The 138916-nt window shown below is 35.9% G+C and overlaps 5 protein-coding genes across 15 annotated transcripts; 3 read left to right on the top strand and 2 right to left on the bottom strand.

Moving 5' to 3' along the window:
- Positions 1-17477: 17477 nt before the first annotated feature.
- Positions 17478-34001, bottom strand: LOC128227375 (NF-X1-type zinc finger protein NFXL1-like). 4 transcript variants are annotated; one of them, XM_052937836.1, is made up of 19 exons: positions 33790-34001; positions 31969-32139; positions 31280-31447; positions 30257-30363; positions 27732-27865; positions 27122-27300; positions 26517-26678; positions 25986-26086; positions 25090-25204; positions 24501-24616; positions 23667-23801; positions 22990-23080; positions 22415-22535; positions 21480-21639; positions 20784-20897; positions 19553-19684; positions 18978-19214; positions 18512-18709; positions 17478-17993 (listed from the first exon to the last, which is right to left on the bottom strand). In XM_052937836.1, the coding sequence occupies exons 1-19, from the start codon at positions 33917-33919 to the stop codon at positions 17763-17765; spliced, it is 2802 nt and encodes a 933-aa protein (XP_052793796.1). In that variant the 5' UTR covers positions 33920-34001; the 3' UTR covers positions 17478-17762. The 4 variants fall into 4 exon arrangements, with proteins under 4 accessions (XP_052793796.1, XP_052793795.1, XP_052793797.1 ...); XM_052937835.1 differs by having other exon boundaries at positions 31280-31450; positions 33790-33997; XM_052937837.1 differs by lacking the exon at positions 33790-34001 and adding an exon at positions 32965-33034 and having other exon boundaries at positions 31280-31450.
- LOC128227377 (post-GPI attachment to proteins factor 2-like) lies at positions 33964-48930 on the top strand. The gene is made up of 5 exons (XM_052937839.1): positions 33964-34268; positions 36974-37235; positions 39398-39504; positions 41524-41632; positions 43420-48930. The coding sequence occupies exons 1-5, from the start codon at positions 34110-34112 to the stop codon at positions 43662-43664; spliced, it is 882 nt and encodes a 293-aa protein (XP_052793799.1). The 5' UTR covers positions 33964-34109; the 3' UTR covers positions 43665-48930.
- Positions 48931-55403: 6473 nt separating this feature from the next.
- Positions 55404-62430, bottom strand: LOC128228058 (autophagy-related protein 13-like). The gene is made up of 5 exons (XM_052939103.1): positions 62053-62430; positions 59845-60401; positions 59188-59382; positions 58241-58550; positions 55404-57429 (listed from the first exon to the last, which is right to left on the bottom strand). The coding sequence occupies exons 1-5, from the start codon at positions 62200-62202 to the stop codon at positions 57184-57186; spliced, it is 1458 nt and encodes a 485-aa protein (XP_052795063.1). The 5' UTR covers positions 62203-62430; the 3' UTR covers positions 55404-57183.
- Positions 62431-66768: 4338 nt separating this feature from the next.
- On the top strand, positions 66769-99991 carry LOC128228065 (tripartite motif-containing protein 2-like). Of its 8 annotated transcripts, none has more exons than XM_052939138.1 (7): positions 66769-66890; positions 67068-67146; positions 90583-90743; positions 92139-92317; positions 93575-93963; positions 95091-96788; positions 97563-99991. In XM_052939138.1, exons 3-7 carry the CDS (start codon positions 90607-90609, stop codon positions 97713-97715), a joined length of 2556 nt encoding a protein of 851 aa, XP_052795098.1. In that variant the 5' UTR covers positions 66769-66890; positions 67068-67146; positions 90583-90606; the 3' UTR covers positions 97716-99991. The 8 variants fall into 8 exon arrangements, with proteins under 8 accessions (XP_052795098.1, XP_052795099.1, XP_052795096.1 ...); XM_052939140.1 differs by lacking the exons at positions 66769-66890; positions 67068-67146 and adding exons at positions 77359-77889; positions 80141-80647 and having other exon boundaries at positions 93743-93963; XM_052939134.1 differs by lacking the exons at positions 66769-66890; positions 67068-67146 and adding exons at positions 77360-77728; positions 80141-80647.
- Positions 99992-130222: 30231 nt separating this feature from the next.
- Positions 130223-134649, top strand: LOC128227219 (uncharacterized). Its single transcript, XM_052937528.1, has 3 exons — positions 130223-130474; positions 133345-133507; positions 133884-134649. Exons 1-3 carry the CDS (start codon positions 130321-130323, stop codon positions 134020-134022), a joined length of 456 nt encoding a protein of 151 aa, XP_052793488.1. The 5' UTR covers positions 130223-130320; the 3' UTR covers positions 134023-134649.
- Positions 134650-138916: the final 4267 nt, after the last annotated feature.

Raw genomic sequence — 138916 nt, 5'->3', positions numbered from 1 at the left:
TCTAAAGCAAGCGGACAGTCCCCGGAACACTTTACGCGCAAGAAAGACCCCGAATACTGATTTACACCCCTAATACGCTGAGGAGGGTCAACCGACCCCCAATTTATTTTCTTCCGGATTACATTGCTTATTCAGCCAGAGTTGCATTCTAAAGCAAGTGGACAGTCCCCGGAACACTTGACGCACAACAATGACCCCGAATACTGATTTACACCCCTAATACGCTGAGGAGGGTCACCCGACCCCCATATTTTTTTCTTTCGGATTACATTGCTCATGCAGCCAGAGTTGCATTCTAAAGCAACGCGGACAGTCCCCGGAACACTTTACGCACAACAATGACCCCGAATACTGATTTACACCCCTAATACGCTGAGGAGGGTCACCCGACCCCAATTTTTTATTTCGGATAACATTGCTCATGCAGCCAGAGTTGCATTCTAAAGCAACGCGGACAGTCCCCGGAACACTTTACGCACAACAATGACCCCGAATACTGATTTACACCCCTAATACGCTGAGGAGGGTCACCCGACCCCCATTTTTTTCTTTTGGATTACATTGCTCATGCAGCCAGAGTTGCATTCTAAAGCAACGCGGAATGTCCCCGTAACACTTTCCTCACAACAATGACCCCGGATACTGATTTACACCCCTAATACGCTGAGGAGGGTCAACCGACCCCCATTTGTTTTCTTTCGGATTACATTGCTCATGCAGCCAGAGTTGCTCTCTAAAGCAACGCGGACAGTCCCCGGAACACTTTAAGCACAACAATAACACCGAATACTGATTTACACCACTAATATGCTGAGGAGGGTCACCCGACCCCCAACTTTTTCTCTTCCGGATTACATTGCTCATGCAGCCAGAGTTGCATTCTAAAGCAACGCGGACAGTCCCCGGAACACTTTACGCACAACAATGACCCCGAATACTGATTTACACCCCTAATACGCTGAGGAGGGTCACCCGACCCCCATTTTTTCTTCTGGATTACATTGCTCATGCAGCCAGAGTTGCATTATAAAGCAACGCGGACAGTCCCCGGAACACTTTCCGCACAACAATGACCCCGAATACTGATTTACACCCCTAATACGCTGAGGAGGGTCACCCGACCCGCAATTTTTTTCTTCCGGATTACATTGCTTATTCAGCCAGAGTTGCATTCTAAAGCAAGCGGACAGTCCCCGGAACACTTTACGCACAACAATGACCCCGAATACTGATTTACACCCCTAATACGCTGAGGAGGGTCAACCGACCCCCAATATTTTTTCTTCCGGATTACATTGCTCATGCAGCCAGAGTTGCATTCTAAAGCAAGCGGACAGTCCCCGTAACACTTTACGCACAACAATGACCCCGAATACTGATTTACACCCCTAATACGCTGAGGAGGGTCACCCGACCCCCATTTTTTTCTTTTGGATTACATTGCTCATGCAGCCAGAGTTGCATTCTAAAGCAACGCGGACAGTCCCCGTAACACTTTCCTCACAACAATGACCCCGGATACTGATTTACACCCCTAATACGCTGAGGAGGGTCAACCGACCCCCATTTGTTTTCTTTCGGATTACATTGCTCATGCAGCCAGAGTTGCTCTCTAAAGCAACGCGGACAGTCCCCGGAACACTTTACGCACAACAATAACACCGAATACTGATTTACACCACTAATACGCTGAGGAGGGTCACCCGACCCCCAATTTTTTTTCTTCCGGATTACATTGCTCATGCAGCCAGACTTGCATTCTAAAGCAACACGGACAGTCCCCGGAACACTTTACGCACAACAATGACCCCGAATACTGATTTACACCCCTAATATGCTGAGGAGGGTCACCCGACCCCCATTTTTTCTTCTGGATTACATTGCTCATGCAGCATGAGTTGCATTATAAAGCAACGCGGACAGTCCCCGGAACACTTTCCGCACAACAATGACCCCGAATACTGATTTACACCCCTAATACGCTGAGGAGGGTCACCCGACCCCCAATTTTTTTCTTCCGGATTACATTGCTCATGCAGCCAGAGTTGCATTCTAAAGCAAGCGGACAGTCCCCGGAACACTTTACGCGCAAGAAAGACCCCGAATACTGATTTACACCCCTAATACGCTGAGGAGGGTCAACCGACCCCCAATTTATTTTCTTCCTGATTACATTGCTTATTCAGCCAGAGTTGCATTCTAAAGCAAGCGGACAGTCCCCGGAACACTTTACGCACAACAATGACCCCGAATACTGATTTACAACCCTAATACGCTGAGGAGGGTCAACCGACCCCCAATATTTTTTCTTCCGGATTACATTGCTCATGCAGCCAGAGTTGCATTCTAAAGCAAGCGGACAGTCCCCGTAACACTTTACGCACAACAATGACCCCGAATACTGATTTACACCCCTAATACGCTGAGGAGGGTCAACCGACCCCCATTTTTTTTTCTTCCGGATTACATTGCTCATGCAGCCAGAGTTGCATTCTAAAGCAACGCGGACAGTCCCCGAAACACTTTACGCACAACAATGACCCCGAATACTGATTTACACCCCTAATACGCTGAGGAGGGTCCAGCGACCCCAATTTTTTTCTTCCGGATTACATTGCTTATTCCACCAGAGTTGCATTCTAAAGCAAGCGGACAGTCCCCGGAACACTTTACGCACAACAATGACCCCGAATACTGATTTACACCCCTAATACGCTGAGGAGGGTCACCCGACCCCCATTTTTTTCTTCCGGATTACATTGCTCATGCAGCCAGAGTTGCATTCTAAAGCAACACGGACAGTCCCCGGAACACTTTACGCACAACAATGACCCCGAATACTGATTTACACCCCTAATACGCTGAGGAGGGTCACCCGACCCCCATTTTTTCTTCTGGATTACATTGCTCATGCAGCCAGAGTTGCACTATAAAGCAACGCGGACAGTCCCCGTAACACTTTCCTCACAACAATGACCCCGAATACTGATTTACACCCCTAATACGCTGAGGAGGGTCACCCGACCCCCAATTTTTTTTCTTCCGGATTACATTGCTCATGCAGCCAGAGTTGCATTCTAAAGCAAGCGGACAGTCCCCGGAACACTTTACGCACAACAATGACCCCGAATACTGATTTACACCCCTAATACGCTGAGGAGGGTCACCCGACCCCCAATTTATTTTCTTCCGGATTACATTGCTCATGCAGCCAGAGCTGCACTATAAAGCAACGCGGACAGTCCCCGTAACACTTTCCTCACAACAATGACCCCGAATACTGATTTACACCCCTAATACGCTGAGGAGGGTCACCCGACCCCCAATTTTTTTTCTTCCGGATTACATTGCTCATGCAGCCAGAGTTGCATTCTAAAGCAAGCGGACAGTCCCCGGAACACTTTACGCACAACAATGACCCCGAATACTGATTTACACCCCTAATACGCTGAGGAGGGTCAACCGACCCCCAATTTATTTTCTTCCGGATTACATTGCTTATTCAGCCAGAGTTGCATTCTAAAGCAAGCGGACAGTCCCCGTAACACTTTACGCACAACAATGACCCCGAATACTGATTTACATCCCTAATACGCTGAGGAGGGTCACCCGACCCCCAATTTATTTTCTTCCCGATTACATTGCTCATGCAGCCAGAGTTGCATTCTAAAGCAAGCGGACAGTCCCCGTAACAGTTTACGCACAACAATGACCCCGAATACTGATCTACACCCCTAATACGCTGAGGAGGGTCACCCGACCCCCATTTTTTTCTTTTGGATTACATTGCTCATGCAGCCAGAGTTGCATTCTAAAGCAACGCGGACAGTCCCCGGAACACTTTACGCACAACAATGACCCCGAATACTGATTAACACCCCTTATACGCTGAGGAGGATCACCCGACCCCAATTTTTTCTTCTGGATTACATTGCTCATGCAGCCAGAGTTGCATTATAAAGCAACGCGGACAGTCCCCGAAACACTTTACGCACAACAATGACCCCGAATACTGATTTACACCACTAATACGCTGAGGAGGGTCAACCGACCCCCAATTTATTTTCTTCCGGATTACATTGCTTATTCAGCCAGAGTTGCATTCTAAAGCAAGCGGACAGTCCCCGGAACACTTTACGCACAACAATGACCCCGAATACTGATTTACACCCCTAATACGCTGAGGAGGGTCAACCGACCCCCAATTTTTTTCTTCAGGATAACATTGCTCATGCAGCCAGAGTTGCATTCTAAAGCAAGCGGACAGTCCCCGGAACACTTTACGCACAACAATAACACCGAATACTGATTTACACCCCTAATACGCTGAGGAGGGTCAACCGACCCCCATTTTTTTTCTTTCGGATGACATTGCTCATGCAGCCAGAGTTGCACTATAAAGCAACGCGGACAGTCCACGGAACACTTTACGAACGACAATGACCCCGAATACTGATTTACACCCCTAATACGCTTAGGAGGGTCACACGACCCCCATTTATTTTTTCCGGATTACATTGCTCATGCAGCCAGGGTTGCATTCTAAAGCAACGCGGACAGTCCCCGGAACACTTTACGCACAACAATGACCCCGAATACTGATTTACACCCCTTAAACGCTGAGGAGGGTCACCCGACCCCAATTTTTTCCTTCTGCATTACATTACTCATGCAGCCAGAGTTGCATTCTAAAGGAAGCGAACAGTCCCGTTACATTTTACGCACAACAATGACCCCGAATACTGATTTACACCCCTAATACGCTGAGGAGGGTCACCCGACCCCCAATTTTTTTTCTTCCGGATTACATTGCTCATGCAGCCAGAGTTGCATTCTAAAGCAAGCGGACAGTCCCCGGAACACTTTACGCACAACAATGACCCCGAATACTGATTTACACCCCTAATACGCTGAGGAGGGTCACCCGACCCCCATTTTTTCTTCTGGATTACATTGCTCATGCAGCCAGAGTTGCATTCTAAAGCAACGCGGACAGTCCGCGAAACACTTTACGCACAACAATGACCCCGAATACTGATTTACACCCCTAATACGCTGAGGAGGGTCACCCGACCCCAATTTTTTTCTTCCGGATTACATTGCTCATGCAGCCAGAGTTGCATTCTAAAGCAACGCGAACAGTCCCGTAACAGTTTACGCACAACAATGACCCCGAATACTGATTTACACCCCTAATACGCTGAGGAGGATCACCCGACCCCCATTTTTTCTTCTGGATTACATTGCTCATGCAGCCAGAGTTGCATTAGAAAGCAACGCGGACAGTCCCCGAAACACTTTACGCACAACAATGACCCCGAATACTGATTTACACCCCTAATACGCTGTGGAGTGTCACCCGACCCCCAATTTTTTTTCTTCCGGATTGCATTGCTCATGCAGCCAGAGTTGCATTCTAAACCAAGCGGACAGTCCCCGGAATACTTTACGCACAACAATGACACCGAATACTGATTTACACCCCTAATACGCTGAGGAGGGTCACCCGACCCCCATTTTTTCTTCCGGATTACATTGCTCATGCAGCATGAGTTGCATTATAAAGCAACGCGGACAGTCCCCGGAACACTTTCCGCACAACAATGACCCCGAATACTGATTTACACCACTAATACGCTGAGGAGGGTCACCCGACCCCCAATTTTTTTCTTTCGGATTACATTGCTCATGCAGCCAGAGTTGCATTCTAAAGCAAGCGGACAGTCCCCGGAACACTTTACGCGCAAGAAAGACCCCGAATACTGATTTACACCCCTAATACGCTGAGGAGGGTCAACCGACCCCCAATTTATTTTCTTCCTGATTACATTGCTTATTCAGCCAGAGTTGCATTCTAAAGCAAGCGGACAGTCCCCGGAACACTTTACGCACAACAATGACCCCGAATACTGATTTACACCCCTAATACGCTGAGGAGGGTCAACCGACCCCCAATTTATTTTCTTCCGGATTACATTGCTTATTCCACCAGAGTTGCATTCTAAAGCAAGCGGACAGTCCCCGGAACACTTTACGCACAACAATGACCCCGAATACTGATTTACACCCCTAATACGCTGAGGAGGGTTACCCGACCCCCAATTTTTTCTTCCGGATTACATTCCTCATGCAGCCAGAGTTGCATTCTAAAGCAACACGGACAGTCCCCGGAACACTTTACGCACAACAATGACCCCGAATACTGATTTACACCCCTAATACGCTGAGGAGGGTCACCCGACCCCCATTTTTCTTCTGGATTACATTGCTCATGCAGCCAGAGTTGCACTATAAAGCAACGCGGACAGTCCCCGTAACACTTTCCTCACAACAATGACCCCGAATACTGATTTACACCCCTAATACGCTGAGGAGGGTCACCCGACCCCCAATTTTTTTTCTTCCGGATTACATTGCTCATGCAGCCAGAGTTGCATTCTAAAGCAAGCGGACAGTCCCCGGAACACTTTACGCACAACAATGACCCCGAATACTGATTTACACCACTAATACGCTGTGGAGTGTCACCCGACCCCCAATTTTTTTCCTTCCGGATTACATTGCTCATGCAGCCAGAGTTGCATTCTAAAGCAAGCGGACAGTCCCCGGAAAACTTTACGCACAACAATGACCCCGAATACTGATTTACACCCCTAATACGCTGAGGAGGGTCAACCGACCCCCAATTTATTTTCTTCCGGATTACATTGCTTATTCAGCCAGAGTTGCATTCTAAAGCAAGCGGACAGTCCCCGGAACACTTTACGCACAACAATGACCCCGAATACTGATTTACACCCCTAATACGCTGAGGAGGGTCAACCGACCCCAATAGTTTTTCTTCAGGATAACATTGCTCATGCAGCCAGAGTTGCATTCTAAAGCAAGCGGACAGTCCCCGTAACACTTTACGCACAACAATGACCCCGAATACTGATTTACACCCCTAATACGCTGAGGAGGGTCAACCGACCCCCATTTGTTTTCTTTCGGATTACATTGCTCATGCAGCCAGAGTTGCATTCTAAAGCAACGCGGACAGTCCCCGGAACACTTTACGCACAACAATAACACCGAATACTGATTTACACCCCTAATACGCTGAGGAGGGTCAACCGACCCCCAATATCTTTTCTTCCGGATTACATTGCTCATGCAGCCAGAGTTGCATTCTAAAGCAAGCGGACAGTCCCTGCAACACTTTACGCACAACAATGACCCCGAATACTAATTTACACCCCTAATACGTTGAGGAGGGTCACCCGACCCCCATTTTTTTCTTCCGGATTATATTGCTCATGCAGCCAGAGTTGCATTCTAAAGCAACGCGGACAGTCCCCGAAACACTTTACGCACAACAATGACCCCGAATACTTATTTACAACCCTAATACGCTGAGGAGGGTCACCCGACCCCCATTTTTTTCTTCCGGATTACATTGCTCATGCAGCCAGAGTTGCATTCTAAAGCAAGCGAACAGTCCCGTAACAGTTTACGCACAACAATGACCCCGAATACTGATTTACACCCCTGATTCTCTGAGGAGGGTCACCCGACCCCCATTTTTTTCTTTCGGATTACATTGCTCATGCAGCCAGAGTTGCATTCTAAAGCAACGCGGAGAGACCCCGGAACACTTTACGCACGACAATGACCCCGAATACTGATTTACACCCCTAATACGCTGAGGAGGGTCAACCGACCCCCATTTTTTTCTTTCGGATGACATTGCTCATGCAGCCAGAGTTGCATTCTAAAGCAACGCGGACAGTCCCCGGAACACTTTACGCACGACAATGACCCCGAATACTGATTTACACCCCTAATACGCTTAGGAGGGTCACACGACCCCCATTTATTTCTTCCGGATTACATTGCTCATGCAGCCAGGGTTGCATTCTAAAGCAACGCGGACAGTCCCCGGAACACTTTACGCACAACAATGACCCCGAATACTGATTTACACCCCTTAAACGCTGAGGAGGGTCACCCGACCCCATTTTTTTTCTTCTGCATTACATTACTCATGCAGCCAGAGTTGCATTCTAAAGCAACGCGGACAGTCCCCGGAACACTTTACGCACAACAATGATCCCAAATACTGATTTACACCCCTAATACGCTGAGGAGGGTCACCCGACCCCCAATTTTTTACTTCCGTATTACATGGCTCATGCAGCCAGAGTTGCATTCTAAAGCAACGCGGACAGTCCCCGGAACACTTTCCTCACAACAATGACCCCGAATACTGATTTACACCCCTAATACGTTGAGGAGGGTCACCCGACCCCCATTTTTATTTTCGGATTACATTGCTCATGCAGCAAGAGTTGCATTCTAAAGCAACGCGGACAGTCCCCGGAACACTTTACTCACAACAATGACCCCGAATACGGATTTACACACCTAATACGCTGAGGAGGGTCACCCGACCCCCATAATTTTCTTCTGGATTACATTGCTCATGCAGCCAGAGTTGCATTCTAAAGCAACGCGGACAGTCCCCGAAACACTTTCCGCACAACAATGACCCCGAATACTGATTTACACCCCTAATACGCTGAGGAGGGTCACCCGACCCCCAATTTTTTTCTTCCGGATTACATTGCTCATGCAGCCAGAGTTGCATTCTAAAGCAAGCGAACAGTCCCGTAACATTTTACGCACAACAATGACCCCGAATACTGATTTACACCCCTAATACGCTGAGGAGGGTCACCCGACCCCCAATATTTTTTCTTCCGGATTACATTGCTCATGCAGCCAGAGTTGCATTCTAAAGCAAGCGGACAGTCCCCGGACCACTTTACGCACAACAATCAATGACCCCGAATACTGATTTACACCCCTAATACGCTGAGGAGGGTCACCCAACCCCCATTTTTTTTCTTCCGGATTACATTGCTCATGCAGCCAGAGTTGCATTCTAAAGCAACGCGGAGAGTCCGCGAAACACTTTACGCATAACAATGACCCCGAATACTGATTTACACCCCTAATACGCTGAGGAGGGTCACCCGACCCCCATTTTTTTCTTCCGGATTACATTGCTCATGCAGCCAGAGTTGCATTCTAAAGCAAGCGAACAGTCCCGTAACAGTTTACGCACAACAATTACCCCGAATACTGATTTACACCCCTAATTCGCTGAGGAGGTTTACCCGACCCCCAATTTTTTTTCTTTCGGATTACATTGCTTATGCAGCCAGAGTTGCATTCTAAAGCAACGCGGACAGTCCGCGAAACACTTTACGCACAACAATGACCCCGAATACTGATTTACACCCCTAATACGCTGAGGAGGGTCACCCGACCCCCATTTTTTTCTTCCGGATTACATTGCTCATGCAGCCAGAGTTGCATTCTAAAGCAACGCGAACAGTCCCGTAACAGTTTACGCACAACAATGACCCCGAATACTGATTTACACCCCTAATACGCTGAGGAGGGTCACCCGACCCCCATTTTTTCTTCTGGATTACATTGCTCATGCAGCCAGAGTTGCATTATAAAGCAACGCGGACAGTCCCCGAAACACTTTACGCACAACAATGACCCCGAATACTGATTTACACCCCTAATACGCTGAGGAGGGTCAACCGACCCCCATTTTTTTTCTTCCGGATTACATTGCTCATGCAGCCAGAGTTGCATTCTAAAGCAACGCGGACAGTCCCCGGAACACTTTACGCACAACAATGACCCCGAATACTGATTTACACCCCTAATACGCTGAGGAGGGTCACCCGACCCCCAATTTTTTTTCTTCCGGATTACATTGCTCATGCAGCCAGAGTTGCATTCTAAAGCAACGCGGACAGTCCCCGGAACACTTTACGCACAACAATGACCCCGAATACTGATTTACACCCCTAATACGCTGAGGAGGGTCAACCGACCCCTAATTTTTTTTCTTCCGGATTACATTGCTTATTCAGCCAGAGTTGCATTCTAAAGCAAGCGGACAGTCCCCGGAACACTTTACGCACAACAATGACCCCGAATACTGATTTACACCCCTAATACGCTGAGGAGGGTCACCCGACCCCCAATTTTTTTTCTTCCGGATTACATTGCTCATGCAGCCAGAGTTGCATTCTAAAGCAACAATGACCCCGAATACTGATTTACACCTCTAATACGCTGAGGAGGGTCACCCGACCCCCAATTTATTTTCTTCTGGATTACATTGCTCATGCAGCCAGAGTTGCATTATAAAGCAACGCGGACAGTCCCCGGAACACTTTACGCACAACAATGACCCCGAATACGGATTTACAACCCTTATACGCTGAGGAGGGTCTCCCGACCCCCCAATTTTTTTTCTTCCGGATTACATTGCTCATGCAGCCAGAGTTGCATTCTAAAGCAACGCGGACAGTCCCCGGAACACTTTACGCACAACAATGACCCCGAATACTGATTTACACCCCTAATACGCTGAGGAGGGTCACCCGACCCCCAATTTATTTTCTTCTGGATTACATTGCTCATGCAGCCAGAGTTGCATTCTAAAGCACGCGGACAGTCCCCGGAACACTTTACGCACAACAATGACCCCGAATACGGATTTACAACCCTTATACGCTGAGGAGGGTCTCCCGACCCCCCAATTTTTTTTCTTTCGGATTACATTCTCATGCAGCCAGAGTTGCATTCTAAAGCAACGCGGACAGTCCCCGGAACACTTTACGCACAACAATGACCCCGAATACTGATTTACACCCCTAATACGCTGAGGAGGGTCACCCGACCCCCAATTTATTTTCTTTCGGATTACATTGCTCATGCAGCCATAGTTGCATTCTAAAGCAACGCGGACAGTCCCCGGAACACTTTACGCACAACAATGACCCCGAATACTGATTTACACCCCTAATACGCTGAGGAGGGTCACCCGACCCCCATTTTCGTTCTTCCGGATTACATTGCTCATGCAGCCAGAGTTGCATGTCAGTCATGACAGCGTAGGGGTTGCTTAACTCCGAATATCAGACAACAGGTTTGAATCCTTGGCGCAGATTTGAATTTGAGGGTGTGTCCAGCACAGTTTCGAATAAAAACTGTCCAAAAAAACCGTAGCAAATTGGTACCGGTTCTGCATAAACAATACTATTACATAATTTTTAGAGACTCATAATGCCCAAAATTACCTCCAGTGCCTTATAGACAGAATTTTGAGATCCCCAATTCGCATCTCATCTCATGGCCATTTCTCATGTAACGATGGCCAAAACTTTAATAACTGCTACCGAACACCCGTATCAACAAAGGGTACACAGGGTTAACATTTGGGGTTGGGGAGAGAGGTACTGGATGGAACAGTGGTAAATTTGTTTGGAACAAAGAGTTTCTCGTTAAGCAGTGTTATTGAGTATCCTATATGGTTAAGTATTTTTTTATGTTAACTATAAAATATATAATTATTCGCTATTATCGCGATGGTGATAGTGATGACGATGGCGACAGAGGTAATACTGATGATAATGATTATTTTTATGATAAATATGAGGAGGAAGATGGAAATGAGAAGGTGCAAGCAGAGGAGTAGAATAAAGGAGGGAAAGAAGGCTGTGGATGACGCTGCAATAATCAATAGCAAGAGTATTTAGATGATGATGATGATGATGATGATGATGATGATGATGATGATGATGATGATGATGATGATGATGATGATGATCGTATAATGCCTAATTATTGTTTTAGCAGCAATAAATGTAAATACTAAATGATAAATCAGTTATGTGTATAGATGATCAGTTATAGGTCGTGTCGAATTCAGACGTTTTTCTTTTTCTTTAAAGAGAACTATGTGTTAAGTAATTAAACTGATATACGTTATATAAAATGATAAATTATAGCCATTCCTATATCAGATTTTACTTTACTACTGACGTTGCCAGCGGCGGTTACTGGAATTTGGATTGGACTCGAAGGGTCGGATGACTCGGAACGTGCCACTTCCCATAAGGCAAACGATTAAAGTTCTTATTGTGCTAAGAGGGGGTTTTCACCCGACAACATATTTAAACTTATTTTTGGTGTCGGATTCATCATTTATTCGTTTATAGAAGTTTATTGTTTTACTTATTTATGTTTGCCTATTTTCTTATGGCAAACAAATCCAGTTTGCTCTATAAGTGGAATTCAGCGTACCTAACCTCGGCATCTGTAATAAAACGCCTAAAATGGCCCGGAATCTGGCGCATTAAAAAGGGGGTTAACACCCTCAGAAAGATGAGTGATGATGGTATTGATGAGATCGCTTCACAATCTGTAACGATTCTATAAGAATAAAATTCAAATCCAAGGGCATGTACGACTAGGTTGTTGCAATGTTATGTCAGAAATAAGTACACTTTATTATGACATGTGTTTTTATATCAAAACAATTCCTTTTAAACTGTGAAGGAAGCTCACTTCACAGACCTTTGTATTAGTTGTAACTGTAAAATTGAAGGGCAAATACATTGTAACTATGATAATAAAAGATTAAATGAAGATATATTCAAGATCAAGATATATATTTTAAAATATATCATCTAGTGTTTACAAGATTTATTCTAAGAGTTGACCTAGTGACCTAGTTTTTGACCCCATGTGACCTTGTTCGAAACTAATCCAAAATCATATCGAGACAAATAGTCTGATTAAGTTTGTGACCTGATTCTCAAGTCTACCAAAATTACATCAAAAGGAACATTTTGACCACAATTTGATCCTGAACAATCAATACCATTATTTGTTTCAAGACATGATTTTTCAAACTAGTCAATGACCAAGGAAAACATTCTTATTACATTTCATATTTTTCGAACCAGATTTATTGCCTCTAATATGTTTTTCAAAGATTTGACCTAGTGACCTACTTTTTGACCACATATGACCCCTTTGAAAATATGGTAAGATTTATCAAGGGTAAGATTTTGTCCAAGTTTGAACATAATCTTATCAATCATTACCATGATACAGTCCCAGACAAAAAATCTGATTTGACGCGATATCCTAGTTTTAGATCACATGTTCATCCCAGAGTTCATCAAGAGGAAACATTCTGATTGAGTTTGATGAATAGTTGGCCAAATATACCGGGTAATGTCTCTAGTGTGTTTCAAAGATTTGACCTAGTGCAGATTTCTATCCCCTCTGACACATTTTTATAGGTGGTCAAGATTTCATCAAGGGGAACATTCTGACCAAATTTGAACATTATCTGACCAATCCCTACAAAGATATAATTCCGGACAGAAGAAAATTGGGACAGACAAACAATGCCAAAACAATATTCCCCTCCCGAAGCCTTCAGTTTGGCAGGGGGATAATTTAAGTACATTTAGGTTATGGCCCATTAAAAATATGCCTGGCACTAGTACACTTATTGATGGCAATGTGTACCAAGTTTCAGACCAATGCCTCTGACAATGTGGAAGTATTTAATTCCAGTAACTACTATAGCTATACAGTAAGAACAACTTAAAGGGCATATAACCCTTGAGCCCAAATGCCGATAAATGTGTAAGGCTCACTTATTCATAATCACGAGTGCCATGTTTCAAAACACTTCTTTGGAACCTGTGAAAGCAGTTGTCCTAAATAGTAATAAAGTGAATATAAAATTAAAAGGCACATTACTCTTGAACAAATAGTTAACGGCTCAAAGGCACATTACTTCTGAACAATTTATTAAACACTAAAAGGCACAACTCTCTGGTAACAGCTCACACATATTACATGTAGGTGCTAGTTTGAAATATCATGGTAATTATGTGTACCAAGTTTGAAAACAATCTTTCTGAAAATTTCTAAACCTATGCAACACATTTGCTCCAGATGTAAAGCAAAAGACTGCTTTCCTAACCATCCAACCGCCATTCTTCCCAGATCTTAAAATTTTTCTTGCAAGGGTATACAAATATTTGGATCTGAAAATGGCTAATTAGAAAATATGCTAAGAGTATAAAACAATATCAATAAATATTCAATTAGATTTATTAATGAATAATATAATATATATTTATGTCAAAAGTTTTGTTTGTTTGTAAATTATACATTTACATAGAAACAAGAGCTGTCACAGAATGTGACAAAATCCCTCAGATTGAGCCTCGTCAGATGTTTATATATAACATATACGTTAAAGAAAGGTTTGATTAAAATGCCATTTACCTCAGTCAACAAACGCCTTCAAGAGGTAATCTACAAATCTGTGAACATTATCTGAAATCACGTTATCAGGTGAAATATCATGACTGAGATACTAAGTTTTGTTAAACATAGTTCACAAATGTCCTACAAAACACTTTTTCAAAGGACCTTGACAACTTTGTGAATTTATATTAATATTCAACTTTGACCTTTCAACCTCGAAATTGATAGGGGTCATCTTCTTGTCATTATCAACCAGTCTACCGTGTCTGAGATTCCTGGGCCCCAAGATTTTTTTCAATTATTGATTGGAAGCCAATGGGACGGACAGACAAACAGGCTGGCAGACAGACAGGCATCGATTACTATATGCAGCCCTTCAATAATAACGATCAAGACGAAAACAATAAATATGGCATTAATACTTTAAGATTTCTTACTTCAAGCTTTGTTCGGTATAGCAATACCCTGTCCGATATGTCTGATATATGTTTGAGGTAAATTAAATAATCAAGTAGAATATTACAATGATATAATATCTGACAAATTTCACATACAATCTTTTAAATGATATAAATTATTTCACAATAGCCTCCTTTGAAACTAACAACACAATTTAATGATGTATCGAAATTTTTAAACTTCTAACCATTGAAATCACATGTCCAAATCCAAAGTTAAAAGCCAGAGTCAAAGCTATTTTATCTTAAAACCACCTATACAATAACTAAACAAGAGCTGTCACAGTATGTGACGAATGCCCCCCAATGTGACATTGACCTACGAACAAGGTCAGTACATGAAAAGTTGATCTTGCCTTTACATGTCAAATACATATGGCAAGTTATTTTAAATTGCCTCTGAACATAAAAAAAACACCCATACTTGACAACCTACACTGTTATGTCCTTATATTCAGAATTCCCTTGTCAATAAACACTTAGTGTATCTTTCACCTTAGAGGTAGAGACATGGGTCTTGCACATGACACTTCGTTTTCGTATGTGGAACATATGTAGCAAGTTATTTTAAAATCTGTCCATACAAGAGAAAGTTACAGCCCGGACACGACAACCTATACCATATGTCCTTGTATGCAGCACTCCATTGTGAATAAACACTTAGTGTGACCTTGACCTTTGAGGTAGAGACACGGGTCTTGCACGCGACACGTCGTCTTGGTATGTGGAACACATGTGGCAAGTTATTTTAAAGTCTGTCCATACAAAGGAAAGTTACAGCCCAGACACGACAACCTATACTCTATGTCCTTATATGCAGCACTCCATTGTGAATAAACACTATGTGTGACCTTGACCTTTGAGGCAGGGACTAGGGTCTTGCACGCGACACGTCATCTTGGTATGTGGAACACATGTGGCAAGTTATTTTAGAATCTGTCCATACAAGAGAAAGTTACAGCCCGGACACGACAACCTATACTCTAATGTCCTTATATGCAGCACTCCATTGTGAATAAACGCTAAGTGTGACCTTGACCTTTAAGGTAGGGACACGGGTCTTGCATGCGACACGTCGTCTTGGTATGTGGAACACATGTGGCAAGTTATTTTAAAATCTGTCAATACAAGGGAAAGTTACAGCCCGGACACGACAACCTATACTCTATGTCCTTATATGCAGCACTCCATTGTAAATAAACACTAAGTGTGACCTTGACTTTTGAGGTAGGGACACGGGTCTTGCACGCGACACGTTGTCTTGGTATGTGGAACACATGTGGCAAGTTATTTTTAAAATCTGTCCATACAAGAGAAAGTTACAGCCCGGACACGACAACCTATACCCTATGTCCTTGTATGCAGCACTCCATTGTGAATAAACACTAAGTGTGACCTTGACCTTTGAGGTAGGGACACGGGTCTTGCACGCGACACGTCGTCTTGGTATGTGGAACACATGTGGCAAGTTATTTTAAAGTCTGTCCATACAAGGGAAAGTTACAGCCCGGACACGACAACCTATACCATATGTCCTTATATGCAGCACTCCATTGTGAATAAACACTATGTGTGACCTTGACCTTTGAGGCAGGGACACGGGTCTTGCACGCGACACGTCATCTTGGTATGTGGAACACATGTGGCAAGTTATTTTAAAATCTGTCCATACAAGAGGAAGTTACAGCCCTGACACGACAACCTATACTCTAATGTCCTTATATGCAGCACTCCATTGTGAATAAACACTAAGTGTGACCTTGACCTTTAAGGTAGGGACACGGGTCTTGCACGCAACACGTCGTCTTGGTATGTGGAACACATGTGGCGAGTTATTTTAAAATCTGTCAATACAAGGGAAAGTTACAGCCCGGACACGACAACCTATACACTATGTCCTTATATGCAGCACTCCATTGTAAATAAACACTTAGTGTGACCTTGACCTTTGAGGTAGGGACATGGGTCTTGCACGCGGCACGTCGTCTTGGTATGTGGAACACATGTGGAAAGTTATTTTTAAAATCTGTCCATACAAGAGAAAGTTACAGCCCGGACACGACAACCTATACTCTGTCCTTATATGCAGCACTCCATTGTGAATAAACACTAAGTGTGACCTTGACCTTTGAGGTAGGGACACGGGTTTTGCACGCGACACGTCGTCTTGGTATGTGGAACACATTTGGCAAGTTATTTAAAAATCTGTCCATACAAGGGAAAGTTACAGCCCGGACACGACAACCTATACTCTATGTCCTTATATGCAGCACTCCATTGTGAATAAACACTAAGTGTGACCTTGACCTTTGAGGTAGAGACACGGGTCTTGCAGGCCACACGTCGTCTTGGTATGCGGAACACATGTGGCAAGTTATTTTAAAATCTGTCCATACAAGGGAAAGTTACAGCCCTGACACGACAACCTATACTCTATGTCCTTATATGCAGCACTCCATTGTGAATAAACACTAAGTGTGACCTTGACCTTTGAGGTACGGACACGGGTCTTGCAGGCCACACGTCGTCTTGGTATGTGGAACACATGTGGCAAGTTATTTTAAAATCTGTCCATACAAGAGAAAGTTACAGCCCGGACACGACAACCTATACTCTATGTCCTTATATGCAGCACTCCATTGTGAATAAACACTAAGTGTGACCTTGACCTTTGAGGTAGGGACACTGGTCTTGCACGCGACACGTTGTCTTGGTATGTGGTACACATGTGGCAAGTTATTTTAAAATCTGTCCATACAAGGGAAAGTTACAGAGCCGGACGGACGGACGGACAGACAGACAGACAGACGGACGGTGCGATTTTAATATGCCCACCTTCGGGGGCATAAAAATAATTCAAAGACTAGATATTGTTTTCCAGAGAAACCATTGGTCTCCCCCTCTCTATTCCAACAATTCAGAAACTTCACAATATATCACAACTAACAGAAACAGTAAGAACAAAATCTTCATGTATACTATATATGTAAACAAAATCAAAACCAAAGACTTGATGGCTATCCAAGCTGAACGCCCCAAGGTATGCATGAATCATCATTTTTTATATTGATGTTTAAAAACTAACAAAATTAAGACAAAATCCAATATGGCCACCAGTTGGCCCCACACTTGTGCATAATTATAAATATTCATTCAAACAACAGTCATTATATAGTAGACAAAGACAGCTAGGCAAAGCACACTGGCACTAATGGTCAAGATGGCGGTTCTGTTTCGGGTGAGGAATCTCTCCTCTACTTCCACCTCAGCATGTTTGCGTTGTTTGCGGCGACGCCCCTTCATCTTGCGTTCATACTCTTCAAGCTCAGCCTGGCGTTTCTTCTCCTCCTCTGCCGCCTGCTGTTTTGCCGCCTCATCCTCTATCTGCAGAACAGAAATGGTACTTTGCTTTTAACACCTTTCAAAACAAAAATTCAGAATAACAACATAAATGTTAATACTACTTGCAGGTCATAATTGGATGACAAATACTAAAAAAAAGTTATTGCTAGCAAAAGGATTAGCTAATGCAGCCACCGAAAAATCATCCATAATTATGTTGCCCTTTCAGGTGAAGGAATAAAAAAAATCAGATAAATAAATTAATGGTTTAAATAAATAAAACTTGAGAAGTTCTTGCTTGCAATGCATTTTATTTAGATACACATTCTGTCTTTATAAGGATATGTGTTTAAAAAACCTCGGATAATAACCAACGATTTAGGCAAGGGTTTGATATACGGAAGCCTACTGTTTGTGCAAATAAAAACGTTTGGTATTTCAGACGCTTGAATCAAATGTGTTCTATGGATCATTCGCCAAAGAAGCACACAAGATGAAAGACCAAACACTATACATTCTGTGTGCTATCCATTGCATACCAACTATTACCAGTTCAGTACCTGTTTTTTTCTTTGTATTTCCTGTTTACACTTGTCATCACATTGCAGTTGGGCCTTCTCTTTATTGCTGTCCCGACACTTGACATCACGCTTCTGTCTCTTGCATTTACACTTGACCGTTACTTTTCGCTCACACTGGTCAGCACGGGAACACGCACCAGGATGACACAGCAGACTGCACTGGTGGCCACATGACAGCTGTAGGCAGAGATATATATAGCTCTTCTATAAATAAGTTCTATATACCTCTTGAAAACCAAAAGTAAATAATTTTGGTGAAATATAGCTCACTGTGAAATGTAGCATGATCTTACACTGAAAATAACAATTATTCTTATTATTATATACATTTATTGTGTGCTTAAGTTCACACGCTGGCATTATTTATCCATTTTTTTAAAAATCATTTTCACCCCCCTCCCCCATTGTAAGGATATAAGGTAAGACTTTGATATTGATCACTAACAACTTTAGGACACGGTCCCCCACAAGTCTTCATCTCCTCCTTCTTGCTGTCAGAACTGGCCACCCACTTGTAACACTCCACATGCCTGATGGAGGCCTGACAGTGACAGCGCATTCGGAACATCTGGGTGCAGGGCGGGCAGGCGTCCTGGTGGCAGGGCTTTTGGCATGGATGAGTGCAACCCTCAGGGCGCTCAAACTGGCAGCCCAGCTCACACTTTTGGCAGTTGGTGCCGGCCTGAAAATATGATAGTTTTAATACTGCACTCTCATAGATTGACAGTTTTGACAATTTTTGAATATTATTGATCTCAGAAAAGCTGAATCAATGCCTTCAATTTAGTCATACAAGAAAATTCACAATAGAACAAATCTCAATTGTAAGAAAACCTGCCAAAAACATTTTTCTGAAAGCATTAGTAATGCTGTCAGCCCTAAAGCATCATTTTTCAAACATTAATATGAAAAACTGTGATCTTATCTTTTGTCAGCAGTCTTATATCCCTGGTTTCCAGACAATGTCATATATTATTTCAATAATAGGTATTAACTACCCATGACCAAGAATGTACCAACCATGACTGGCTCCTGTGAGCCCTCCACCACATGACACATACGGGAACATGTGTGGTTGCCACATATCAGGTTTCTGCCACACTGGCGCCCACAGGAGTACGGCTTCACCACTGAACATGCAAAACTGCCAGTCTGAAAAACAGGGGTCAATCATATTTATGTTTATGATACATAAAATAATATAAAATGCAATTTAATGCAATGCAATGAATTGATCAATGAATCCAGGGCTTTTTCTATTGGACCCATTCCCAAAGCAAAATATAAGATATTTTTCCCAATCTTCAGAAAAAAATCCCAATCCAAAAAAAAAAAAAATCCAAATAAATTATGTGATTTGAAGTTTTTTTGGTAATTGAACTCAGAAATCATTGATTTTCATCACATTCAGAGATATGAAATATTATCTGTAATGATTTATTGCAATAGATATTTACACCCCAAGGATTGATATTTCAGCCATTGTGGGTCTTTTAAAGGGAAAATAAACTAATATAAATCATTTCCTAATTCACAGACACTAGACAGCTTTTTCTTTCCACTGTAAAATTTCTCAATTTCCGCATTTTCACAACACAAAATTTCCCAATATGTCTAGGGTCTTTTTCCCAAAATGGGCAGAAAAAGCCCTGGAATCAATTGTTTTTTTTTCAAAAAACACAAAGGAAAGCCCTGTAGCAAAAAAATAAATATCCTAGTTACATACATGCCATATTTCTGAGAGGCTTCCCAGGGGATTTTGGTCTGAATTCCAGGGGATTTTGATATTACACCAGGGGATTTTTACGCGACGAAAATTAGTGCAATATCTGCATTTATAATATAAGAATAAATACAGAAATACATTCAAATTACAATAATTTTTGGACTTAGTCATCATGGTCCTTCATGGAATTTCACACTCATAATAATATTGATGCTTTCCACTGTCAACATTAAGCAAGTTTTGAATTTTTTTTTTTTTTTTTTAATTCCAGGGGATATGGATCCCCCGGCGGGGGACCAGGAGATGGGTCGAAATTCCGGGGGATTTTCCAGGGGATATGGATCCCCCGGCGGGGGACCAGGAGATGGGTCGAAATTCGAGATTTTCCCCCCTGCCGGGGGATATGGCATGTATGTAGTTAGGCCTTAACATTTAAAATATGGAATGGTTTGCGTCTGACTGATTAACTGATCAATGTTTTACAAAACAGCAAATTTCAAAGATTGATAAGTAAAGAGTAGCTACCTCATGCATCCCGTAGCACTGTATAGCGATTGGAACCATACAGGGAGGGCACGGTCGATCTACCACCTGTTCTATAATCCTGGGGCCACCTTCCCACGGACCCGCACGCTTTTTCTGAAACACGTGGGAAAAACACATCAAATTAAGGATCCTCATCATGTTGAAAATGATAATGTTTTTCTAAAATGATGCATTCCACTAGAGGCCTCAGCCTTTAAAACGCATACAAAATGAATAAAATCATCAGAATTAGTGGACTAAATGTCTGAAACTAAAACTATGCAATGAGTAATGTATTTAATTAAGTAAATATGAGAGCCAATTATTCAAGCGGACAAGGGTTCTGTGATAAAAAAGGGCCACAACCTTAGGCCAAATCATATTTAGTCCAGTTATTTCTTGGATAGGCTTTTTGTCTCCAAGGTCACAGCAACTATGACCTTGACCTAACAATTAATATGGATCATCTGCTGGTCATGACTAACCTCTTAGTTTGAGGACCTAATGCTTCTTTATATCAATCAGACAAGGTCTACCAACTGAACAACAGACTGACATGTTGAAGGAAAACAAACCCCGCTTTTTAAAGTGAGGGCAAAAGTGAAATGTAAAACTTATTTAGACAGCAAACTATTATGAGATATTGTTTATTGTAACCTTCACAGCTTTGAAAAAATAATCAAAACACCCACTCACATTGTCTTTGTACTTGACCTTGACGGCCGTGTGGCAGGATGCAGGGCAAACGTGCGAACAATTGGGCAGCTGTTTATGGCAGACCTGGCGACATGTGGGACACTCCCCAAAGTGACATCGGTGTTTAATCCTCTCCGGATGGTGGCAGTCTGGGGGATTTCTAGGACAGAAAATTTAAAATTCTCAAAGAAGAAGAAACAACTTTTCTTCATAAGTTAAATATTAAGAAGATTCAAAGATTCACATTGTTGAGAGAAATAACTATAGTATATACCGGGAACAGGTGGAACTTGAAAAAGGATGTTTTGAAATACTTCAAGACGAATTTTCCATTCTTCCATCCCATCTAATAGACTAATGTGTGAATAACATCTACCAAGAAGCCTCTCAAATTAAAGGTGGAGTAAATCAGTTCTGCAGGTTTTACACACAGCCCTGGTCTATTAGAGTAATTTGGGTTCATAGACAAACAAATCGAAAAACATAGATATTTTAATTTGCGAAAAACACTTCAGGCGTATGCAGGATTAAACTTTAAGGCTTAATGGATTAAAATGGCTACATTGAACTAATACCCAATTTAGTATGATCCACATGAACTTTGACCCGTACTTTTGAGTTTAAAATTTATTCCAGGTACTAAGGTATTATTGGGAACCCGTTGAAGAAGTACATGTCATTCTAAACTCTACTAGTATGTATACATACCTGGATGATGTACACATACCCATACATATCATGTATTGCAACCTCTTTTAAGACTACCCTTTGGTTCTACGATAAAGAGTTTTATACACAGCCTTTCCAACCAATTACTTGCAATATTTATTAGCCTAATTTCCTAACCTATAAAAGCAATACTAATTTTAATCGCCAAGAGATTTAATTTGAGTATGAAATGTACATAGGTTCAGTATTTATCATGTTTGACATACTTGCATGGGTGGTTGCATCTTGGGGGCTTAGTGACTTTCTCTCGCCCACATGGCACCGTGATCTTGGTCGCTTTGCAGGAACAGAACATGTCCACAGTCTCCATGCATGGGTAACACCGACCTGACATTACATCAACAGGCATTAGCAAAAAAAGCCTGTTTCAATTCACATATAAATTCCTAATTATTTAAAGAGGAACAAGCAAATTAGAGAGTTAATTTACCCTGCTGAAGGTATCAATTTTGATTTTTAGAATAATTATTATTTTGATCCTACTCTTTGAGTTTATCTATTAAGAAATCAGTATGATGTGATTCATAAAAATGCCAAATCCCTGATGGCAACAGCTGATTTCTTTGATGAACGAAGTTGATTGACAGTTTTAAGATAATGCATTTTGCAAGTTTATATCAAACAGTAGTATCTCAAGAAAAAATCAACATAATTATACTGAATAACCAACCCCCTTACAAGCAACATCTGGTGTTTATTGGAAGGCCGTGGGCCACAACCTATATAAGCTGATATGTATATCAAAAGGTAAAGTTCTATGATTGTAATATATGTGCCTTACCCCTGTGACAGCGACTGCTACATTTGTGGTATTTACAGGTGAGAGGTTTGTTACACATCTGTTCACAGGGCGGGCAGTTCCCATCACAGCACTGAAATACAACAACATCCATATTACAGACTGATATGAATGTGAAAAACCCGCTAAGGAGCCCAGGGGTTTTGCAGTCAGAAGCTCTTTAAAATTCACTTTCTGAAGGTGAGCATTATCCATGTGTTTAGAAGATAATTTTTGTATCAATCTTTCATGCCTGATGTTCTTTTTCTTTACAAGTGTGTTCATCAAGTATTTACCATTTACCTATTGTCTTCTGTCAATTACAAATTTTTTGCCGTAAAATATTCATTCATTGTTGTATATATTAACTCTCCTGATTTTGTACAGGCTACCATGAAAAAAAATATTCTCAGAATCCTCTTGGCTATTATTCAAAGAATTTACCATAGATGGCTGAGTAGTTACGACAGATCCAACACATCACCAAACAAATGTGTTTAGATTTTATGGTTATGATGTCAGTGCTTATAATTAGCAAATGAAAGTTGTGATCAAATACTTACTTGAACTTAACTGGCAAGACCTAAAACTTTTAATTGACAAGAAAATTGGACAACCAGCGTCAGATAAATGGTAAATATCTGTATCTTATCATTTCTCAAGCATACATGTTATTATACCTTTCTCTTGCACTGATGTTTAGCACAGTCCCTCATCTTAGTACACTTGGTTTCACAGAGGAAGTCCTTGCTACACGTCACCTCACGCTCCTTGCCCTGGGAACACCTGCACCGCTTCACACACATCTGCAGGCACTGTGTGAACAACAGGCATGGTCATCATGAAATCAAAAATTAATGATGGGGCTTGCTACATGGGCACAAGGGATTGAAAATCGAACAGAAAATAATCAATTATCGAAAACTATTAGGCATTATTTTTTTGGTGCGTTTAGCTTGTCTTTGTTGGAAGGCTGATTTTGATATTTTTTTACATTTATTCAACTGTCATTTTTGCCCTTTATAGAATTATAAAATTAAACTTAATGTTCATATTGATTCTTAGATTAATTAACAAATAAATAAAGATTGGCCAAAGACCTATGTTTAAAAAAATATTTTTGCCAATTACAACTATTTTTTTCTTCTTACATAAATCAATTAAAATAGCTTTGAATCAAATCATATATACTATACTCGATGTTAAAATGTATAACAAAATAAACAAATGTTCCAACAGTTTGTAAGTTAGACAGATCAAGTAAGTTTAAATTTGATTGGCAGCAGAAGGAAAACAACAGAATGAGGAATCACATGACTTCAACGGGGTTCTCACATTGGTCACCATGGGTCAAAACCGATGAAAACAAACAAGTAAGTGACATAAATTTCTAAATTACTTTTTTTTGACAGAAAAGATGTGAAAATATTGTGAAAACCCTGTTGAAAACAGGTGATTCCTTGATGTTAAAAAACCCATATAAAGTCATATAGCTAAACTAGTCTGAAACTTACACTGCCACATGAGCCATAGTGACACCTCTGTACACAGGAGTGGATCCCACAGGCAAGCAACTTGCCACACGTGTCCCCACAGGTAGGGATGTCTTCTGTACACGGCTTATCATACTCTGGGGGTATAGAAATAACAAATAATACAATATACAATACAATATAAATACAAACACTTTAACTTGATCACTGCATACCGTAACATAAGGTTCATATTACAAATATCTTTGATGCTTTTAAAGTTATAAACAGACAAACCAACAGGTTGAGCACTATTTATTGCATAGCCCCACTAAAAAGTATGATTTCCTCACAAACATGAATTTATCAATTAATGTCATATATGCAATTCATGGGAGATGATCCTGCAATGACTAAAGCTAGAATTGAGGTTCTTGCCCACTGAAATTTGTCTAACTTGTAAAGTTTCATTAAGATATCATCAGTAGTTTTTCTCCTGACAAGGGTGTGTTGGAGCCACAGAAGACAGAGGGATTACTTAAGGGCACTGGCTAATTTCTGTGAGGCCATATGAATTCTTCATATTTATACAATCTGACATAATGACATAGTTATAAGAGTTCAATGTTACCAGTTTTCCCGCAAGGGCATTTCCTCACTCCGCCCCTGGGACAGTCTCCACACGGCCCTCTGTGGCACACGGACTCGCACACATGGTTACCACAGGATAAACGCTTACCACATACCTACAGTACAAACAAGGATTTTTATAACATTATAGCAGACAAAGCCTTTTCCTAGCTTGCAAAACATCCCTCAAAAATATAATTGAAGGTATAACACTACAAGCCACAACCAGGTCTTTCTAATTGCCATGTTATATTTTTTAAACTATTTTTTATAAAAATTAAACATCAAGTTGTGTCTGCATGAAGAAATGAATTTCTTTCTGAATATTGACAATACGCAAATGAACCCAAAGTACATTTTGGTCACAGCCTACCATGTCATTTGGAATATACATGTCATTTTGTATGCAAGCTGCAGATTCCTTCCTTGCTTCACTTTAACAATATAAATGTAATATTATCATATTTAGATACAACTTTTCTACCTCACGCATCATTCAGATTTACTGTATTTACAGATTTGATGACAAATGTATGAACGACTACTTCAAAATGATCTTTTCCAAAATTATGTAATGTTTAAAAGCTTAAAAAGTATTTACTATTTTCTGGCTTGAAATGGTTTAATAACAGTATCTGCTCATATTAGTCCAAAGATAGCCAAAAATGCTTTTGCTCACATCATAAAACTCAACAATACAGATTTTAGGTAATTTCTATTATCAAAGGGCAATTATTTTATGCCTATACACATTGTGACCAAATTTAGTGATGATTGGAAAAATGTTTCTAAATTTATTTATCAGAACAACATACTGGGCATACTGGGCATGTCAAACTTAAAAACATCCTTTTCCATGAACGGGAGTATAAAAAATCATAGGGAACATTTACTCACCTGGTCACACTGCCAGTCTGGGCTAGCACAAGGCCTCACACTTGATGATTTACCACACTGACAACGCTGTGAACTTGTCATAGGGCATGGACTGCACTCACCTACATGTACATTACATACCAGTTAGCATTCATATACCTATTGGTGTAAACCATCTTGTATCTGTTTCAGTTAACATTAATGTGTCATTCGTAACATTAATTTAATGAATTTTATCATTAACTTTATACATATATCTGTTTAGGTATTAAAAAGGACAAAGTTTAACCATGTTTGCATAACAGAACTTTTATAAATCATTGGTCTTCATAAACTTCTTGCGAATGTAGAGCTGATCTCACAATAGAATCAACAGAAAGCTGGAAATAAGCATTAAAGAAGCCATTAGGGTGACATGTCAGTCTATCACCCAAGAGGCTGTTGGCTCACTCCAGAGACATTCTCTTTGCCTCTCAGAATAGACACAAGAATCCAAAAATCAGTTATAATATACTGGTCTAAACATAATTAAATGGACTAGTATAGACTCACCGGAGTGACAAGTTTGTTGACAGGTGTGCTGGCCACATGTTAGTCTGCGTCCACACACTCCGGTACATGACCAGGGTCGGGCACTGCACCTCCTAACTTGGGGCGCAGCCTTCCCGCAATGACATCCAACTCTTACAGTTTTTGGACAAGGGGGACAAGCACCTTGGCAAGGACAAAAAGTAGAACCATTTTAATCCCAAGCAGGTTTCTAATAGATGATTATTGTCAATCCTGAAGAAGAGCTTCCTCTACTTTTATTTTGTATTTATTACCAAAATAATTAATAAAATGGTTAAATGCTGAGTTTTGTAATTTGTTACATGAGCAACTGAGTTATAAAAGCCACTCACATTCTGCCATTTTCTGTCTGTCGAAATATTTTTTTACGAAACTCAAGGGCCATAACTCTGATCAAATCAAGTAATATGTCACACAAAGAGCAGGTGCGCAATTTCCTTTGCTGATCAAGATTCAGTATGAAGTTTTATGTGTGTAGGTACAATAGTTTTGGGACTATATGAGACACAAGATTTTGTGACTTGGCATGATGCAAAGGGACTCATCATGCTTTAATTATAACCGCTTAAAGATAACATATTGTTTACCTGGATGGCAGAGCAAGAGGCATGTATGTCCACAGTCTGGTTTAAGGGGCCGTCCGCAGGTGGCGCCGCATGAGTGGGGCACCAACCAGGGGTCAAACTGGGGCTCCTCCACCTTCCCACAGTAACACAGGTACCGTGTTGGGCATCGCCGCTGGTCATACTCCAGGCGACATTTTGGGCTGTATTGTCAGACATCAAAATCAGACTTTTGGATAAAAAGTCCCAAATTCTTAAGCACAGCTTCTTGGCTTTTATTATAGACTTTAACAAGACTGTCTATGCAAAGAAGATGTCCTATAATTCTGTTGTTGTTTTTTGTGAAAATTATCAATACCTTTACAACTTCAACAACTACAGATTTTAAAGAGACCTTCTTATTGGAAGCCTTCAATTGATCAGGCAGTAGAGTGCTTTCCCATCAGTCAAAAGGGCAGCACGGTGAAACACTGTAGTCAAAAGGCCTAGAAGAATGTTACTGGTAATGTTATTTATATGACAGTGATAGCCCATGATTCAGACCATTTTTTTTAGTCATATGCTCTCCATCTATATACACGTATTAACATTTATAATATAGATATATAATATGATATATAAATATAAAGCTTACCAGTGCCAAGGAATGCTTTCTGGCCTCAAATTGTCGTCCTCTGACTTGTATATCTGATGATACACACCATCCTTCACCCACTTCTGGATACATTGGATGTGAAAGATTGCGCAACATCCTTCACAGCTCCAAATCTATACCAAGGAACATGTACATACTTTTTAGTACAGAAAGCATTTATCAAGTAAAGAAAGTATGTACAAGGGTAGTCTTGGGGGTTAGCAGAATTTTAACATAAAATGAACACATTTTTGTGTAAAATGTTTTAAAATTGAAACAATTGGAAGTTTATCATTAATCACAAAAGTGACACCTTGATATCTGCCTTATTTAACAGTGAAACATGTACACACTCCATATTTAGCAGTGAAACATGTACACACTCCATATTTAGCAGTGAAACATGTACACACTCCATTTTGTTTGGTTAGGGTTACATCCTTTTCAAAAATAGGTAGGGTAGGTAGGCTTTTTTATTTATTTTTTATTAGGCTTTATATAAGAATGTCATTTTCATCATTGGAGAATGGTGTTAAAGTTATCGTCTATATAAGCATTTAAGGTTTTGAACTACATATTGAAAAGCAAAAAAAAAACATATTTTTTTTATTTATTTTTTTAGTTTTTCATTTTTTTTTCAAACTGACTATAAAAACGGTAGGGTCGGCGCCTATTCTGTAGGTAGGGTCGGGTAACCCGAACCAAATGTATTTTTTTTTTAGGCCTTAGCAGGGAAACATGTACACACTCCATATTTAGCAGGGAATCATGTACACACTCCATAAATAGCAGGGAATCATGTACACACTCCATATTTAGCAGGGAAACTTGTACACACTCCATATTTAGCAGGAAACTTGTACACACTCCATATTTAGCAGGGAACTTGTACACACTCTTTTTTAACAGGGAAACATGTTTGCATTACTTATTTAGCAGAGAAACATGTACACACTCCTTTTTTAGCAGGGAAACATATACACATTCCTTATTTAGCAGGGAGACATACAAACACTCCTTTTTTAGCAGGGAAACATAGGCGCATTCCTTATTTAGCAGGGATACATACAAACACTCCTTCTTTAGCAGGGAACCATATACACATTCCTTATTTAGCAGGGTCACATGTAAACACTCCTTCTTTAGCAGGGAACCATATACACATTCCTTATTTAGCAGGGTCACATGTAAACACTCCTTCTTTAGCAGGGAAACAAATACACATTCCTTATTTAGCAGGGTCACATGTAAACACTCCTTCTTTAGCAGGGAACCATATACACATTCCTTATTTAGCAGGGTCACATGTAAACACTCCTTCTTTAGCAGGGAACCATATACACATTCCTTATTTAGCAGGGTCACATGTAAACACTCCTTCTTTAGCAGGGAACCATATACACATTCCTTATTTAGCAGGGTCACATGTAAACACTCCTTCTTTAGCAGGGAACCATATACACATTCCTTATTTAGCAGGGTCACATGTAAACACTCCTTCTTTAGCAGGGAAACAAATACAGATTCCTTATTTAGCAGGGAGACATGTAAACACTCCTTCTTTAGCAGGGAAACATATATATATGCATTCCTTATTTAGCAGGGTCACATGTAGACACTCCTTTTTTAGCAGGAAAACATATACTCATTCCTAATTTAGCACAGAAACATGTAAACACTCCTTATTTCCCAGAAAAAACATTTACACACTTGTTCATGTTAGTCTATAATGGGTAGTATGTACACACATCTTTACTAGCAGGGAAACATATTCACACTTATTATTTAGCAGGAAAATATGTACACACGTAAGCCCTCATGGAGACCAGTATGTGCACCTTTCTACCTTCATAGAATTATATAATAAAAGATAATCAGATATTTGTTTTTGTTAAAAATTTATAATATTCACATATTTAACAATTGAAACCTAATATTACTTCATTTAACACAATTCCTAACATTTTCTGTTAAGTTCATATTGTTTAAGTTCTTAACAACCCCAAGGACCCTGCCCCTCTTCTGCAGCACCAAGCTCTTTTTCAAACATATCTGCCAATTTTGATATTTGATTATTCTTGACTGAGAAGCACAAATCTTAACACCAACAAAAGCGGTCTTAAGACATTAGTTTGACTATACACCACATTGTCCATGAGATATATAACTTAATAGCATGCATATTTGATGAAATATGTGCAAGTCAAACACTTTAAAAAATTTAAGTCAAAAACATGGGCCATAACTTATAGTGGTTCATAAAGTTATCTTACTTAATCATCTGAAGGCTTTGAAAAAAGTCTAACTTAATTACCTGATGGCCCTTAACACCTTTGTCAAGTATCAAGTAAATCAAAATTTACGAGATATGACTAAAAATTCCAACCTGGTGAAAAATTTAAAACAGACATGGATGCAAACATCAACGCTAGTAGAAAAGCTCTCGTGAATTTTTGAAAAGTCAAGTCAAGCTAAAAACCTTGATTCTACAGAATTTTTTTTAATAATTATAGAGTTTTTCTTACTGGGTCGGTTTTCTTTATGGCATCGATACAAACAAGGCAGGCTGATGTTCCAGACCTGAACGAATGTAACAGATTGTCTTGTGCAGCACCAATGTTCAAATCATCTCCTGGAAGAAATACAGTCACAAGTTATGATCACTGTCTGAAAGTTTTTGTTTCAAACTAAATCTATCACAGAATATGACTAATATCCCTACACGCCCAAGTGTTAGAAATACTGCCCAGATAGAACAATTCAATCAAGAGGAACGTGTTTCACTGAAGGTAAACAGCCCACAGAATAGTCAATAATGCAAACTATCATGAGTAAGTCTTATAAAGCAAAACTTAAACGTTTTGAAGGTTGCTGTGACCTTGACTTTAAAGGATTGACCAGGGTCTTGTGCATGACACATCCTCATGCTATGGTGGTCACTTAATTGCCAAATAATTTTAAAATCAATATAATATAAAGAATATTTCTTCAGTTTCTGAAACAAAGACATTGTGGAAATTTGTTGATTTCAGTGTAAGATGGTATAAAAAGTCAAGACAGTTTGAAAATTCATTAAATTTAAGATATAACATCAAATTTTTGCTCATTTTTTTTCTTTTTTCATTTGTAATTTCCTTTTTCATTTGTAATAATTTTATACTTTTTCCTTCTAAAGCAACAATCCAGCATTCTGTTTTAACAAATCTTGTGACAAGTACATTACTGTTTCAAAAGTGAGGAAAGGGAAGTAACTACAATGAAAGGGAGGTAACTACAATGTCAATAGATTTTAAAAGTAGTTCTGAATCTTATTATTTTCACTGCAGTGAGATTATCACTGATGTTATTTCACTGGACTATATTTTTCACTGAAAAGCATGACATAAAATTATTCAATTTTATCCCCAAAAGGAGCAAAGTTCTTTGTCATGGTCTTAATAGACAATAAAAAAAACCTTTCATCCAAGGAGTTAAAAGTGATTCTTGAAGCTACATGGATAAGCTATCATCTAAATCAAGTTAAAAGAAATTAATATTAACTTAACAACCTTCAGATACAGTATATGTTTGGAAGACTTTTTGCAACACTCCGGCATCAAGGTCGTCTTCTTCATCAGAAAGGTCATCAACAGCTGCACTGTTTTCTCCCAGATGTCGCTTTATTGACTCCTGATTCTGTTCACTGGCTGACTGGAAACGCTCCTCAGCTGATGGTGCTGCTGTCATTCGAAAAAATTACTGCTTTTGTATACATGTCAATTCATTTTTTATAAAGATTAATTATATAAATAATTACCTTAAATGTACAATCAAGTGGACACATAATTAATTTTCCCAAATTATATTAAGTCTAAATTATTTTTTGACATATAATTGTGAAAGCTATTTTGTTATATTTATATAGGCATCTTCATAAAGATTAGGTCTGCGGTCTTGTTTGCCAACTACATTGTACAAACAACACACTACGGAAAGTCAATCTACCATTATAGCTCAACTGAGCATGAAACAAGTTTCAATGGGATTTTAGCTGCAATTATATGAATTCAGGTTATAACCTAGATATTCATTATCTGGACTGTGAGAGAGTAGCCAAAATATCATGTGTGATGAATTAAATGAAATTATTTCAGATAGTTCAAAAGATTTTATGACACAGTTAAAATAAAACATAATTTCTTCAGGCCATTTTTAAGTATAATTAAGAACATTGCAGCTACACATTCAAACACTTTACCAGTTGGCACACTTCTTTCCATAGTGACTGGACCTTTGTTGGTCTGTTTGCCTGTTCCCATCCCTCTCCCTGGGCCATTGTGATGTGGGGCCGGCTGTTTAGGCCCTGTTAATCCTCTCCCCCTTCCACGGCCCTTTAGGTATGCTGGCACATCAGACATACTTTTGTATTCTGCAACAATAAAGAAAGAATTTTACAATGGTTGACATTGTCATTGGCAGCCAAAAAAAACCAGTAGATGTTTTTTCCCCAAACTTGAAAAATATTACATAACTTGATAAGTAAAAAATCAACCTTTTATTTTTTTCCCCAGAAAATCCTTTGAACCTCTTAATTATAATAATATGCTTAAAAAAGAGACATCATGCCTACGTCATTAGATTGCATATATTTGCTTTTTTGCAGCAAAGTCAATTATGAAGATGCTATTAGAAATGTTTTTGTAATCTAGCAAGTTGTGAAGAGAATGCCAGTCTTTTTTTGTGGAAAGAGAGGCATGACACTTCACAGTTATGTTCATATGACTTGACCAGTAATTGTCAGAGTAATGGGACTTTCTACATATGTGTGTAACGTGCCTTGGCCGCAGCGTTTTCAGTTTTTAGAAACGGAATGTCAGCTGAAGTTCAACTAAAAAATCAATATGGTTTATCTACTGGCCATGACCAACCTACCTACCAAGCTTTAAGTCTGCAAATTAGTGATGGAAACTGCGCTGACAGAGAAATGGAGTCATTAATATGTACTATATGCAGCACATGATGGGAACAGACTTAACAATCTTAATTTTCCAATTTCTGGCGCTGCACATTTTTCTCACCTGTGATTGAAGTGAGTGTGCAGTGGTTGGTTCGAAGTACATTGAGTACGAATATATATTAAAATATAGGAAAATTAATCTGCATTTGGTAACATGGTTAAACTATAATCACCCTCAATGGCCCCAATTTCATGCATATTTTTACAAGTAAGTTTAATATGGTGATGATGAAATACCTAAAAAAAATCCTGTTTTTAGTGAGCTTTTACATTTTACACGACTGCACCGGAAACCTTTCGGACGGAGGCTTACTACTAAAGTCCGGTGCTGTACGGACTGCTTTCCCACCGTATCGTAACACTTAGATTCGCGCCTTTGTGAATTATTATTATACAATATATTTTATATTTAGTAACAGTAAAAGTGGGTCCAAACTTTTATCAAAAAAATCAAAAAAATCAATGTATTTTAATGCAGATAAATCTGTTTTACCTGGGAACAATTACAATACTACTCCCAGGTTTTACACATTTTCATGTGCAACAGACATTGATTGCTATAAAAGCATTTTTAAAAACTATAAAAAATATGGTTTATTATAATGTTCTAAAATAATTTAACAGTAAATTTACACACAATAACAACAAACAATAATAAATATACATACTAATGTCAAATAAAGATTTGTGCGGTATGGTGGTACGGTGATCCGGGTTTTAGAATCAGCCTATTTTGGAACGCTTTGGTGTTCATCGACATACAGCAAAGCAAACTCCGCGCAGTGTTACTTCCCTTGCAGTACAGTAATCACTGCCACCACAAGATTTTCATCCAAAATTGGATGAAAACTTTTAATAGCATTTTTTTTAATCATATATATTTATTCTTATATCCTTTCTTAAATAATTACTTTACGCCAGTTGATAGGCATAATATGTTTTATAAAAAAATAATAATTAAAAAAAACATTCGGAAATGTTCGGTCTTTTTTCAAATTCAAGCCCTACAAAGTCCATATCGTGTTGAAGGATGTACGGAAAAGAAATCTCGGAAATTTTTACCTGATATTGAACTTAGTTTTTGGATGATTGCGTCTTCCGTTGCATTTTTTCCTTTTATGGAATAAAATCGTTTATTTTCTAAACAAATGAAACATGTTGCTGGAATTTCTTTTAAAGGTGTTCCGTCCATTTTGTAAATTGCAATCACGTGCCGTTTCTATCATCACGTGATATTTGTGAAGGCAGTGAGTACTGTACTGCAAGGGAAGTAACACTGCGCGGAGTTTGACAGCAAAGAAGCTGACAGGATGCTAAAATATTGACAAATTTCAAAACACCTAATTTTCACTGATTTACAATTTATTTTTTCACTTTTAAAGATGGGCAATAGATATTTGAATGTTTCGGACAACTTACTATGTATTCCGTTTTTACGGTACGCGGTTATTACTGTGAGTTTACCTGCACTGTCTCTGACCTACTGTTTCTTGTCAGCTTACCTGTTTCGAGGAGATGAAATCAATCAAACAGATTGCAATGTAAGTATTTTTATTCATTTCACAATATTAATTAACGAATCATTTTGTGGATGAAATATTGTTTTCGCCACAGATGTTCGTCCAATTATCCATTACTCTGTCAGTGTCACAGCACTGTTATAAGAATGCTCTATTATGTATGCCTCTTCTTATGACCCCAGGTCCCTACAAAATCTAGGTATTGCACAAGGTTATTTATTGGTCCTAATCTTTAACACCCTCTGGTGTCATTTATCATTATTCAGATCATGGATCGGTCATTAATTTTCCTCTGAACATAAGGATAAGCCAATACACAAGGATTTTGGCACCCTGCTGACACCAGTGCAATAAACAGGGGATACATACATGTAGCTGGGTATTATCAAGCAGAACTTTTTCTGCCCATCTTGGGAAAATCAAGCTGTGTAGTCTCCTGCGGATGAGGAAATTATTTGATATTAGTTTTCCCTTTTGAGAGACCCAAAATGCCTGAAATATCAATCTATGGGATGTAAATATCTATTGCAATAAATCATGACAGATAATACTTCATACTGATCTCTGAATGTAATGATTTCTGAATTCAATTATCCCCAAAACTTTACATCAGATTATAAACTTTACATCACATAGTGTATTAGGATGAACTAGTACAGGTAAGAAGACTTTCATAATTTTTTATTTTGTTTACTTTTGATTGGGATTTTTTTTTGCAGATTGGGAAAAATATCTTATATTTTGCTTTGGGAATGGGTCAGATAGTCGGATCCGTGGGTACTATAGAAAAAGCCCTGTCAAGTCAGGCAATTCTTAAAATAGGCATTTAGAGAACTTTTTTTAACATTCATCAGTTCACAGTAAATTAACATTTTATTGACTATTCCAAGGCGGTACCTATTAATCCTTGATAAACACCCCTAGTTTTATATATTATGTATGTGCTGCAGCGTGAGATTTTGGGCCATCAAACATAAATATGTGGTTGTGCACACAAACTAGGTTAAACTCTCAGTAATTTTACAATTTACTGACTGTTCTAAGGCAGTATCTTACAATCCTTGATAAACAGCCCTAGTTTATATATTATATATAAGCTGCACCAAGCAATTTTGGGCCATCAGACATAAATTTGCTTTGATTATGTTATTAGGTACTTGAATTAAATGACATTTCAGGAAGCAATACTGAAACTTCCATGATGTTATCACTGATATGGGTAAGATACATGTATATAAGTGAGACCATGTATTAACAATTTTGAATGCTAAATTTAACATCACGCACATGACTTTATAACAAAAGTACATTATTGAAATGACAAGGAAAATTAATGTATCAATATTTAACCACTAGTTTATAATTTGTTTTCCAAACACTGAATATTTCTAAAACACTAATACAGAAAAAAATGATAATTCATTTTTGTATTTTAATTCATGGGCCGATTTAAACACAGGCAATGAATGCAGTCAAATTAAATTGGGACAAAATCTGTAGCTGCTTTGGAAACATGAGTAAACTTTTGGTCATAAATTGTTGAGAAAATGATGTGCCAATGACAATCCTTTAAGAGAAAAAAGTTTGAAAGAAATTAATATACATAGAAACAAGCATTAGTTTGGCATATTTAACAGCAGTCTCGTGTTACTAAAAAGTTATTTCTTTAATTTGTTGTAAAAATATTTTTACAGTCATGAGCAAAGAAAGATGGTTAAAAATATGCTGTAAATGTAACAGTGCTCCAGCCAGGATTTGAAAGGGCTGGGTGCTAGGTCAGAAATTGCACTTCTGATGCACATTTAATGAGTCTTAATGGGACCCTAGCAAGGGCATATGTTCAATTCGTATTTCGTATGTTTTGTAATTACTTTCAATACTACTAAGCTGTTATCTTTACTTAAGTGTCAAAATAATACGGTATTTAGTATTTTTATTCTTCAAAAAATTGACTCTGTCAAACAAAGGGCACAGTAGGGTTTAGTTAAAAATTTGTTAAAAGGCAGCAGGATGCCTGAAAAGGGCAGTGGAGTGCCCCATCCTGCTATTTAGGCCTCAGGCTGGAGCACTGCTGTTACAAATGTGTACTACAGTAAAGCACAAATCTTTTGTCAAAATCAGTTATATTTTTATAGATATTTATATATAAGAACTCAGTTTTCTGATCAGACACAAGATTTTAGGAAAAACTGACCCTGAACAGTGGGAGATTTTTGGTTTCATTTACACTCATGCACATAGAAATTGATTTTGTGCACTCTGTTGCATACTGGTACAACTTAGATTGTAATAACTGTGACTGCTTATTAGTGATGCTCTGATTATCGTTTATAATAAAAAAATTGATTGGCTGGGCTTAAAATCGGTGACAATTGATTTTTTTTGTCATGATCGATTCAACTGGCGAGTTGTTCTTCTTTCCTCAAGATTGTTTTTTCCTTTTGGTTAATGTCTGCCAATTTTCTCCTCTGAGTTTGTTAATGCATTGGGAAGTGTTCTGTTGTTATTGTTAGCAATATGGCCGAGAGCAGCAACAACACTAAATAACTTCAAACAGTCAGGTACCATAAGAATTGTGCAAGATTAGGAGTTATTGCGCAAAAAAAACCCCTACAATTAAGGTCTTGTCAAAAACATATTTTCGATAATCGGTTTGCTTGAATGGAACCGATCATCGATAACCAAAGTGGAACCGATTTCAAACACTACTGCTTATTTACTTTCAGGTGACCAACACTATACCATCCGTAAGTGCAGTTACTGGCATCAAACCTCAGACCTACGTGTGGAGAATATGTATCGGCATACACACAACGCCACGCTTTTTTGTGGGCATCATGTACTACAACTACTACCGTAACAGCGTACCATACATACACCAAGGACGGGCACTGTACAAGTTCCTCATAAAACTCTGTTTTTTCTTGTACACCTTGGAGTGCTTCTGTTTACATGCAGTCAGCTGTATATCAAATAAAGAAAACTACCGTAAGTGTATAACATGCATACTAAAGATGTACTCTTAGACCCAAATAAGATTTACCACACAATTAATACAATTGTTTTAATATACCTAAAACGATGAATAAATGTTGAAAAAATGGTTCTTATAAATGAAGGATACCGAGTTTAATTTGAAAGAAAGGTGCAGAAAACATGGTATTTCTACCCTATGAGACCACTGTAGATCACAGTAAATCTTTTAGAACTCAACAATATATTTTTTTGGGCGATTTCAGCTATTAAATACATGGTTACAATCTTGTTATCAGTTATTAATAGTTTCCATAAATGCATTATTTACTAAGCAGTTTATCACTTAAAATTTATGTTTGTTATACATGTGTATGTATTGATTTTGAATAAGAGTGCCACTTAAATTCATCAAAACTTCTTTTTTTTCATCTGCGTTTAGGGCAGCTGACCCTACCTTGCAAAACCCCTCAACCAAAGAGTTTTTTTTCAACTCTATTAAAAAAAAAAAATTCTGTTTTTTAGTTGTTGACCATGAATGTTGATTTCAATTTAAAACATAAGAGTATTTATTATTTGATACAGAATATACCGAAATGTCATGGCAGCATATACAACTTGCTTTTCTGTTATGACTGGACTTAGTAAAAAAAACTTTTTCCTACCCTGTCTAGCATTTTTGAGACCGCTGCCCCAAACTTACATAATAAATGAAGATTTTTCTGCTTACTTATAACTATAAATGAAACTTTAAAAATAAATTATAGAATTAAACCCTTTTAAACACTGATTATTAATTTAATTGCCTTACTCCGCAGTAGTAGTACTAGTACAGAATACTCAGATGCCAAATTTCATAAAGATTCATGCATAAAAAGGTTTTAAATTAACATTAAACATGTCAAATTTGTCCAGATTGTGATAGTTGAAGTGTAACTTTTATTTTTTAAGTGCTTCAGATTAAAACCTGTTTTCAGTGTGAAGGCAACAAAACTAACAACAATGTGTCTGATATGTAGTAAAACTTCAAATCTTAATGATTTAGCTTGGTACTTATTGAAGGCTGATGGGCAATTTCATTGGCTTGAAAGGTTTTGATATAATCTTAGGCAAATTAGAATATAACATACAATTTCAATTTGGCTCATTAGCTTGTATTTTTAGTTTAATGCTTGAAGTAATTGTTAAGAATTTCAACTATAACCGTACTCTTCAAGATCTACTTTTTGTCTTACACAGAATCTTTGTACTTTTCTTATTAGTTTTGGCATTTTAAAACTTGTGTGCTGCTAAAAAAATCATAAAGATTAGGAACACTTTTAAAAGACTTCTTTTGACTATGATGAAGATGGCATTGTTTGGGAAATGTTGAAGAATTGTCAGATGTCATTTCCCTACATTCTATTTGTCATGTAACCTATGTATTCTCTTCAGACTATGGTGCCATGACATGGCATATTGATTTGATAATCTATACTGATTCATCTGGAAATCTTACATCATTAGAAGGTTTTGCTTTGATCTTAAAGCTGCACTCTCACAGATTGACTGTGACAACTGTTTAAAATATTTTTTGTCATGAAATGAGCCAATTCTTGTATAAATGTCTGGAAACCAGTGATATAAGTAGCTGATTTAAAAAATAAGATTTTCATATCAACGGTCACTGCTTTAAAAAAAAATGCAATTTTGGGGCATTTACAACTATAGAGATCTGTTCTATTGTGATTTATCTTATATGACTGAATTGAAGGCATTAAGATGCCAAAATCAGCTGATTCTGAGATAAAAATGAAAACAAATGTCAAGACTTTCAATCTGTGATAGTGCAGCTTTCAGATCATGCAACAAGTGCACATGACCATAAATGAAGGATTTTGTTCTGGTTTTATTTCGATGAGAATTATATCCAATTGTTGTTGTTTTATTCTATTAAGAGTATATAGTGAAAAAAAAACTGGCGTGTCACACTCCAATTGTACCAGTTGAAGGATTTGCTTGTAAAGTTTGGGCTGCATCTTTACTAGCCAGAATTATGAACCATTTTGATTTATTTTCTATACCCGTACTTAAAACTTTTAAGACAAATACATGGTCTGTGTCCTTAATGGAAACAATTCTTCTTTGTTCATTGTTTGCAAAACTGTTCACTGATGTATTCTTTTTTATAATTGCAGCAATTCATGAGAAGATCTTCGTTGTTTTCATGATATGTTCCGTAGCCAATGAGTTGTTCGGCACACTCCTGTATCGATGGTCAAAGTACCGACCTATGACTAAACTGGTGAGTATATCAATTCTGACCATTGTTATAATGCATGAACTCGAATCATGCATCACTGGTAACAGCTATCTCTAGTAGGTATTCATCAAGAAGTCAAAATATACCCAAATAGTACCAGCTGTCTCTTGTAGGAGTTAAAGTCAAATCATGCACCACAAGTAACAGCTGTCTCTTGTAGGAGTTCAAGTCAAATCATGCACCACAAGTTACAGCTGTCTCTTGTAGGAGTTCAAGTCAAATCATGCACCACAAGTTACAGCTGTCTCTGGTAGAACTTCATGATGAAGTCAAATCATGCACCACTAGTTGCAGCTGTCCCTGCTATTTACTTCATCATGAACTAAAATTATGCACCACTGGTAACAGATGTCTCTTGTAGGACTTCATCATTAACTCGAATTGTGCACCACAAGTTACAGCTGTCTCTGGTAGGACTTAATGATGAGGTCAAATCATGCATCACAAGTTACAGCAGTCTGGGGTAGGACTTCATCATACACTACTAGTAACAGCTGTCTCTGGTAGGACTTCATCATGCACTTCTAGTAACAGCTGTCTCTGGTAGGACTCATCATGCACTTCTAGTTACAGCTGTCTCTGGTAGGACCGACTTCATCATGCACTTCTAGTAACAGCTGTCTCTGGTAGGACTCATCATGCACTTCTAGTAACAGCTGTCTCTGGTAGGACTTCATCATGCACTTCTAGTTACAGCTGTCTCTGGTAGGACTTCATCATGCACTTCTAGTAACAGCTGTCTCTGGTAGGACTCATCATGCACTTCTAGTTACAGCTGTCTCTGGTAGGACCGACTTCATCATGCACTTCTAGTAACAGCTGTCTCTGGTAGGACTCATCATGCACTTCTAGTAACAGCTTTCTCTGGTAGGACTTCATCATGCACTTCTAGTTACAGCTGTCTCGGGTAGGACTTCATCATGCACTTCTAGTAACAGCTGTCTCTGGTAGGACTTCATCATGCACTTCTAGTAACAGCTGTCTCTGGTAGGACTTCATCAAGCAATACTAGTAACAGCTGTCTCTGGTAGGACTCATCATGCATTTCTAGTTACAGCTGTCTCTGGTAGGACTCATCATGCACTTCTAGTAACAGCTGTCTCTGGTAGGACTTCATCATGCACTTCTAGTAACAGCTGTCTTTGGTAGGACTTCATCAAGCAATACTAGTAACAGCTGTCTCTGGTAGGACTCATCACGCATTTCTAGTTACAGCTGTCTCTGGTGGGATTCATCATGCACTTCTAGTAACAGCTGTCTCTGGTAGGACTTCATCATGCACTTCTAGTAACAGCTGTCTCTGGTAGGACTTCATCATGCACTTCTAGTTACAGCTGTCTCTGGTAGGACTCATCATGCATTTCTAGTTACAGCTGTCTCTGGTAGGACTCATCATGCACTTCTAGTAACAGCTGTCTCTGGTAGGACTTCATCATGCACTTCTAGTTACAGCTGTCTCTGGTAGGACTTCATCATGCACTTCTAGTTACAGCTGTCTCTGGTAGGACTTCATCATGCACTTCTAGTAACAGCTGTCTCTGGTAGGACTTCATCATGCACTTCTAGTTACAGCTGTCTCTGGTAGGACTTCATCATGCACTTCTAGTTACAGCTGTCTCTGGTAGGACTTCATCATGCACTTCTAGTAACAGCTGTCTCTGGTAGGACTTCATCATGCACTTCTAGTAACAGCTGTCTCTGGTAGGACTTCATCATGCACTTCTAGTAACAGCTGTCTCTGGTTAGTTTATGAATTATAATACACCTTTTACAAAAGTTTTATCCACCTATGCAAAATCTGATTGGAGTATTTTATCAGTTTTGTGGGATTTTATCTGCCTCCCGTCAGCATGATGTTATTAGAAAGATGATCAATTTTATTACCAACAAACATACTTGTAGTTGTGATAAGACAAGTCCAGATTGATCAAATAGTGTTGTCAAAAAGGATATTTGCTTATACACATATACAGGTATATTATGTATATAAATGACTTGCAGGAAGAGCGTTCCTATTTCTGGAAGCGGGTAAACCTGTTTGTGACAAGTGTATCAACGGTGGGTCTTCTGTATTTCTTCGTCCAGCACCGCTTCTACTGTATACCAGGAGGTAACCTTGCAAACCTTTATTATGACTACAGTAACTGTTGAACCTCTTTGGCTTAAACATGCTTGGCTCAAATTATTTTTTGGCTCAAACTGAATGTAAAGGACAGATTTCTTTAAACTGAAGGTAAGCCTTCCCGCTTGGCTTTAATTTTCCAAGGCTTGAGGTAATTTAGCTGGTCCCTGCGAGTTCGAGCCAACGAGTTTTGACTGTAATTTTTTTGTTACCATGGTTTTTGGTTTTAAGAAAATTGTCAAATCAGCTGGTTTTTGCTCAATAACTAGTAAGAATTGACAGAAACTTGGTGTGTAGGAAGATTAATTGAAAACCTAGCTTGGGGTCATAATAACTTTATGATTAAAATTATGATGCTCAGAGCTCATGAAAAGATATTCCAGTGCAGAGCAAGTCAATGTCAAAGACACTGTTAATTAAACATAAAATCAACGGAAAATTACTTCAGCATTGTTAACAATATAGGACCCAACTGTTTGCGTAAATATCTGCAAACCAATAATATAAGATTGCTGACAAAAAATCAGATCGTAGATTTTCATATTTCCATTCGAAAGTTAATGTTTTATGGCCTAACTAACGGTTTAAGAAAAATGCATAAAAGATAAAAATATTAACTGAAATATAAAAATCTCCGATCTAATTTTTTTGTCAGCAGTCTTATTAAATAGGTTTCCATGGATTTTCACAAAAATTGGCTCGTTGCGAGACAAAAATAAAACCAGTTGTCAAAACGTTCAATCTGTGAGAGTGCAGCTTTAAGGGGAAACACATAAGATAAAAAAGGCCTGCTAAACTTATTGTCTTATGACCTGTTCTTGACTTAAAAAATATGGCCAAGTTCATATCGGTGCCGTTGCCAAAATTTCTACTCTCGTCTGCATTTATTCTTCAGCCACAATTGACGTAGATATATGTCAGCATTTCTTTATTACTTAGCTGGTGTTTGTTAAGCCTCCCAGGGTGGCTGTTTATACTCCTGTAGCTATTGCCTATCCTCAAAATGCATGGAAACGACTCCTGTCAACGTTGACATAATACCTGTCCCGCTCCTTAAGTTGCTTTCCCTTTATTGCTTTCCCTTTATTGCTGTAATAACTCCCATTTTGTTTATGGTGATTCCTTTGTTGCAGTTAATATTTCCTTCGTCGTCACTGCTTCTTCATCCTCATGTTCAAATAATCAATAGTCCGCATAAGAAATCCATAAAAAAAAATCATGTTTGTGACTTGAAGGCAAATTTCAGCATTACTTTGTTCTACAAAATTCTGTCAAGTTGAAATTTTGGCAAAGGATTGCATCATTAAAATACATGCAAATCTAAAATATTTTACATATATATATATATAGAAGCAAAAAATAGCATAATCTTTATGGACTAAAAAATACTTTCATATCTTTTCTGTCAAAAAAGTTTTTTAAATTAACGTCACATAATTGTTTGTTTACATCAATTATGACCCGTGGTGACCCATGTGAGAACCCCTCAAAGTCATGTGATTCTTCACCCTGTATTTGGTTACTTTGAACAAATCAGCTTATTAAATGATATCTGATTAATATAAAATTAGTACCAATTGCCTTTTCCTGTCCATGTGTATCAGCGAAGGCAAATAACATTACAATATCAATTCTATGTGTCATCTCACCCATATTAAAAATGTGACTGCATAATTTTATAGTACTAAAAGTTTGTTTTTGTGTTAAGCACATAAATGTTTATATTCTCAAAGAGAATATAATCTAAAACATATTCTATTTTTTTATCTTTACAGCTTTCAGCTATTTCTCAGTGTTTGAGTATTTGATTGCCTATTCAAACATGGGCTACCATATTACTGGCTACTTAGACTTCCATGGACAAAGCTTGCTGGCTGGTCATATAGAGGAACCAGTCTCGAATGGATTAACTCCCTTTGAAGAGTCACAAAATGGTCACCTTTCATCACAATCCAACTCAAATGGTGTTTCGCATCAGAAGACAAACATTCCTGTCAGGAATAGAAAATTCAATGGATAACCACTGAAAAAAGAGGATTTATTTTTTATCCAGTTGGGCTGATGGAGTCATTCATCTCAAGTGTTGTTTTGATAGACATTTGTTGTATTTTACATGTTTATTTAATTATTTATACAGTTTGCTACTACCATAATAACCATCAGATATTTATTAGTTTTGCACCTATCAATATTTTGCCCAACGGTTGACCCTTTTGGGCGGAGATGTGTAGGTTGTGTCATAGACCTATATAAACCATTATAGTTTATAGGTCTGTGCTTGCATAGAGTGGACTATGGACAGCGGGTGAATGCAGACATGCAAATTTTGAGCAGGTCTGGTGAGACTGCCACCTGGGAAATAGACATGGCTGGATTTTGTTTCCAAAGAACACCTAACTGCCCAGGAATTTGACGAATTTCCCTGCTTTAGGGTTGGGCTTTAAGAACATCAAAATTGTCTGTTTCTCTGTTTCACTTGGGTTATAATGATGTCTGAATCTTCCCCCGTCACTCCAACAACCCTGTTTGAGTAGAACATTGATCGGTGCAACATACGGATAAGGCCTAAAAAAAAATTGTTTGGTTAGGGTTACATCCTTTTCAAAAATAGGCAGGGTAGGTAGGTTTGTTTTTTTTTTTTTTTTTTTTATAAGGCTTTATATAAGAATGTCATTTTCATCATTGGAGAATAGTGTTAAAGTTATCACCTGTATAAGCATTTAAGGTTTTGAACTCTATATTTAAAAACCAAAAAAAGAAGATTTTTTTCATTTTTTTTTTCAAACTGACTATAAAAACAGTAGGGCGCCTATTCCGTAGGTAGGGTCGGGTAACCCGAACCAAATGTATTTTTTTTTAGGCCTAAGCACCGTTGGTACTGGAGGTATGCCTTTTGGCATTACACCTTTATCAGTAGACAAAAGCAATCATAGACAGGAAGTGATGTCAACATCATGCAATGTTTAGTAATGGCATGGCATTTGGACTGGCATAACATATAAAAATCATTGATCAAAAAATAGTTTTATCAATTGCTTTACCTTTTTTCAAGTTTTATAAAGCCTCACTGTTTTTTTTCTGTATGACAAATATTATAGAACAATATATCACTCTGCATGTTTGTAAACAATTTGATTGAAAACAATAATTGCTTTATTGGTAATATTCAAGCAATCCATACATTTATTTTTTCTTATTTTGTTTCTATGATAAAGATTAATTTGAATAATCAGTTTATTTTCCATCAGATAAAAACTTATATTTCCTCTTAATTTTGTAAAACAACTTTCTTAAAACGTTAGTCATGTTTTGTATTTAACAGGAAATTATGTCATGAACATATTACAAATAATAGCGTCATCTAACTGGGTATGACATCACCATTTAAAAGAAAGCACATTTCATTTAAAGTATATTATTTATGTTGTGATTATTTATTTCTACATACCATTTTAGTATTCACTAAACCTATAAGTGGAACTCATAATACTCAGATGCATATTTTGTTTAAAATTCTCCGCATACTACATTTCTGCAATACAAGTTGCTTTGGGAATGGCTCAGCTTTGTCAGTGTGTAGTATTGAGCTCATCAACAGTGCAGGTAAAAAATGGTAGGTGAAATCGCACCGTCCGTCTGTCCGTCCGTCTGTCTGTGCGTCCGGCTCAATAACTTGTGTCTTGGGTGGAACTTTCTCTTGTATGGACAGATTTTAAAATAACTTACCACTTGTGTTCGACATACCAAGACGACTTGTCACGTGCAAGACCCGTGTACCTACCTCTTAGGTCAAGTCAGACTTATGTTTTTATTCACAATGGAATGATGCATATAATAACAGATATAATAACAGAGTATAGGTTGTCATGTCCAGGCTGTAACTTTTTCTTGTATGGACATATTTTAAAATGACTTGCCACATTTGTTTGACATACCAAGACGACGTGTCATGTGCAAGACCCGTGTTCCTCCCTCTAAGGTCAAGGTCACACTTAGGTGTTTATTCACAATGGAATGCTGCATATAAGGACAGAGCGTAGGTTGTCATGTCCGGGCTGTTACTTTCTCTTGTATGGACATATTTTAAAATGACTTGCCACATGTGTTTGACATACCAAAAAGATGTGTCGCGTGCAATTAGACCCGTGTCTCTACCTCTAAGGTCAAGGTCAAACTTAGTGTTATTCACAATGGAATGCTGCATATAAGGACACAGAGTATAGGTTGTCAAGTTTGGGCTGTAGCTTTCCCTTGTATCAACAGGTTTTAAAATTACTTGCCACATGTGTTTGACATACCAAGACGATGTGTCGCGTGCAAGACCAGTGTCCCTACCTCTAAGGTCAAGGTCACACTAAGTGTTTATTCACAATGGAATGCTGCATATAATTTCATAGATGTCATAACCGGGCTGTAATTTTGTCATGTTTATGACAGATTTACAACAAAAACTTGGCACATGTGTTTGGCATATAAAGATATAAAGATTGTGTGTAGTATGCAAGATCCACATGCAAACATCAAAGGTCAGTATTTGATCTTTAACTTTTCATGTACTGACCTGGTTCATGGGTCAATGTTACATTCGGGGACATACATCACATACTGTAACAGCTCTGGTTTGTTTGTTTTTTACTGGAAAAAAATGTGATAAATATAATCTAACACTCATCATCATATGATACACACATTTATTTAACTCTTCAAGAAAATATGTTAGCAGGCATGCTTAAAGGCCTTGCTTACAAATTTCCTTAACTCTTTGATTAAATTTGTGTGTCATATGACCATGACGACTGGTGACAGACTCTCATCATACAGACGCATACAAAGAAAGGTATTGGATCGCTGTGTGTAATAAAACAGCAATTTAACTTTATAAGGCAAACAAGTAATATTTGGCACATATGTGACTGTATTAGATAACATATAAAAGTTTAATTTTTAGACTGTTTGGAAACATACTGTTTTTAGTTTGTGTATCAGAAATGGTCTGCATTTTTAAGAACAGCAAGTTATGCTTTGGAAGTTTGAGTTATACTGTTGCATGCAACAAAGTGTGATTTAGTGTGATTAAGTGTGACAAAGTGTTAATGAAGTGTGACAAAGTGTTGATAAAGAAGAGACATTCCAATGCTGTTCTCAGAGACTTGTACATTCTGAGGCATTTACTTATAATAGACAGTCAATTATAGTGAAGGGCAAATAATTAACATAAAATCACACTAATTTCATTTTTCAGGGAATGATGCTCATGTTTATAGGGTCAAATTAGAGCTCTGTTGGTAAATTAGAGCTATGTTGTTAAATTAGAACACTGTTGTTAAATTAAAGCTCTGTTGTAAAATTAGAGCTCTGTTGTAAAACTAAAGCTCTGTTGTAAAATTAGAGGTCTGTTGTAAAATTAGAAAATTGTTGTTAAATTAGAGCTCTGTTGAAAATTTAAGCTCTGTTGCAAAATTAGAACACTGTTGTTAAATAAGAGCTCTGTTGCAAAATTAGAATATTGTTGTTGAATTAGAGCTCTGTTGAAAATTAAAGTTCTTTTGCAAAATTAGAACACTGTTGTTAAATTAGAGCTCTGTTGAAAATTTAAGCTCTGTTGCAAAATTAGAACACTGTTGTTAAATAAGAGCTCTGTTGTAAAATTAGAATATTGTTGTTAAATTAGAGCTCTGTTGAAAATTTAAGCTCTGTTGCAAAATTAGAACAATGTTGTTAAATAAGAGCTCTGTTGAAAATTTAAGCTCTGTTGCAAAATTAGAACACTGTTGTTAAATAAGAGCTCTGTTGTTAAATTAGAACACTTTTGTTAAATTAGAGCTCTGTTGAAAATTAAAGCTCTGTTGCAAAATTAATGCGAAATATTGCTGGCCTACATTTAAATATATTCTGGTCAAATGAGCTTCTGCCAAGTGCTGTTTGGCTTTGTTTATTAGGCGCAAACAAATGTTTGTTTGCAGTTTTATGACCTACCCTTTTTTTCCCTGACCTAAATCTTTTTTATATCCTTGTGCAATATTTCTTAATTCTTATATTTTTATTTTAAAAATCTCAAGAATGATTTTTGACCCCCCTATACCCTATTTTTGGGAAATGAAACCGGTAAAAAAACAAGTAATTCAAATTCAACAATGCTAAAAACAACTGTTTGCAACATAAAACATGTAGGCAATTCCTTTGAAATGGCTTCATACATTCATAACCTCTTCTGGGTTACCAAAGTCTTGCTTTAAATCTGTCTCCTAGTCCGCCGGGGTTATTTTTTGCCTCCGAGTGAACATCTCAACGATTGTCTGTTGTTATATGTCTTATTCAGACAAATGGCATTTATAATCACTAGTATTTATTATCACAAATATTTTTACAATCCAGAGTATTATAAATGGGACTTTCACACATGCATTTATTATCCCTGGAGTTATGTATACAAAGTTTCATATGTGTCTGAATGTTTTTTTAGTTATTGCCAAGGTTAAAGTTTAAACTCGACTCCCGACAACGATGTGTGCAGCAAACAATACTCAAAAAAATGCAGACCTTAATTCCAATATTTGATAAAAACAAAATGTGGACATCCAATATGGGTAAGTAATTTTGCAATTCAGAAAACAATGTATAAACACACTAGCGGATTCAGGGGAGGGGGATGCACCTGGAGTGCTCCTCCACTTATATTATTCAAATTTACCCTTTATGTCAATATTGAAGAAAAAAGTAATAAAATATGCTAAAAATCCACCGTTTTAGACTAGAAATTGTTTTAAAAGAAAACCTTGGGGGATACCCACAAACATTCCCTATCATCTATATTTTGGTTCTGAGTGTGCGTTTAATGTCAAAATGTTGTGCCTCTTATGTCAATTCTTAGAAAAGCCCCTAAAATAGACCAATTTATCTCGACTGACCATTCTTAACCTAGGTCGTGGGAGGGGAACATAAAATATATATTTTGAGACTAGTCTTGAGTATGTTATTTTTCATTTCATTTTTTTATAGTGAAAATGATGTCATTTGTGTTCAGATATGTTTACATGTATATTGTATGTTTTTATGTTGTTGCAGTTGTGTTCATGTTATTCAAATAACCATAACGGATCTATGTCAAAATGTTTTATTGATGTTTTATGTGGGTGAATTTTATGCTATGCATGGCTATGTTTTATTCAAGGTTGAGGTGTTTGTTACGCACTATATAAAATGTACCAATGATAATCACTTGTTTGTATTTCATTGCTAGATATAGCCAATAAATGAAATAGCCACGATAATGAGCTATAGAATAACCTTTGGACATGTTTCCCTACAAAGCTGCATGGGTCTGCCATTACCAAAAATCATAAAAAGAATCTTGGGTATTTTTTTATTTGGACTGAATAGTGCATGTTCATATCCAAAATTTAAGGTATTTAAAATATAACTCGATGCAGTCTAGTGAGCCCACAAAATCTCTTAATGTAAGACCTACTCAAATGAACTGCCTTTCGGCATTTGCGTTTATCAAACGATGAACGCAACATCTATGGATATGTTCAGATCACAATTCATCGCATACCAATATGCATGAAAATTGTTGATCTTGTTATTGTTTATATTGTGTCAGCAGGTTCCGTAAAATATAAATCAACATTTAAGAAAGTGGTAATTTATAATATTTGAAATGTATTGTTGCCATAAGTGTTTCATTTTTACATTTAAAAGTGATTTCAAGTGGTTGATATTTTCCCGCGTTATTGTGATATCATATGAAAAAATGTTTTTGGTTACAGTCGGGTCGTTCAATTTACAGAATGGGTAAGAAAGGATTAGTGAAAGGTTTTCTTAAATGAAATAAAGTACTTTTTTTAACAATTCTTGAATGAAATAATGAACTATTGGTGTAAACATAAGGAATGAAATGCGGGGTTGATGTCATTATAAGGGATATGAAAGCTCTTGGGCTGGTCAAAGTATGCATGGAGTCCTTCAGACTCCAAACACTTTGACCAGCCCAATTGCGTTCATACCCCGATAATGACATAAACTCAGCAATTCATTTCTTAATTAATTACAAAATGAGGCAAATTTTCACTCACTCCACTAAAATTGTATCAATAGCTTCGTTAAATTGCTGCTGATAGCTGTGATGGTTAAAGGTTTTTTTTCCTTCAAAAGCTTACCTCATGAAAAAGCACAGTTTTTGCACAGAAGCTGCGTTTTTTCAACAAAGATTCAGACGAGATTGGTTTAAACAAATAGGTACATAAAGAGTAATATAATCTAACCAAACAAGTTGCAAATCCTGACAAATTGTATTTGACCAATCAAAAAGTAGTTTCAATGAGATAATCATGTCCCTTTGGCGCGTCACTCATCATACATAAATCTGGGGTTTGAAGGAATTTGTCATCCCGGGTGCTTCAAGGTACCGACAATTACATTTGCTAGAAAAGCTAAGATTGAATAGCAAGGTATGGTAGGTGGCGAACGAGTGGACCCGGTTGTTATTGAGATGTACAATATAAATGATTTTCAACTAGTTAAAGCTTGGTACTATCAGTTGCCCTTTCAAAATATTGACCACAACATTTGTTTGAAAAGCTGGGCTTTGACAAGGTATGGTAGGTGGCGAACGAGTGGACCCGGTTGTTGTTGAGATGTACAATATAAATGATTTTTCAACTAGTTAAAGCTTGGTACTATCAGTTGTCCTTTCAAAATATTGACCACAACATTTGTTTGAAAAGCTGGGCTTTGACAAGGTATGATAGGTGGCGAACGAGTGGACCAGGTTGTTGTTGAGATGTACAATATAAATTCATACATGTGATAACGTCCCGGACGTCCGGGATTGTCCCGGAAATCGTATCTCTGTCACGGAGTCACGGAGGGTGCATGTTTGTCCCGGAAAGTCATAAAAAAAAAAACGAAAAAAAAATAATCTCGGAATCGGAATCGATTATCTTAATTTTACCAATGTAAGTCAGCTATTTTGCCTGTCCGGGACACTGGTCGTAAAACACAGGACATGTTGACACTAATCCGTTAATTGGTACGTGTGTCGTCGAGGTCATCGTCAATCACCCGATAATTGATCTATCGGCCTATTGTTGTGCTTAACGAGTGGGGGAGGGTTCTTGTATACAAATTCATTGTTTTCTTATGGATTTGTTTGGTCTTATGAATGATAGCTTTTAATTGATGAATTGATATTTTTCACACATTTTACCAACAAACGAGCATGAAGGTAAGTTCAAAGAAAGTGACAAAATGAGTAAAAAAAACAAAATTAAAACACGGAAAACATCCCATATTCCTTTCAAATTTCAAAGTCGATACGTCGTTATACTTTTAACAACTTATGCGTCCATAAGGAATTTTAGTGTTTTGACCTTTTTTCCGAACTATCGTGTGTATTTTTACGCCGAAATAAAACTGACGATATGGGGTTTACAGGTGATTATATAGAGTGCTTTAATCACGTGACCATGGTAAGTCACGTGATCGCTTTATACAGCCGATTGTTGACACGTCTCTATCAAAATTATATGCATCTCCAAACGGAAAAAAGCTCATCGACTGGAAAATCTTCTTTATCGTCTGAAAAATATTGTGTGTCATAAATTGCAAACGTTTTAAATGTGATGAAAAAATAAATATTTTGTAACGCATGTTCTCAAAAGCGCGGGAAAACAGGTGCCCGTATAGTTTATTTCCTGTTTTGATGAAACCGAAAGTAGACTGCATATCCTCCTGGTTAGCACTTCATTTAAAGCCTGGGAAAATATCTGGTGGTTTTATTTTTTCAAGAAAATACAGAAAAAAAAACAACCATGTCAAGTAAAAAATACGTCTTGGCAGTCAAAATAGGTACATTTTCCCGACGTTAAAAACGACTAAAATAGCCCCAGATATGCTATAGAATGCACCACAGACGTTCCCCAATTTATTAAATTATTTTTCAACTAGTTAAAGCTTGGTACTATTAGTTGCCTTTTCAAAATATTGACCACAACATTTGTTTGGAAAGCTGGGCTTTGACAAGGTATGGTAGGTGGCGAACGAGAAAAACAGGTTGGCAGTAATTTATCAAACCTCATTTTATGTATGTACATATGGAGAAAGCTCAGGTATCTGATTAGTCATCTAAATTGTTAAGAGTCACACTTGTAAGTAAAGTTAAAACTATATACTTGACCGATCCAGTTGTTATAAATAAGATATTAATTTAGATCTTGCAGTTGTTCATACTGTATGTCTACAAGTATCAACAAGTAAGCCCTGGGGCAGTGATTACGAACAGTCTCAAGTCTGTGTTCAGATTCAAGACTCATTATTGCAGAACTTCCTTTCACTGTAATTTTCCTTTTATCAGAGCATTGATAATAAAATTTGCTGAAACATATTGATATTTGAATATTTTACTACGGTAATTTTTTCCTATTTTTTTGTAAAAAAAATGAAATACATATGAATTTTTATTCCTTTATCAAAATGCTTTTCGGAGTGTAGACTTGGACTTGAGACTGTTCGTAATCATGGCCCCAGGGCTGGTATTCATAAAGCATTTTAAGTCATTTCCTAACTTAAAAAGTCACTTTCTTAATGGTCATATGATCCAAAACTTAATAACTTCTGAAAAACAATTTTATTAACCTTTATTAATTGAATACAGTTCTTTTAATCTGACTATGACTATTTTAAAAAATCAACTTATTAGTTAACACTTAAAATGCTTTCATATAAATGGCCCCTATCTGCAGCTCGCTGGTTGTGCTCATACAAGAATGTGGAAGCCACACCAAGAAAGCCCAGTATTCCAGTTTGAATGAGACAAGGTGCAGAGTTAAACTTCGTAGATTTGAAGCTCCATGGTATGCTGATGTTTGCAGGAGTGGGTTGATTCAAACGTCAACTAATACAAAGAATTGATGAAGGATATCAGTTTGTAGATTGGTGAATTTTTAAATTAGTTATAATCATTGCATGCCATGAATTACTAAAGCAATCATTGTCAACTAAAAGCAAGAACTTAATAAGTGGACGCTGTACTGCTTAACATAGACGTCCTCAGCCGAGTGCCAATCTATCACTGGGTGTTTTGCCCCTTAATTCGGTACACCCACTAGATGGCGGGGCAGGTAGAGGTGATCCGTCACTACCTCGTCTATGTTGGCTTCCAAGTCGGTTCACTGCGTCGTAGCCAGTGCCAACTGGACACCCTCTCTGCAGCTCTCTCAAGAGCATGGACAGCAGTCTTTCTGACTCGTCCCTTGAAGCCCACAGCTCCCAGCATTTTCCACACTGACTGTGATGGAAAGCCTCTACATCCAACATCCACTGGGAAGAGCCACATCTTCCAACCCCTTTCTCTACATGTGTCTTGGTATTTTCCCTTCTTCAGTTTGTATGCCTCTTCACATCTCTTCCCTGGGTTTTGTTAGCATCACCAATACAACCAGCTTTGGAGACCTGGACCAAAGTACTATGTCTGGCCGGAGGGTGGTATGGGCCACATCCTCTGGAAACTTTTTCCCAAGGTCTACCAACATAACCCATTTTTGCGATCCTTATAAGATGCCGATACACGTTTTTGTTGTCTATTTCTATTCCCCTTGTCTTACAAAGCTGATTAACTGGGGGCCTGTCTGTTTCAAGGGTCTCTTTTTCCTTCTCTCATTTTCTAAGACGATTGCCATCTCTCTTAGAACCTGGTCATGCCGTCAGGTATACCGCCCTTGTGCCAAAGCTGTTGGGCAAGAAGATAGTATATGCTGCAGCGATCCAAAATTCTCACACAGCGAGCAGGAAGGGTCTTCTGATTACTTCCACTGCTTCAAATTGGTTGGAGTGGGTAACATGTCATACATCGATTGGAGAAGAAAACTCAGTTGAAGTTGCTCATACCTCCACAGCTCCTGCCATGTGATTTTCCTCTTAGGTAATCTCCAATTCCCCTGGGGTCCAAGTTGTACTGCCTTTGCTGACCGTGCCTCCTCTTCTGCTCTCAGAACTTCTCCCTGAACCATAGTTCTCTTCTCAATGTTATCAGAGTTCTCCCATTGCTGCTTCCTACTGATTCCCAAACCTTCTCTACCCTTGTTTGTAGTGCCTACAATGTCCTGGTGTTTGAGACTGCTTTCATCCTGTTCTAGAGCCTGGCTCACTGACCATTTCCTTCCCGTTTTAACTTCTATTCCTGCTCCACTAATCTTACCATCACTTGAGTCTCTGAATGTTAGTAGCAGACGTGTTTTAGTGACCTTGTACTCCTCGACGAGGGAGCTTATGGGCATCTGCAGCTTTCTTGACTTGCCATAGAGTCCGATATTGGTAAAGGAAGGCGGAAGTCCAAGCCACCTTCTCAGATGCTTGCTAATTGCCTGCTCCAATTTTTCAACTGTGCTGATGGGGATTTCGTTGACCATTAATGGCCAGATGAGTCTAGGCAAAAGACCATGCTGTAAGATCCATGCCTTGACATATAAATAGAAGTAAATATTGAGTTCTTGCATTTAGGTGATGAATTGATTATGAAGTTAAATTGAAGAGATACCCTTCAAACAAGAGGGCCAAAATGGCCCTATATTGCTCAAATGATTGTTGAGGGCCAAGATGGCCCTCTTTTGTTCAAATGATTGGAGAAAGGTTTCTAATGTTGATCAGACAACATACTGGACACCAGCCACTCGTTTGCCAGGCATATATAAACATGAAAAATATGTATTTGTTTAAAAAGTTACAAAGGACCATAACTCTTACAGCACATGCAACCAGAGCTTGGCATGGAACCACATTTTGTGAAGGTATCTGAGAGGACCAGCCAAGGAACATTCCTATGAAGTTTGGTTGAAATTGTCCCAGTGGTTTAGGAGAAGTTGTTTGAAGGAAAATATTGACAACAGATGAATGAAAAACAATCACCATATCACAATATCGCCCTATTACAATAGCTCCATAAACCAAAAAAGGGAAGAAAACAATCATTATACACTATATCAAAGACAAATCTGTTATTCTGTTTTATTATTGTTAAATGGCGATGATCACAATAACAAGTTCACAACCCAACTGGTATGTGGGAATAGCAATTCAACTCTACTTTGACCTGGACCAATAAACATACTCCCAGATACATGTCGACACATATAACACAGTTCACAAAAAGCACATACATGTACATAAAATGCAATAACATGCTTGTATATCACAAAGTTTAGTCTACATTACATTAAATGTTACACTACATTTAATGTTTTAAAAGGGGCTAGATACCAGATGGTCCCAAAATCGGCAAATACAATAATTCGACAAGACAAGCCTAGAATTGTCAATACGAGTTAGTACGAGGCCGTTAATACATCTTTTCATATTATTGAAAGAATATTTTATGGCTATCTCAGCTCAGTTAACCCATTTTGAAATAGCATATAATGGTTTCCCAGTTAATAGTATGTATATTTAGCATATGAAAGTCATGTGGTTAGTACAGATAAAAATACCCACGCTATCATTAAATTAGTTCGGATTTATGTGGTAGACAGACCCAGTCAATTTTGAACTGGAAAAAATACCCAAAAACTGCAAAATACATGTGTCCTAGGCAATTTGATACATATCAATTAGTAACTAAGATTTGATGCATATAAATTAATAAGTTTTCTTTTTTGCTTGCACATGTATCATCTGGTGTCTAGTCCCTTTAAGCTTTCACAGAAAGCTATAACCTAATATGAATCATGTTTATGTTAGAAATCACTGCTGGTATCTTTTTTGAGAGGTCATAAGAAAGTAAGACTTGAAGTATGACCCCTTTAGCAAGAGGTTAATACCTGTACCACCTTGCCTGTTCAGAAAATTAATGAAAATGTATTTTTGGTAGAAAAATATTTTACAAATATACAGCTAACTTAAGAATCTGATTATCATTTCAACTTAACTTGTTATTACAATTATGACAAGAAAATCAATAAGGCCAAACAATTAAATGTTTGTTTCAGTAACCCGAAACTACTTAATAAAAGCCGCCGACCCTAGTATTTTTTATAAAAAAAAATACAAGTTCCCTCCCACATAAACACAATTTTGTTTAAACTTAAACTGTCATTATTATTGACAGACAATAAAGCTCTATAACAACAGAAAAGTATGAGTGATTTTGAAAGATAAAGCGTTTTTTTGCAAGAAAATGATCGTGATAAAGTATATTTGGAAAGAAAAATCCCTACCTTCCCTACTTAATAATTTTTGGGATGGAACCCTAAACAAACAATTATTTTTAGGCCAAATATTAATTTTCATATAACAAAAACTGATAAGAACTTGACTACCAAACAAATGAAATAAATCACAGATTTAAATTAGAGCTATCACAGTTGTGATGAATATCCCCAGACACAGGAATGGCTCCATAGAAACAAACATAGACTTTGAAACTTACTTGTACATTCAGTGAACATGATGGCTGTGTAGGTGGAATTGTTAAACTTGCCACTAAAACATCATTGACAAAATGTGCCCAATTATCTTCTTTTTCGGAATATTTATTAAAAATACTTTTGAACCCCAAAAAACTTCATTTGACAGAAATTATGTAATCGCAGTGTTCAACTTGACAAATCAGAATAATTTAATAAACATTTGTGCCTAGACACTGAGCTGATAGCTCAAAAAATATAAATACAGTTTAAGGAAAGCCAAGCAACAATTGTCATAACTTGTGATAATTTTCAAACAAAATGCAATTGCCAATCCTACACCTGGAATTAGCCACCCTCTCACAGCCAAGGTTCAGGCAGTTCATACATTGCCTTTTTTTCTCGAATTGGAATCTGTGAGGTCCCAAAAATATTAAATAGCTCTATACAAATAAACCTACACAAGTGGGTGCTTTATTTCATAGGATTTACACCAGTAAACATTTTATTTATATCGATCTACATTTGATTAAAAAACAAAGGTAAATCACAACTGTTTTTCATGTGGACTGGCAAAAAACACGTACCTTTCATTAATAGAAAAAATACATTTAAAGCATCGAAACTTAACGAAAGATTTTACAAAGTTGACTAGAGATTGCTTCAATAAATATTCACTTTAAAAAGTTTTAGAACTATATTGTTTTTCAAAATCAGCATATTTAACAATAATGGAATACAAAACTTGGAATATTAAGAGTATTTGCAATGGTTAATCCTCTACTGATGTAAGCATCAATTACATTCCTAACTTACAGACCTGTCCATAATACTTCAAATACCACTTCAGGGGTATTCATCACCTACAGTGACAGCCCTTGTAAGACAAAGTGAAGTGTAACGAAATTGCAGGTGCGCAATTTCCCCATGATGACCAACATTTGTATAAAGTTTCATGAGTGTAGGTGCAAATTTATTTCACAGAGTGATCACTGAAAATTACATCGTGAAAAAAGTGCTTTCTGTGATCCCTCGGTGAAATAAATTCAGATCATACACAGAAACTCAACAAATATTCCCTATATATTTCTTGAAGAAAACTCGAGATCAGACTAAAGTCTTCAATGAAGCAGTCCCATCTTTCTATTCCTGTTTGGTTTCAAAGCCCATAGAGGTCGTTTCACCAAACGTATCATCCGTCAGTTCTGACACAAACTTGTCAAAGTCCTTCATGTGAACTTCAAATGTGTCGATCTGATTGGTTAATTGTTCCAGAGTCTCGGGTATTATATGTTCCTCCTCGCTTAATGTGAGTGCCGGGGCACTTTGACAGTCTCTGTAAAACTTCCCAAGATCACTGTTAGCATCTGCGCCCGCAAATGGCGTTTTCTTAAAAAGATAAAGTAAGAATGTTTACAGTTCATTGCTCCGAATGTTTTGACAACTTTTTTTATTTTTTGTCTTGGAACGAGCCAATTTTTGCAAAAATGCATGGAAACCAGTTATAAAATAGTGCTGCCAAAAAATTAGATCGCATGTTTTTATATTTGAGTTCAAAAATTGATATTTTATACATTTTTCTTAAATCGTTAGTAACGGTTTAAGCCATGAAACTTTAATTTTCGAACAGAAATATGAAAATCTGCGGTCTGATCTTTCGTCAGCAATCTTTTTTCATTGGTTTGCAGATATTTACGCCAAAACTTGCTCTTTCCAAGACAAAAAAATAAAAATGTTGTAAAAACGGTAAATCTGTGAGAGTGCAGCTTTAAGCCAATAAGGGTATTACATATGTGAACATTTAAATTTACCTGCTACAAGTATTGTGTATTGGCAAGTCTTTATTAATTTTGTCAACAACTTTAATGACTGACTGATACCACAATGTATATATTTTGATTATTCACTAGTATTTTGTAAATAATTTTTAATCTTTGCTTGCTCCAAGACCTTTAAACCTAGCATACATTAACAATTTAAAGCCCACAGTGTTCTGCCATTAACACTCAACCTATTAAATTAAATTAAAATTTGAATTTTATTTTAAATTACTATAAAATCATAATATTAAAAACAACATAATTATATTGTTAACATACGTGTTAGGGAATACAAACTGTATTTAATTTCATTTTGGAGCCTTTTTTCACAATAAAAACAACTTAGATTTTGGATCTGAGCATAACAGCTTGCTACTCACCAACTCGACCATGACGAAGTCATCAGGCACAGAGTGCAGACTGCATGTACTCGTCTTACTCTCACTGAGTGCAGACTCGCTTGTCGTGTCAGCCCGCGAACTGTCTGTCTTTGTACTTGAAGTGCCCTTGGAACTATCAAGGGCTTTGCCATCCACCTTATCTGTTTTATCTCCCCTCTCGTTGTTCACCTGTTGAAGCAAGGACAGGAACGGGACATCGTCTGATGACTCTGCCTGTTTGTCCACTGCAATTCTGGCGAACGCCCCGACTCTGTGACAGTCTTGGTATGTTGACTGCTTCTCTGGTGCACTGATATATATACAAACAGTAATTCTTTTCTGCCATATATTTTACAACTGTATAAGCATGTATTTTGAAACAGTCACACATTTGTCATAATTTACTATGTTTACCAATTAATATGTTTTTATTAAACAATTTCTGATATGCTTTTTCATTATATACGCATCATAAATCCATACGCAATACATATCGCAAAATATGGTATTCCATATTTCACTTTTTACCATATTACCAAGTTAATCAACTCTCGTGGATTTTTGCAGATTTTTATTCTTTTTATATTTAGTCGAATACAACCTCCCGGATCAAAACGCAGTACTAATAACCCTATTGTATCACTTGTGATCCATTATACCTTTATGCTTATATGTATGTGACTACGTTTCTTTATGATATTTCTGTTTCTATGAACTTCATTGGTTTTGCCGCTTAATTACATGCCATTTTTGAGCGTTTTTTGTTGAATCGAAATCCCTACCCATGGAAAAAATAAACTGTGCACTTAAATAAAATATCAAAGGGCCAAAAGTTCAAAACTCTGTGAAAAAAAGTTATTATTTTATGGTGGTGATGTCTAACATTTAGTATATATATACATTTAAAGAGAAGAACTTTGAAATCAGACACTAAAATGAGGCATTACCTCTGAGTCCTGAAGTCGAGAAATGTATCAGCTGGGGGTGAAGTGGGCTTGATTTGTATTTTTATTGGCTGTGACTGGTGATGGGGGGCGGGGCTCTCCAACGACCTTGGGGCATCACAAGGACTGGTGGAGAAGGTGGTTGTGCAGGATTCCTCACTGTGGCCCCCACCTGTATCCGAGTCACTCGTACTGGAACTGTTTGAAGAGTAAAATGTTTTTTTTCTCAAAATCACTTAAAAAATATTTCAACTTTTTAATTTCTACTGTTTTATACAGCAGTTCCACTCCAAACAAGAGGCCAACGAGGGCCTTTACTCTACTGGCTTGATTTAATGGTATTTTTTTTTTTAACAAAACCATGTTTTTCTGCTTAATATTTGTAACAAAGGGCATAACAGAGAGTAACACTACAATAATACACAATTCTCTGTACAAGTTGTCACCCTTAGTGTATATAGTTTTGCTAGGGCTACACCATTTCAAGGGCCATAATCCAGTCATGTATTGGTGCAGAGCTTTTTTTGCAGATAAAACAGGTCTGACTATCAGACTAAATCCCAATGCCAAAAATACAATATTATTTATGCAAATAGCCCCTAACCTTCAGTAGTTGAATGCACAGGGCTAAAGAGTGGTAAAATTCATTACTGTACATACCTTTTGTAGCCTAATGCACAGGGTTTAGGAGTTGTAGTACGCACTGGACTACATTCTTGTTTAAAATGGTCATCTTTCACTTCAAACAGAGTGTCTTTGCTTGTATTTTGAGGTGAAATTAACAATTTGGTTCTGTAATAAAGGTTAATGCTGATAGTGCCATAAGGTGTTGGCACTGCACCAACTTTAGATTTCTGATGATCATCTCCAAGTATGAAGAAATGTGGTTCACCAAGATAGATTCTGTAGCAAATTACATAGTCACTACTAGATTGTCTTCGAGATAGCTTGTAGGCTGGTGTAACCCTTGTGACGTTTAGAAGAGACTTCAATGCAATACCCATACGGTAGTAGCCAGTTTGGGACATCTTAGCGCCAGCGTCTGACAGGTTGGCATCCAGAGAAATGTGCCAGATTTCCAGAACCATTGTGTCACCCTCTGCTGTTCGTAGGGAGATTTCAACGATGACTGTTTGGCCGAGTGTGGATGTCTGATTAGACAACACTTTCTTTGCCTCATTCTGAACATCGTTGTTGTCAGTAATTGCTAGATTGAACTGAAATAGATAACAAGCAATTTTTAAAGTAATAGCAAATTGATATGAAAATAAATTCAAATGTTTCTTTAATATGCCAGCCACTTGCCAAACGAAACAGGACCTTCAATATGCCCTTTTTACAGCCAAATTTCGACGATTTTTCATCACAAATGTTACTGATTTGACTTAATTATTTTTTAATTTCTTATAGCCTTCCTAACAAAACGGGCCCCCTACTTTCAAGTAAATTGGGAGCCAATTTTCTTGTCTTATAAGCGTGGAAATATGGTAAACATATACATGTTTTGTTATTAGTTAACTAACCATTTGCATTGAGCAACATTAAAGTTACTGAATTTTTTACACGTTCACATTGCTTTTTGTAATATCAATATTGGATTTCTAAAACATAATAAATATCAAAGGAGCTACTTTTGGGATTATGGATAACAGAGTTATATATATATATATATATAGTAATACAAACTGTAAAAATAATTTTGTTGTAAATGTTCTTTACAATGCACATGGGTTGATCATATTTGCTGACCTTGGGAAGCTGGTACATTGTAGTGATAACCTTGACCACTGCTTACTCATCATTTGTCCAAATTACCAAACTGCATGGGATTACATCAACTAGCTTAATTATTTCAGATATGATGAAAGAAGTTGACACAAGTTTCAAAGTCACAGCTGTCGTGATTGAACAGTGGGTGAACAAAAAAGGATGCTTGTCTCTTTTTTGTCTTGTCAATCTGCCTGTAACAGGTATGCATGTTAAATGTCTTGTCTGAAATTTTAGTGTGTTGTGGCCCATGGCACAAAATATTTTCATGTCAGTCATCTTTTAGTCAGTGTAATAGATATTAATACTCTTCATTATGATTGTACAAGAGAATGGGTGAGAAACCATATTTTCGAGTTAAGTATAAGAGTGACCTTATTGCACACATATACTGTCTTATGTTTTTTTTTTTATTGTTCTTGCTTTGCAGTAGATAATGGCAAATCATTACTGATTTCCTCATCTTACTTGTCCTACAGTTTAATGTACACATTCTTTGGTTAGTCTTTGGTTACCATGTCAAACACATGGTATCCATTATATTTGTTGGCAATCATGTATATATTCTGTATGTCCTTTGGGTAGTCTAAAATTATAGACGTGTTATACGGGATTCTTCCAATCCCTAACGTCTAAACGGGTTTGTGCAAAAAACGGGGGTGTTTTGAAAAATATTGAAATTGTATTAAGTGAAGTATTTTATGGTTTAAATTGATCATTTATATTCATATTTTACCATGTGAGTGAAAAGGTATTTTGCGCAAAACAAGCATTTAATGCATTAAAACACATTATTTACCTTTCCAATAAAAAGAAAGTTGACTGACACAGACAATTATGCCAAGCGGAACAACTCGACCCAATCGTAATAACTCGGCCACCTCCGACAAGCTTCAGGATAGACCTCTTAAATACAATCGTAACAACTGGGAAGCAAAGCCTTGAAATGTACCCACAATCTCTACAATCACATACATGTATGAGCTTGAAATCCACTGTCACCCTTTAAAACACCTCAAACAGTATCACAATTTTCAGCAATTCCAGTATTGAGGGGTATTCTGATAATTCTGTGTACAGCACATATTTTGGCAAACTTACCCAATCAGCTCCAGAAGAAAATGGCTTTGAGCGGCTTTTGATTTTCTCACCAAGGCGTGACTGAACAATGATTTGAACACTTTTATAAATAAAAAACTTAGTGAATTTGTCAAAGTCCTTTTTATCCTGAAAACTTGTTTTGGATGTCATGATGATCTTTGTTTACAACTGACCTGTCAGAATCTAGGTCACATTTGTTTACTTTTAGAACATGACAACATTGCGCAAATCTGTTGAACACTGTTTGCCAAATATCAAATGTTTGGGTCAACTTTTACTTATAAATTTGGACTTGCTCCAATTATGTGTAACATATATAGCCAGGCGAGAAAAATACAGCCCTCAAACATATTTTTTATTCTCCCGGAAGTGCGTTGATTTTCATGTGGTGTAAGTAATAGTAAGGCTCGTTCAACAAATTGTATGCCCTAGTGTGCAGTTATATTTCATGATTTATATTTAATATATATTTGTTTGTTAGAAAAACAAATTCAGTATAAATAATCTGGGTGTATGTAGGTTTTGTTGGTCCCAGGAATGACGTAATTTGCCAAACATTTTTTTTATCATTTTTATAAACCAGAAAAGTAATCTCCCTTTATAGCCATTGCTCGTTTTGCACAGGCGGCAATTTAATGGTAAAAAATGAAATATGAATAATACATTATTGGGACGGTCCTGCTAAAAGTAAGCACGTTGAACAACCAAGAACTACTAAGAGATACATAAAATGCACTTTGAAATGACGGTAATAATGTGATTCAGAGTTTATTCTGAAATTGTTCCATTTACGAAAAGCTGTTCATGAAAATTGTTGATAACATATGTTGTAATTTCAGGTTGTCGCGTTAAAAGCATAATCATATAAACATGCATCTAAATAAATGCATTTAAAGGATCTGGTATAATAAACGTCGAAAATGGCGTGCAACATTTCAAAATAGTTTATTATCTACCCCTAATCATAATAATGATACTCCAAATCATAATAATCCAAATCATAATAATGATACTCCAAATCATAATAATCCAAATCATTATGTCTAATTGCATTAGAAAGTTTTCTTATTGATTTGGAGAGCTCTGTAATTCAGTTGCAGAGCTCTTCAATTCACTTCTTTGGAGCTATCTGCAATTGACGTCTCTAATTTTATTAATTCGAATTGAAGAGGTCTCAAATATTAGAAGAGCTCTTCAAATATTAGAGTTTATGTAGATTTGGCGTTCCACATAAATGGACACTATATATAGGTTGATACCACCATTTTGTTGCGTGTTTTTTTTTATTTCATGCATTATTATCTTTAACGCGCATTTGTCTTTAATGATTAAAACAAAACAAAACTGATTATTTGTGTTCAAATAAAAACAAAACTTGGCCACAAATTCCGCAGTTAAAAACGCGCCAAAATATCGCTTATATATTTTCCCATCCCTGGCATCACCGTACTTGCGGAACATGTTAACATGTTTAATTTCTTAAAAAAGAAATCTGGGATCTGCCACAACCGCAACCACCTCAACTTCGTCCGCCTCCCATCGGCTTGTCAGCAGCGCCACAGAAATCGTCGTCTTATCGTCCCCCGAATTCCTTGGCAATGATTGAGACAAATTGTTATACGATTCAGTGCATGGCAATATTCTTATTTACCAATTTCCAGTGCCACTGCATGTGTGTAATGTGCAGTAAGTTTTGTTTGTAATGTTGCGGTCTGTAGTTTATGACATTTACCTAAAGACTCGCTATCAATATAGAGTCTATATTTTCTAGTCTCGGAGCTAAGAAATAAATAATGTTATTTTTGTCATTGCTCTTTATTCGCCCAAATAGTCAATTAATAATAAACTTGAAACATCTTCATGTGACGTTGAAAACATTTAAAATGTTACACAATTTAGTTTTTAAAAATGCGATTTAACTGTTTAATAAACAAGATAAAGTTAATTATTAAAGACTAAATATTTTCAAACATTATTTAAAAAAAAAATCATACAAATGTATTAAACAGTATAGAAATTATATCAAATTATTTTTTTTGCACAAAATCCCCCCACACACAACAAAACTATTTCGTATTATGCGACGTACACTGTTTCAATAAGAAGACAAGCACTCTTCATATTTCAAAAGCTACTCTTAAATTCGTAACATACAAACATCTCTTTGACATGTATTAAAGATATGCAACTTATTTTTTAAACCCTATTCCATTCATGGTCATTTTTCGCACCTTTTATTGTTATGGCTTTACGCGCTAGAGAAAAGCATTGTTATCATACTAATACACTTTAGTTTATTAATGCTATAAATAGACTGAAGAAAAAACAACCGGAAGGTATAAAAGTTCGAACAATTTAACAATTACCATTAACACGGAAAGGGTTATAGAAATCTGCTATTTTAACCTCCCAATTTCTTACTGACATAATCTGCCAAGGTTTCCAACCTTGGACGCATTTGAACGGAAACTAGCATTGCTGGTTTTCGAGCCTGGCTCTAAGAGCCACCACTCGTACGTGTGGTCGTGCATGGTACGAGATCTGTCTTGTCTTCTCTTCTGTCTTTCCACTGACTCTCCGAGTCACCACTGAACATGCGTATGTGGTCGCGCATGTTACAATTCTATTATATCTATACTACTATCAATTAGTTATGGACTTTAATTTTCGTTACCTCTCTCTCACCCTTACTACTCCCATTACTCATCAGCCTTCTCCACCCACCATCTCCCTTTTTCATGTCTATCCTCACCCATCTTTCCTTCAATTTGCTCCTCCATTATTTCCAATTATACACATTCTCCGTCTAAAACCTCTTACTTTCTTCTTAATTCATTTATCCCTAGGTTCTATCCATCCCCTTTGCTATATACTCATTTTGTCCTCGCGTCTCCCCTTTCCCTTCTATACTCCATTCTCCCCTATTCAATTCTTCCTTCACTCTCCTTGACTATCCTCTTTACCTCATTTTCTCCTTTACAACCCTTTACTATCCTTTCTTCTCCCCAATCTTTTACATCCTCCAGTCTCCATTCTTCTCACTTCTCCATTCTATTCTACCCCGTCCCTTTCTCCCTTATTCCCCCTCCTTCAGTCTCTTCCTACCACATCCTTTCTGCATACTCCTTTCTCCATTTTATCTCCCTCTTCTACGTTCTTTCCCCTCCTCTTCTGTCCTCCTCAAATCTTCTCTCTCTCTCTTCTCCATTATTCTCCCCCTCTTCCTTTCGTCTCCCCTACTCCTTTCCCCCCTCCCTTCCAGTCTACATTGTACATTCTGCTCCTCCATTCTCCCTCTCCTCCCGTCTCCTTTCCCTCCTCCATTCTTCTCCCCTTCCTCCATTCTTCCCCCTCTCTCCTCCATTCTTCTCCCTCTCCTCCAGTCTCCATTCTTCTTCCCCTCCTTCATTCTTCTCCCGCTCCTCCAGTCTCCATTCTTCTTCCCCTCCTCCATTCTTCTCCCCCTCCATTCTTCTTCCTCTCCTCCATTCTTCTCCCCCTCCTCCATTTTTCACTCTCTCTCCTCCATTTACTCCCTCTCCTCCAGTCTTCATTCTTCTTCCCCTCCTCCATTCTTCTCCCCTCCATTCTTCTCCCTCTCCATTCTTCTCCCCCTCCTCCTTTCTACACTCTCTCTCCTCCATTCTCCCCCGCTCCACTCTCTCTCCTCCATTCTTCTTCCCCTCCATTCATCTCCCTCTCCTCCAGTCTCCTTTCCTCTCCTCCACTCTTCTTCCCCTCCTCAATTCTTCTCCCTTCTTTACCTTCATTATTCTCCACCTCATTCTCCCCTACCCCTCCTCCATTCTTTTCCCTCTCCTCCAAGCTCCATTCTTCTTCCCCTCCTTCATTCTTCTTTCCCTTCTCCATTCATCTCCCTCTCCATTCTTCTTCCGCTCCTCCATTCTCCCCCCCACCATTCTTCTCCCCCTCTTCTATCACCCCTGATTTTACCTGGCTCATTTTGTGAAATTGATAGGTCACTAGGTCAATGAAAAAACCCCACCCTTTTCATCCGACCATCATGAAACTTGCTCTTCTTCATTAAGTAAAGACGCATGCAATAAAGTCTACTTAACAGCCAATGAAATTGCAGGCTATCGTTAAGTTAAGGCTTACTCATAAAGGATTTTAATTTTCGCGATTGTAATTAAAGGTCCACCTATTCATCCGATACATAATCCCTGTGTCAGAATTTGCGTCCACAATGTGTCAGCCATTGAGGTTGTATCATGGGGTAACATTATTAAGTATAGCCACTTAATCTGTGAAACATTTGAAAGTTGACACATTGTGTGGAAATGTTGACAAATTCATATAAACTAAAGATAATTTATTATACTGTTTACATTGTGCTTATTATATACAGTGTTACACACTGCCTCAGAGGTCTTGCAATCCAAAGATCACTGAAACAAAACCTGCTGCCGATTAAGCTATACATTTCAAATTATTTATTTTTAATGTTTTTTATATGTTATATTTAGAAATATATTTTAATTACTTTCATGCAAAATGTATTTTTTTTTGTTTAATATTCATTATTATTTCAATACTGCGGTTTATGGGTCTTTAAGATAACAAAAAACTAACAGAAATAGATACTTGTTTATAAATTGCCTGTTTTAAATTAATGATTGCTTCTAACCAAATTGTGATCGTTTTTTTTTTCAAACAATGCGTCACTCCCAGAATGGAGCTTTATGGCAAAGCACATCCTAGCAAGAAAATCCAATACTCCTCCATCTTAATAGCCTGAGTCATCCTTTTCTGATGATTATAATATTCTACACTGTCTGGCTAAGAAAGTTCATAAAAGGAATATTATTTACTTGGTGGTAAAATAAATTTTCCAATATTAGAAAACTACTTGTTACGTGGAAACATATTGATAATAACACTGATTTGAGTGTTTCTGATGTAAAGTTTGACTAGACATAATTGTGTAACTATCTTTTCGTATTTATTTGAAGTTGTCTGCCACAGACAGCGGTACATGTGAACATGTTTTTCAGGAGGTGTAAAACATCAATGAAGAAGCAAGGGATGGACACACAGCGTCAAGTAATGCACATATAAAGGAACAATCAACATGTAAGTAATTAATTCACTTATAGCTACATGTAGATCATCTAATTTAAACCGATAGTTAAGTGCACAGGGACAGAAGCAAGATCTATGTTTTTAGTAAAATATATATATATATATATTGGCTAGGCAAACATAAAAAAAATAGTTTGCTTCTGTCCCCTATGGATAAAAGACCCATTACAAGCAGTTTTAAGGTAATGCACAAGCGAATCCAGGGGAGTTGGGGGCGCACCCGGCCAAACACCCCCTCTTAAAATCGCCCAAGTTAAAGCACATGGGACAGAAGCAAGATATAGGTATTAAGTATATATATTTAGGCTAGGAAAACATAAAAAACAGTTTGCTTCTGTCACCTATGAATAAAAGACCCATTACAAATAATTTTGAAGCAATGCACAAGGGGATCAAGGGGAGGGTGCACCCGGCATGTGCCCCCTCTAAAATCTTAGTTTACTTATTAATTTAATATAGGAGAAAAAAGTAATAAAATACCCACAAAATGCACCATTTTGGACTAGCAACTGTCAACATTTTCTTGGGGGAGTATCCACCCCCCCCCCCCCAACCCTCGGCCAGCATTTTACACTAAATTAATTTCAGCTTAGAGGGAGACAGGTGTATGCCAAAAGGTCTCCCACATAAGATATGCCCCCTTTAACGTCAAATCCTGGAGCGGCCCCTATATACAGAATATATATAGTTTGATTCTGTCCTGAGTCGATAAAGGACACATTACAAACAGTTTTGATGTAATGCATTACCGGATCAAGGGTAGGGTGCACCCAGCATGTGCCCCCTCTTAAGTCATCTTAGTTAATTTTTATTTTAATATAGGAGAAAAAAGTCCTAAAATACCCACCCAATGCATCATTTTGGACTATAAATTGTCAAAATTTTCTTGGGGGAGTATCCACAACACACCCGGCCAACATTTTACACTAAATTAATTTCATTACTGAGGGACATGCATATGCCAAAAGATTACCCACATAAGTTATGCCCCCTCTAACGTCAAATCCTTGAGTGGCCCCTGTATAAAGAATATATATATAGACTAGGAAAACATAAAAAATAGTTTGTTTCGGTCCTGAGTGGATTAAAGACCAAAGAACATACAGTTTTGAAGTATAACCATGTATTAAATGAGTTGACCAAGTTGTCATTTTTGTTGTTGTGAAAACTATACCCAAAGGGAAAAATCAATAATGTTGTTGCATTTATATGCTTGTTTTTTCTCTCAGAGGAAAATTCAGGCCATACTGATTTTGATATTTGTTTAACATCAACCAAAGTAAGTGAAATCTACAATTGTAGCTATATTTACCTATCAGAAAAAAACCATACATTCATTATAAAAGCAAAAGAAAGTATCTTTACTGAGATTTTAGACAAGGCACATATAAAAGAAAGACCGACTGGTTGTTTTTTTGAACTGAGTTTCTAAGAGTGCTTAAATTTATGTGCCAGGTGAAGAACTTTCAATGACTTTACTTGGATATTTGACATTGTCAAAGAACGATATTAAAGGAAGTTTCTTCAAAGTTTTAAAGAGCATAAATTATCATGACGACTTAAAATGTTCCAGGAACTTCCTCCATTAAATATTTGAACTTGTTTTGTCAATTGGTAAACTAATATTTTTGTGTGTAACAATATTTATTGAATTATAATATATAAGTGCTTTCCAGTGGTTTATAGAGAATTATCGGTGGAATAAAAGGATTTTTTACTGTTTCAAACATCTGATGAATAATTTATGTACCATATTGATGTGGCTAGTTCACTTTAATGGTTTTAAAGCTGTTCTCTCACAAATTGACAGTTAATTGACCATTTTAAAAACAAATTGTCACAGAATAAGCTCATTTTGGCACTAGTGCCTTCAATTCAGTCATATAAGATAACTCACAATAGAACAGATCTCAATTGTGTGGTAAACTCTCGAAAATTTCATGTTTCTTAAAGCGTTAGTAACACTGTTAGCCATAGAACATCAATTTTCAAACGTAAATATGAAAACTGCGATCTGCTCTTTTGTCAGCAGTCTTATATCACTGGTTTCCGGACATTTACACAAAAATATGCTCATTCCAAGACAAAAAATTAAAGAGGTGTCAAAACAATCTATCTGTGAGAGTGAAGCTTTAACAACAGACTTCAAGTTACAAAACAGGAAAGTGTCTATTACATATGAACTGTGGACATACATATGTTGAAGCATATGGTGGAAAGTGGTTGGCATTGATCAATAGAGTATTAAATAATGTATGAATGTTTGGTCAGCTTGTCACATGTGTATACTTAATAGCACTGAGCTCAAACACAGCTGATAAACATGGCAGAAACTTGCTGACATTGGACTAATGTCACGGCCTTTTTGTAATGTACACAGTGGAATTCATTAAAAACAAAGATAAGACGTTGTATTTAAATCTTTATTAATTTGGAGGATTGTACATGTGTTTGTGTTTTTGAAGGTCATTCTGGATTTGCGACGTGAAATAATTATTTTTTGAACTTGGTCATCATTACACAGCAAAATGAATATCAGGTAAGAATAAATTGAGTTTCAACTCAAATGTGTTAATATATCTCTTTATAAAGCCATTTATATGTACGATTGGTTTTTGCATTGGTTTGGGGATAGTTTAGTCTGGGGGAAAGTTGTGCAATATATAAGGGCCTAATGACACTCTTAGAAAACTTTAAATTAATTTTATATATCCAAACACATAATTAGAACTAGAAATGCATAATCTCTAGCTGATAAAACATGCATTTAAAAACACACTGGAAATGATATAAAGACATTTAATGATAAATATGCTTCTGTTAAAGTAATAATACTATTGGAGAAAAAAAACGAAATAAAATATGCTCCAGATGCACCATTTCCAATTACAAATAGTTAAAATTTTCTTGAGGGAGTAACACCAAACTGACCCATGCAAACAGCACATACTTTCAGTTCTGAGGAAGGTGCCCATTTCAAAAGGTTGCGCCCCTAAGTTCACCCCCTCAATTACTTGATCCTCCCCTGTAAATATCCCCAAAATGGTAAAATTATCATCATCACCATTTGAAACTCACATGAATCTTTTAATCCAATTTTGGCACAATATCTTCTTTTGTGTGATGATGATGATGATGATGATGATGATGAAACTTGTAAAAATGCCTTTTGAAAGTCATTAAAATGCCTTTTGTTTAATTACAATTTTGAAGTATTTTTTTTAATTTTTATTGGCCCTTATAGGCTTTCATAATAAAAATAAAATAAAATCAGTTGGCGGTAGAAAACACACCTTTTTTTTCTTTTTACTTGATGTCAGATAAAGCAAGATATTCATTGTTTTCAGTGTCTATAGTTGTTGCCTGCCACAGGATCATTCAGATCATTCTCAAGGGGAAAATAAGAGAAAAGCCATTACATGGAAAATTCTCTTTTTACACTCAGCTGCATATGGAAACTTAAAGTGACAAGAACTTTTGCCACATGCATCTCTAAAATGAAAAAAAAATGGATTGTGATTATTCGTTAAAAGCATAAAATATTGATGAATTTAAAGCTGTTACTATGGTTTCTCATAAATTGAAATGTGAATAGTCTGTGTCAGGCTGCCATTGTGAATTAATTGATCTCCAGGTGCTGGTATTGATTAAACTCTCACTTAACTGCATGATATACCTTTTTTCTGAAATTTTATTTAAAATTGAAAAAAAGGTTCAACTATAAATGTTACATGATGTATTAAGTTGTCTCATTTTCTTAATATTCTGTTTAACATTTTTTGGAAACTATTGTCTAACTGCTGTCTCCTAGTATACATGTTTGGTTTACGATTATTCTAATGTAGAAATGAAAGAGTTTTCAGTTGTAAAATTGACACTTCAAAGACATTTTTGTTCATGTAATAATGGCTGAAGGCCTGATAAGAAGTTCTGGCCAAATACTTTATAAAAACTACACTGTCTTCACATGGTCTGACTTTAAATATGCCCCATGTTTACTGTTACTACTGGTACATGATATTTCACATTATGAACATCTTTAAGCTAATGACATGCGTAAAAACATATAAAATACAGAAGCTCTTCAAAACAGTTGTGCACAGAATATATTTTATGGCGTATCAAGTGGCTCAAAAGTTACAATATGACGAAAGTCATGTATCAAATATATTATAGCTGCCGATATATTTTTTAACTTTTGCTGTATTTTATAGCTACAGCTGCATTTGAAAGTGTAAAAAAGTATAAAATACTGCTGTATATATACTTTTGTCACAAAAAATACATCTTATGCTGAATATTTAAAACATACTGTCCTATTTTATAGCTTTGGCTGTTATTATACAGTAATATATAGCAATCATCTTGTACCATCCTTCCCTTTGTATGTTTTGGCTGTTATTATACAGTAATATATAGCAATCATCTTGTACCATCCTTCCCTTTGTATGTCTGTCTGTCTTGTCCATCCTTGGAAATCAGGACAATCCTACTTTTCTCCCTTAATCCATATGTTTTTGAGGTATTGACTTCAAACTTAATACACATTTTGACTGTTTAGTGGAAAAGTGCTGTGAAAAAGAAACATTATGGTGTGTACTGTTGTTTTCTTTACTTTTGGCACCAAAACTACAGCTTAATCCATATATTTTCAACAAGCTGTTGTATTTTACGGCTATAGCTGTTATTATGATTGCTGTTGAATTCTATTTATATCTGCAGCGGTAAATTACAGCTACATATATAAATATACAGCTGTAGCCCACAGTACTTTCAAATATAGCTATTCCAGCTATAAAATACAGCTATTTAAGGTATAAATTCACCTAAAGCTTATAATGTTTCTACAGCTGTAGCTAAATTTTGTGTCTTATTGTTGTTGATAGTTCAATTTTTATCAACTCCTAACTTGCCTTTATAAATAATATGCAGACTCAGTACCTTCCATTAGGTGTTTCATTATTGATGTTCTGTATTTCTTTCTATTGATCTACAGCTTGCTGTATATGGCCAGTTGTTCCTTGCCATCGACCTCTGTATTGATTCTGGAGTGCTACCAAATACATCACATTACATGTTCCTGAGTATAAAGGTCTTGTTGCATGGGGCAGGATTTGCATGTGAATATGGAATTTCTTAGAATGATGCAAGCATTTGTTAAATGCTGCAAGTAGTGAAAACAATGATTGGAAGATGAGGGATATTTCTTTTTTAAAAATACTTGGCTGATTGTTCAGAAATTTGTTAAAGTTAACAACGTGATTAACAAAATCATTGTTAACTTTTAAACGTGAATCTGGTGATGATGTGCTTATATATTTTAATAAAAAAATGATGAAAGAAATACTCTAATACTGCAAATCACAAGTCTATTAATTAGACTCCCAGGGCAGTAAAAAATTTAACAACGATGATGCGAAGAATGTTGTTAATTTTAATAGAATTCTGAACAATCGTTCTACTTTCTTATATTTTTTTTTTGCATAAATATTGCATCATTTAACTTCTCTAGTGTCCTGACAGTGCATTAAAATTATAACTCAGAAGTTCAGAACTATAATAACAATTGATGCAGACGGCAGTGAGACTCAAACACCAGGTGCCCTTGATGACTGTGCACTCCCAGCACTCATGCACCACAGTCTGTTAACATTTCTCTCAGTGTGTTGCAGGGTACATGTTTTGTAATCTCTGGAATACCTTCTTATATCTGAAATCTGAAATACCAGAAAATCTTCACAAACCATGGATGGCGGGAATAAGATAAACATATGGTATGTTTTTCTTTCAACAGTTTTAACATTATCTATTTTACTTCTAGATATATATATATATATATTGAGTTATTCCTGATTTTTCTGGTTTTCAATTTATCATTGCATAGTTTACAATTGCATAGCAAGGATATTGAACTACTTTAACATGCTGAATATGTAAGTACTGACAATAATATGTATGATATTGTGATGATACGTTTTGTACAGTATTAGATCCAAGGTGGCAGGTAGAATTTGGGTCATTAAAGGGAGATAACAAGGTCTAACAAGGTCTAGCTTGGGTTTATAAAACTGAATTATGTCCCTTGATAGCCAAAAAATCTATGTGCTTGATTCATCCTGTATTGGAGACCAGATGTTCAGGCTCATGTGTGGCTTATTTCATGAAAGGATCTCAAGCAAAGATCAAAATAAATTCAAGGGCATAGACCTTGGCTTTCAAGAGTTCATTTGTTAATATATTTTGGAAAATAAAATAATGAATGGGTTCATTTAGGTTTCTTTAAAGCTACACAGTATCCAACTGCCTACTACCAAAAAGTACTGATGAAATGACTCTGTTTTATGCATCTTCCAAAAACCCAATAAAAAACAATTAACATTCAAAAGTTGACAACTTTCGTTTCAAAGTTGACATTCATTAAAATTATTAAAATTGTGTTTTTGAGTTAAAGGGACTGTACACCAGATTGGCACCAAAAAAAGTTTTTTTCTGTAACGAATCTCAGGACAATTATCTAATAGAATGTGTTAAGCTTTGTTATCATAATTGTAAAAAAAAGTACCAAAGCGTAAAGAAAAAATGTGTCTGAGACCGGATTCGAACCTGACAGTCATCAAAATTGCAGTCGTATCCACTGAGCTATGACCGCTTACTCTAATCGGGTGACATAATTAAGCTATAAACCTACCTCGGTAATATCATGTGATAACACCGACTAGCCAATCACGCATAAGGAATGAATTCTACCTGGCAGACATAAGTAGTCTTTTTTAATGGAAAAATACGAAATAAGTGCTAAACTTAAATAAATTGTAAACTATGTGGTACTTCAGTAAGTAAGTTTCAATGCATTGTACACATCGATACTAAGTTTATGTCAGTTTTTGACAATTTTCTTTTTTTTTTCACTATTTTATCATACGGAGTACAGCCCCTTTAAGAGCATGATTCTGTCTACCATGGTGTAATGCATAAGGAGCTTCACGTCAGACCTCAAGGACAAAGCACTGGCAAATTGAGGGGTGAGGGGGAGCAACCCCCTTGCCAACACTTTTCGCCAAATAAATTTCAGTATTGAGGGAGGGGCGCAATTAGTCAAAAGGTTATGCCCCTAAGTTAGTGTCATGTACTTCATGTTCAGGTTGTAACTTTGCCATGCAATGATGGCTTTTAAAATAAAGTGGCATAAATTTTCTCCATGACATAAGGGTGTTTCACATGCAAGAGCCATGCCATAGATCAAGGTCTTATACTTAAAGTAAGGTCTTTGGTCCAAATCACTTAGGTTTGAGTCTTTGTACAAATATGTTAGCACTAAAATGCTCCCTTATTCATCTGTATTCTTATCCATCACTTATTCAATTTGCTCAAAACCTCTCTTTGCACAGGTGTTGAAAACCTCAGGTTTTCATGCATTGCAGTGTTTCTAGTTTGTTAGTTATTCCTGTGGTGTCTTATCTTACAATATTTCACCTTAACATTCCTTATGTTTTGACACTAAGGTTGGCAATAAAACGTTAGTGATTAAACATGATTTATGTATTGATCAAAAAGGAAGTTTTCATCCCACAATGTCTTATTCTCATTTCAAAATGAACTTCACACTTTAAAAGTTTGTCAAAAGGGACAGCTTTTATCATATTAGACTTGTACAACTCTGTATGCCAAAAGAATAGATGCGATAAAATATTAACTTCCTTTATTTGCACTGAAAATACACATAAAACAGTGTTTTATAGAGAATCAAATCCAGAACTTCTGTAATGTTAAACCAGATAATAGACTCTCAGAAGAAGAGCTTTTACAGTTTTAATATCTATTTGTTACTTAGGCAGACAGCCAGACTTTTTAAAAAATCATCAGGGTGGTCACTGAGTGAAGTAACTGTTTTGTACCATGTTGTCAGGACAACCGTTGTCAAGGACAGCCTTATGTAACTAGCGTTTGTATAAGTGAATAATGTTGTACAGTCGAAACCCTTTGGCTCAATATCCCAGGAACCGGCCAGAATACTTAAACCCTCGCAAATATCAAGCTAAGCGGGAATGCTTACAAAGAGTAAACTTAAAATGGTCTTTTCCATCAAGTTCGAGCCAACGAGGAAATTGAACCAAGTGATATCGTGCCAACGGGTTTCGACTGTAATTCATCAGCATGGTAGTTATTGAATGATTAGGCTCTGCCTACTTTTGTATAGATGAAAAAAGAAAACACTCTCCAACATGGAACAGGCAATTGTTTGTTGTATAGACAAGAGATAAGGCCCGTTAATTTTCCATGGTCCCCTATATCCTTGAGCTGTGTGTGAGTATATCTCCATTGCCAAACAGACCATCTCTGTTACTGCCTTGCATTAAAGGGACAGTACGTATATATGCTGCAGAAAAAATAGAAGAAGGGAGAGAGAGAAATGTGATTTATTTTACACTATCTTTGAAAAATAATGTTGAGGTCTTGGTGTCGTGCAAAAAAATAATCTCATAGGCCATAACTTAAAATAATTTGAGCTGTTCACACACATGCATATATTTGGAGCAAGACCCATTACTGTGAGTTTAATAATTGTGGAGTTATGTTACTTGATTTACTGAGTAAATAGGATGCATGCTGGCATCTGGCATTTGCTAGAAGTGTGCTCAATAGACTTTGATTTCATTTTGTGTCCCTTCAAAAATGTGCCTTTAAGTAGGCTTATCATTTGTGTGCCTTTAGGTAAACTAATAAATCATCTATGCTAAGCTGAAATAATCATTTGTCATGCAGTTGGAGACAGCAAGGGTGTTCTTGTGTACCTTATACTGTTGATTCTTGATCTCTCATATCAGCTGGCTGGGATTTCATACAATCTTTAATGCATGTTCTTTCAGTGTTTACATTGTTGATGACAATTATGCATTTGACAAACTGTTTGTTTGAACTTCTTGAATAAACCTATCCCATGTTGCACTCCTGGATCAAACGCTTTTAGTTGTAAGGAAAGATAAACTTTCATGTCTAGGTGATGTTATTGCACAATGATATAATTATGGATATTTAAAACGCCTCATTATTGCATCAGACAAAGGAGAGTGAAGTTGAAGAATAATTAAATTAATGGATTGCGCTAAATGGATTTTGAAATTAATTCATATAACTTTAATGTTGGCAATTAATAATTAATGAATGATATGAATGTATTATTACGAGTGTTCTTTTCTTTCTAATATGCAAGAGCAGTATTCCATGTTTACGCTGTCCGTCCGCTGTCTGTTACATAATCATCATATGCTGTCCTCGTACCTTTAAACTGAACCAGTTAAATCTGAACTGTGTCCAATCCGTGTCCGCTTAAATTGTTCAATGAGATTAGTGGACACATAAGCGGATGGGGTTTGTCTTGAGAAATATATGGGTACAACTATAATTTATTTATGGGTTATTTTCATAAAACCCCAAAATTTAAGTGTTTGCACGTAATTACCAAACAGTGGAAGTTATTTATGTTTGCTAATTAGGCCTTTCAAACGATTTTTTTCTTGCCCCTAATTTTGCTGAAATATAAATCTGTAATTAAAAGAAACGTGAGCAATATGAATATATGTAAGTATATATACATTTTGTTATTTCAACAATTCTAATTTTTTACATAATTTAATGTTTTTGTTTGTTTATTAAGCTGAAAAAAGTTGTCGTTAAAATAACTTTGGGATTAGAATGAACTTCACACATTTAAAATTGATTTGTAATTGTACAATATTTGTTTTATGTTGTTTTTCGCTTCAAGAAAATCTTCCACGGGCTTGTCTTTTATGCATGGCAGCCACTTTGGCGTTGTTGTCATCATTAAAAGATTTTGAACATAAATAAAAAAAGTTACAGACATCTCCCATGACTGAATACAAATCTTGAAGACTAACAATACCATTTAGATATGGATAACTAGGCAATTTCATAGCTCATGCTTTCAAATGCTTTCTGACTGGTTAGTCGACAAATCAAGAAATAATGGTTTAAAAAAACAAAAAAACTCACAATATTTTTGTTTTAAATGAATAATTAATTATTAATCATGGGAAAGGTATAATCCTTCTGGCTAACAAATATTTGAACTTTTATATATAAACCTAGTGAACTATAAAGCTTATTTTGTGAGTTAAACCACTTTGACTACATTTGTCGACTTACTAGTAACTGCTATTTGAGGGAGTTAAGATGTAATCACAACGGCTGAACAGAAAATGTATTTGTAGTATGTAGTACAAGTTGCAAACAAACGTTTAGCGAGACAAGCAGGTTTAAACTGTCTGGCGTATCAATGAATGCATTCGAACTTATATGGATAATATAACTGTTTGATAGGGATTGTGGTTTATTAAGATCGTTTTGTGAAAATATTTTGGAAATTTTACTGTGGATAATGAATTGGATTTTTTGAGTGTCTTTTTCATTTTAAATGATTATATTACTCATTGAGAAATTACTGATAATATTTTACAGTAAAACTATATTAAATGATCAGTAATAGTGAAAGGTAACCTTAAGTGAAAAAAACCGCATAGTGGTGAGGAATTGGATGGACATTTATTTCTTACCCGTAAACAATAAGTATAGGTTATAGCCCGACACACAATTATTTTTGATAATTATAGACCTCAAAATAAATGATAATGTATATAATGGTTGAACTATTTAGCTACTGACAAAGCCGTGTCTTATTGACCGCTAGTCATTTGTATCTCTGAATTTATTTCTGTAGTAAGTATAAGTAGTATTAATAGTATTATTTATGATAAGGTTGAAAAGGAAATTAAACGCTCACGCCTATATAACGCAGCTAAGGGGAACGTTTTATTTTCATAAAGACCTCCAAAATAAATGAATGATAATGTATATAGAGTTAAAATCATTTTTGTTTACTGACAATCGAACATGTTTTCGCCACTACTGCTGAAATATGTCTGCAGAAACTGAAGCAAATAATTATGACCATGTGTTTAATAAGAATGTCCTGGCAGTTTATGACAAATTGTTTTCTTCTTTTTTTATTTAGCTGAAAGAAATTTTCATTGCAATTCGTTTTTGATTAATAATAACCTTACCCCATTAATGATAATGTTGTCGTTGTTTGTAAATTACTCATTACTCACATAATATAATCATATAAACTATAATAAAATTACACCTTCAATATGAATGAACAGTATCTTGAAGAATCAACCTGCAAATACGGCATATTAAACATTAATCAATATGAACATTATTGAATGTCAAAAATAATTTGGAAAAAATCATCCCATTAGATCAAATTTGATTTAAACTTCTATATATTGTTGACAGAAAGTTCGATCATGTGCACATTTTGTGGTTAGTGCGGTGTTTCATTGCAACCGCATAATTTTGTTCAAGTATTATTATTAATGAATAATATTTATCATGATTTTATCGAACATCATATGTGTGCGATAGAGAGTGGTTTATACATTATCTAAAATTACCATAGTTGTTGAAATAATTTTTGAACAAACAAGATGCAGTTTTTTTCAAAACAGATGACTACCAGTTATTAAATTCCATATTTATCAACATTTTTCTTGCTATACTTATTTATTGACTGAATTGCCAATAAACATTCATATTAAAGTTGAAACTAACCAATTAAAAAAAAAAAGTGATTCAAATGTCATTATAACTTTATCAGGACTGCTTGCACAATATTTTATAATGCAAAATTCATTCTGTTGTGAAACTGACTTTTAATAACTTGCATTATGCATGAATCACCAAAAAAAAAGAGAGCTAAATGCATGTAGATGACAACGCTGGCCTGTTAGTCAAGTCAACATCTATTTCGGCCCAATAACTAATTATAAAACAAAGTAAACAGTATTGTTAGTCTTTAAAATTTGTATTCAGTGAAGACGGGAGTATAGTCTTTGACTTTATTTAATTAATGATCCACACTTTTTCATGATAACAACAACGTTACCAGACTGCCATGCATTAACGGCAATACCTTTGATGATTTCCTTGAAGAAATAACAACAGACAATAACAACACGCTCTTAAATGCGGTTATGTCAATTTTGATCCAAACTATATTTGAATGACAACTTATTTCAGCTTATTAAGCAAAGGACAAATCAATATGTCAAAAATTAGGCATGTTGAAATGACAAAACATAAGTACAAGTTACGAGGTTAGTAGCCAGACCAGATATGGGATATGTGGGCAAAAAACCATATCGATGGCCTCACTTCCAAATGTCGAACCTACAAAGTCCTGTTTTCAATAGCAACTTTTTTAGAATTTAATTTGGTAATTTGATCACACATTTTTTTTCTACAAATTGCCAAAAATACAATATGCAGTTACAATTTCTTAAGGTTTGGCATTTTTGCTTCTCTTTGAGATGTCCAATATCGACATTTTTATCACATGATGCAACACCATTTTCTCATTGGACTATTACTGTGCATTTTGCAGTTAGATGCAGCTCGCGTTTATGATTTTAGTGATGTAAAAATTCTGAAACCAAAAAATGCAGCTTCGGCAATTTGAAGTGAGGCCATCGATATCCGTTGAGAGCAAATATGTTTTCCTGCGCCCCGTAAATCCCATATCGATTCATCTAACTAACCCTGCAATATATATCATGTCGGCAATCTGTTTATATAGATCTATTTATGGCAAAAGTTTCATATATTCATTGGAATCCGAAAAAAGATGCCATTTTGATAGGGTATAAAGTAAGCAACCCAGTATGGAAAATATAGGGTGCATGTTGCAGGTGCGATATTTATTCATATTGCATCCATTTTTTTGCATATATAATTCAGCTGTTAGGGACAAAAACATGTTTGTTTCAAATTGACATGCCTTGTCAGTTAACAAATATGATTGCAAATACATTATCATTATCACTTCTTTGGAGGTCTTTATAACCTACATACCTCCAAATAAATGATAACCCATACCTAATAATGACATGAAATATTTTGTGATTAGCAGATGCAACTAATCACATGGCAGAAAAAAGAAGGTTATATTTTCTTGGAAAATATTGTGCACAAATGCAGTTCTACATGAACTGAAGTGTTCTGTTTTAAACCGTTAAAAAGATCTCTGGTTTCATTGGAAATATTGAATTAGTTTGGCAGTTAAGTGGACAATATATTCAAAACACATAGTGAAATATATTCAAAAAACATAGTGAAATATATTCAAAAAACATTGTGAAATATATTCAAAAAACATAGTGAAATATATTCAAAAAACATAGTGAAATATGAATGATGTACATGTATACATAAAAGATTGTAACGGAAACATGGCTGTCATAACATCCGAAGCTATCACCAGGTTGATATTTGTGTAAAAGGACATTATTAACCTGACATCATGGAATGCCCCGTGGGTGGGGTCAGTATCATGGAACACTCCAAGGGTGGGGACAGCAGAGAGGACCTGACTGACTGCTGGAAGATACAAATGTATCTGGAGTCAACATCACAGGTACTTCACTCACCCTTACATATTACAGCTAGGGGATGAAAGGTGAGGTGGGTAGATTCCCATGGGTGTCACATGTTAGCTATAGATATACCAGGGTACTTGATCCACCTTCATATGTTACGGCTAGGTGTTAACATGGGAGTTGGGTAGATTCCCATGGGTTTCACATGTTAGCTATAGATGTAGGAGGGTACTTGATCAACCTTCATAATTATAATGTTACAGCTAGGAATTGAAAGGGGAGTTGGGTAGATTCCCATGGGTTTCACATGTTAGCTAGAGATGTTGGACCGGGGAAGTTTGAAAATCCTTATGGTTGCTGAAACTTGAATCTGACTGACTGTTGAAGATATACCAGTAATATGACGGGTGTGTGAAATAGGTAGTAAGATATATTGGCAATGTGTGTGACTGATAGTTTAATGACGAGTCTGTGTGGTGGGAATTTAAATGGCAAATCTATGTGATGTGTACTTTATCGAAATGTCTGTGTGAAGGGTAGTTTAATGATGAGTGTGTGTGATGGGCAGTTAAATGACAGGTCTGAGTGAGAGGTAGTTTAATGACAGGTCTGAATGAGGGTAAGTTTAATGACAGGTCCATGTGATGGCAGTTTAATGTCAGGTCTGAGTGAGGGGTAACTAAGTTTAATGAGAGGTGTGTGTGATGGGTAGCTTAATGGCTGGGCTTAGTAATGGGTAGTTTGATGACCAGTGTACATAATGGGTATAGCTTAATGACTGGTCTGAGTAATGGGTAGTTTGATGACCAGTGTACATAATGGGTAGCTCAATGACTGGTCTGAGTGATGGGTAGTTTGATGACCAGTGTACATAATGGGTAGCTCAATGACTGGTCTGAGTGATGGGTAGTTTGATTACCAGTGTACATAATGGGTAGCTTAATGACTGGTCTGAGTGATGGGTAGTTTGATTACCAGTGTACATAATGGGTAGCTCAATGACTGGTCTGAGTGATGGGTAGTTTGATTACCAGTGTACATAATGGGTAGCTCAATGACTGGTCTGAGTAATGGGTAGTTTGATTACCAGTGTACATAATGGGTAGCTCAATGACTGGTCTGAGTGATGGGTAGTTTGATTACCAGTGTACATAATGGGTAGCTTAATGACTGGTCTGAGTGATGGGTAGTTTGATGACCAGTGTACATAATGGGTAGCTCAATGACTGGTCTGAGTGATGGGTAGTTTGATTACCAGTGTACATAATGGGTAGCTCAATGACTGGTCTGAGTGATGGGTAGTTTGATGACCAGTGTACATAATGGGTAGCTCAATGACTGGTCTGAGTGATGGGTAGTTTGATGACCAGTGTACATAATGGGTAGCTCAATGACTGGTCTGAGTGATGGGTAGTTTGATTACCAGTGTACATAATGGGTAGCTCAATGACTGGTCTGAGTGATGGGTAGTTTGATTACCAGTGTACATAATGGGTAGCTCAATGACTGGTCTGAGTGATGGGTAGTTTGATTACCAGTGTACATAATGGGTAGCTCAATGACTGGTCTGAGTGATGGGTAGTTTGATGACCAGTGTACATAATGGGTAGCTCAATGACTGGTCTGAGTGATGGGTAGTTTGATGACCAGTGTACATAATGGGTAGCTCAATGACTGGTCTGAGTGATGGGTAGTTTGATTACCAGTGTACATAATGGGTAGCTCAATGACTGGTCTGAGTAATGGGTAGTTTGATGACCAGTGTACATAATGGGTAGCTCAATGACTGGTCTGAGTGATGGGTAGTTTGATTACCAGTGTACATAATGGGTAGCTCAATGACTGGTCTGAGTGATAGGTAGTTTGATGACCAGTGTACATAATGGGTAGCTCAATGACTGGTCTGAGTGATGAGTAGTTTGATGACCAGTGTACATAATGGGTAGCTCAATGACTGGTCTGAGTGATGGGTAGTTTGATTACCAGTGTACATAATGGGTAGCTCAATGACTGGTCTGAGTGATGGGTAGTTTGATTACTAGTGTACATAATGGGTAGCTCAATGACTGGTCTGAGTGATGGGTAGTTTGATTACCAGTGTACATAATGGGTAGCTCAATGACTGGTCTGAGTGATGGGTAGTTTGATGACCAGTGTACATAATGGGTAGCTCAATGACTGGTCTGAGTGATGGGTAGTTTGATTACCAGTGTACATAATGGGTAGCTCAATGACTGGTCTGAGTAATGGGTAGTTTGATGACCAGTGTACATAATGGGTAGCTCAATGACTGGTCTGAGTGATGGGTAGTTTGATTACCAGTGTACATAATGGGTAGCTTAATGACTGGTCTGAGTGATGGGTAGTTTGATGACCAGTGTACATAATGGGTAGCTTAATGACTGGTCTGAGTGATGGGTAGTTTGATGACCAGTGTACATAATGGGTAGCTTAATGACTGGTCTGAGTAATGGGTAGTTTGATGACCAGTGTACATAATGGGTAGCTTAATGACTGGTCTGAGTAATGGTAGTTTGATGGCAAGTGTACATAATCGATATCTTATAATGACTGGTCTGAGTAATGGGTAGTTTGATGACGAGTGTGTGTGATGGGTAATTTAATCATGGGAAGTTTAATGGCATGTCTGTTTGGCAGTTCCCAGTTAGATGAATGCTTAAGGTGGAAAGGTTCTCACTGGTGATACTTTTAAATAAAGTAGCAAACAGACATCTTCCCCTCACCACTGGTTCGGAACATATTTGTTCTGTTTTTACACTTGATTTATGTGGTTAAATAATACGATTATGCCCTTCTAACACATTGTATGTTTGATTAATTGTCTGAAGAACACTCTATATTATGCATCACTATATGAATGATAATGCATCATGAATGGCAATTGTGCATAATTTTGAAATCAAATGATATGCACAAATGATTTACACTAGTTATAGAATATCATCTTTACTGAGGGGAGAAGATCTTGGATATGCATAGATCTCAAGACAGTCACGTTTGTTTTGCTTTGAAAAACAATCAACCTATTTGTGAAGTATCATATTTGCTCAGATTTTTTTAACTTTTGTTTATTTTTTTATCATTGTGGTGTATATGTAACAAACAATGGACGTCAGACAACACAGAATGATCAAATAAGAACATGGATAAAAAGGAGCCATACATGTATGTTCTGCTGAGCAGTGATACTTAGGTTTAATGGCAATGAAAATCTTGTAATTATTCAACTATTAATTGTTAGAAATATTAATAAATTAAACAGAAAAATAGATTATTTTTTATGACATTATTTAAAAAAAACATCATAGAAAACATAGAAAACAAAGTTCTTTAATTACCTCTAATTTTACTTATTTATGAGTGATAAAAAGCTGAAGCTTACTGTTCAGATTTTTTTTAATGGGATAATTTCATCAACAGATGAGGAAGTCATTATGAAAAAGACAAGATGTTCAAGATCTTTAGCTTAATGCTGCACTCTCACAGATTGACCATTTTGACAACTTTTTATGCCCCCTTCGAAGAAGAGGGGTATATTGCTTTGCACATGTCGGTCCGTCGGAACATGGGTAGACTAAAGCTTGTCCGAGTGATAACGCAACAATTCCTTGACCTATGGTCATCAAACTTGACATGAAGGTTGGGCCTGATCAGAAAATGACCCCTATTGATTTTTGGGCCATCGGGTCAAAGTTCACGGTCACATTGACCATTAACGGGAAAAGTTGTTAAAGCAAGTCCAATTGATAACTCAACAATGCCTGGACCTATGGTCAACAAATTTGACATGGAGGCTGGTCCTGACCAGTAGATGACCCCTATATATTTAAGGGTTTATCGGGTCAGAGATCAAGGTCACAGTGACCTTAAATGCTATAAGGTTGTCCGAGTGATAACTCAACAATGCCTGCACCCATGGTCCTCAGACCTGACTTGGAGGTTGGGCCTGGCCAGTAGATGACCCCTGTTCATTTTAGGGGTCATCAGGTCAAAGGTCCAGGTCACAGTGGCCTTGAATGCAAACTTGACAATTACTGTACATATGGTCATCAAACTTGACATGAAAGTTGGGCCTGACCAATAAATGACCGCATTTGAATAAAGGGGCCATCAGGTCAAAGGTCCAGATCACAGTGACCTTGAACACAAACTCGATAGTTACTCTACATATGGTCATCGTACTTGACATGAAGGTTGGGCCTGACCAGTAAATGACCCCATTTGAATAAAGGGATCATCGGGTCAAAGGTCAACATCACAGTGACCTTGAATGCAAAAAGGTTGTCCTAGAAATAACTTGACAATGCTTGCACCCATGGCCCTCAAACTTGACTTGGAGGTTAGGCCTGACCAGTGGATGACCCCTATTTATTTAAGGGGCCATTGGGTCAAAGGTCAAGGTCACAGTGTCCTTGAAGGCAAAAAGCTAGTCTGTGTGATAACTCAACAATGCCCACACCCATGACCCTCCAACTTGACATTAAGGTTGTTGGTGACCAGTAGATAACCCCCATGGATTTTGAGTTCATTGAGTCAAAGGTCAAGGTCACATCTCATATAGGTCATTAAAAATTACGTCATATTTACTTATTCCCTGCTGCTTATAGGATATATGTTATTTGCAAATATCAGTCTTCATCTGAACATGATTAAAACCTGTAACTACTATCTTCACACTTTGAATGGTCATAACCTTAAAACTGCCTCAAAGTCATCCAATGTCAATGACAAATCAGCTGTCATTTCAGTCCATGCGTATTTCATTCAATTGTCCAGGTAATCCTGACAACATGGTGCTCAGGGGGGCATAATGTTTGACAAACATTATTTTTTGTCTTAATATGGGCCAATTTTTGCGCAAATGTCTGAAAACCATGCAGTCAACAGTTATAAGACTGCTGACAAAGGATCAGATCGCAGTTTTTCAAATTTAAGTTAGAAAATGAATCTTGTATGGCTAAAAATGTTGCTTAAAAACGCTTCAAGAAAAATAAGTGTATAGGCAGTTTTCCTTACAACTGAGATCGATGTGTGTTGTTTTATTTGAATTAATTGAAGGCATTCAGATACCAAAATCAGCTGATTCTGAGACTTAAATTAAATTACAGTCAAAACTGTCAAGCTGTGAGAAGGGAACTTTGATTAAGGCAGTTGAGACTGAAAAAACTTTATTGTAATATAAAATTGACATGAACATGAATGGTCTTAGAAGGCGGACAACTTGTCTTGTTCTGATTTATCCACTTTTCAACTTGCTCTTGAAACTTTTTTACAAGATTATTTTCTTTCCCTATATAAATATGGGATTGAAATAATATTTGAATGAAATATTATGAAGCGTTGAGTGGTTTAAACATTTCTTTAAGTATTTGTAAATGATATTGAAACTGCAATTGTTTGCTTAATACAAGGCTAACCATTGGAATTTTATTTCAATACTCTAATAGATTCTGTCATTTATCTATAACGTGCCTTTAAATATGAAAAAGAATGCGAATCAAACATTGCATATGGGTGGCTTGAAAGGGACACAAAATAAGTTGATGATTTTGTTTTTAAATTTTAATGCATAATTATATTTTACTCATTTGACGTTTGATTATCAGATTTAAAAAACAGCAAAAGCATTTCATTTGTGAACAGTTAAAACAATATAAGCCTTTATAAATGTTTTTTATTTAGTTATTAGCTATATTTTGCCACAAAATCTTAGTTAAAAAGCCAAAATATCACTAATAAGTTTTTTAAGACAAATTTGGCTATTAAAGGTGCACTCTCACAGATTGAACGTTTTAGTCAAAACCGGTAGGCTCGATATCCCAGGGATCAGCCAAAATATATCGAGTCTCGCGAATATCGAGCCAAGTGGGATTTCTTACATTAAGAATAAAACAGAATCGTTCCATTACATCCAGTTCAAGCCCACAATGAAATCGAGCCAAGCGATATTGAGCTAATTGGTTTCAACTGTATTTTATATGTTCTTTTCAACACAAACTATTGGCAAAAAATATATTTACTTTTCCCTATATTGCCATATAAACATATAAAAATGTGGGTATTTTTGCCCCCGCAAATAAAAAGAACATAAGTTGATAATGTTTACTTGAAATGAATGGGGAATCACTAGATTTTATTATTCTTGTATCAATTGATCATAATCTTTCCATCTTGATTGGTTTCATTTGTTTCAAGACATATAATTTCGTTTGACTTGTATAAGCGTAGATTAATTGACAAGTGAATCTTTTGTAAGTGTTATATCAATAACTTTTTATGATAAATGAAAGCAAATGTTGATAACAACTATTAATGCATGATGATTGTGAACAAAACGTAGACATGATGTCTATTACTTTTTTGCTGTATCTTTTAGATTGACTATATATTTCATGAGATCATACAAGGAAAAAAAAAATATTTTGTTATATATGATTAAACTGCCTGTTACAATGCAAGGGGTGAAAGCAAAAAGGTTCTATCTTCTTCTTTATTTAATGTCACTTAGAACCTTTTCACATTCACCCCTTGAATTATGATAATTTATCTTTCATTAAGTCATCAAGTTCATTAAGTCATCAAGTTCCAGTAAGTGATTAAATGTTTGAGATACTAGAAAATTTGATAGAAAAAAACTTTTTTCCCCAAAAAAATGCAAGTACCGGGGTTAGTAATTAAGTCTATATTTTTTATTGCAATAACTCAAAATTTGACCACATTTTGAAAGAAACAGTGGTCAACTAAAAACCTGTGATAGTCCCTATAAATTGATTTTACTAGAACAAAGAATGACAAAGCCATAGTTCTGTCTGTCCGTACATCTGCCAGCCTGGCTTTTGAAATGACCCTTTAACAATTTATTTGTTTTCTTCAGTAAATTGTTGTATTATTTGACGCTGTGGTACATGTGTACTTGTCAATTGTCACACATTCAGCATGGAACTCGGAATCACGATTTCACCCTAACACTTTGGGACTTCTCGAGTTTGTTTAACATGTTTGTGCCCTAAAAATGTTTTCCAGTACCTTAAAATGTTGAAATAGATAAACAAGTATGTTTATAAATGTTTCTCAAGTTTTATTATCCTTTAATGTGTAAGCCTCTAGCTTTTATTGGATGCTAAATGCTGAGATGATTTGAATGCTACAACCTGAGATGGAAAATGTGCAGCAGTCTTACTGAAATCCTATGTGAATATGTACCTGTGAACCACACTTGGGCCTTGACAGCTTTACACTCACACTTACTCATACATATTAATGCTCATGGCACTGTCATGGGACTCTTATTTTCACTGTGTACGTCCCAAATGAAGGTTTGGTGTGAGTTTCAACTGGTACTTAGTATGTACTTTTTTCGTACCTTAATTATATATTTCTTTCACCTAACTGCGTGTGCACTGTGACATTTTGTCATCTGAGGCAAAGATCAATCTTTCACACAATTATCACCTCATAAATAGAAGTTTAAAGTTCTTAAGGACTTTATTGACCCTCTTAAGGTATAATGTTTCAGATTTGATAGACATTTTTATGTCATACCCATATTATGTTTATGGAGCCCTGAACATTTAAGCTAGATAATATTGCTTGAATGTTGTCATTTAGGATTTATTTCTTGTTTAAAAGCACACACATATAGTCTTAACAAGTTTTAAGAAACGGATTGATGTTTTAAAATCATTAAAAATAGATCATTTGGCTCAAATAGAGTATTATGTTCCACCAAACCAAAACCAAAGAATATCTTTACCTGTATGAGTAACAACTACCGTAAGATTGCCTTTATCTGACAGGGCTGTAATAATCATGACCTCGTAGCTGAATTGCTGAACCCAATCCTAGTTTACTGTATGACTTTGCCATTAGGGTCTGAAATTTCATCAACTGCTTATGCACCAGTCAATTGTAACCACAGCCCCCCCAGGTCCGGGGGAAAAGCGAGGATTTTGACTTTCGGTCTAGCCAAGCCCAGGTAAAACCCTGGTCCTGCGGGGACAAACTGCTGGTAAAATCCATTCCAAATGCCCCCGCACCCCAGGGACTCTAGGTAAGGCCCATTTCCCGCTTTGGGGGCGAAGACAAAACTGCACGGCCACCTGGAAGGTAAAAACATGGACCATTTCCCTGGTATACCCCCGGACCTTGGGGGGGGAGGGGGGGCCGTGGTTACAATTGACTGGTGCATTATCACACCAAAGGGTGCAAAGGGTGTTGCGAAAGATATGTTTTATCCTCCAAAGATATTGCAACTCAAAATTAAATGAAAAACAACATTCTGAAAGGTTTTACTTTTTGAACTATTAAAATTTCGCCCACACTGTATTATGCAATGCTCTTAAATGTAACCTTCTGTTGTCTGTTTTTTTTATTTGCTTTCATTTAATTAGTTAGATTAAAATCAAGACATGTTGTTGCAAATTTACAGCTTAAACCCGTAATTAAGCTGAATTTGTATTTCATTAAATCATCTACTGGTAAGCAGTTTAATCTAAGAGATAGTAAAGATTGCAGGTCAATATAGAGTTTAAAAGTTTAAGGAAGGATGACCTTAAACTTCGACCCATATCTGGTCACTTAATCTTCATTTTAAAATCAACCATACTTTTCTTACTTTTCTTGCTTTTCCTACTCTATGCTGATATTTCTTATTATGTGATAACTGTACAGGGGCGTAGCTAGGCCTAAAAAAACCTGTAGGCCCAATGGTTCTAGGTGAGCTTGGGGATACACACACCAAAGATTTCTTTAAATTAGAAGCAAAAAAGGGCAATTTGGGAGCATTCCAAGAGACAAACAAAAGGCACAATTACATCCGTTTTATATGCACATTACACAAACTTAAATATATATGCAATGATTTCAATAAAATCGAGCAATACACCCGGCACAGTTGAAATAACCACCGGACTTGCTTTTGTTATACCGTAATAACGGTATATACAAGTTTTGAGTGGTTATTTAGTAGTTTTTATTGCATATTGGGTTTATTTAAATTTTGTCATTTTTCAGAAAACAAGGCGTACAAGGCTTATATGTGCATGCAGATTTGTAGAATTATGATTACCAAAATGTTCATTTTAAGTGTGATAAGTTAATGTTTGTTTTTGAACATGTAATACATCCTCAATACATTTTGATAAATATATATAATTTATATGCATAACCAGGATGAACAGATTTAACTTTCCTGTACCAGAGATCCCTTATACTAGTATTACTATCAACACATCCTGTTTGCATTTAGGACAATAACAAAATTTTGTTTTAGCTTAAAGCTGCATTCTCACAGATTGAACGTTTTGACAACTTTTTTATTTTTTGTCTTTGAACTAGCCAATTTTTGCGAAAATTCTTTGAAACCAGTTATATAAGACTGCTGACAAAAAACTAAACCACAGATTTTTATATAGTTTAGTTCAAAAATTAATGTTTTATGCATTTTTCTTAAACCGTTAGTAACATATCGAACAGAAATATGCAAATCTGCGATCTGATCTTTTGTCAGCAGTCTTTTATCATTGGTTTGCAGATAATTACCCAAAAAAATTCTATTCCAAGGCAAAAAATAAAAAAATTGTAAAAACGGTAAGTGAGAGTTTACCTTTAAATTTGTCCTTGTATTTATGGGGTTCAAAAGTTCAGCCTTAGGATTAATCCTGAGATCTGGATTTAGAGTTTTCAACTTTGTAAAGATTGTATTTTTGTTAATTGCTCAGACATTTGCATCAAAAACAGTAGGAAGTACCGGTACTTCGCAATGAATATTAACGACTTTGAAATCTGTGATAATAGAGGTCTTGACACCTTTACCCTGCTTTGGGCATGAATCCCTCATACTCAGACAGACCCTGTCTATTTTTCAGGATTTTCAATCATCAGTTGTAAGTTAGAACCTCTTTAATAATGATATCATACATTGTATCCATATGTCTGTCGTTTTTATTTCCAGGTTGATTTGTGTGGACTTGGTGAGATGGAGCTTGAGAATAGATTCAACAACAACAGCAACCACAGCAGCAACAACAACCTCAGCAGCACCACAAATGTGCCTCTGCTGGCAACACACGACCTGCATCTGTTGAACTGTGGGATATGTCACAATAGCTATTGGTAATTTTGCAAGTATATTTTTTAACTGAATCTTAATTAAAAGTCTTGCATACTTATACATTAAATTGTGCTTTATTGAAATGGCATAATATACTTTTTATAAACCATACAATAAAAAAAATAAAAAGTGGCGCATTGTTGTGCGTGACTCATCTTACATGGGGGGTGTATGATGGGTTTTTTCCAGCACTGGTCACATGACCGGAAACACATGTCCGGTATGCAAGAAAACTGTAGAAAAAGATATTCTTGTATAATAATATTGATGGATCGTTAAATTGATACATACAATAGCTATGCAATGAGATTATAAGTATTTTTCATGTGTAAGTGTAAGATAGGTACATCCCAAACCGAGCGTAGGGCTTTTTGTGGAAACGAGGTTTACAGTTTTCACAAAACAACCCACGTGAGGGTCGGGATGAACCTATCTTTCAGGAGCGGCCATGGTAGATGCCTTTTCTTCCACCTCAGTTAAAAAAAGTAAAAATGTATTGTTTTTGCTTAACTCTTTAGTGCTGGTTTAAAAAAAAAGTAGTTCCATACGAGTACTCTTTTATCTTTTCCTTTTGACAAGATAAGGATTTCCAGCATGACCAAACATTATGATCTACTTATCAGGGGTGGGAGATAATCAAATTTCCTATGTTTATGTATGTTCCATATTGACACATACCTTTTTATGCCACCACAAAGTGGCGGCATATAGGGTTGCCCTTGTCCGTACGTACGTCTGTCTGTCTGTCCGTACGTACGTACGTACGTCCCGAAGATTGTTTCCGATCTAATTATTGAAAACCGTTTGTCCAATCCTCACCAAACTTTAAACACATGTTTGTGACCATAATATCTTGATCAAGTTCGATAGTCATGGAAATCGCTTTAGTCATTTAGGAGTTACGGCCCTTTTTTGCCAAAAATACTTCAAAAATATATGTTTCCAATCTAATTCTTGAAAAGTATGTGTCCAATCCTCACCAAACTTTACATACATGATTGTGACCATAATATCTTGATCAAGTTCGATAGCCATGGAAATCGCTTTTGTCATTTAGGAGTTACGGCCCTTTATTTGCAAAAAAAGACTTGAAAAATACGTCCCGAAGATTGTTTCCGATCTAATTCTTGAAAACTGTTTGTCCAATCCTCACCAAACTTTAAACACATGTTTGTGACCATAATATCTTGATCAAGTTCGATAGTCATGGAAATCGCTTTAGTCATTTAGGAGTTACGGCCCTTTTTTGCCAAAAATACTTCAAAAATCATTATGGCTTATTTTCTGTGACAAAAAACCGAAGTGGGGGCATCCGTGTCCTATGGACACATTTCTAGTCTTAAAGTTCTTTTGTAATTATTTGAAACAAACAATAGGATAATATTTGTGCTCTTCAGCAAGCCAAAGCTATTGCCGTGCCTTCACACCTTCTGTGAGAGTTGCCTAAGTGACTATATTCCTGAGCAGAGCCTGTCTGTGACGTGCCCTGTGTGTCGACAACAGTCCATACTGCCCATCGACGGGGTCTCCGCGCTGCAGGCCAACATCTTCATCAATAGTATCATGGATGTTGTAGGTAATGGTAAGATATGAGATGTTGGGATTTCGGTATATATATGTGCAGACTAATCTGCATCGTATGAGCTCAATTTTTTAAGGTGGACTCTCACAGATTAACCGTTTTGACTGCTTTTTTATTTTTTGTTTTGGAATGAATCAATTTTTGCATTATTGTCAGGATATAAGTGATATAAGACTGCTGACAAAATATCAGATCCCAGTTTTTCATATTTAGGTTTGAAAATTGATGTTTTATGGCTATGGTGTTTTAAAAGTAACTAACGCTTCAATAAAAAATGAGTATTTCGACAGATTTCCAAACAATTGAGATCTGTCCTGAATGAATTGAGGCATTGATGCCAAAATCAGCTGATTCTGAGACAAAAAATAAAACAAAGGTCAATACTGTTAATCTGTGAGAGTGCAGCTTAAAGAAACATTGCATATGCCCCTAAGTTTAGGTCTTGTAAGTTGTTCCTTATAAGTTCCTTATATCAAAGACATCAAAAGGACAATCAAGCATTTGAAAAAAATCAAAGAGAATGAGATCAAGTTTTAAATTACGTTCCATACTTTTATTTTGCCTAAAAAAGTTGCTTTTATTTTCCTCATTGAAAGATAATTTTGGGCGCCAGTTTTAAACCTTGAACCTTGATGTTACTCGAGAGTGTGGTCTTGTGTTGTGGGGGAAACCAGACGACCCAGCGGAAATCGGCTTGTCCGCGTTGGTGGTTTGTTGTCACCAAGCCGGACAATTGGGTTTTTCTCCGGGTAATCTGGTTTCGCCCGCAACACACGACCACACTCTCGCGTAACATTAAGCCAAGAGAGTGATTAATGTAATGTTGTAATTACCTGTTTCAAAATCAATGTAAATTAAATAAGCTTAAACTAAACCTTGAGGAGGGCCAGTATTCATTAAACATCTTAAGTCATTTCTTAACTTAAGTCTTTCCTTAACTTTTCAGAGTGAGATTAAAAGATCTTTATAATACAAGTTTTTTTATATAAGTTTGAATTTTGTTTAGAGTATAATGAAAATAAAGTGTTTTTGATATTTTTGATATTATTTAACTCCCTTATCAATAACTGTTTTGACACTGAATTTAGTAAAACAAAATAAAGATAGGAAATGACTTCAGAAGTTTTATGAAGACCGCCCCGGCCTAGGACAATGGAAATATACTGTGTAATTTAATGCTGTTGTTCTCACAGGCAATGTTTGCTTTGTTTGTTTGACATTGATTTTCTGTTTCTTTATTTTAAACTATAGGTTCAGATTGTAACACCAGCAGTGCTTGTCAAAATGGAGGTGAAATGGAAAAACAAGAAAGCAGTGACATTGCTAAGTCCAAACCTGCTGTTAACAAATTTGGCGGCATGCTTGAAATGTTGAGACACATTCCTAAAATTTCCCAATGTACGCAACATCTTCTTGTAGGGACTGAGAAATGTGGGGAATGCGGTGGGGAAAGTGTGAGGACGTGCTCGAGATGTAGCACGTGCGAGAAGCCCCTCTGTGAAACATGCGCTAGCCAACATCAAGACAAGCATGAGGATCATGTGATAACTGAAGTTCCGGAGCTCAGTAACAACCATGTGAGCGAAGATGTGTGTACGTCAAACCTTGTATGCACAAACCATGCTGGAAATCCATTACAGGTAAATCTTTTTTTTTAATCTTATTTAGTCAAAATTAAACTACATGTACATGTGCTGTGATGAAAAGTACCTGTGTATGTAGATATGTTTGGAGGAGGAAAGTTTGATATTAACTTTTCATGCCCTCATGGTCTTTTGTTGTTTTGTTGTTAAATTGATTAATTTGATTCCTATTCATCGACTTTGAGTGGAATAATGGCACTTGCTTTTGTGACAAAGGCGGGAAATGGGGTATCTGGGTCCTATGGTCACATTTCAAGTTAATATGATATTGCCTTTAAAATGCATTTGTCTCAGATTTGATATGTACAGTTGTTGATACTATAAATAATAGTAAAACATTTATGCATGTCCTAGTCTGACAAAAGGTGCCTTAATGACATTGCATTACAATTGCGTAATTAAACCCATCTTTAATTTGCCCATCCATCTAGGTAACTGCTCTATTTTACATAAGGCAACCTTGCTATATTGTAAAACTATGCATAAGGAAGCCTTGCTATATTGTAAAACTACGATAACTTAACATGCATTTTAGTAAATAGTTAATGTACAATTTTGAAATGATAGATTTATTGAATTTTGCTGTTATTGAAATACCTTTAATTTCAAGTAGTTTATTGGACGTGAATGTTGTTTTTATCTTTCATTCCTACTTTTTTATAAAGGAAACAGCAGTGCTTCTTTATAATTATTTCAACATTTTCAAAAATAAAAGAGAAGTTTGTTGGCTTTGTTTTGGTTTGTATGAAATGCTGTTATACATGTAGATTTTTGACCACGGCATTGCACAGTGACATCCTTTTGACTACTGAAAATGCGCTGTGCTGCCAAATTTAAGGCTCGCAATAAAATATAAAGGAAAGTAAATTTAAACTGATGCCAATTTATTTGGGAATAGAAGGGCCGGGGGAGGGGGTCATTCCCAGCTTAAGTAAGCTTATGTTTTACTAACAGAAGCCAGGGGATCATGATGACATGTCAGATATGCCAGGGTGCCCTTTTAGTACAGTGTCAGTTTACAGTTGTACCTTTAAAAAAAATAAAAAGACCATGCCCTTTGTCAGTCTTCGAAAACACACTAATATGTTATATGAAAATGATAATTAAGTAGTTTTTATTTTCAGTTTTACTGCACCAGCTGTGAGACAGGAGTATGTGAGACCTGTACAACGAGTGAACATGTGAGCCACACGGTGATTTCTCTGCAAGACGCAGTAGGTGAACACAAGTCCTCTCTTGCTACACTCATGTCTGCTGCGCGTGAGCAGATACCCACTCTTCACGAGGCTATAAATAACATTACTGAAGTCGAACAAGTTTTAGCTAGTCAGACAGAAGTTGCCGAGGGTAAAATCACGGAGGCATTTGATGAGCTGGTAAAACTAATGAACGAGAGGAAATCCACACTGTTGAAAGATCTGAGTAATGTGTATAACAAGAAAAAAGAGGTTTTGACACACCAGAAAGAACATTTAGAAAGTGTTGTAAATAAGATAAATAATAGTTGTGACTTTACTGAAGAGACATTGTCGCATGGAAGTTCTAGTGAAATTTTGTTAGTGAGGAAAGAAATGTCTCAGAAACTTCATGATCTTAGTACTAGTGTAGTAAGAAAGGAACCTGAAGAAAATGAGTATGTATCCTTTGACACTGCTCATTGTCAGGGTCTGAAAAAATCAGTTGGAACACTAGGGTATATAAGACATAACTGTGCTGTAGCTTATAATACTACAGCCACTGGGGAAGGTTTACGTCATGCCATAGTAAATAAACCTGCAGTCATTACAATATCTACTAAAGACAAAAATGGTGAACTAGTCAAGACCAGTCATTCTCTTGTTGACTCGGAGCTCACTGCCTCTAATGGTGATAGAATCATTCCAGCAATTACTGACCAACAAAATGGGACCTATGAACTTGTGTACTTGTTACCTAGGGAAGATGATTATTCCATGTTTATCAAATTATTTGGTAGACAGATCAAAGGCTCACCTTTCAAGGTCAAGGCTATGAAAGCCAGTATAGATGGCCATGGTGACTCTGCCTCAAGTACGTCAAAAATCCCTAGAACTGCCGCTGTTAAACAAAAGGGGACCAAACGACCTTCAAGTTCAAGGTCAGGTTCAAATAGGAAAAGCAATGTGATAGAAGATGACCTTCTATGGAAGGTCGGTGTAAAGGGACGTAACAAGGGAGAGTTCACCAATCCACAAGGTATTTGTTGTACAGAAAACAGAATTCTAGTCACTGATAGTAACAATCAAGTAGCACAAGTGTTCAATTTTTCTGGTGAGTGCAAGTTGAAGTTCGGCATGCCTGGTCGGGTGGCGGGAAAGATGCAGAGACCAACTGGTGTTGCCATAACCTTGAATGGAAATTTCCTGATAGCTGACTATGATAATAAATGGATAAGCGTTTTTGCACCAGATGGACGATATTTGAACAAAATAGGCACAGGAAAGTTATTAGGACCAAAAGGTGTAGCTGTTGATAGAAATGGCAATATAGTGGTTGTGGACAACAAAGCCAGCTCAGTTCTGATATTTCAACCTAACGGGAAACTTGTGACCAAGTTTGGTTCCCGTGGTAACGGGGATTCCCAGTTTGCTGGTCCCCATTATGTCGCAGTGAATGCTGCCAATGATTTAATAGTTTCTGATTTCCACAATCATTGTATTAAGGTGTTTGACTGTGAAGGAAACTTCCTGTTTGGGTTTGGATCGAATGGGGAGGGAAACGGCCAGTTCAACGCGCCTACTGGAGTTGCTGTGGACGACTATGGAAATATTCTCGTAGCAGACTGGGGAAACTCTAGAATACAAGTACAGTTACTTTTGTCAATCATTTGCTGTTTCTTTTAAAAGCAAAAAAACAAACAACATTGAGTGAAAATACAATCTACATTTTGTAACATATAAAAGCAACTGTGTGTTCAAGATGGGTATTAAAGCTTAAAAACAATCTATTACAAATAATTATGTAAAAGATGCTTAAGAGTAAGTGGCTATATTCTTAAACAGTGATTAATTGTAAAGAAAAATACTGTTTTACATGGAAAATATAGAAAAAATGCATCTTTGGTTTCATATGTTAACGGATCCCGATTGATCTATTTAATCGATCATATGACCCTCAAGTGATAAAGTGATTAAATCATTCTTTCACTATTAACTAGTTTCAAAGCATGACTCTGACTTAATCAAAGTATGTCATGTGTCTTGACAATGACTCAGACAGCATTGTTTGAAAATTTCAAATGATGCTATCATCCCTCCTACTTTATATCTGCTATAACCATATTATTACAAAAAAATAAATATATATCTGGATTAAGATGAAGTAGTCATCATAGTATTACGCCTCATAAAATTTTCTTTATTTCTTTACTTATCTTTGGCAATGTTGAAATGGATATCGTAACTGCAGATTCGGAGCTAATCATTGATGAATTATTACACGCTGTGGTAAATGGTAATCACATTTACAATTTGTAGATCTTTTGTATAAACGTTTGTCCCTATTAACAAGTTTTTCATAGGTTATGTTATTTGTTCATTTTGAGACGTAAAATAAATCCTACCATTCTTACCTTTCAGGTGTTTGACAGTAATGGGTCATTCCTGAGCTATGTGAACACGACTGCTGACCCCCTTTATGGACCCCAGGGCCTGGCCATCACCCCGGAAGGCACAGTGGTCGTATCAGACTCTGGAAACCACTGCATTAAGATGTACAAATATCTGCAGTAACAAACATAACGTGTTGTGCTATCCTTTATGGGAGAAATCCTCCTTTAAAAGGTCAATTGAATTGAATGGTTACACTCTTAACCAGTGTTGTGATATCTTTTTGATTTTACAGTAAACCTTTGTTGGAAACAAAATATGTGTATTTTGGTATTACAGTTTTGCATAATAATATGATTGTAGAAATTGTGAAGTCACTGAAATGGTTTAGCGGCATTCTCATTTATAGACAAGGTTGATGTGTGTTGAAAAGAGACCAACATTTGTATTTATAATAACCATAAATGTAATGCTGCATAGTTTTTTTCAAACTTTGGTTTTGGGTTGATAAACAAACTTGACCATCAATTGAGAGAAAAGATATATTCTACGTTCTGTTGTGAATGTTCTGATAGTGAAATTAGCTTTGAAATGCTTTGAATATTGCTTTTGTTGAGGACCAAATTGATGATCATTTCTGTATATTTCATGCTTTGTCACACTGCTACACTAACTGTAGTGACAGCTTAGTAATTGATAAAGGTTGCTAGTATCAACTAACAAAAGTCAATAATTTGATGGGACACAGTCGCATTACAATTTATTTTGTATAAGTACTAACAATCTTTGTTTTTTTAGTGGTCTACATGATATTGTGTAAACTGCCCACTAACACCGTTTAAACACCGCTTCAAGCTCATTCTCTGAAACAATTGTATTGGCAATTTTGAAGTATACTGCCTGCTTATTGGACAAAACAATATGTTGACCACTAAATAATATTGGCTATGGAATACAGTTGCAATTAGTCATGACATGTCACTGTGTAGATGTTGGCTTAGAGTAGGCAGTTGTCTGTATATACATGTAGCTTCTGACTGTTGTCTCAATTGACTTGCATTATTTACATGTACATTCCATTACAAGATTAATGGTTTTTGATTGTGTCATAAGGCAAGAAAGGACAATGTATTTCAATCCCATGTGTTCGTATTATAGTAATTGTTTGATTTGGTATAAATGATCATATTAATTATTTCAAAGTCAAAGATGTCAACCTATAGACCTTCATGGAATAGGATGGATATTGCTTCCAGTATAGAAAAACGATTTTGAAAAAAACAAAACTGCATCGATAATCTTGTGTTTTTGTTAGTCTTAAGATGCAAATAAGGTGAATCTAAGGATTGTGTAACTGCAAGTGTACTGTTGATTTCAATTCTGTCACCCTATTTTGACGCATACCACACATTTCCATGCTGCATGTTTTCTAGGGTTTACTGAAGCTGTGAAGATGTTTGTCTGCTGTTTTTTATGAAGAAAAAATAATTCAAGATATTGAATTGCAGTATTGAATTGCAGTTCATAGTCATTTGGGTATTGCTATCATGCAAAAAAGTCAATAGTAAGCTTTTACATTGGTGCCCAACACTAACATTTAAACTTAGCATACATGTAACAAGTCCCATCACACTGGCAGAGTTTTGGTTGAGTTATGTCACTTGATCAACTCAAAAGCATCTTCTTGCATAGCTAGTGTATTTTATAAATGATGCCAACACTGTTGCAGTATTGTCACTCTAATTAATTCTTTTTATTGCCATTTTGTATATAACATTAATATAGATGAACATGGACTAAAATGGCTAAAGCTTTTTTATGAACATCATGCAAAATATTCCAAAAATTGTTGAAGTATAATTCATTTTTTCAACAAAAACCTTTGTATTATAACATCTCAATCCTTAATAATAACATGTAGCTGATCATCTGTTCATGAGAGAGAAAAAGTATGCCCATGCAATAAATTTAAAAAGGCCATTTTTCTAAAACCTTACTTATTCAAATAAAATTTGGTACACATGTTGCAAGGGACAATACACACACAGAACAAGGCTCATATCTCAACATTTAATAACTTGAGTTATTCCCCTTTTTGGACTGATAAGTACCCTACCAGTACTCTACCAGCAAAAGCATTCACTCCAGGGTGACCATGTTTGGTACTTATTGCCAACGTTTACAGCACTTCTTTGGTTGATCCATGTTTGTGATTCTGTTTTGACAATGTACATTTGCATTTATTGTCACCAGCACTATTGTATTTCTTATTTATTTAGCATTATTTGCAGAAAGAATCTGTAAGAAGCAAGAAGAATGGAGTACTATGTTACAGGAATGTGAATGTAATTCGCCTTTATCTCAATATTTGGTTTTGGAAAAATTTGGTTTATCAGTATTTGTGACATTTCAGTACAATTATCTTGCTGTTGTTTAAGAAAATAAAGTGACAAAAACCCTGTATTTGTTTTCATTTCATTTCAGTTACATTCAACTCGAGCAAATGTTATTATTTAGATATATTGGATCTGCTAACATACATATAAGTTAGTACAGTGATATTGATTCTGAACTTAGTAAATGAAGCAGCATACTGGCCATTCATTTAATGCCAGGTCCAGCCCAACACAAGGAAACCATGTCAAACATTGCAATAATCCTGCTTTAGCATCAAAGGCAACATCATCACAGCAGCATGTTCATTATCAGCTCGTGAAACCAGTTTAGAGAATAATATACCTATGTGGTTTACTAAATAATATCAACGTTGACAATACAATCCTGCAAATTGGGTTTACTATGTTTGCTACACTCTCATTATCAGATACAATTTGGCTAGTCCCAAGCTCATTCTTATGTTCTTGTACCATAATATTTTTTCATTCCAACTGGCACGCCAAACAACGCACTGCTACAGGCCTAACTAATGCAGTATTATTAAATGACTAAGCAACAATACAATATGGTTAGGGACACAGGAAATGATCAGTCTTACCATACATGATTCAGGATAAGCTGATATGTGACGGTACGTTTGGTAGTTCCGGTGGCCTGGTTCTGTGTGCCTGCGTGACATCCAGAGTTTCCCGTCAGCCAATCAGCGGTCTCCTAACACTGGATCACATTGTGGTCACTCAATCACAACATAGCACTCTGCATGGACTAATCTGAACTACCAAACGAACGACCTTTCGCATCTCCGGCTGTAACTTTACATTTCATCTGACGAAGAAAAAAAAACGTTCTTCCGTTACAGCAAACGTACTTGATGAAGTATTCCAAAGGTAGCCTTACAACAACCAGTTAAAAGACTTCACATCTTGCATAAGCAAACCTGACGACCTAGTAAAGTACTTTTCGATAAAAACGCATGCACATTTTATCTGCATACTTACCAGAATCACCGTTGAGGCAAACAATCGCCATTTTGCGACTATTTTTTTTATGAAACCTGCAGTTAAAATCCCGAACTCTAATAACTTTCGGATATAAGGTAATAATGTTTTAATGGCATAGTCTATGTCATTAAAACATTAATACCTTATATCCGAAAGTTTTTCCTGTTGCTCACCCAAATACCTCCTATGATCTGGAATTATCATAATATGGTGGTAAGCCTGACACATGTCAAACTTAAATTGGATATCTCTCTTGCAAACTACCATCTCTGAATTGATCTACCAACAGTCAGGACAGCCCTCGGTTCCCCATCTTACCTTAACATGCCAGGGAATCATTGGGACCACAACTGTTTGTTATTCGTTAAAATGTTCCTGCACAACGTCCGTTGTGGTGCCAATTACTGGATTAAAGGGGTAAACTATTTAGAGATGTGAAGAATTCTGATATGCCTAGACTATCAAGAGAGGATTAAGTATATTAGATCCAAGAAAATCTAACAGAGCCAGCATTATGTAGATTTAAAGCTGTGTCATAAAAAATGTACTTATTTTGACATCTTTGGAATCCAAAATCTTTCTCCAATAGCATAATACTCAAGACTTTATCTGTGATACAATCGGTATTACACCTAGTTCACCCAAAATTAAATAATTTGGTGTACTTGGTTTTAGCTTAAGAACAAATTAATAAAATCTCATCTCACATTGTTCAATAATCTTAATATTTCAATACCCACACTCCGATCACAGCCATATAATAAAATTGGTAAAATCATAGTTTGAAAAAGGTGAAGCTGAGAAGCTATGGGTAAATTAAGTTTACGAACTTTACTTACTGCAAACATTGCCTTCATTGCCTGATACACAAGATGTTTCTTCGTTTTTGAAAAAAATGCCATTGTGATTGAATTGAACGGCAAGATATGAGAAGTCATCAACAAAATGAAACTTCTCATCGTCATAATAAATTTAAATTTATCCCGTTCTGATTTGGAATGGCTAAATATTACAACTTTGGTTTTTGATGCATTAACGCGAATATCAGAATATATCAGAATGGCTTTCAGCTTGTACAACTGTGTCAGAAGCATACAGCAGTAAAAAGAATCTGAAATACACTTCAACATCACAATTATTTAGACAATCAAATGTAGCTTTTGACAAAGTGGAAAGTCCTTTAAACTTAGTAGACATAATTGAGTTAAATCATTAAGAAACAAGGAAAAAAGTACACCAGCGTACACCGGCATGACATGTAAAGAAATTGGATAATGTTTTATCTACTTCGACACATGATTTGGCAATAGAGTACGTATTGTAAATAATTATCCACCGATATTGTTATTCAGAAATTTCCCTCAAAGAGCTAGTAGATTAACAGAGTCAAATGCCTTTTTTAATCAATAAATGCACAATATAATTTTTAGAAAGGTAAAAATTAACAATCATTTTCAATGAGAAGATATGACCAACAGTACTGCACACTGTCCTTAATCCAGCATGTTTCTCACATTACACATTACTATTACCATCTCTTTTATTTTTGTATTTAATTTTGTAAAATAATGCCTTTACTCTATACTTCAGGAAAAATTCCCGAGTCTAGAATGCCATTTAACAATTGACAAACAAGAGAGATAAATTCAGGATTATTACAGTATTTCAAGTATTCATTCAAAATAATATCAACACAGTGAATGGCATTTATTGTTCTTCAAAGTTTTACAATCTTTGTGATTTCAGATACATAAAAGGTGCACTTAAAACATCATTGTAACATTATATAGAATCAACATCAATATCCTTAAATAAAGGATTATCCGCATCTGGATAACTTCCTAGCCTGGTGTCGTTGAATAATTATATATAGATAATAAGAACATTTTCAGTGTTGTTGTCGTTGAGAGCATAAATAAATAAGCAAGTAACTAACACCCGTACGTGAATATTGGTAAAAACCCAACCTGAAAATGGATAAACGTCAACCCACTTGGCAAAAACACCAAAATCCCACGTCATAATCACGTCGGAGTGTCCGACGTCGAGGCGACGTCTACGCGACTTCTATGTTTGTCTGCAAGTAAACGGGCTGTGCATGAAAGTGTTTCCCCCTAAAACTGTTTCATAATTGCATAAGTTTTGAATGAAACTCGTTGCAAAGACGGACAGCAGGAGCGGATCAAAGAATTTTGGCGTAAGACAGACGTAACTTTGGGCACCATCGATCCGCCTTCGAAATAAAACGATCACGTTTACAATAAATCTATGTACAAAGGTCAATGCATTTCGTCTTTTTTTCTTGCAATTTCTTTAATAGAAAAACTTCTTACTGTTTATGCTCACCAACTATTATGAGATGACACAAAATCTTGAAATGTCATAAATAAAGTCTACGTATTTTTTTGAATGTTCCTCGTACAATAACATGGTCTCAACATGTTGTAAAGAATATGTGTTTCAAAGTAATACCAACTTGCCAAATTTGAAACCGAAAGTATAATTATAGTCTGAGACATACACACTTTTAACTTGTATTTCCTATATAAAAGATAACTACAATACCTTATTTTTTTCTTTCGTGGTATTATATCTTCTCATGTATGTATGAACAAGTACTCGTGTGCAAACAATCAAGAGTTGTGGGATATGAGCCTGTTTGACGTTTAAAAGCGTTACCATTGGGTAGCATGTCTTATCAGACAGTTTATCGTAATTGTTTTAATTTGTATAACACCATTTTATTAACAGCCAAAAAACTATTTACTCATGTGCGGATTATCACGGCTTATAAACTGAATCTTTCAAACCTGAAGTTTTATTCAGTGATAGCAAAATGAAAAAGTATATTAAACAAATGTTAAACACTAAGCTTTTAGTTTGCTGTAACATAATAATTCATTATGATATCTTAAACCTTGAAGTGTACAGACATGAGGTATATATGGTATTTAAAATGAGTAGGAGAATGTGAACGAAATACTGCCTAAAAACTTTCTTCAATAATCATAGGTCTGGACTGTTATAATAATTACTACAGTGAAAGAACAACGTAATAAATAGAACAACCAAGGGCTCGACGGACTGAATGTGTTTTCATTTTACATCAGTGTATCTTTAGAAGTTGGATTTCAGGTACATTTAGTTGTATTTATAAAAGCAATTGATATGTTTTATATATCCTATATTATTTTGCATTTTGAAAATGAAAGAATGCTTTTTCCTTTATCAATAACTATATCAGTTATCTTTAATTGTCAAATAATTTCATGAGATTGTTATTATTTTATTAAAATCTGGTATTTTTTAAATGAAAATTTGTAAAATAACTTTATTATCGCACAAGTATTATTTTATAAGCAGTTTAGTTATTACGTTGGTTAGTCTGATTGTGAAAGAAACGTGTTGAATCGTTTCCAGAAACGCCTGTTCCATAATTTATGATAATATTGGTTACTCAAGAATTTCCAAAAACAACTAGACAAGTACCATTATCATATACTTATTTATCTCACGTTTTACGATAGTTATTGAAAACTAACGATGGAATATATGCTGCTTAACTAACTGTTCGAAGCTGTGAGTTTATCAAAATGCACGTGAACTGATTTCGAATATGTTTGGGCTTATTGTAAAAACAACCGTACGTTACCTTAAAATTGAATGCTAAGTGATCGGATGTGATCCAGCTTGCACTCTCCATATCTAGGATTGAGAATGCTACTGATTAAATCGAGTAGGAGTAAAACCAATTTTCCAGGGTTGTTATACTTGGTACTTAGTCATGCAATCAGAAAAAGATACATGGATATCTCAAAGATTAGTTTCTGCTGGATTAAAACTGCTAATTCTCAGCCAAACAAACATCATATGACATATTAACTCTGCTCAACTTCGAAGTGAGTGGAATTTCTTATTCGACTCATGACATACCTATACCTAATTGTAAAATCATTTGGATCTGGCCTGGGTTTTAACGGTTGTCGAATACGTGAAACGCTATAAATGGCTCTTTTTCGTAAGAATTTCGTTTGAAATAATTTGGAAGTGTGAAATCTAAAACACACAGTGCTTGGAAGAAAATTTATAAATTAATGAATACCATATCTGATATTTGGGCATTTCGCTCTTATTTTACGCGATCTTTTCCCAAAAATATATCAACTACCTTTCCATGAACCACAAGTTTGGAATGAAAACGCCAATCTGTTGTTTCAGCTTGTGATTGCACATTTCATCTCGTTTCTTCCAAAAGTAAATATCTCAATTATGGAAAAGCCACTCGTTGAAAAACAATGCCATCTTACACTGAAACTTGCAATTATCCACTTTATTTTAAATAGTGGTATGTTTTAGTAGTGTGTTTTAACGTTGGCTATTTCAAAAATATTGTTTTCAACTTTGATACCATGACATACCATTCGAACTGTAACGCAATGTATTTAGTTTTGTCTTTAAGCAAGGAGACACGTATCGTCCAATTAATGATTCTAAATTTTGCAATCGATATATTCCAGTTCCTGGAAGGAAGGCTGCTGTTATCAACGATGTACCCTGTGCTGTTTTCATTGATTGTCATGAGTGTGCTTCAAGACTCATTTGAAACTGGTATTGATATATTGTATTTATATATTGCAATTTTAATTCCATGCACTCATTTCGACATCTAAGGCAACACTTGTATATCACTGATGGCCAATATGGGTTTGTTTACGATACATTTTCATAAGAATAACGTCTAGCCTAACGGGTTGTAGGGCACCATGGAAAGATAGGTCATAAATTTCATGTTCTTATTCTAATGACCAGCGTCAAAATAGTAGGATAATGTTGCGAACCATGGACTTCATACTAAAATTTATTTTCAGCTATTTAAACTATTCGTCGTGATTTAAGCTCAAAAAGTTGAAAGCATAATAGAAACATATGTCGGCTCTCATCTCACATATTAAGGTCACATTTAGCTATCAGTTTTGCACAACATACTTCAATATTTAGGTTTATTTTCAGCTATGTTTATTTCTGCAGTACGATTAATATTATGGAATGACTTTGATATGCCAATATTCCTGATTCAGATTTGAGTAGTAGTATAAACAAATAAAAACACTATATAATGTAACACTTAAATATAACATGTAACACTTATAAATCTTACCATCTTGAAACTAACAGTTACAGAATTCGATGTGATAGCGATGCTTAAAGACATAGGTCAACACCCACTAGCAACGGGTTCTAACCACTGGTCTAACTGGTCGCCTGGCAAGATTATCGATGACATCTACGCTGACGGGAACGCCACATCATGTAACTGTTGTTCGGCGTTTGAAAAACCAGCTTGGGCAAATCTTGACCTCACCACACCTTTTTTAATATCAAGATTTGAAGTTTTGGGACGAACTGACGGAGATAACGGTGAATAACCTATCAACACTTTGGAATTAAGTTTTATCATTGAACTTAATCGTTAAAAAAGTTAAGTTAGTAAATGTTCGGTCATTTGTAGCTGTATGGATGAAAGTAGATTTCAAGATTGAAATTAAATCAAACTACAATTTATATCATTTTTCATTTCATTCATGAAACAAATTTTAAAATATGAATTTGCAATTAAAGTATAAAGCTTCAAAGACAAAAAAACTTCAACTCTTTTATTATATATATCAGTCCTGAGGCATTCAAAACTTTTAGTCGTATTGAAAAATGTTTGAAAACTATACTCTAGTGTCATTGGCGATACCAATTGAACTTATTGTCAAGTTTCTGTTTTTATTAATTTTCTGTCTATAAAAGATCTTGTTTGGTTTACAGTTGGGGACCAATTTCAAAACATTATGGTGTCAGCTGGCCGAACGGATTTAGAAGGTCTTTACTCGGGTAACATCATGTCATATACTACGCACCTTGTTGCCCAGCCTTATCCACCGCTTCTGCTGCAACATATTAATGTTTCATCATCATCTTCAGTGATGGTCATTTGTGAAATGCAATTGTTTGCATATAGTAAGTATATCTTATCCTATCTCAAGAGATATGTTTTATAGTACTTATCCTTTTATTTAATTTTATCGCTTTATATAATGAAAACAGAGAAAGGCCAGTGTAAAATTGAATTTTGACCCTGTTGAAATTTGACCCCAAGAGTTTCAACGTTGACAGTTTACCCTGTCAGAATTTTAACATTTCTTATCAAAACAGTCTTTGAAAACTGATCATTGTTATATTTGGATTAGTAATGTGGGCATTTTTAACCGGTTTAAAAAGTTTAAAAAACATCAGCGACTGCCCATAGAAGAATAACATCTTTGTGTCTCTGGAAAGATCCAGCGACTTCCGTAATCTTACTTGCTAGCTTCTTCACACGCAATGCAGAGTTCGAGCTCGAACCTACACCTTACTTGTCCGTTTTTAATGCATATAAATCTCACGACCTGGGATTTCGAGAAAGCATCCCGGCTTCATAGCCACCACTGCCTTTTACTTTAACACCAAAGTGAAAGAGACAATTTATATGAGCTGGTGAAGTAGCCAGCGAGTACTGACCGACAAAGCCTTGCTCTTAATACGAATGATTAGCTACTCTGTTAAAATGAAATACTACTTATTCACGACGTATGCATTCTAAACAAACACAAGTATCTCAAAATACGAGGGCTTTTGTAAATTTCGTTGACAAAAGCAAATTCACTTCACTTATTTTTTTAATTGAAGCTGTGAAGGAGGATTTAAAATTGCATTCATTTTTTTTTTATTTGGAGCCTTTCTATGTGTAGTTTTTAAACAACCATCCATTTCGGCATGGAGCCGTTTGACACGTTATGGCGTAAGAAAGTAAAACAAGTTATTTATTTCAAAGATATTTATCTGCCCATATTTTTCCTTTGCATAATTTTATTTTGTCTTTTCTTCACCATGTCATATTATGGAACTATAAAGCCAGCTTAATAGTAATTTATAGTGGCATATACCTGCCGTAAGATAACCAGTTAACGTTTGCGAATTGTTTCGTGTTAACCACTTTTCGCGATATTTATCTAGCTATGTAGTTCATATGAATTTACGTTACCATCGAATATTACATCGCTATCACATCTGATTCTGAACTTTTACACAGTTCAGAAGTAATCTCCTCTTATCGTTTAAAAATGACTCGACTACAAGTAGAGATATTAAATGTTGGTCTTAATTGATATAAGATAAATGAAGCCAATCGGATTTCTTGTTATGAATAACCAGCATCTACAATTGATCAATGAAGTATGACCATATGATTGAATTAGGTTGATATGGATCCCCCCATTGACCCGTTTGAAGTAATGGTCATCGTTCAACGCAACGAATGGTCATTAATAAAATGTAGGGGTCAGTTTTTAACGGTAAAAGAGATCCGACATCCATGGTGTCAAAATTCAGCATGGTCAAAATGAAATGTAACAAAATGTTTTGTAACATTGTTGGTTTTAATAATTGTTTTGTAATTTTGCGTAAAATGCTTTGGCAACTGTGGAATGAAGCTTCTTAAGCAGTTTTTGTCCAAACCAAAACTAGTAGGTATGCTTTAAAGCGTTATTTATCAGGATAGCCGGAATAACCGGTTTTATAGTGTTCGAGAAATCATGGTGTTAATTAAGCATACGCACCATTGCCCAAGAAGGTTGAGGAATACTATGCATAAGTCATGAATATATATTTATATAATATCGTGTCTTAGGTTTCATATGTCATTCAAATTAAATTTCCAGATGACATTTATTTGATGCTTATCGCCATTGTGGCTGTGAAATAAACCCCAATATCCTGATTTATTTTAGAATTTGGTGAACTAGCAAGTGGCGTTGCACGGCAATCAACCAGTTATAAAAACTGTACTGCGGACAAGGCACAAGATGGCAAAAGAATATTCTCCGAAATACCTACTTGTACCTGTAGTATTACTTTAAATAACAATCGCGATGCTTACTGGGAAATAGATTTGACCGAACAGTATTTGATTGAGCACATAGCAGTCACTGGGCGCACAGGTAGGGATATAGTATTTTACCTTAAACGGTAATAACAGCTTAACTTTTAGAAGCTAACAGAAGGGTTTCCCAACTCACTCTCTACTTTTAATACGATATGTATAATGCACACAACATCGTGTATACAGTTTAGGTCCAGACAAGGTATGAACATATATGTCTTTCTTTTTTGCAAAAACAAACACACCGTACAAGAATAAGGCAAGTGAAAACTGGTTCCAGTATTTGCTCCCCAAGATATCTTTTATTACTGCCTTATATCCTTGTTCAGGTAGCACACCCCAAATTGGCATCATTCCAAACAATGCTCAATTTGATAATATCTTAATGTGTATCATTTCCTGTTCTCAAAAACAAAATATAAAATAAAAATTACCGTCATATAACAAATTTTATTTAAATTTGAATTACCCTTCACCCCCTCCATTTCAGAAATTTGATAAAAACGATATCACCCCAGACAAGAAAAACCCTTTATATCATTTATTTTTCAACATTTCGGTAATAACTTTATATCAGAGTATATATAAAAAATATATTTGCTGTCAGAAATAATACATTCCAAACAATGCTCAATTTGATAATATCTTAATGTGTATCATTTCCTGTTCTCAAAAACAAAATATAAAAGAAAAATTACCGTCATATAACAAATTTTATTTGAATTACCCTTCACCCCCTCCATTTCAGAAATTTGATAAAAACGATATCACCCCAGACAAGAAAAACCCTTTATATCATTTATTTTTCAACATTTCTCATAACTTGATATCAGAGTATATATAAAAAATATATTTGCTGTCAGAAATAATACATTATTGATCACATCATCAACAAATATAATCAAACTGTTCTGCAATAGCCATATGGTTTTACAATTTTAAACACTGTTTTGACGCATACAAACTTGAACCTTGACGTTAAAAGCAAAATCAAAAAGGTCTAGAAATATTCATGACCTGTCCTTATTAATAATTTACTTTTACCTTTTTGGAACATTATGCAAATTATTCAGAATGTTTAACCGTCTAGTTTGAAAATATAAGGGTTTGAAATTCCCAACCACCTGTTTCAGCCGTGACTGCAAGTCAGAACATCTTCAAAGAAGCTAAATATTTATGTGTGAAATTAAATTAATTCCTTTTTTAATGAAATACTGTATACAAATCTGTTAAAAAGGTAAGCTTATGAAAAAGAAGAGACAAAAAAAAAGTGCTTATGGATCGATTCGAACATATACCATGAAACCCTTAAATGACATGTAGTCCCGTGCTTAACAACATATGCTAAAGCATTGAAATTGAAGAGTTTTAAGTGAAGGTTTTCATTAGGGGTGCGCTACCTTAATGGTTTTAAGTAGGTTTGAGAAAGAAAGACTTTTGCAAATAAATCTTCAACTTGGTTCGTCGTAACGATCAATTCAGGCTTTGTTCTAAAGTCAACCACTGTCAATCATCCTGTATTTATTTAGCATTTTTTATGCATTTTTCTAGATAACGCCAAAGAAGTAAAACAGTATTCTGTGATATGTTCTGTGTGTGCGAACGTATATATATAAACAACGACTATCTCGAAAAAGTAATGCAAAAGGCAATACAAATCATGACTAGCTTTACTGTTCAATCCTATGAGGCAGGAACATGAATTTAACATATTCTATAAGATGTTGATTTCGTTTACACCTGTTTATCTTACCACAATTAAGTTGGTGATAAACCTTGCTACTGTTTTTTTAGTATTTGATTAAAACTGCGTTATATTTCATACCTTGTGCCTCATAACATAACTTGTTTTTATTTTCCCGATTACCGGGCCTGTCCCCGTAGTCTTCGTTGTATTAATGTTAATCACAGTTGTTATCGAACACAAACTTGTATTGTAACCTGACTTCAAGACGCAAACAAAAACCCAAACGTAGAATATTATTCTATTTGATGTTATACTTTTTATAAATATTATTAAATATATTATATACATACAATGCGTCGTTATTTACGTGTATTCTTAAAAAAACTACAGGCCATGAATCTCAGCAAACACAAAGTCAAAACCTTGTTGCTTATATTGGAAATATGACGATGGGTGCTACGGTAGGTACACAGCTGAACGTCCCAGACAACAACAAAACTGGCCTGTATATACACCTTGATCCTCCACGACTGGCCCGATACATCAACATAAAGAAATCGGATCACCGTGATGTGATGACGATATGTGAGGTTGAGGTATTCAAAACAGGTACAACCATGTGTGATTCTCAAATGGTTTGCTAAATTTGAGTTTGTTTGTTTTTCAGGCATAAAACTATTGTTCAAAACCAGATTTTTTAAAACGTATTAAGTATCAGTGTAGAGAAAATATATTGATAATACAATAAAATAGTTCGCATTTTTGTGACAGTCAACTATCATTCCAACTGTGAAACGACTAAACGCGTAAAAACCTGCCATCCAGTTCAAAATATTACTCTGATAAATATGAAAATAGTGATGCGAAAAATAAAGTTTATTTGAACCTCGATTAACTAATCCAACGATTAAATTGAAACAAGCGATATTAAATTAATATCATTGTCAATACGGTTAATAATTCAAATTCACTTAATGTAGAGGTTGATATATATATTACTTGTATTTGTACATGTAGCTTCTCTTTACTAGTACAAATAAAAGATATGTACGAGCTTTCGTATAACAAGCTTTCGTAGTGATTATGTAGGTGACCTTTCTGTTTACTCTGCACGTACACAGCGATACTTTCCTAACTGGTTACCGAGCATTTTTCTGAACTAGAAATAGCGACATTCATAGAAAAATATAGGGATCACTCCCGTATGTGGTCAACATTTTGCTGATGTTTCATGATGATGTTGTGTAAATTATAAAAGAATGATAACTTAAAAATGATAACACTACAAACAAAACATCATCGCCCATCATAGAATTTGAACAGTAAAATGATTTTGCGAATAAGATATGTTAAAAGTATGGTTCAATTGAAAGTTAAACATCTCTTTATATTTATGACAAAGTTCTACAATTGCTGTTGATAGAAATAATTCCGTCTTAATGAAAATGTATTTGTTTATTCTTATCTAAATTTGGGGATCAAAATTAATTCATGCTCAATATTTGCCAAAAATCCATTTGGAAATGCCTTTACTTTACATTTATTTTAACAAACTATATCATATTTAAGAGTAATTCAAGATAAATAAAAATATAGGTTTGTTAAAATCAGCGGTCTTCGCAAGAGACACTGCTCATTCTTCAAAAGAAAAGTGTTTTGGAGGACTCAGTAAAGTAAAAACATGTGCACTTTAAAAAGGCAAATCCAATACCGAGCGTTGTATAAACACTGGATGCCAGGACACATCCTCAGACAACCGCCACAAGGAAAAAACGTCCGTGTGTGCGCCAATGGATGGACCCGAACGGGCCAAGAGTTTGACAGAACAATTCGCCGGGTCACTCACAATCGCGCAAATGAATGTATGCAGTTGGACAAAATACAAGCATTTGGTACATGAGGACTTTATACGTATGAGCGATGCTGACATTGATTATACTTGTGAAACGCATCTGACACGGAATACTAATCTTTCCAATGGTTTGGCTTTAACGAATCGGCAATTCACAGAAATGCTCCTAAATGATCCTGAGTCGAAATATTTACTGAGCTTGTTTCTGTTATTGTTCACATAAATAGTTCAGTATGTAGATCTCGTGATCTGCTTGAAACTTGTGTTGAAATGGTTGATCAAACTTATAATGGCATATTGGCGGTAACATTTGTACTTAAAAAAGACTGAAGCTGAGTTTGTGATAATATGTGACTTATCTCCTGAAACTCTTTACCCATGCCTGAATCGCTCAATTTTTATGAATCGCCCAATCTTTACTTGTCTTCTGAATCGCCCAATCTTTACTTATCTCCTGAATCGCCCAATCTTTACTTATCTCCTGAATCGCACAATCTTTACTTTTCTCATGAATCGCCCAATCTTTACTTATCTCCTGAATCGCCCAATATTTACTTTTCTCCTGAATCGCCCAATCTTTACTTATCTCCTGAATCGCCCAATCTTTACTTTTCTCCTGAATCGCCCAATCTTTACTTTTCTCCTGAAACGCGCACTCTTTACTTATCTCCTTCATCGCACAATCTTTACTGATCTCCTGAATCGCCCAATCTTTACTTATCTCATGAATCGCCCTATCTTTACTTATCTCTTTCATCGCCCAATCTTTACTTATCTCCTGAATCGCCCAATCTTTACTTATCTCATGAATCGCCCAATCTTTACTTTTCTCCTGAATCGCCCAATCTTTACTTATCTCCTGAATCGCACAATCTTTACTTGTCTCCTGAAACGCCCAATCTTTACTTATCTCCTGAATCGCCCAATCTTTACTTTTCTCCTGAATCGCCCAATCTTTACTTATCTCCTCAATCTCCCAATCTTTACTTATCTCCTGAATCGTCCAATCTTTACTTATCTCCTCAATCGCTAAATCTTTACTCATCTCTTGAATCGCCCAATCTTTACTCATCTCCTGAATCGCCCAATCTTTATTTATCTCTTGAAACGCACAATCTTTACTGATCTCCTGAATCGAGCAATCTTTACTTATCTCCTGAATCGCGCAATCTTTACTTATCTCCTGAATCGCCAAATCTTTACTTATCTCCTGAAACGCCCAATATTTACTTATCCCCTGAATCGCCCAATCTTTACTTATCTCCTGAATCGCCCAATCTTTACTTGTCTCCTGAAACGCCCAATCTTTACTTATCTCCTGAATCGCCCAATCTTTACTTTTCTCCTGAATCGCCCAATCTTTACTTATCTCCTCAATCGCCCAATCTTTACTTATCTCCTGAATCGTGTAATCTTTACCTATCTCCACAATCGCTCAATCTTTACTCATCTCTTGAATCGCCCAATCTTTACTCATCTCCTGAATCGCCCAATCTTTATTTATCTCTTGAAACGCACAATCTTTACTGATCTCCTGAATCGAGCAATCTTTACTTATCTCCTGAATCGCGCAATCTTTACTTATCTCCTGAATCGCCAAATCTTTACTTATCTCCTGAAACGCTCAATATTTACTTATCCCCTGAATCGCCCAATCTTTATTTATCTCCTGAATCGCACAATCTTTAATTATCTCCTGAAACGCCCAATCTTTACTTATCCCCTGAAATGCCTAATCTTTGTTCATTTCCTGTCACGTATATATTCACATGGTGAAGGGGATAAAATATACCTTACAGGAGACTTGCATTATAAATTATTGACATTAACAATTCATTCCTTAAAGATGCTTGTTGTTTATCAATTTCATATTATTTCTGTATAAAGTGCATGGCATTTCCCATAGAAATCGCGTGCGTTTGTTCGATTCTTCTGTCATGTCTTTGGGCGCAATAATACTAATGGGCGGGGCATATTTACTACGGAACAATTTTTTTCAATGAAATCGAAGTAAAATTATTCAAGGGCAACATGCAAAACTGTAATCTGCAGTAAAACAGTTAAAACAAATAAGCAACGATAATTTGATTGAATATAATGTAGATGATTTCATGATGGATTGAAAAGAAATATTAAATTACAATGATGACGACTTATTTCGGAATTTGGAATTGACATTTGGTAAAATTAAAGCATCTGACAAAACATAAAATCGAGGAAATGAAACAATAACATATTGTAGTGCACCCAGCAACGTCCTGAAGAAACAGCTCAGTTCAACACTAGGTCTTTTCGCATCTTCTGGCTTTCCTCTCGCGAAAGTTCACGTTACCCCACCCACCGCCTCTGTCGTTTCCACAGAGACGTTTCATCCTCATTAAATGTTTACTTCCAAAGAAATGACAGTGCACTTGCTGATTTGTTCAACACCGTATTCCAACATGATTCATACATCAACTGATTGTTCAAAATAACGCTCAACAAGTAAATTTCTCTCCAATTTGAAAACTCATGGTTTAACAAACGCTAGTATAGCGTATCACGCGAGATATAATGATTACTTTGTAGGTGGCGATATTTTTGTTGTTTTCTTGTTATGTTAATTTTTCATAACTCAAGTTGTATATTTTTAGTTGTAATACAGTTATAGTACGTATTTATAATATACTAGACCTTGAAAATATAGAAAATAAACATAAGAATAAGGAACTATTTTATCTGCGCATTCATTGTTGTTTACAATTAGGTTACGATAGTCTAATTTACCCACCGTTGAGAAAATGATCTTGAATAATCTATTTATTTTAGCAGAAATGAAGATTTAAAAAAATGTAAACATAAGATTTAAATTCGACATGTTGCAATGGCGCAGTTCAAAATGCTGCCATTTTGAACAGCCTCATTGCATACCATACCCCAATAAAATGCAACATGTCGGATTTTAATCCTTATATAAGGACATTGCCTGATACTCAGTGCCATAGAAATCCTTTGCGTACTTTAAAAAAGGCGTTTTTACGATTTTATGACATAGACTAATGAATTTTACGCTTAGCTAATGCAAAATATATGAAGTTGTATTTATTCTTGACAATTTTCTGCAGAATGCCCTTGTGAACGGTTTGGTGACAAATGTGAAAGGACGTGCCACTGTACAACCTGCTGCGACAGTTTAAATGGACGATGTCCTCAATGCAAACCAGGATGGATGCAACCGACATGTGAAACAGGTTATTTAAGACATAGCCGATCGGTGTTTTTTAAATGCTTGATTGAATTTGTTTAAAAATACATTTGTATTCGATTTGTCTTAACTTAATCCGTGTTTATATGAAGCACAATATATTGCTTATTGGATAATATACATGAGATTTGACATTTTAACATATCCGAAATTACTGAAAGTGAATATAGCACGTAATAACTATGGACAAGCAAATGCATGAGGACTTTGATTTAATATATTGTTATCTGTTGATAAAGTTGGCAATTAATCCTCATTTCATATGCATTAATGATTTTTAAATTTTGATTTTACAAACGAAATCATATATTGGTAACACGACTGTTCCGCTCCTATTGTCTTTCGGTCGTGTTCGGACTACAATGTTTTTACAGAATGCAAGAAAGGAACGTATGGACAAAGCTGTAGCCAAAATTGCGATTTAAATTGCTTGTACAACCACTGCAACGCAGTGAATGGATCTACATGCATGGAGGGTTGCCGTTCCGGATTTGATTTCTTGGTTAGAAAGGATTGTTCTGTCGGTAAGAATATCATAGACGAAAATGTAATCAATGTTGAGAATGTCATGTATTGAGTTTTTTCACGAAAGAGATGTGCTTCTCATGAAGAGACATTTTCTTTTTGCTTTAGAAATAGTACTTTAAGGTAGCTTATACAATATTTATTATTTACAGGAAATTAATTTTTGTATGCCATGTATGTGTCTGGTTCTTGTAATATTACGCGATATCTTTGTGTGCAATGTTATATATAATCATAGAACTTTGTATTCGATGACATGGGATACACAGTACAAATTATTTTAATACATTTGAATAAGTCTAACTTGAAAACAAGCAGCTGATATGGATTATTTCAGAATGTCAAAATGGTTTTTACGGTAACTGTAGCCAAACATGTGGGAAGTGCAACTCCCCGCCCTGTATCAAAAGAGATGGTGAATGTGTCGGAGGATGCGCCGTCGGTTTTTTTGGAAATAGATGTCAACTTGGTAAATTTTAGTGTAATCAATATTTTGCATTTTATATTGTAAATGCATTTCAGGATTAAAAATCGAAACGAATAAATATATGAGAATTGCATTATGTTCTGTCGTACAGTGTACTTAAAAAAGTAATATTATAAATGATATCCCATACATATTTTGTTTAATTTTAGTCAAATATTATATTTTAACATATTGCGTTGCATTGTATGTATTTAATTTTGAAGTAGTACATCTCGTAAAGAATGACCAATAATTGACTGTGTAAGACTTGCAGTCATTTTGAAAAATCAAATTGCATTTTCAGTTCAATAAAAACACGGCTATGAAGGGTAAACTAATATTAATGAAGCTTTATGTTTGATGTTCATTATGTGCAGTTATAATGGGATTTTTGAAGTATATCTAATTATTTAAAGTGGTTACTGCAAAAAAGCAATTACCTGAAAATGCAAACAAAGACGGCGGTTTTGTCACTTCAAGAAAAACAACAACCAGCAACTATCCTGGGACGTATTGTGCAGTTCTATAAATATGTCCTTATACGTTATTCAATTAATACTTATATGAAAAACTACAGACACAAGTCCAGTAGTCGAATGTTAAACATTAACCCCGGTCAATGGCACAGTTTCAACACCAATGACATCGAACGCCAAAACAAACAACCATAAACCAAAAACATGGAACAATAACACAAAACTCCACAAACGACATACATTCGCGATAATATTCGACTAATCATTGAGGATATGCAATATCATGAAGAAAATAATATGCCCGGGTTCTTATTATTTACCGACTTTCAAAAAGCATTTGATAGTCTTAAATCGTTAAACTTTGGCACCGATATCGTACAATGGACTTTAATTCTTCTTAAGCGATATACACAGTATAATAACACATAATGGTCCTTTGTCGGAAGCATTCAAAATTGAAAAAGAAGTACGACATTTATTTATTTATCGAAATAAAACCTGTAAAGCTTTATTAAGTAAAACCCTGATATCAAAGGAATAAGTGTTGATAATACTAACATTAAACAATCCCTTTTCGCTGATGCTTCTTATTATAATAATGGTTCAAAATTCTTTCGAATCCTTTATCAATCCTTTAGAATAATTCTAAAAATGGTTACTTCTAAACCTCAACACAAATAAATTCATGCTCTTGAGAGTGGGTATGTTCAAACAACAGCGATACAATATTGCAAATCTTAACCATTTCTATGAACATCAGAATGTGCAATAGTAAGCCAGAACTAAATAAAGAAATAAAATATTGTACCAAAACAATGAAAACTGGACTAAAGCTTACAATCATTGCAGTTTACATGACTATTTAAAAGCTGTTTGGGTTAAAAGATACCTGGATGACAATACTTATAGTCAGTGGAAAATCTTTATTTACAGTTCGAGGGGTAAATGCAAAAAGATTCTAAGTGACATTAAATTAAGAAGAAGATAGAATCTTTTCGCTTTCACCCCTCGAGTTGTAATCGTATAACTTAATGGAAAAAAATAAATATTCGAAAGTGAAATGGATAAGCGTTTCATTAATAGTGCCAGAAAACGGCTCAGTTTTGTATGATGTTGAATCATGCTACATAATAAAAATAAACATACGACACTTATGAAATAAAAAAAATGCCAAAGCAGTGATATGGAATAACACAAATGTTCGTAACACAGGAAACATTATATTCTATAAAAAGTGGTATACAAAAGGGATAATCAAATTGAATGTGGCATAACGTGTGTCGATTGCATTAGATACCAAACTCTTATTAAATCAATCCGTCATATATTATGGGGTTTAAACGCAGTTATTTAGTGAACTGTGTGTAGCTTGTATGTTATTTACCAAATACTATTATTTTTTAAAAATCATCGTACTTTTAAGCTTGTCCGAAAGGAACTTATGGCGATAACTGTTCCGGGAGGTGTAGTTCATTTTGTGTTGATGTACTGTGCGACCACATCAGCGCGGTTTGCGATCTAGGTTGTAAACCCGGGTATGATTACAATGTGGACCCACAGTGCAATTACCGTAAGTATAAATAGTTCATGTGCATACCTTCAAACTCCCTCAGCAATATTAAATATATATTATATTTAACTGTTTGTTTACCATTTCTTTATATTTTCCTGAAATAAACGGCACTTTTTAATGAATTTTCTCTATATTTCGTAGCATGTAATGATGGAACATATGGCGCAAATTGTACACACTTGTGTGGACACTGTCGGAATGACAAAACCTGTGAAATAGACACAGGCCAGTGTGTAAACGGATGTTTATGCACTGTGTTGTTTGTGGAATTTTGTGCTGTTGTTCCATGTTTCTTGTTTGTGTTATTTTGTTTTTGTGTTCTATGTCTTTGGCGTTTACCCTGTGTCAATTAATGGGGTAATGTTTAAACTTTTGGATACTGAGCTTGTTTCTGCAGTTTTTCCATATTAATAATGAACTGATCATCAAGTAAGTGCTGTAGGTATTGAATATACAACATCGTACATGCAAAGTCTCTTTGCCTAACAAATCTTTTTGCGGTTTGGAATTAGCGGTTTTCCATATGACTGTACTTTGATACTGTGTATCCATATTGCAAAAACATCATGGGGTACGAAAGCAAGGATTTTAAAGAGGTAATATTCATTTAGAAGAGATATATCAATGATTGCATTTTTTTCTTGTAAGGTGTATTTTGCATAGACCAACGTTGTGCAGTTTTATTTGCGATATCGCATAATGATAATTACAACAGAGCGACAAGAGATAACATACCTATATCGCAATGATTCATAAATGTGAATGGAACTATATTAACTAACTTCAACACACACATATTTAAATCGTTCCCTGTTTCACGTTCTCCCCTGTGTTTATTATAATTAGACACTGTCCTTAACATATTATTGAAAGATAAGCATTCTAATTGCTGTTAAAAGTCTCATTTAGCTGGCAATGGAGTTTGCATTTATTTCGATTAAAAGACTTACTTAAAGAGTTGACTCTCAACGACGAAAAAGAGATAAATGAAAAAATGAATGTCAGTTTTCTCTTAAGGAAAACAAATAGCATTTCAAGCATAAAGAGATGGGTGATAACATAATTAATCATAGTTAATGACCTTCAATCCTGCAGGTGAAAAGGAGGAGCGGAAGTTTACTGCCTCCGAGGTTGCCGGGGTGGCTGGAGGGTTGGTAGGAGGTTGTCTTCTGCTGCTCGGACTGGTGTTTGCTAGTGTTCTTATATATAGAAGATACAAGTCGGCCTCGACAAAAACATACTCAACTTACGTTATTCCGTGAGTATGATAATATTAATATATCTTAAAGTTTATAGTGGTAGTAATGCAGGAGACATTTGATAATATGAACATTACATATATATTTATATACATCTAAATCATTTTGGTGTTGTGAAAAATTAACACAAGTATTGAAAATTCTTTATAATATTAAAGACTTACAATGACAATTATTGTTATAATAAGAAGGTACGAAAGTATACTATACATATGTTCCAGAGACGTAGAAAAAACCGATACTGGGGGAGCACACGAAGGCACCTATGAAATATCGCTTAACGATGAACATATCTATCAGACAATCCAGATCTGAGAAGTGTTCTTTGTGTGAAGATGCTATTTGTTTACTATATTTCAATGAAACTGCGACTTATGTAACGTCTTCAGTGACACGTATTCTTACATTACTAACATGTGTACTCCAGTGTCACGTACACCTAGTACTAATGTGTGTGCTTCAGTGACACGAACACTTATGGGTGAGCTTCATTGAGAGGTATACTCAGCCGTGAGCTTCAGCGACATGTATACTTACATGTGTGCTTCAGTGCCACTGATACTTATGTATATGATTCAGTGACAAGCGTACAAAAGTGAAATCAAAGGCTAAATATAGTTAAACCTGTTATGTTAAATATTATGATCTGTGTTGTGGTATTTCAATGAGGTTTGATAAACACAACTAGGTTTTATATAGTATATATGCACTGTGTTGTTTGTGGAGTTTTGTGCTGTTGTTCCGTGTTTCTTGTTTGCGATTTCTTGTTTGTGTGTTCGTAGTCTTTGGAGTTTACCCTGTGCCATTAAACGGGGTTTATGTTTAAACCGTTGGATACTGGGCTTGTTTCTGTAGCTTTTCGTATAAATATTCGAAGTCCCAAATACATATAAAGAAATGGCATGTGCCGTCTTAAAATAAAGTGTTTGCCTAAATCAACACAGCAGAGCTACGCGGTTTTATGGATGTCAATGCTACCATCTTATCCTCATAATGTATAATTGGTCTACTGATGTGTTTTTTTTTTATTAATATAGCTGTATGTCGTTATGATTTGTTTGAGCCCTGTGTATTGCATCTGTTACTCAACAATTTTGATATTTTTTTATGTTAGTTCTTAGCTATAAATGATAGTTACTTTTCAATTCATTGCAACATTATTTGTTCACCTCACACAAGTATTTGTCGGTAAAAAGCTATACATATCTTATATTTATCTGACATCCGATAATAAATCAATATTGAATCGACTGGACATTTGCTACTGAAGGCCCATGGCCCGTATTTACAGGGCTACTTAGTGAAAAATTCACTTACTAAATAGTTAAAATTGCCAGTCTTTCAACATAGGATAGTCTGCATGGTTTCTACAGCAATTAACGTATTTTGATATAAACTGATTTATAACAACAAGATTTGCGTTTGTTTTGTTTGATTTTTTGTATTGATAAAGCCATTAAAAGATTTGTATTTCATTTTTCATTTACGTCGACTCACGCCGGTAAAGTCAAGAAAAAAGAGAGAGAAAAACAACACCTGATCCACAAGGTCACGAATTTTTACGTCGTTATTCTGACGTGTGGTTTATTTATAGAATAATATATGGTTGGCCATGGCTTTCGGTTGATAATTGCCCCAGTGTAAGGAATAATTGCCCGAGGGCAATTATTTTCACTGGGGCAATTATCAACTAAAAGCCATGGCCAACCATGTATTATCCTGTATAATACATATGTTTTGTTATTTGTCAATGATTTCAAATGGATTTAAAAACATGATTTTGTGGAATAATGAAGGATATGTGATATAATTAGCATGTAGTCTGAAAGTCTTAAAATGATATATAACAAAATGGTTTTGAATGGCATTAGCTGCGGAAAATAACGAATGACTGGAAATCAGAATAGCAAAACTTTTCGTACGTGTTTTTAGAATAAGCCTGCAATTTTTCCATTCTTCAAATAATTCCTGTTTTACATTGGCTGATTGTGATGTTCATTTCATTAGGTGAGCACAGCTAGGGTCGATCAAGCATAGGAGCAGTTTTATAAGAATCTCCGCTTGAATGACCGATGTAATAATAAACATTTCTCAGCGAATAAAGAAAACAAAACGTTTCAACAAAACATTTCCTTGTCTCACTGCTTTATGACCTTTACCGAATGTAAACATCCGGTACGGTTTCGGGTAGTACTCGTTACTGAAACATGGAATGTGTCATTGGTAAAACTAAATTCACTACTTTTGCAGCGATATATCCATTTCAATCCCTTTAAAGCTTTTATTAATGTTTAAATGTTTGTCTACCAACTAAACGGCGGCCATTTTTATTTTCGTGAAAATGACGTCAGTGTGCACGTTCTCGTCTTCGTCAGGCCAAATTTATGCCATAATCACCCTGACGTGCCTTGATCATCTCACGGGCGGAAACGATAATCATTATTGTGGGAACGAATCTATATAGTAAAATGTTACTATTTAAAGTAACATATGTATTACTCATTGATAAAATCACGTTAAAATTTCAGTCAGCCAATCACGCAACAACAAAGCGGTTGACGCTAATAAATATGACAATTGTGGTCTTCTGAAACGTTATTTGAGCAAATATCGACATGTACTGAAGTGTTCCAGCTTTTAAATATCTTAGTTTAAACACTTCTTATGATTTGCCACACTTCATTTCGTCATACACAAAAGTGCATTGTACATAAACATAAACGATTACCCATCCGCGATCTTTTACTAAACAATATTGGTCAGTGAACCAGTTCGGGTTTTCCTTTGTATTTCCAATACATTTCTTTTCAATAAAGCATCGTGTGGACCTCGGGAATTTATCAGAAATAATATGAGACTCTATCATAGTTTTATACTCATCTTGTCTTATTTTATCGTAAGTGGCACTGAAGTTCTAATAATGTGATACATACTGTTTAAATATATACTTGTTCGTCTTGCATTTCCAATTCTTTGTACTGGGCGAGACTCGTTCTTTGTCCAAATCGTTCTCTAATTGCTCGTTAGTATTATACTCACCCGTCCTATGAAAAGGCAACATGACCAGGTACAGTATTATATTGTAACCGTCAAATGCAGAACTCTCAGTACTTTGATATGTGTTTCTCAATATGTTTGGCAAACCCTGGCCGTCGTACATCGTATCGTACACTGGTTTATTTGACGTGTTTTGGCGGTTTTAAGTAAACACATCAACATATTAAAAGTACTCGTGTATACATTATTTGGTCAGGTTTAATTGATTTTCACAATAACTATATTCACGTTTATATATGGTTGTAAGGAAAAATAACAGTTTACAGATTTTTAAGCACACTAAAGGCTTTTCTGAACTGTTAACGATACGGTGAATAGCGGTCCAGGTTTTAGGTTTAGTCTCTACATTTAACATTTTAGATATTTGTTTAATCTTATCATTATATTTATTTTTTAATTATCAAACGGTTCTTAAACGTCGTGTTAAAAAACTGTAGAGTAAGTGTATTTATATACATACATGTCTCCAACAATCCAAAATTGTATTTGTCCTCCATTACGCATGTGAAAAAAATACACTACATTCATTTTAGAAGGCGTCTTCTAATAATCTTACACATTTGATACACTTTACTTTTTAAGTATATCAAAAAATAAAATAAAAATAAATGAATTGCAAAATTAAAAGCTGCGTGTACGTGAGACGGTTATTCACTTCAGATTTTTGCGTTAGTGTTGCGCACTAATTAAGGCACTGAAACAACTGGATATTCTGATGTGTTTACATTGTCAGTGTGTGTATACCACGCGATAAATAACGTCATATATGCAACGTCAGAAGGCAACGTTTTGCTTAAAATGAAGACTTAAATAAAATATAACTTTTTCTTTGACTTCACCATTTTAAATGAAACAAAGGGCAGTCTATGCCGTTTAAAGAGCCACGTCTTCGTTTTATTACCGGAGTTTGAAAAGGTGATTACTTTAATCAAACACTTCGACAAATCTGTTTCCAAAATAATGTTTTGACAGTGCTCCGTCAGACGGCCGTATTATGAAAAGGTTTGTCGAAGTATTTTAAGAAACTACACTCTCGATCAAACTGGTAAACGACCGAAAGCAGGGCCCCGTAAGCGGCGTAGGCTGCGCTATGTTTCATTTAAAATGGTGAAGAAATTTAAAGCTATTTTTGTTTAAAGTCTTCGAAGCAAAATATTGCCTTCCGACTTTATGACGTTATCACGTGATTTTACCAAGTTAGGTATATAGCTTAAATATTCCAAGCGTTTAGGGTAAGCCTTCGTAGCACAGTGGATACATCACTGGATGGCAATTTTTGTGACACCGGTTCAAACCCGGTCTCCGACTCGTTTTTTTTACATTTTTTTACAATTATGATATCAAAGAGTAAAATATTTTACTAAAGAATTGTCCTGAGATTCGTTACAGAAAACATTTTTGGCGACAATCTGGTGTACGGTCCCTTTTATGGTAAGTTGATAACATATGAATACACTAGAGAGAAGAGTATGTAACGAAGCACTCAACTTTCATTTCAGACAGCTACCATGACGAACATACCATTTAACCGAAAATACAGATGTCCGAGAAGTCACCATTAAAATGTACTCACAACCTCTAATACAATATAAGATGGTACAATAATTACTTATTTATATGTGTCTTATAACTGGCCAACTAGGTGTTAGGTAAAGTATTTCATAGTCACCAATTTAGTCGTCTAAATTGTTTAATAATTAAACAATGTCATGTTTGTGTTTCACTAAAGATTGTCTGACATTTTTTAAAAGTTAATAAATAAAGAATCTTACTCCACCACAATTTGTTGTCCGAATTGGGCATTGCCAACCATTGGGTAAAGCTTGGGAGAAACTTCCAAACAGTGTTGAGAGTTGGTCAACACAGGTGGCCACCATTGTGCCTCCTCATCAGGTGACCAATTCACTAGTCGTTCTTGTTTGGGTTTCTGGTTGCTCATTTCCAAAAAATAAAAATATTATATCAAGATTAATATATAGCCATGTTAAACGTACAATTGTTTTGCCTCAACGCTATGATATGTGTCTCGGTAACACTTGATCGGGCTGAAAAGAACTTTAGTTTTAAAGCCAACTTCACAGAACAGCAACACAAACATCCACATACAAGAAACACGGAACAACAATACAAAACTCTACAAACAACACACAGAATATATAATATATACAACTAAATAAACAAAGGATATTTAGCAAGGACTGTTATAGGTGCCTTTGTAAAGGAAGCGGGAAATCTCAAGCTTGATTGATTGTCGTGCACATTTGAAGTCTATAGACATGTTAGTTTTACTTCATTAAAAAAAACATGACTGTTTTACTTGGAATCTGATGAACTGATGCTGGTAACATGCTTGGATACCCTAAGTCACCATGGGAGTACGAGGGAGTAGGAGTGTTTCATTCCATAAATCAGACGCTCCGATATTATGTTAACATTTGATAATGTTGGTTGTTGAATATAGAGATATTGAAAAACACCGTGTTTGCTGTTTGAACTATTATAAAGTGCTATATATGGTAACCTGGACATAAAGACCCACCCTTGCATAGGACTTATTCTAATCTTGAACCTGGAATAATATAGAAAGCAACATGTGCAAATTAGCAAAACGAGAACCTTTGGAGGACTTATCGAGTGTTGTACAATTGGCTGGTATTTTTTATTCGTGTTTTTTCAGTTTGTACCCTTAAAGGGACTAGACATCGGATAAAACATTTGCAACAAAAAGAAATTTGTCGAAAATTTACAAACTGATATCGTTGTGTACAACGCATTGATTCTTATATACATCGCTTACGACCGATAAATCTTTTGCGGTGTTTTCGTATTTTTCAAATTCAAAATTTACTGGGTTTGTCTCCCGCGTAAAACCTAGAAAATTTAATAATAGCGTCGGTATATTTATCTGTACTAATCATGCGTTTACACATGCTTAATAGACAAACTATAATCCGGGAAACCATTTTACGCTACTTTAAACGGCAAATATTCGTTTAATCCTGTAAATGATCTATTATCGGCCTCATACTATCTCGTATTGACAATTCTATGCTTGTTTACAGGCAATACTGTATTTGCCGCTTTTGGCACCATCTGGTGTCTATTCCCTTAAAAATAGTTTTTGTTGTGTTTTTTTCTCACACGATCAGCCATGTTTTATCACGCATTGACTGTAGAAAAGATCTTTCGTCGTCCTCGTGTTAAATTGGAGATGTTGGCGTATTTCTTATTCAGAGTAGACAAAGATATGGTACGTGTTTATAAAACTTTGTATCTCAAATTCTATTTTATCTAATCCAAATATACTTAAAATATTACATTGTCTAAGTATAGATTACTGACGCTCATTCGCACTAAACGTTCAGTGTTATGACGTACTTTTTTTGTTCAATTGCTTACTCTGATCCGAGTACCGCGTCGTCGAATGACCAGTGCTAAACGATGTTTCGAATATCAGTCATTCCTTTTCAAAGAAATTAAGTGTCGGGTAAATGAAAGGACTAAAATTTATTTATTGTGCGTCCATACAGTATGACTGCTATAGCGCGATTTTAAAATTAACCTAAATCTGCAAACACGGTTCGCGGCTTTTCAATATCGCCCCCCCCCCCCCCCACCAAATGCTGGTACCGCATGCACGCATGCTAATACAGTTTAATATATGCCTCAGTGTTGCGTTTAACATACTCTGTCCTAAGCCATTTGTTTGGTAAAAGGCAAGGATATCGTTTGACCACTTTGCTTGGGTTCTGTTCATACCAGAAAAAAACTCTTCGAATGCCCCACAAATTAGCTCTTTTCTCGAGAATAAAAATGATGTATCAACAAAATAATGAATTTAGTATTCAGTCAAAGTTCTCTTTCGGCGAAATTTTATATAAATATAAAACCATACTGATATCCAGTGGCAATTGCATTGAATTCCGCTAAAGTCATCGCCTGTTAATGTGTCAAAAAGCGACACTCGGTAATACGATGATGAAAAGGTGAAATCACGAAACTACGGTAACGCAAACGCGACAGTACGATGATTCTATAAAAAAACACACATCACTTTGCATAGGCTTTGTTAGGAACAAAATACGTTAAGTAGACATAGCATTCGGCATTTATTACATATAACAATATTTGTTTTGGTCTTGTTCAATACACAAGCAAGTTCAGAGGGATGGGGGATACCCGGTGTCCCGCTTCTTTAATCATCCTAGTTAACTTTTAATATCAATATTGGAGAAAAAAAATAACGCTCTAAAATACACTAATTCGGAATTCAAATTGATTAAATTCTTCGGGAGGTGCAAATGTCAAAAGGTTATGCCCCATAAGTTACAATCCCTCTTGTGTGAATTTCTTGAATCGCCCCTGGTTTCGCATACATTTTCAGATTTTAAACATCAATTTTGAAAAGCCAACCCTGTGATGCTATGCAAACAACCATCTGTATACTACCATCGATATTTTTTTGCTCAATAAACTTCTGATTCATAACTGGTAAAAGCAATTTAAAATGTTTAAATACTCTAAGGTGCTTAAAGGAGTTTAAAGTATTGTCAAGTGTTGCCCTTACAGTGTTTGAAATCAAACAGGGAACAATATGTGCACACACTTGAATGTTTCATACAAATACATGTAGTTTTGAACGATCTCCTTTCGAAAAAAATCATTTTGAAAACAAATTCATGATCATTAGGAATATGACCCGATATGCCCAATGCTGATATAAATCATGGACTTTGAATATCAAACAAATATTAAATAGAGGAATGTGAAGCTTTTGGTGATGATGGGTTCTTTTGTTGGAAAAACAGTTACGTGCATCCTCTCTGCATGACAATGGCAAAGAAAAACGGCCAGCAAATATACATGTACTTTTACTCCAACAATGTGCAGCATACAACGACAGTGAATTCCATTTCTGTGCTGAATAACAAAATCTCACTAAGAACAGAAATGAAGCTCTCTTTGCAGATGCAGTTCTAAACATCCAATACTTTAATATCAACATTACTTAAATCTATTAAACACGTTGCGATGGTTTGCTCATATTTATTATATAACCTTTATTTAAAGTTTTGAAAAATAAAATTAAAAGTTTCGATGATCAACCTAGAGCTAGACTTAAACTAAAAGCCTTTGAGTAACGTATTTTTCAGGAAGACAAACAAAAGCAATTGTAATATTAAGAGATAAAAACAAGTTTCAAGTGAAAGGGGAACGTAGCAATTCTTACCAGCCATTAGCTAGGCATCGGAATACTTATATTGTTGCTTCAATTTTCCACATTTCCAGGTTAGTAAATTAGAACTATTTGAGTATCTCAAGCTTAAATAAGTGTTTCATTTATATACAGTGTCTTATAAAAAAGTATACGTTTGCCTCAGAAAAGCATAAAAAATAAAGATAATGATGTACAGTTTTGATTTGGGAATATTGTCAGGATTAATATTAGAATGAATGTGCAATGCTTAATAGTGTTTCTAATCGTTTGCTTCAATGGAGGTAAGTAAACACTAATATGTGAGAGTGATCTAGTTGTATAGGTATCTGCATCTCACTCAAGAGGTTGGTGCTTCAATCCACAGCAAGTTTAGAAAAAAATCATATGTCATAAGTGTATGTCTCTCACCAAAGAGGTTAGAGGTTCAATCTCCACCAGGGTGAGAGTAATTGCAGAGTTTCTTGTTTTGTTTGCCTTAATCAAATACGTTTCTATTTAGTGTAGTAAGTGTTTGTTTTAGTAGTATTTTGCATGTTTTCAAATTTGACCATATTCGATCTTTTCCGATTACTAGTATGTAAAAATATAACTATATTTTTTCGCAAAACTTCCTTTAAGTTGGATGAATAAGAACATACTGAAATTAGTCTTCTTAATAATTATATAAATGCATATATGTATACTGATGATCTTTTTCAGTTGTTTGCAATAAGTGTGGCAGTCTCAGTCATTCAAAGCCAGCTTTTAAAGGAAAAAAATGTAACACTCATCTACAAGCCAGGCGTATTCTCGGCTACTGAAAAGCCTAATATTTTCTACAGTGACAGAAGCGATTGGCACCTTGTTCCATCAGCCATTATGTCTATTTTAACGTCGGGCGTCATTACCACGGTGTTTGACACAAATCTTCGGAATGATGTATGGGTATATGCAACGAACGGACCTTGCAAAAATCAGCCATTTCATCTCGACTTACAGGCATGTCAGTTTTAATTGTACATCGCTGTTGTTTAATGCGAGTGAATGTGTTGAACTAAGCCTAAGATTTTCACGTTATTCATACCTCTGAAAAAGTCACTGTTCTATTTTGTAAAATTGTAGTATATATAAAGAGAGAGAAAATAAACAAAACCGAACAAGCAGTACGGTAAATAAATAAGAATATGTATGTTATAAATCGGGTTACGTGCAAATGGTATAATAATGTCCATATATACAATTTATTTATGATAGACTGTTCGGCGGGATATTTTGGTGACAAGTGTTTACGACGGTGCCATTGTAAGAGCCCATGTGATGCACTTACTGGCAATTGTAACGTGTGTGAGCCAGGACTCACTAGTACATTTTTATTTGTTCGCCGGAGCATTATACTTTAAATACTGTCCATTATATATTCATAAAAATGAAATACATTTACACATCCTTTGTAATAATTGTATATGATCACAGTGTCAAAACATTAAGCATTTAGCTATTCCTGTTTATATTTCTATATGTAATGCATGCATATTCAACAGGTTCAAAACTTCTGTCATTCAAAAATCCAAAAAATGATGTATGTAACATAAAAGTTAGTCAGTAGGTTTAACAAATGCAAGCAAAAGGTTTCAAAACGTGCATTGATTATCATCAGGTGAACATAAAGGTGGTTAAACCGATGTTTTCGTAGACACGTAGTCTCTAAGAAAGCAAAAACAGCGCCAAGAAATTAATACTCTAGATTTTATCATAATCAGTTGACATTTATATTACATAATAGTACCACAATTCCAAACTATGGGCTCTCCACATTTGCAAACATCAGACATTAAAACATTTTCTCCAAAAACGTGTTTGTTTAGATTACTTCGAATTTAAAATAAAATTGATAAATAACAGGTATAAGATTAAAGAAAATCCCAAAATTACACATTTTACATTTTCGCTTACTTCTTCGGCTGCAGACTCAACAATCTGACTCAAATATTCGCAGACTCACTTACCGTATCCCCTCGGAGTATAGTATCTTATGTTTATCATTATATAATAGTAAACTGAAAATATGATACTGTTTTTTCCAATTCTATGATAGCTTGTTCACAAGACTACTATGGACAAAACTGCAGCAAAGAATGTTCACACACTTGTAAAAACAACAATTGCAACTCACAGAATGGCTCCTACGTGCATGGATGTAAACCTGGATATGATTATACAATGAGCACAAACTGCTCAGTTGGTAACGATTTAATAAGGTTTACTTATACTATTAGTGTTCCAGTTCGTAAAGGTCTTTTTTTCATAGAAAATTTGCATTTGCTTGCATATTTAATTTATTCAATAGTGTATGGATTTATAACTAGTCACAAGAACTTTTAAGAAATGGATAATATGTTTTTGCAAATTAAACAGAATAACAAACAGTAATTACAACGCTTTTTTATTGAAATATGTTTCCAACTTGAATGTTAAATTTTATTTGCACGTTCTGAAATAAGAATATATTTTACAGATGAAAGCTTATAAAAAGCTTCATTATTTTAAACAATCAAATATGTGTATAAATTCTGGAATGATTGCCTGGGTTCTACGATAATTTTATAAGCGTGTGTTGGCAATGTAAACAGCCTACATGTAACAAAACTGATGGTCATTGCACAGGCGGCTGTGCAGATGGATACACTGGAAACAAATATAAGCTTATTTAACCAACTAGTTAATATCTGCATAATTTTTACATTAACGCACTTTGAATTTAGTCAGTAGATATAACATATTTGTAACGGTAAGTTAGTATTTTTTGTGTGGCCTATCCAGCAACGTAAAAAAGGGATTTTCTGTCCGATGCCATTGTCGTCGCCCTCGTCGATGTCCTTGTCGTGAAAACTAGACATTTAGACTATACAATTGATTGACAAATTAAGATTGTAAACAAATGTTTTGAAGCGTGCGACGATGGCTCCGGACAAAATTATGTGTCTGCCATTCTTGTCATACGTCTTAAGAGATTTCCAATGATTTACTCGTGAATGACTTGTTGTAGAGTCATAATATTGTAGTCTAATTGGTTATGGTCTGTATATGACCCGCATTGCATTTGGCCCGACGAAATTGGACGCTGCCGACAGACATCACATCTGTTTGGCAAAATAATAGTTTAGTAATGAACGAGATTTCAAAAAAAAATTAAAGCGTAAATATACAAGCTAGTTTCATGTTTGTTTAGAATGTCCCATCGGCAGTTATGGCGACAAGTGCTCTAGCAATTGCAGTCAACACTGTATTGCTGAAGAGTGTCACCATGTCAGCGGGATGTGCAACCATGGATGCAAGCCTGGATATAATTTCCTGATAGATTCAAATTGTGAATTTCTTTAGTATTATTTTAAGTCCGTATATTTGATAATGATTTCATTAAGGAGAGCACAATTAATTTATAATGCACGTGACCATTTAGTATTCTTTTGATGAATAAAAAAAGATACTATCACAGGATACTGCATCAAGTTTTATAATCGCAAAGGGGAATGAACTATCAAATGTAATGCGTAATAGCTAATGCATTTCCACATTTTGTACATATTCGTTTCAAGCATATTCCTCATAACAAATCTTATTAAAAATTCGCTGGACATCTCCTAGGCATTGCATTAACAACATGTTATATAGCCAGCCATGGACTGTGATCTTGTAGGGGCGTTTGTTTACTATGTCTATATATCTTGATATTTAATCATCAATAAATAAGTTTTTTTCTCATCTTTTAAAGCATGTGAAGATGGAAAATATGGCAAGAACTGCATCATGTCATGCGGCAAATGTCGTCCAAATAAAATTTGTGACAAGGTGTCTGGCATTTGTCCCAACGGCTGTACAATGGGATTCAAAGGGACAACTTGTTTAGAACGTGAGTAGTAGCCGAATAGCCACATATTATTAATATTTATATAATATATTAGAAGTATCACTTTGTATCAGTAGCATGGATAAAAATTACATTGTTGTAATTATGCCCTTTACTATGAAAAAATGTTGTTGTTTAAATAGTACAAGCAGCGTCCTGTGGACGATTGTAAATCCTTTATAGGGACAAAGTTGTATTCCTGAAATCTAAACGTTTTACTTTCAGAAATTCGTCAAAAGGTAATAAATCTGTTCAGAGGCGGCCCATATTAGAGGGGGGACATCGAAAGGGCCAAACTTGACGTGCGCCTTATCCCCGTTGAGACATATACATATAGGGTTAAAACGTTGGATTCTCCTCCAAGAACATTTTAGCTAATTTCTGAATTCGATAATACATTCAATTGACAATAAATTGAAAGGGCTTGACCGAATATTTACAATCGTTTACTAAGTGTGGATTGATTTTCAATCCTTGTCACGTGTTCAATTGGAAAACGGTTTCAATCTGAATTATTTTGCCTTTTAAAGACCCCCAAAAGCATATGCATCCTTGTAATTACTACATTATATGTGTGTACTATCGGTATCGTACAGTTTAAAAGATCAGCCTTATATATAGTTTTAAAGCTACATTTCATTATGACTGGAACGAATGATTTAAACATGTTTAAATGGTTAACAAGATTGTCCAAAAATATCATTAATTATGCTTATTTGTTAATATATCTTCAATTATTATAAAATTCACACATAGCGTTCTTTCACGGCAGCTTTGAATAATGATGCCAAACACCTGCAGTTTTGTCATAACAAAGATCTCAGTGCTTTGAGGTCAACGCAAATACATAGTATTAGGCCTAATGCAGTTTCTGGCCACCAGCACTGTTCACAACTAGATCACAATTGTTTATGTAACTGATTAATTTAACCGGGGTACAAGAAAATACCCAAAGAATGCCCCTCGTCTTCGTTGCCTAAAAATAAAAAAAACAATCCAATAAAAATGACAGCAAAACAAACTAAACAACTAAGATAGAATTGTATCAAGCGGTGCATTTCAGCTCCAAATTGATGTAAATAATAGTAGAAGTAGCGTGTTATTATTATAAAGTCACCATTTGAGATCAAACAAAAATGCTTTCCACGTCAAACATAAAGTGATGAGTGATAACATAATTTATAAAATAACCTTCAATCTTGCAGGTGAAAAGGAGGAGCGGAGGTTTACCGCCTCCGAGGTTGCCGGGATGGCTGGAGGGTCTGTAGGAGGTTGTCTTCTCCTTGTCGGACTGGCGCATGTTAGTGTTCTGGTATATAGAAGATACAAGTCGGCCTCGACGAAAAGAGACTCAACTTACGTTATTTCGTGAGTATGCTATTATTATATCTTAAAGTTGATAGTAATAATAATGCAGGGATATTTTATAAAATGAAATTTACATGTAAATTTATATACATCTGCATTTTTTTGGTGTTGATAAAGATTAACAAATATTCGACCAGAAAGAAAAACAAAGACTTGTAAATCGTTTAAAGCGCTAAGGGAAAACTCAACTGATCCCGAAACTATGCATTTACATTTTTGACAATCACCATTCTAAATACTTCATCAGGAACTTTCATCGAACGCAATACTTGTATTACATAGGTTTATATTGAACACTTTTTATAATATAAAAAAATAGAATGATAATTCTTGTTATAATAAGATGTTTATAATGTATACCATACATATGTTCAAGAGACGTAGAAAATACTAGTACTAAGGGAGCATACGAAGGCCCCTATGAAATGCTGCTTAAAACATCGATGAACATATGTATCAGAAGATCCAGAAGTGACACGTATACACTATACAGCTGGGATGTGGTATTTCAATGAGGTTTAAAAACACAACTGGGTTTTATAAAGTGTATATGCAATATGATGTTTGTGGAGTTTTGTGCTGTTGTTCCGTGTTTCTTGTTTGTGATTTCTTGTTTTTGTGTTCTATGTCTTTGGTGTTTACCCTGTGCTATTAAATGGGGTTTGTGTTTAAACCTTTGGCTAATGAGTTTGTTTCTGTAGCTTTTCATATAAATATTGGAAGTCCCAAATACATATAAAGGAATGGCAAGTGCCGTCTTCAGTATAATTCAGTGTTTGCCTAATCAACACAGCAGAGCTACATGGTTTTATGGATGTCAATGCTACCATTTTATCCTCATAATGAATAATTGGTCTACTGATGTGTTTTTATTAAAATGTCTATACGTCGTTATAATTTGTTTGAGCCCTGTGTATCTTATATGTTACCAAACAATACTGGTATGTATTTATGTTAGTTCTTAACTATAAATGATAGTTACTTTTCAATTCATTGCAACATTATTTATTCACTTCATGAACGAAGTATTTGTCGGTAAAAAAACTATATATATCTTATATTTATCTGCCTTTACATATGACATCCGATAATAAACCATAAACCAATATTTGGACATTTGCTACTGAAGGCCCATGACCCGTATTTACAGGGCTACTTAGTGAAAAATTCACTTACTAAATAGTTAAAATTGCCAGTCTTTCAACATAGGATAGTCTGCATTCTTTCTACAGTAATTAAAGTATTTTGATATGAATTGATTTTTGTTTTGTATGATTATTTGTACTGATAAAGCCATTTGTAAATTTTGTATTTCATTTTTCATTTACGTCGCCCCCAATCCCGCCTCCAAATGCTAAAAATCAGGATGGTACGGTACGGGTTTAGTGAGCAGTTAACGACCTTTTTAGGGTAGTTAATTTTCATTTTAATACCTATTTTTCATAAACAGTGGTTATTCAGCGTCTTATTGTAGTTATCAAAGCTATCCTAACTGAGTTTGATTGATCTTGGTCATTTTCATCTTTGACGAGTATAAATTGATTAACCGTTTAGCACTCTGTAAAGTCTCATTATGTTTTAGTGATGAAACTTATATATTTGTACGCATAACCAAATGACCTCTCTCAGCTTTATGACGTTTTTTAACCCCTAGAACGATAAAATAGCATTTATCGCAATTACAAAATACAACAAGACCGTAAGCAAATCTAATCTGGGGCACATCATCACTATGAACTTGGCATATCACGTGACTTTCTGATTGCTTCAAATCGTTTTCTGATTGCTCGTTAGAACTATACTCACCTGTCCTATTACCTAGACTTCAAATGCATTAAACATCGCTTTTCGTAATTTAAGAAAGTATTGTCTATGACATGGACACATGTCAATCTACCTCTCTAAGCAACACGAACAAGTAAAGTATTATATTGTAACCGTCCACTGAAATACTTGCATTACTTTGATATGTGTTTCTCAATATGTTAGGTTTAACCCCGGCCGTATTACATCGTATCGTACACTGGTTTATTTGATGTGTTTTGACGGTTTTAAAGGGACTGTACACCAGATTGGCACCAAAAAATGTTTTTTTCTGTTACGAATCTCAGACAATTATCTTATAGAATGTGTTACGCTTTGATATCATAATTGTAAAAAAAGTACCAAAATGTAAAAAAAATAATTGTGTCGGAGACGGGTTCGAACCCGTGTCGCCAAAATTGCAGACCAGCAGTATCCACTGAGCTACGACGGCTTACTCTATTTGGGTGACATTATTAAGCTAATACACCTACCTCGGTAATAACACGTAATAACCGACTAGCCAATCACGCAAAGAATGAAATCTACCTGGAAGACATACCCAGTAATCCTTTTTAATGAAAAAATACGAAATAACTGCTAAACTTAAACAAATTGTAAACTATGGTGTATTTCAGTTAGTAAGTTTCAATGCATTGTACACATCGATGATAAGTGTATGTCAGTTTTGACAATTTTCTTTTTTCCCCGCTATTTTATCATACGGAGTACAGCGCCTTTAAGTAAACGAAAGAACGTGTTCAAAGTAATTGTGTATACATTTATTTTGTAATGTTTGAATATCTTCACAATAAACTATATTCACGTTTATATATGCTTGTAGGGAAAAATAACAGTTTAATGCTGTTTAAACACACTTAAAGTCATTTCTGAAGTGTAAACGATATGGCGGTCCGGGTTTTAGGTTAAGCCTCTACATATATCATTTTAGATATTTGTTTAAACTTCTTTTTATTTTTAAGTTATGCGCATGTTATGAAACGGCTCTTAAAACGTCATGTTAAAATAACCAATAGAGTTTGTGTATTTATATACATATATTTACACCTCAACTTCCATTCCTTAAATGAACTGCCTTTCGGCAATTGCGTTCATTAATCGATGAACGCAACATCTTCGGATATGTTCGGATCGCAATTCATCGCATAACAATATACATGAAAACTACTGATCTTGTTATTGTTTGTATTGTGTCAGCAGGTCCTGTAAAATATAAATCAACAATTTAGAAAGTGCTAAGTTATTATATTTTAAACGTTTTGTTGCCAAAAGTGTTTCAATTTTACGTTTAAAAGTGATTTCAAGTGTTTGATCTTTTCCCGCGTTATTGTGACGTCATTTAAAAAAAATGTTTCCGGTAACAGTCGGGTCGTCCTATTTACAGAATGGGTAAGAAGGGATTACTGAAAGGTAATCCGAAATGAAATGAGGTATTTTTTTAACGTTTCTTGAATAAAATAATGAACGATTGGGTAAATATAAGGAATGAATTGCGGGGTTGATGTCATTATCGGGTATATGAACGCTATTTGGCTGGTCAAAGTACGCGTGGAGTCCTTCGGACTCCACACACTTAAACCAGCCCAATTGCGTTCATACCCCGATAATGACATCAACCCCGCAATTCATTCCATAAATAAATGTCTCCAACAATCCAAACTTGTATTTGTCCTCCGTAACGCATGTGAAAAAATACACAACGTTCCTAATAGACGCGACCACTTCTAATAATCTTACACATTTGATACACTTTACTTAGTATATCCAAAAATAAAAGATGGAGGATGTATTGCAAAATTAAAAGTTGCGTGTACGTGAGACGTCTATTCACTTCAGATTTTGGCATTGGTGTTGCGCACTAATTAAAGCTAATTAAATCTCACAGATATACCGTTTTAACAACTATTTTTATTATTTGTCTTGGAAAGATAACTATTTTTGCGTAAATATCTGCAAACCAATGAGAAAAGATAGCTGACAAAAGATCAGATTTCTGATCGAAAATTATTGTTTTATGGCTTAAACCGTTTCTAACGGTTTAGTAAAAATGCATTTAACATCGTTTTTTGTTCTTAAATGTAAAAATCTGCGATCTAATTCTTTGTCAGCACTCTTATATAATTAGTTTCCATCAGTTTTCGCAAAAATTGGCTCATTCCAAGACAAAAAATAAAACAGTTGTCAAAACGTTCTATCTGTGAGAGTGCAGCTTTAAGGCACTGAAACAACTGGATATTCTGATGTTTTTACCTTGTGTGAGTGATCAATATTGGCCAACATTCTTTGTTATATGTAATATTAATCCTGATTATCACTTTATTATGAATCCATTTTTTTTTATTTCAGCCTTAACACTTTTATTCCACACATTATGATCTCTTTGTCTCTTGATTTAAACCCATATCAAGATAGGGTCGGGTTTTTTGGTATAACAGCGTCTAAAAGCTGTTTTAAGAAATGCTGCATATCTTAAGATCTAACCCAAAAGGACTTTTTTTCGTTTTCGACCTAAACTCTTTTGTTCATACCGCACTTTATAACCATTTATCTCTTTCCTTTCGCATTGAATATTTGTCGTAACTTATTTTTACTTACAAACAATAGATTTAAAAACATGATTAAGAATGTGTTAACTTTCAGTTTAAGCCGTGTCAGTCAGCTTAAGCCTTTACAGATAATTCATTGCACGAATCATTTTGATTGTCAGTGCTCATTATCCTGATTATGACATGCTGTATCATATATACGATAAAAAAAAGTGGTCCTTATTTTGCAACTCGTCAAATCTGAAAGAACCAGAGAGTCATTTCTACTGAAAATTCAAAATATTAGTTCGCACTATATTGTTAAAGCAAAAGAAAGAACAACATTTCAGCATGTACATCCTTACTTTCCCAGATTGTTTATAAGTTGTTTCAACGGAGATAAAAACAAATTGAATATTGAAGAGTACTTCCTTTGCAATAAAGTATCTTACCAAAAAGCACATACAGCAAAACTTCCTTGATAAATGACATTAATATTTATTTTAGGAACAATAAATAAATTTAAAGCACAATCATTATCTCCGCTAAAAATTGAATATACAGACGTCATGCATTAAATTAAGGATTATAAAGGTTTCAACAAGAAATAAATCCATACATAAATAGGTTCAAATGTTTAAATACATTACATACTCGTGTATAAAGTGTTACAATTTTGACGATTTCTGCATGCATACTGAACCAAATGATAAGTTGATAACATATAAATACACTACAGAGTAGAGTATGTAACGAAACACTTAACTATCATTTCAGACAGCTACCATGACAAATATACCATGTTTTAACCCAAAATACAGATAACCGAGAAGTCAACATTTAAATGTACTTATGACTTCTAATACAATGAAAGATGGTACAATATATACTCATTTATATGTGTCTTATAACTGGCCAATTTGGTATAGTATGGCATGGTCACCATTATAGTCTTCTTAATTATTTAACAATTAAACAATGTCATGTTTGTGTTTCACTGAAGATTTTCTGACTTTTCTTTAAAGTTGATAAATACGAATCTTACTCCGCCACAATCTGT

Source organism: Mya arenaria, chromosome 3 (genome assembly GCF_026914265.1).
Source record: "Mya arenaria isolate MELC-2E11 chromosome 3, ASM2691426v1".
Lineage (NCBI taxonomy): Eukaryota > Metazoa > Mollusca > Bivalvia > Myida > Myidae > Mya > Mya arenaria.
The sequence above is the reverse complement of the archived record's forward strand: the minus strand, read 5'-3'. Positions and strand labels throughout refer to the sequence as shown.

Bases quoted from the DNA above. Each gene is read 5' to 3' on its own strand.
- LOC128228058 (XM_052939103.1), bottom strand. From the start codon at position 62,202: ATGACATCCAAAACAAGTTTTCAGGATAAAAAGGACTTTGACAAATTC. The intron at 58,551-59,187 runs GTAATGCCTCAT...TATATATATCAG, and splicing joins CTCGACTTCAGGACTCAGAG to TGCACCAGAGAAGCAGTCAA. The intron at 57,430-58,240 runs GTGAGTAGCAAG...TATCTTTTTAAG, and splicing joins ACTTCGTCATGGTCGAGTTG to AAAACGCCATTTGCGGGCGC.
- LOC128228065 (XM_052939134.1), top strand. From the start codon at position 80,534: ATGGAATGCCCCGTGGGTGGGGTCAGTATCATGGAACACTCCAAGGGT. The intron at 80,648-90,582 runs GTACTTCACTCA...TTTTATTTCCAG, and splicing joins ATCTGGAGTCAACATCACAG to GTTGATTTGTGTGGACTTGG. The intron at 90,744-92,138 runs GTAATTTTGCAA...TGTGCTCTTCAG, and splicing joins ATATGTCACAATAGCTATTG to CAAGCCAAAGCTATTGCCGT.
- LOC128227375 (XM_052937835.1), bottom strand. From the start codon at position 33,919: ATGGACGGAACACCTTTAAAAGAAATTCCAGCAACATGTTTCATTTGT. The intron at 31,451-31,968 runs GTAAAGTGTTTG...TTCGAATGACAG, and splicing joins GGAAAGAAGTGTGCCAACTG to CAGCACCATCAGCTGAGGAG. The intron at 21,640-22,414 runs GTATGTCAAACA...TTTCTGTCCTAG, and splicing joins AGATGCAACCACCCATGCAA to AAATCCCCCAGACTGCCACC.
- LOC128227219 (XM_052937528.1), top strand. From the start codon at position 130,321: ATGATAGCTTGTTCACAAGACTACTATGGACAAAACTGCAGCAAAGAA. The intron at 130,475-133,344 runs GTAACGATTTAA...TCAATCTTGCAG, and splicing joins GAGCACAAACTGCTCAGTTG to GTGAAAAGGAGGAGCGGAGG. The intron at 133,508-133,883 runs GTGAGTATGCTA...CATATGTTCAAG, and splicing joins GACTCAACTTACGTTATTTC to AGACGTAGAAAATACTAGTA.
- LOC128227377 (XM_052937839.1), top strand. From the start codon at position 34,110: ATGGGCAATAGATATTTGAATGTTTCGGACAACTTACTATGTATTCCG. The intron at 34,269-36,973 runs GTAAGTATTTTT...ATTTACTTTCAG, and splicing joins TCAATCAAACAGATTGCAAT to GTGACCAACACTATACCATC. The intron at 41,633-43,419 runs GTAACCTTGCAA...TTATCTTTACAG, and splicing joins CTTCTACTGTATACCAGGAG to CTTTCAGCTATTTCTCAGTG.